The 144,179-nt window shown below is 39.8% G+C and overlaps 3 protein-coding genes and 1 long non-coding RNA gene across 10 annotated transcripts in view; 3 read left to right on the top strand and 1 right to left on the bottom strand.

Annotated features, from left to right (window-relative positions):
* Positions 1-1,980: 1,980 nt before the first annotated feature.
* On the top strand, positions 1,981-50,194 carry LOC110952999 (uncharacterized). Its single transcript, XR_002595830.2, has 5 exons — positions 1,981-3,050; positions 5,501-5,586; positions 11,227-11,311; positions 31,076-31,158; positions 49,579-50,194. It is a non-coding gene; the product is annotated as an uncharacterized LOC110952999 (long non-coding RNA).
* Positions 50,195-57,442: 7,248 nt separating this feature from the next.
* tada2a (transcriptional adaptor 2A) lies at positions 57,443-74,557 on the top strand. Its single transcript, XM_022196787.2, is given in 16 exon segments — positions 57,443-57,586; positions 59,655-59,761; positions 59,860-59,919; positions 60,001-60,092; positions 62,076-62,233; positions 62,769-62,857; positions 63,126-63,198; positions 63,308-63,371; positions 66,246-66,289; positions 69,012-69,065; positions 69,068-69,121; positions 69,833-69,904; positions 70,403-70,535; positions 71,642-71,685; positions 72,035-72,114; positions 74,112-74,557. Coding segments are annotated over 16 exon segments (1,335 nt in total). The 5' UTR covers positions 57,443-57,561; the 3' UTR covers positions 74,298-74,557.
* Positions 74,558-90,979: 16,422 nt separating this feature from the next.
* Positions 90,980-97,985, top strand: dusp14 (dual specificity phosphatase 14). Of its 2 annotated transcripts, none has more exons than XM_022196788.2 (2): positions 90,980-91,299; positions 96,430-97,985. In XM_022196788.2, exon 2 carries the CDS (start codon positions 96,536-96,538, stop codon positions 97,160-97,162), a length of 627 nt encoding a protein of 208 aa, XP_022052480.1. In that variant the 5' UTR covers positions 90,980-91,299; positions 96,430-96,535; the 3' UTR covers positions 97,163-97,985. The 2 variants fall into 2 exon arrangements, with proteins under 2 accessions (XP_022052480.1, XP_022052482.1); XM_022196790.2 differs by lacking the exon at positions 90,980-91,299 and adding an exon at positions 94,983-95,115.
* Positions 97,986-121,946: 23,961 nt separating this feature from the next.
* The window catches only part of synrg (synergin, gamma), a 42,440-nt gene continuing 20,207 nt past the window's right edge, over positions 121,947-144,179 (bottom strand). For 4 of the 6 annotated variants that reach the window (XM_051957728.1, XM_051957727.1, XM_051957726.1 and 1 more), the window contains 10 exons: positions 143,339-143,401; positions 140,966-141,928; positions 135,897-136,448; positions 134,344-134,507; positions 134,149-134,202; positions 133,503-133,599; positions 131,867-132,015; positions 131,046-131,156; positions 127,240-127,272; positions 121,947-123,042 (listed from right to left, as the gene is read on the bottom strand). In XM_051957728.1, coding sequence (XP_051813688.1) covers positions 122,911-123,042; positions 127,240-127,272; positions 131,046-131,156; positions 131,867-132,015; positions 133,503-133,599; positions 134,149-134,202; positions 134,344-134,507; positions 135,897-136,448; positions 140,966-141,928; positions 143,339-143,401 — 2,318 coding nt within the window. In that variant the 3' untranslated portion in view covers positions 121,947-122,910. The remainder of the gene's footprint in view (positions 123,043-127,239; positions 127,273-131,045; positions 131,157-131,866; positions 132,016-133,502; positions 133,600-134,148; positions 134,203-134,343; positions 134,508-135,896; positions 136,449-140,965; positions 141,929-143,338; positions 143,402-144,179) is intronic. The other 2 variants (XM_022196794.2, XM_022196793.2) reach the window with 1 other exon arrangement.

Below are 144,179 nucleotides of genomic sequence, written 5' to 3' on the forward strand. Positions count from 1 at the left end.
AGTGTTCAAAGGACACCACAAAACTCTGTGAAAGCATTTTATTTCAGTTTGTTACAACATACTCAGCAACTACAAGAGTTTGAAAGGTATATTACCTTTAAAAAAAGAAGCTAAACTGACAACCTTTGTAAAAAAAAAAATCTGATTTTAAACTTTCTGAACTAATCATGTGTGATGTGGAGCTCTGTTGGGATAATTAACCACATCAAAATTGAAAAATGTGATAAATGTTTAAAATCTCTTAATTCCACATGTCTCATTTAAAAACTAGGCAAAAAAAATATAGTCTTTGCAATAAAATTATTCTGTAAAAAACAAAAAATTCTGGGCTCCTCAGTATAACCGAGAAGCCAATAGGGACTGAAATGTGACCAACAGTTAAGTGGCAAAAATCCTGAGACTTTTGACTGAACTGCAGGCGATGTTTACACTGAGCAGATAGGAAACAAGTATGGAAGCAAAAATGTAAGGAAGAAAACATCTGTAGTATTTAAATGTTGGTGAAATCTGTGGGTACTGAGCAAAAAACTGTGCATGTTGATTGCAAGTTTTGTTAACTAAATAATCTTAGAGATTCAGCCATTGTTTAGTCATTTTCTTTAATGATCTACAGCATTATAAACTGTATGAAGCTGCACAAAAAAACATTTCTGAGTTGTCTATACTTTTAGTTATGACTGCTGTTTCCACAGATGTGCAGGACTTCGTGTTGCAGTGAAAAATGAGCCCACAGTGCAAAAAAAAAACAAAAAAAAAACGCCCAAAAACCTCCAGAGTTCAGAGGGTTAAACAGATAACAGTGGATTGGAATATCAAATCTCAAACAACATGGCTAAATTACTGAATGCTCCCTAAAAAACGTTTAGAATCAGGCTGACGTTGGCGGCTGTTTGTTGACCTTGTGGCACGTTCCTTCTTTCATTATCCACAGTTTAATCGTGTGTTACTCACCAGCAGCTCCACCTCACCGATCCCTCAGTGACTCACTCAGATAATCTCACTTATCTTTAATAAACACCTGCAAAGCTGCCAAACTCTGACATGAGCTGAGTATATAGTGAACGCGTATCTCATACGTAGACCATTAAAAAATTTTCTGACATTCTGAACTGAGCCTCTAATCACATATGAGTCATCTAATTTAATGAGAGGTCGGCCTGATGCTTTAAACTTTTATGTGCAGCTTAATGTCCGAATCAACTTAACAGCTTGTAAGACTGCAGATGTTGAGATCCTGAGGGTTGGATGTTTTTTATTTCTCCATAAAAGTGTTTCAAACCAAAAAACAAGAAAAAAAAAACACTTATTTCAAGGAACTTTTACCTTGAAATAAGTGGGAAAAAAAATCTGTAAATAGAACAAGTGAAAAATGGCTTGGTAAGATTTCTTGAAATAAGATTTGACATTAAGAATATTGAGATCTTAAAATTAGCTGGGAATATTTATTTTAAGCTCTATTTTACCAGGATTCTCAAGCTTGGGTATCTTAAAATTAGCCAGATATGCTATAAAAAAAAAAAGAAGAAGAAGAAGCAGTTTTTCAGTCAACAATAGATTTTTGCTTTCATGTAACCTCCTAATTTCAGATGCATTAACCCTCCTGTTGTCTTCGTTTACGAGCTCCAAAAACTATGGTTTCCTTGTCTGAAAAAAATTCACAAAATCAGCAAAAAAAATTCCCTAATTTCTGAAAATTTGCAAAAGCCTTCAGGAAGAAAGCTCCAATAATTCCTTCAGTTTCCCTTAAAAGTTTGATTTTTTTTTTAAAAATCCCCAAAATTTGGCAAGAAAATCCTTGTAAATATTTTCAAGAAATGAGTAAAAATATTTTTAAAAAATCCTAAAAAATATCAGAAGTGATTACATATATATATGCAAAACTTTTAACATTTTCTTAAGAACATTAAAAAAAATCAATCAAAATCCAGTGAATTTCGCTGGATTTTGGTTGATTTTTTGTGAATGTTCTTAAGAAACATTTTTAACATTTCTATTTTTCCACCAAAAATGTTCAAAGATTTCCCAAAAATGTGGACATCAGAAGTTTCACTGTGAAAATATATTTTTTCCCTACATTTTCAAACTTTAACACGAGTCAATTTGACCCACAGGAAGACAGGAGGGTTCAACTTATTTTTAGTTTTCTTGTAAAACTCAACTCAAAACAAGATAATTTCAAGATTTAACAAGATATTTAAGATGCATTGTCGTAAAACAAGCCCCTTTATCTTGCTGAAATGTCACCTGTTAAGTGAATTTATCTTAAATCAAAGGGGATGAGACATTCTGACTAAAAATAAGACAAACAGACGGTAAGATTTCTAGTTTTTGCGGTGTGTAGGTGTGGATGACTTATCAGACACAAGTGTCCTGATAAAGTCGAGCTGATTATGACCAGCTGGATGCTTTATCATGTGAGAGGAGAAAGAAAGATAGCCTCTCCTGCATATTGATTTATGTCTTCCCTCTGATGTATTTCCATCCAGTGAGTGACTGACGGATTTCATCTCTTTTAAAAGCCAGTCGGGTGCGACCAGAAGCAGCGACCCGAGGCCAGAGGTCAGTCAGACCCACCGTGGCCGCCTGCCAGCTTTGTACTTCTGCCAGGACTGGATCAATTACTGGCCTGGATTCCTGGAAAACCACAAACGGGCCTTTGGGGGAGGAACCTGGAGGCGTTCACGGGCCGTTCGCTCACCCACACATGTCAATGAGAGCTATGATTGATGTGTTCCAGATAAGGTGTACAGCTGTGAAGCAGCACAGACCGAGATATGTTTGTAGTTTTGACACAAACACAACAAACAAAATACACAACTTTGTATATTACAGTGATTAGAAGCACTTCCTATAATCCTTTCGTTGTAAGCAAACACTTGTCTGTTATTTTCAACATGTTGCAACATCCATTATTATCATTTCTTGCTTTGTGTTTTGCAGTGTGTTTAGGATTTAATGCAGCTGTAATCAGCATTCTTCCAATAACAACATTCTGGGAGTCACTTGGTGGTCAGCAGGCAGACTCAGGGGGCTTACTGAGTGCAAAAGAGGTGAAGATTTCATTTACAGTGCATTAATGTGAGATTTAAAGTGATAAAACAACACAAAAAATATTTACAAAGTGTCTTCTTAGCCATTGTTTTCATCTGTTATCATTTTATTGTAACTTTTCTGTTGAATGTTCTGTAAAGCACTTTGATTTGGAAGTGCTATATAAACAAAGCTATTATTATTATTATTATTATTATTATTATTAACGATGAGTTCAAATTTAACCTGTAACTTTGCAAAATTCATCACCAGAGCCTCAAGTCTCTCCTAAGGGAGCAAAACCTCCTTATATATGCTGCTCATTCACACCTGTTCACTTCAGCCCTACCATCATGCAGCGTGGTGTCCTACTCTATAACTTGGATGCAAATAAATCTGTGACCAACCTCACTGTACACAAACTTGCTGCATTTCTAAATGCCTCCCTGAAAGCTAACATGTGATGTCAATACGGACTGATGCCATTTAAAACAAAAGGAAATATTTATCAAAAACAAAAACAACAACAACAAAAAAAACACCCCTCCACTTGGTCTGGTCCAGTGATGTCACTCTGACATAAATCCAGGAAGTGCTGGGCTGGTTCCCTTCAAAACACTAGTAGTGCTTGACAGTCAGAACAAAGGAACGAAGAAAGGTGAGCCTGAACAAAGGAATAAACAAATAAACCACATTTGGCCTGAAAATTGATAACTGAAACTAATTAATGCCTGTTTGTTTGGCTGTAAACTGGAACATAATATGAACACAAACAAACCAGACTGTGTGTGCTGTAAGTTACACTAGCACAGTTAAATTAAAGCAGAATACACATGAAGAAAACAGCATTCATGTGTAGAAAGAAAGTGTCCAAAGACAAGCGGTGAGGAAAAATGAGGGTTTTCACCCACTTTGCCACACTTGGTTGCTCCCATTGATGTATAGTTGTTGCTTTTGTAGTAAGTTTTTAGTCCACCAGAATCCACTTCCACTCCGTTGCATACATGTACAGTGGGTCATATCAGCATATTCAAACATGCAAATTGTTGCCCTGGTAGCAGAGTCGCCAGAAAGACATAAATTTTGGGCTGTGCAGACTTGGAGAGATCACAAAATTAACATCATGCAGACCCTAAAGTTTAACACCGGCCTTAGCTGGTGAACATCAGCCCGGTCTCACGGGGATTCGTGAAACTGTCACGTCAGTTTTTGTTTCGGTTTCGTGCGCACCAACACGATGTCATCATGTTTTTCGTGCCGCTCACCACGAGCGAAACCCGCTGTGGTAATCACATCTGAAAGTGGTTTATACCAGCGGATTCATGACGATCTAAGCCGTCCATCGGCGTTTGCGGCCGCCGCTGCGGCCGCCGCTTCGGCCGCCGGACATTCTTTAAATTCCTATGCAAATTCGGCGGATTCATGACGATCTAAGCTGTCCATTGGCGTTTGCGGCCGCCACCGCGGCCGCTGGACATCCGGCCGCAACAGCGGCCGGATCACATCTGAAAGTGGTTTATACCGGCGGATTCATGACGATTTAAGCTGTCCATCGGCGTTTGCGGCCGCCGCCGCGGCCGCTGCTGTGGCTGGATGTCTGGCGGCCGCAAACGCCGATGGACAGCTTAAATCGTCATGAATCCGCCGACTTTGCATAGGAATTTAAAGAATGTCCGGCGGCCGAAGCGGCAGCCGCAGCAGCGGCCGCAAACGCTGATGGACAGCTTAGATCGTCATGAATCCGCCGGTATAAACCACTTTCAGATGTGATTACCACAGCGGGTTTCGCTCGTGGTGAGCGGCACGAAAAACATGACGACATCGTGTTGGTGCGCACGAAACCGAAACAAAAACTGACGTGACAGTTTCACGAATCCCCGTGAGACCGTGTTGTGAACATCGTGGAGCATTTAGCTGCTAAAGAGTCATATATTTTCCTTGGTGGAGGTGGTGGAGACCAAAAACAGAGCTAAAAAGAACACTGTCTACGCAAAATTATGTTCCTATGCAATTAAAAGGCAATCTCAGTTACGTTTTGAGGGGAGTGTAGTTTGGTTTTGAAATTAAAACATAATTTGTGACCTGTTACGTGATAGAAAAGGTGGTCAGCTGAAAGACCAAGTCTGTGTTAGGATGTATGAAGGGAGGATGGAGGCTTGAACCAGCAACCGGACTTTCACCTGGAAGACCAGGGTTTGCATCCTGTGATGGATGACACACCATCACTTAGATTTAGGAAGTTATTGGCCTTGTTACTTTTGCATGTTGGACTTTTGATTCAACCAAAATTATTTGCTTAGGATTCCGCAAAGTGTAATATTTTTGGGTTAAAATATAACTCTTTTACTACATGTTTGAAGCTTCTCCACTTTCTGGAATACTGACAAAACAAGTGCCTCCTCATCTATTATAGTAGAGCCAGTAAAGCTCTAAAATAATAAAAACTTATTTTGTCTTCTGTCTCCTGCAGTTTGAGCTTTATCCTGTCCCCGGCTGGTCGAGGCAGACGTCTTCCCTCTCTGTTCCTGGCTCTGCTGGAGATTTCTTTCTTTAAAAGTGAGTTTTTTTTTCTTTTCACTGTCACCAAATTGCTGCTCAAAGGAAATCTTTGGCATTTTTTTGTTTTCTGTCTTTACTATAGCATTGTAAGGCCTTGACCTTAACGTGTGAAGACCCTTGAGATGATGTTATGAATTGTCACTGTATAAATTAAACCGAAACAACCTGAATTGAATTAAATGAGGTGGCGTAAATCACGATTCCTAAATATGATGTTGTTGCTCCGTGACCACTGGATGTGTGTTTATGTGACTGTTTGCTAACTAGTTCATCAAATCGGCTTAAAAGTAGCATAAAAACTTTATGTTTGCAACGTCTTGTCAATGCTTCCAAGTGGCTGAAAACATCAGTTATTCAGATTATTAACATGTTTTTTTATATTTTTCTTTGCATTTCAGGTTTGTGTTGTTTATTTATTCATATTTAAAGCCCTTTTCAAAATATGCTTCATAAAAACAGCTGGTGTTTGACGCCTCTGTGAAACCTTATAGCTCCGATGTAAACATCCAGAGAGGTGTGAGCGTCTGTCTAACATTTTTTACAGACTGTGAGGAGAAAATATTACTGGCATAAGTTCCAGACACTTCTACTTCACCTGAATAGTTGTATACCTTTACTCCAATATATTTGTCTGACAGCCTTACAGTATGTTACCAACTACTCTCCAAATTAAAGATTATTGCAAAGAAAACATATAAAGCTCTCCTAAAATATAATGCTAGTGACTGAACTGTACAAGTAAAGCTGAAACTATTAGTCAATTTCATTAAAAAGGCCAAGTATTTTCTGTTTTCCAAAATGGGGATTTGTCCTTCTGGTAAATATTTCTAAATATTTAAAATATATTGAAGTATTTTTTTAAAATGCTGTTGGTGCAGCAAAATAAACATCACAGTCCACTGTTTTTATGTTATTATGACAAAACAATCAATTAATTTAATAAACAAGATTATTAGAGCAGATTAATAAAACATAAGTGTATCTAAATAATAATTTTCGTCTCCACATACTTTGTTACGAAGGACAAAAATGACTCAAGTCTAAATAAGGACAGAAAAAAAATATAGAATTAAAGACCCAAATGTGTTCATTTTCAGTTAAATGGTTTTAAATATTTTGAAGTGTTTTTGAAAAATACAGTTTTTTCTTCCAAAAAAGAAATTGGTAAAACAAACAAACCCTTTTCATGACCTAATATTTACATTTCCACACGTCAGCTTTTACAATATCTACAGTAAATTGTTTATTCTTTTGTTTGTTTCTGTGTATATTCAGTTATTTCAGCATTTCTACATTTTCTATAGCCGTTTTTCTGTATTGATTTGTTTGGTTTGTTTATTTCTTTATTTATACTTTCCACTATTTATCTGTTCATGTTGTCTTGTGTCTGTATCTTAGTAATGTAGGAGGACTTCACCTCACTCGAAACAATTGTTTCTTTAATAGAAGATTAGTGCAGCCACCTTATGCCACACAGATCTGATATATTGTTTACTTCTGTCTGTTAAACGATCCTCCTTCAGCATTTAATAAATCCAGCCTTTTTACTCCAAACATGATCCGTCTCACTCTGAGAACAACAAAACAACTAAAAGAGCTGTGAACAGGGGAGTTTTCTTTTCACTTTGGGTCTGACTGAAACTGAAGATGAGCCTGTGCAGCAGTAAAACTGTGAACAGAGCGAAGGTTTTAGTGGATGATCGGGAAGCCTCCAGAGGTTCACACGCTGCTCAGATGATTTGTCTTCATGAATGTCGACTCGTGTAAGCAGCAGAAGTCGCTGGAGTCTTTCAGGTTCAGCGCCTCCAACCGCAAACCCTCTGCATGCACACTTTACCCTGACCGTGAAGGTGGAAGGTGCTTATTAAAGAGTCAGAGCTGTGTTTTCAGAAATAAAAAGACCAAAAACAGCTTAAAAGAGATTCAGATGCTGCATCAAGGTCATGGCATGCACTGGTGACTGATGACAGAATCTTTGACCTTTGTCCTGCATGATTGGGCCATGAGTGCAGAAGTTTTCAGTCTTGCTTAAATAAATTGCACAATATAGCACAGCAGCTAAAAGAATCCTTCTGATGAAATGATGCAAAAGGAAAAATTCAAGATCAATGTCCTAATTTTAGCAGCAGAGGATGAAACAGATGTGCAGGCTGGTTGCAAAATTTCAAAATCACCCTTTTAAAGAAACAAAATTCCAGGGAAAATATGCTTTGTTTTCTGCATTTTAACATTTTACCTCATTTTCCTAGTATAAGACAGAGTCACCATTATATTTACTCTCATAGCACTGGATTGTCATTGCACTTTTAATTTTATTATTACTCCGCCAAGAAACGGGGGAGTTATATGACAATCAGCGTACGTTTGTCTCTCTGTTTGGATGAAGGTCGTGTCTACAGATACGGACCTGTATCCGTAGCCTGTGGGCTACGGATACGGCACTTTCCATTTGCCAGACAGATACGGACCCGTACTCGAGTCTTGCGAGTCAAGAAGCTGCTAACCACTGCAAACTGTTGAAAGGTAAGCAAAGGTTAAGGTTAGGGTTAGGTTTAGGGTCCATACCTGTAGTACCGATGCTACGGGTCCGTACCGCTAGCGTCTACCGGGAGTCACGTGACCAGATCTCGCGTATCTGATTGGCAAATGGCAAGTGCCGTATCCGTAGTCCACAGGCTACGGGTTCGGGTCCGTACCTCTAGCAACAACCTTAGATGAAATTTCCAGGGAAGGTCAGAAATGACACAAGGACCAAGTGATTAGATTTTGGCAGTGATGCAGCTTATAGTCTGGATCCACGGATTTGTTAAAGATCTCTGCATCTCTGGTTCATTTGTGTTGAAGCTGGACATTTCTCTGTAATTCAAACTGTTGTTATAACATGACACTTTGTGTAGTGGTGGCTGGACTAAACTCACTGTACTGGAACATACTGTGAACCTCTATTTTATTTTATTTTATTTATTTATTTTTGCATCTCTGCTGCTAGTTATTTTTATTTTATTTACTCATTTTTGGTTTGTTTGTTCTTTGTTAATGAAAAAAGAGAACACTTTCTACATCTGAACTGTATGTACTGTATTGTACAAACTCAAATAAAAAGATTTTTTAAAAAAAAGATTTCTGTATCACTGTGAGATAGCAGCACGCCGTCACTGTAACTATAACAAGTGAACACTACGTCAGCTGCCCGCTGACGATCACATGATTGCGATTCTACTACAAATCCACCGTTGTGGACTTATCAGGAGTTGACCGTCAGGAATGATACAAGGAACAATTGATCAAATTGTGGGGGTATTTCAGAGTCCCATCAATTCCCGCAGTCCGCTACATATTTAGGTCCCGCAATTCAGTATCCGTACATAACGTACGCCTGTGCTCAGCACAATGTAATTTTGTTTGTGGGTACATTTGTGTTAAATGGCCACATTCTATAGTGCCATGATTTCTGCTCATGACCTTTTTCAAGATTTCATCCATCGGAAATGGTACAATGACTGAGCGGCCTTGGCAGGGCATTAAAATTGATGTTTTCTACAAAACTAGATATATTTATATCCTTCAATATATATACATGTAAACTGGTAGCAAAGCTTAGTGGGATTTTCTTTTAAATAGTAGAAGGCAGCCATTTTAAGAATAAAAGCTTTATTTAGCAGTAAAAGTTGTTAATAATTTTCTCTGAAGGTGGTGGAGACCAAAAACAGAGCAAAAAGAAAAACCTTACTTTCACCGAATAGTCAGACATTCACTCAAATTAATTATGCGTACCCGCATTCAATGGCCAGAAACTCTCTCAAATTAATATGATTGTTGGATTACCTACATATCAATTTAAAATGATGATTTTCTGTCATGTATGTGTTCACGCCTTGCTCACACTGCTTCTTAAAATCAATTATTGCAGGTTCAACAAAAATTGTTGTGGAAGAATGAAATAATTACCACCAATCATTGCCTTGATCTACATTTTCCACCAAACTAGATATATTTGTATCCCTAGACTGGTGGCAAATCTCAACTTTAATGCGTTTAAAATAGCATTATATTAACACATTAGGGTTAAAGTAGCCTCAGTAAGTGTCCGTAGAGGATTATCTTTCTGTCTAAAAAGCTTCAGCAAGCAACACACTTAACACCAAAGAAGAAAAAAATTGAGAAGTTCCTGTCTGTACTTCCTCTTTTCTGGAAAAAGTGGCTTCCATTAATCATCACTACTTGGTCACATATCAGCATCTTGGTTGTTCCACTCTCCTGTGGTTGGTGTGGGGAAGTGATCTAATTCTATTTTCTCAAACACAGATTTCCACAGAAATTCAACCAAAGTGCTCATCATCCAGAATTGGCTTAATCTTGGATTTAACCGTTGCCACCCCAGAATCCTCTCGCTGCTAAACACACTGTTGTGTTGCGCTTGCAGAAACAAATCTCTTTGGCCTGCAGGCCTGCCGATAATCTTAACTCCAGCCTTTAGCTCTAAGTAATGGCTTTCTGCGGCTGCAACCCGTAATCTGGCCGTATGCTAAAAGGCCACATGGCAGAAACAAGAGCAGAGAAAAGACCTTAAGATCCTCAAGTCGTGACCGAAATAGAAATTTTATGGTTTCTGCCCTATTTTTATCTCTCATTTTCTGGAGTTCAGCTGGGCATTTTTAAAGGATAACTAGCAGGTAGCTAAAAGTGATTATTTTTGAACATGATGAAGCTGTTTTCTTACACATCCGTTCATCCTGAAAACCTCCATCCCCACAGATGAAGCATCACTCTGACCGGACGTTTAAACTCAGATCATCCTGCCAATAACCGAGCATTCTGTTTTCCAACATGTGCTTACATGTGTATTTGTGCTGGACATTGATTTTCAGTAAAAACGGAGATGTTTGCTGGGAGAATGAGACATGCAATAGGGCTGGATTTTTTTTTTACTCTAAGTTTGATGCCATAACAGCAAAGAAGTCAGTGTTTTTATTCATTTTATTCTACCTTCAGTAACACAGAAAACTGTTTTACTTCCTAGATTTCCGAGACAAAAAAGTATGTAGCAGCAGACAGATAAAACTTGATGCATGACAAATATCTGATCATCAAGTAACACTAACAGGAATAAATAATGGAAAAACCACAGAATTTGAATATGAGATTGACACAAAGGGATTACACGTTTTCAAAACAAAATTATAACAAAAATGACTGAAAACAAGGCCAAGAATTTTATGGTATATGATTAAAAGTCACATTATATAATAAACATGACACAATAACAGACTCCCATTAGTGTTTTTGGCATTTTTAGGCACTTTTTCTGCAAATCCATTTCCATTTCCGTCTTGTAAATGTCGTCTTTTGTGCTGTTGAAACCAAGAAATTGATCTCCATTCAAGTCCACATAACATAAAATCACTATTTGTGGGTTATAATCCAAATATCTCTTTGTTTTATGTGATGTCAGGTAAGATTTTTAAGTGAAGTAAACACCTAGAGCACATTGTTCACACTTGCAATCTACAAAATGGAGCATAATAAAGGTACTAAATTGCATATACAGATGTAAACAGCTGAATTAGAGTGTTGCAGTTCTTTTCGTTCATTTGCTCAGTTATTCTTTACCATTTATTAATCCTCCTGTCTTTTCAGAAGCAGTCATCTGTCCTGATGTCTCAGCTGATCATCTCCACCTCTTCATTCACCTGTTCAGTCCCACCAGCATAAACACCAGCAGGTAACTCCCACTCTTGTACTGTTGGAGCGTTTGCAACAGCTTGCAGCCTCAGTTTCTTTTTTTAAAAACTTTTTTAGACCTTTTTTTGTGTGTGTTTTTTTAATTCTGTCTGGCCTGTACCTGTGTGGTGAAACTCTGATCCTAGTACCTAAACTAGTTGCAAATAAAGTAGCAAAACAAGCTCGTTATATCAATAATTAAATGCAACATTACATTATTTTGTCAAGTAATGAGTTCTCAAGCTAGTCTGTCTTCAAGCTGCATTATCGCACAACGATAATGTAAAAATGAATGGATTTGAACAAGTTTCAGGGGTGCTAGCTGATTTTTAAATGGCACATATGTGATTAGAAAGCAACATTTGCCTGAAAAATTCTGCAGAAAAATGAAAAGTATGCAGCCGATATGAAAAAATATACGTAATAGTAAATCTAATACAAATATGATGCTACTTATCGTGTCGTATAGTCTTAATTATATCTTTATTTTTAGCCTTATTGTAATTTTGTGTTTCATGTATTGCTTCTTCCTGGCTTCATTGCTGTCGAGCTGATTCAACATTTAATTTTACGGGCTGACGGATCAATAAAGTTTATCTTCTATTTAAATTTACATTTTGTAAGTGTCACATGGTGTTACGCTTTTGTCCGATTTTAAGATACAGTCACTGAACTTTAAATATACTCTTAATTTTGTTGTAGACAATGTGAAGGTGGTTTTAGGTGGTTTAGGAGTTTTAGCTCATTGCTGAGCTGCCAGTTGCAAAACGAAAGAATTGTACTTCGCTTTAACAGCTCCTAAATTGTTGTTTTTGGTCAATGAATGCATCTGTTTTGAGAAAATAGCTTTATATATTGATTTAGCAACAAAAAAAATCCCACACTAGTTTCATGGGAGTAGGTAGAGACCAAAGCAGAGCAAAATAAACAGATTTACACTTAATAGATGGCCAGAAGCATTTGAATTTGACCTTTGCAGACCTTTCTCTCCCCTGTTAATTCCTGTCTGGCCTGTAGCTTTTGTTGAAACTCTTATCTGCATATCTAAAATGTGCACGAATAAAGTGAGGGCACAAGTGGCGACATCAGCAACTGAATCCAAAATACAACAGTCTTGTGAAATGATGAGCTTTGAAACTACACTTGCATTTCTTTTCTTCTTCTTATTGTAACACTTAATGCCCACTTTGACCTGCAACGCTTTTTAAAATCTACATGTTACTGTTAGGCACTACAGCACCAACTCAAATTCCACATATGTGAAAACATACGTGGCAATAAAACTGTATCTGTTTTGGAGTTATTGTCACACAACAGTATCGTCACATTGGTTGATTTTTGGACAACAAATGTGTGATTTAAAAGCAATATGTGTGTTAAAAATACTGCAAAAATCTGAATTTGTGGAGTCAATATGACAAAATGTACATGATTTGTAGTCAAATATCAACTCTAATACAAATATGCTACTTATTTTAGCACAACTGCCTTTTTGATGTGCGCAGTTGATCAGAAATACAGTCTAAGCATTGTCAATGTGGTAAATGACTATTCTAGCTGGAAACTGATTATTTTTAATGGAAAATCTATTTAGCAACCATCACGCCTGTGTTCTAATGCTACATTGTGTTCACTAATGGTGTTGATAGACAAACTGATGATTAGAAAACCTTGTGTAGTTATGTTAACACATGAATACAGTGTGAATTTTGATGGAAAACATAAAATAACTCAAACTTTTGAACGGCAGTGTGTATATTTAGCAAAATTTGCTCTTTTACTGACATGATAGACCACACAATGCAAACCGTGAGCTACATTTCGTCCCACCAGCAGTGATGTACTTGTGGAGCGGTGCCCTGTAGTAGCGATGTCACACTCCTGTCAAGCCCAGTTTAATCCTATTACCACCACTTTCATCATCACCAAGATATCTAGATTAAATTTCCTGTGTCAACAGCGATTATACTGGTGGGGGTTATGGGATTGCTGAAGCATCCAGATGGGCGGGTAGAGCTGGAAGTGATCAGTAATAGTATCAGTATAGATTATATAGTTCACCGCTGGCTCGGGACGCTGCACAAGCCAGCGAATGTCGTTTAGCTCTCCATTTGAGGGAGTAAATCAAACCAAGGAGGCTTCTTACACACAAAAGGAGGCTATTTTCTGTCTTTGTCTTGGGGGGAAAAAAGGGGAAATACAGAGAAAATCTTGACCAGATGGCCAAGATTATCCTCTAAACATGTCCTCTGTGAGCTGCTCGTGGCATCGCTGTGGATCCAAAGACGTGGAGGAGTAAACACTAGTGCAGGTCTCCGCCGGGGGTCTGAGTGTTTGCTGTGTGTTTTGTACAGATGTGCGGTCAGGGAGGGGTTACTCAAACAAGCGTGGTTCGTCTCCTGAACCCAGCTGCGTTCGAAACACACAGCACCACCCACACTTGTGTCGAGCCGGATTCCCACATCTGTGCCGTGGCTCAGATATCACCGCTGTTCCCCCCACGAGCATCTGCTGCAGCCCTGCACCGACTCCCAGATTGTTTCACGTCTTACTCATTTTGGAGTCACCGCCCTGAAGACAACCTCGCCCCTCAAATATCGACCCCTGAGATTTGGTTCACCGGTGAAAAAGCAGAATGTTTTACCTCATCCTGAGCTGCAGAAAAGGCCAGTTTCAGTGTTATTTTCTGAGGGAGACAGAGAGGACGGTGTGAGGACTGTCAGTGAGCAGAGGTAGAGTGGCACGGTTGCCACGGCGAATGTGCTCTGTTCCACCAAGCCGGCCTGTGATTGGCCAGAGCCGTGACTGAGGGAAGGAGGTTCTGCCAATTGGAAACAATTGATGTTTTGTTGCCGGGCCAAGCGCTCCTGACACAAAGCTGATGTTTACTGGCAACGAGATCCTCAGGTTAGAAAAGGTGGCACTTTTAACAAATGTGGTCATTTGGAAAACATTACTGAAGTGACAAACTGTCCAGTGTCAGTGGAGAAAGAAGCATTGCTGAGGTAAAAGTTTCAGTACTGCAATGTAAACAGACTCAACAAAAGCGTGAAAATGATGCAGAATTATTTTAAAGTACTTAAGTATGATTTCAGTGTGTTAAGTGTGGAGCAATATACGGGTTCCTGAGCAAAATCCGGCCCCTTTAGCAAACTGCTAGGCCAAAAAGCTTTCACTTCCTTAGTTTACATCAAATATTTTGTGTAATTTTCTGTACGAAACAATTTAAAAACGAGCTAAAATAACTCCTCATAAAAGTAACCGACATACCTGCAGTGTGTTGGGTTATTTAATCAAATATAATGCTAAGCTTAAGCCAATAAAAAATATACATAAAAAAACACAGCTACACAATATCGTCTTACGTCTTGTTTGTATATTTCGATTATTTTTTTCTTTTAGGCAAACGGTCTTTACAGAGAGAGAGGTATGACAATAAACTGTATAAAAAGTTTGATGTACTCCCGCTTGAAGGTCAGTGTTGGGAATGTTTCCTGACTTTTAACTTCATCTTAATCCAAAAATGAGCAAAACTGAGGTGGCACCATACAAACCGGTCCTTTGACACCACCTACCTGGTATTCAAAGCTGCCATTCTCTTAATTATGCAGAGCCTTAGTCCCTCATAGAATTTAAATGGGTCACTGATGTAAATAATTCACCTCCCATACCGCTGTCATTAATAGCAGAATTACCTATAGAGGCCAAAACCATTTCAGTGCCAGGCTGTAGACGTGTTTATTTCAGCTGTAAATTTAGACATTTTTACATGAGCGTTTATGGGGATTGACTCAGTTTTGGAGGCAGACTCAAGTGGACAATGGAGAAACTGCAGTTTTGGTACATCATTAATCATCCTGCTTGTGTTTGGGCATGCAAACAATGTACACTGCAGGAATCTGACACACATCCTAAATGAATGAAGAATTCATTGATATAAGACAGTGTAAATACTGTATATTGACTTTTCGTACAATTTGTGTTTCTATAGATTTTAAAATTGGAAGTGTTTTTATAGTATTGGACTGCAAGTTTTTTTTTACAGTATATACTAACCTTTAATCTGTCTGTCTATCCATCCATCCAATCAATTTATCCTTTTAAACTTTCTCATTTCTAAAAAGTAGTTTCAAGTGTTAGGCCATTGCAGGTTTTGGTCTTTACACTGAATGTATAAAGCAAATAAACAACCTCATGCATCAACTCCACTGTCTCTGGAAAACTATTTGAGCAGCTTTGTGTTCCACAAACACAAGTCTGTGACATTTTTTTATGCAGCAGTTACAACAGAACTGAAGCGGACCACAGTTTGTCATCAAACACACCTTAGTCTAATAAGTCTATTGTAAAAGAATCAATAGGTATTAACACAAGCTGCTGACACTCTGTTTACTCTTTCTTACTGACGTCAGAGACACCTGTTTTATTGATTGTTATTCATGAGTACATTTAAAAAAATGCAAACTACAAAACATTATAAAAACATACAGGATTATGTACAGTGTTAGACATCTAACTTTGTAAAAGAAAAACAAATTCATCTTACTTAATGCAGTTTGTTGGTTGAACATAAGTCGTTATAATTCCTTAAAAAAAGCCTTTTTTAAAGAATGTACAGCTATTTGGTGCTTCTCCACTTTATTTCAGTGGAACATAATGCATAATGCAATAAAACATGCCAAATTGTACAGGAGGTACAATATTCTTGATACATAATGATATATATAATATATCTGTGTCTTTTCTTAATATTGTTGAAAGGATTGAATGCAGGATTTTTGCTCGTATACTGAGATATTAAGCAAACTATAACTTAGGTTTAAGCATTGTGTTTTATAGCATGTAGTATGACGCAACAAACATTAAACCAAAATAAAGGACAGCATCATCAAGTATTTCAAAATTCAACTTGAGCTCAGCAGTTTTGCAGCTTTTTCTTCTACATACAGTCCAGTTACTTGTTTTTAAACCTTCTCCAGCATTTCAGAATAGTTGCTTTATTTTTAAAAAACTGTACCTTTTGTTTGACATCTTCACATTTGACCCATAAACATAAAACATCTCTCTTTTAATCAATAAACTCTCCTGAACCAAAGCCCTGACCTCCAGTAAAGGCAGGAGGGAAAAGCTGCCAACCGTTGGTCGAGTTCTTTAAATGTTAGAAGCTGTTTTTTCCAGTTCAACCAGAGTCTCCAGTAGAAAATACAATAAATAGAACTGCAGCAATTTAGGAGACAACCAGCTGAACTGCTCACATCTATAAATATAAACCAAGTTATTGACTACTGAAGGCCTAAAGTATGCTAAAAACACAGTGGAGCTCTGGTGTGCCCTCATCAATAAGCAGCTAATGTTTGAATGAAATACACATGTTGTTGCAAAGATATGACCATTTCTTTATTAAAACAAGAGACAGCTGTTAAATTCAGCTGAACATGCTTAAAAAAACTACCAACTCTGCATTTCAGCCCTGCAATATAAGAGACACGGGATATTTTACATGCTTTATTAAATCTGAGCTGTTCATATAAGCAGATCCTCCCTGTTTTTAATAAAATCAAGTCCCTCTGTGATTTCAGGCTGCTTGAAGCTGTGGGATGTCAACTGTGTGCAAAAAAACAACAATGAGCTCAATGTTCTTGGTGGAGGTTTCTGTGTCTTCTGCATATCTGAACTTTTTATCGCGCCCTTTATAAGTTGGTGGTGAGCAGGAAAAGCAAAGCTTCCTTATTTCTCTGTAAAGTTAATAGTAAAAGCCCTCTAGATGTAAACATTAAGCTTTCTGTTCTCATTCATTGGATTTGTCTTTCACATTCAAGAGGGAAAATAACAAAACTTCAAAGCAAACATGAATCTTCTGCTTAATTTTCCGTTTTGCTGAGCAAGATTTTCCCCATTTGTTGGTTAAAAGGAGCCTGGTGTTATTTTGATGACTGTGTGGAGAGTCGCTGGAGCAGTGATGCAAGGTGCAGCGTGTCTCGATGTCATTCATTAGTCGTGCATCTCAAACAGTCAGACAGTAATTGTCAGCTGCACATGAGTAATTGAACGGACGGCTGTGCTTAAACAATCGGCTCTAATTGCATTACTCTTTTGGACCATGACAACCACTGTCAGGCAGAGTTTTGCCCCTTCAGCGCTGCTAATCGCATATGTAAATCAGCAATATTTGGCCCCTAACAAGAGGGGAGAGTTAATGGGATAAAGGAATTCGTCCACTGTTGATTCACAGCAGACCTGGCAGCCGTCACTGGTGGAGCAGACAACAGGGAATCATTTCAGAACTGCAAACATCAACGAATCAATCGAATGAGATCATTTCACCGACTCCTATTTAGCGGCTCATTGGATTAGTATGCTGCAAATGCAAACTAATTGGGTCGCAAATGAAAGGATTGAGCAAAATATTCGGTTTAACCTGTAGAATGTGGAGGTTTTATCCTAAATCAAGAGTGTGGTCTTTCAGTTTAAGAGCTTTTTTTCTTAATTTTATGAACAGAATTTGTTCATCTTTCACTCTGAACTCAGCAATCCCTCTCAAACATCAGCTGCTAATACACAAATCTGTTCTAAAACTCCTGTACTAAAATAAACTGTTGCTGCACAAATGTTCTGTGCTTCAGTTTTTCAAACCTCTGTTCAGATCTCCCACCATTCAAACAACAACAGCTACGACGTTGACCAATGAAATGCCTCCTTCTTACATCAGAACTTTTTTTCTCTTCTTACTACTGTACTTATTATTTTAATTTTGAATCTCACAAAGCAGTAGTTTAAAACGTTGCTGCTGACTGATGGATTCCATGAAGTGTGAGACGCAGTTAAGGATCTGGATCTAAAATACTTCTGGCCCCCCCGCAAAAGCAGCAATGCAGCCAGTTGTGTGCTCCTTCTCCACAGACTAATTACCCAGCTGTAATTTTCATTCAGCTGGGTAATCGGCAATAATCACAACTCTGAGCATGACAGAGACGTTTCAGTCGGCCAATCAAGACAATAGTTTTGGATCCCACAAACCCAGAAAAATGCACGTCGGACGCCTCCCTCAGCAATCTCACGTCCACGAGACTTAATCAGAAGCAGGCAGCCTGGATCAGGTCCCACATGTGCACGGCTGGATTAGAAAAGCTGTGAACAATTAACGTGCACAGAGGGTCTGCCTGATGAGAAGGAACGGTATCTTGCTTATGTTAATTTCTCGGGATTAATTTAAGAAGCTTTTAAGGGCGCTTCAGTGGGAGGGATTTTTTTGGAAGTCGACTGGCTCTTTGCCTGCATTGTTGAGCCAAGAGTTCCACGCAAAAATGAGAATATACATCCAGCATGTCAGACCTCCCACTCGCTCAAATGACAAGCGAGAAACAAACTGTTGTGCAGCGTTTTGGGGACATGCAGGGACGAGTGTGTGTTCCTGTGTGTGTGTTGTGTGTTGCTTGGAGCGGGGCTGGCGCCGGGTTTTTTGGCCTCACGCTGCAGCTCCAGATGTGCTCCGTCTCTCACTGTGAAGGATGTTGAACAAACGCTGGAGAGGAGGAAAGCCTCTGCAGCAGCACTCAGAGGGAGGAGGGACGCTGCAGGAAACGTGACCTCTTCGTCTTCCTCCTCATCCTCCACCCTGTGACACATAAGTCACTCTAGACGGTCTCAGCTTTAAGGGAACTGTTTGAAATCATTCTGCTCTCAGCTGAAGTCCGGCATTATTAATGTTTTCTTTGGACACCTCAATGGAAAACCTGCATTAAATCACAATAGCATCTCAGAGATAATGTGCTGCAATTCACAAAACACTTTGAAAAGCATGTTGCTTTCATTTTTAGATTACAACCATTTATCGGTCAGAACCTGTGAAAAACGGAGAATAACAGATTTTGATGGTCTTTGAACTACTAATCTGATACATATGGTTCCATCAGGAAAAGATAAGTCTAATCTAAGCTTAATTGAGCCATTCCATCAAATCACTTTCTTCTATAGTCTCATATAAAACAATTCAAACAAGACAGCCATTTGCTCCCAACTGTGAAGGTCATTTCTGACTCAGCTCCAACCAGCAGCTATTGACAAATAATGTATTAACCCCTCTGACCCAAAACTAACACTTGAAAAACATGTTGTTTTTATTTATTTAAAGACAAAATGCCAGCATTATCAGAGTCAGAAAACTGTAAAAACAGAACGAATAATCACATTTTTTAACTTCCTCAATAACCTTTGAACTACACATCTGTCAATAGAATTTGATCAGGAAAACTAACTGAATCTATGCTTAAAAATCACGTTTTTACAAAAATCACTTTTTTCTCTACTGTCTAATTTTTTAATAATCCAAAAAAGACAGCATTTGCTCTCATCAGATTCTGTAAAAAAAACTAAAAATTCTGCACTTTTTTCAATTTTGCAAAATACATAATCAAAGAACTTCAACTTTATTTCATAATTTTTAAATTTCATTTATAGCATTTTAACTCGTCAGCTAGATTTTTTTTTAAATTCAAGAAGAGATCTGCAATATTGTGATAATATATTCAGTGACAATTTTTTATTTTTTTTTTACTTCCCAGGATTTGGCCAGGAATGTTTTTAACATCTTGAGAATGTTTTCTGAAGGTTTGAGAGTGTTATTCTTTTTTATTTTTTTTTTATCATTCTGGAAACATCTTATACAGTTACACTCTGTGATGTGTTCCCTCAACAAACAGATTAAACGTTTAATATTTCACATTACAGACGCACTTTAAATTTTCTGGATAAAAACATTCTTTCACCTGAAGACTCGATAACATCCGGAAAACGTTTCTTGAATGCTGTTTGAGGACGTTCTTCCACTGTAACCCTGAAACACTGAGAAAATGTTTTACAGAGGAACGTCTTCCTCAAACACACCCTCAGAACATTGGGAATATATCACATTAAATGACTGTTTTCTGTTTTTTTTTTTTTTTTTACCTTCGTAAGATCTGAAAAAGCCTTTTTTGAATGTTGGTCTGAGAACGTTCCTTTTGTTTACCATCAAACCTAGTCTGTGTTGAAGTAAAACCTTTTTAAAATGTTTTTTGAACATTTGACAAAAGCATTTTCTTGAAAAAATGATTCGAATTTATCGGTGATCCAGTGTTGTGGAAACGTTTGCTGCCAGCTGGGCGTGTCGTACTGCACAAAGACCTTTCCATTCTCCTGTGGACTTCTAGCCTTTGTTGTTGTGTTTCCATAGAGGTGCAGGACTTTATGTTGCAGAGAAGAATGAGCAGCTTCAAAGCAACACAATCTGCTGATCACCTGACTGAACCTTCCCACATATATGAGCGATCTATACGTGGGAAAACCATTCTGTATAAGCTGTCATGTATGGAATGCCATGCTGCAAAAAAAAAAACAATAACAAAAAGACACAACAAACTTTCATTTTCTAACTGATTTAATAGGGAAATTAAAGAAAGAAAATGCAAGTTAGGCATGAAAAAGAGCCACAAACTGAAGCAGGAAAGGAGGTTGTGATCTCAGCCCATTTACAACGTCTTGTGATCAGATTACTGGAGGTTCACACTTTGGTCACATGATGAAATCTGAGCCAAGTCTATGCAGCACTGAAGACGGTGAGATGGAGATGGAAGCTACACAAAGGATGGAAGCTGCACAAAAAGCAATAGTTACTGTAATCTAAACCTTTATTTTAATTTTTATTAGCATGCAATATATATTTTGAAGAAGCAATCAAAGTAAAAGTGTGAGGAAAAACTGCGACAATGAAGCGTTTAGCACAGCTGTTGTAGAGTTTTGTTAGAAATGGTGCAAAACTTTTCTGACTGAGCAACTTTAAAACACCGGATTAGCGATTACAAAAGAAAAGAGGAAAAATCATAAATCTCTTTGAGTTAATAAAACCTTTTGAAATTAGGCAGAAAATTGTGTTGTTACTTATCCCCCATAGTGAGAAACTGAATTTTAAGTTTTTATTTGGCACATGCTTATGCAGAATGTGCAGTTAAATGCAGAGTGACTGTCCATCAAGGCTGTGCAATAACAATAAGACATCATAAGGAATACTTTTAACCCTCCTGTTGTCTTCATTTATGGGCTCCAAGACATATTGTTTCCTTGTCTGAAAAAAAATTCAAAAATTCAGCAAAAACATTCCCCAAATTTCTGAAAATTTGCAAAACCTTCGGGAAGAAAATTCCAATAATACCTTAAAAGTTTTATTTAAAAAAATCCCCCAAATTTGGCAAGAAAATTCTTGTAAATAATTTCAAATAATGAGTAAAAATCTTCCAAAAAAAATCCTAAAAATGTCTAAAATGATTACATATAAATCAGTAAAACTTCTAATACTTTCTTTAAGAACATTCACTGAAAAATTAACCAAAATCCAGTGAAATTCCCTGGAGAAAAAAAAAAAATTTTAACACTTCATTTTTTCCCACCAAAAAATTTTCAAAAATTTTCCCAAAAATGTTGAACATGTGGACATCAGAAGTTTCACTGTGAAAATATATTTTTTGACCCTCAGGATGAAACAAGGGTTAAAGAACAATAGAAAAGGTACCATCACAAATAAATAAGAAGGTAGTGACTGGGATGTTTTCTAGTCCTTGTGATCTACTGACTCTGCTAGCTCTGGCCCGGATGCAGGTTTTCGGGGTGGAGGCTGATGAATGTGTCTGATGGGTCACTGGGGAGTCCTCCATCACCTGGAGCTCCATCCGTCCCGTTGTGCCTCCACTCTCGGCCGGTGTGTCGGGTTTCCAGCACATGGAGCGGATTAACCGGCCTGCATGTGGCATTTCAGCGAGGCGACATCCACCACACCCCGACCGGCCTGTTAGGAGGTCCGGCTTTGTTTTCTCTGCAAACACAATGTACATTTAAGACTTGTTGTTGCAGGATGGAGCCCGTTTACTGCAGCCGCTGCTATAAAGCCGTCTGAGGAATGCTGCTGGAATTTGGCCGCCATTGTAGAGCAGACGACTGGTTTCACTGCAGCTTATATGTGGAAGTTTGCCCTCTGAGATGAATAGTTTTAATTTTTGGAACAGCTAATCACAGGATGTATACACTGCACATTAAATCAGATTAAATAGCATTAACACCTTCTAATGCTGATGTGGGAAACTTGTCAGCAAACAGTTGCTTATTTGCACAAACAGAGCGACATTAGCATCTGTTTACAGCCGTGTTTCTGACCAAAGTTCAGTGTTTGCTCCGGTGTTGACTCTGCACGACGTGCTAACTTTGCAAGTAAAGGATTTACTTTCACACGCTTCTACGCAAAGTACAATCAGAGGAATGCGTACGTAAAACTCATTTCACTCAGGCACACGAGAAAGCATGATGGCGACCTCCTGAAAGCAAGAAAGAGAGCTGTTAGATTTGTTGTGTTTGAGTAAAACCAAAGATGTGGAACGAACACAAAGACAAACACATCATCATATATTCATATTATATGAGTAATTGTTCTATTTCTAAGAGTTTATAAGAGTAGATTGGAAGATGCAGGTTCATACTGAGGTAACCAAGCTGTCAGTTTGGTTATCTCGTCTTTAAGAAGTATAATATAGCTTAAAGAAAGTACAATAAATGAAATGAATGAATTTCTTTTAACCTTCAGCTCCGTATAGAGTTAGCTGATATTCAAAATCATTAAATACTTTTGATTGTCCTGCACTTCAGCAGAAAATATTAGAGTGAATGTATCGGACCACAACAGATACATCCAGTTAAATGATATTCACAGTTTTCTGGTTTTAAGGAAAATACCAAAAACGTGTGCTTCCGTACCAGTATTACATATTTTCTCATGTTGTTTCTGTGTTTTGGAGAAATGTTTATTAATGTATAAATGTTATCCAATAATAGGGGACGTTACAGAGAAAAATAAAACAATCCTAAACCTTATTTTTAATGCTGCTTGGACAGATTCCTTAAATATAAATCAGTTAATGAAGTTTATCAAATATTGTTTTATTCTGGATTCTGACATAAACAGAAATGATGGCATTAAAATTATTTTTATTTAATTTTTTATGTTAGTTTTTTTTAGAGGCCTGGAAATCCATGACTGTTATGTCCATTAGTGTCTAATTTCTGTCTTTGTTGTTATGATTGATGATATACCGAGTGTGTTATGCTAAAGAGAGAATGAATATATTTGGTTTGATGTTGGGTTGCACAGTGTCGTAGTGGTTACCACTTTCGCCTTGCAGCAAGAAGATCCCGGTTCAAATCCCGGCCTGGGCCTGGGATCTTTCTGCATAGAGTTTGCATGTTCTCCCTGTGCATACGTGGGTTTTCTCCAGGTACTCCGGCTTCCTCCCACAGTCCAAAAATATGCTGAGGTTAATTGGTTTCTCTAAACTGCCCGTAGGTTGAATGTGAGTGTGATTGTTTGTCTGTTTATGTCCCTGCAACAGGCCTGAAGTGGATAGGCTCCAGCACCCCCGCGACCTAGTGAGGATAAAGCGGTGAATGGATGGTTGGATGGATGGTTTTATGTCATATTTGGTTTTTACTTTGCTAGTTTGTCATTTAGATAAATTAAAACAGCCAAAAACTCAAACCAGCATATATACGGATATAGTTTACATTTTGGAGAAGTTGTGAGCCAGAAAACCAAAGAACTTTCAGAACGAATGGGAGCTTAAACATTGTCTGTGGCTTTCACACGTCAGATTCTCATTTCATTTATTATTGTTAATATAAAAATGCTGTTTTAACAACAAATTTCTTCACTTTGTTGACTGAGATCATCTACGTTTTAGCACAGCATCCACGTTTTGGTATCAATCTGTTATTTACAGTCACTCTTGTGAATTTCTACAAATTTTAAAACACTACAAGCTTCAAAATGTCCTAATATGTTGACTCTTTTTTCCTCCACAGAGATCAAACGTGGTCTCAGGCTCCAGGATTGTGTTTGTTTTGCTCAAGGACACTTCAGAATCCTGTCAGGCTTCATTATCTCATGTCAACGTTTCAAACTGGTCTCAACTTTAGACTGAGCTCCACATTCTCTCTTTTTTTTAACACACTGCAGCACTCCGGCGTCCTTTGTGTCGCTGTCAGAGCAGCTCGCGTGATTCACACATTCCATTCATACAGACGCAGACTTTCACACCCAGAGGAGAGTAAAACATTAACCTTGTTCAACAGTTTGCATCACGAGCCGCCAACCACTAGAACGATTTAACAACGGCGAGTTGTTCCCTGGCTGGGATCCCAGACACCAGAAACAATGGAGCTGAAACTGCAAGGTGCTCTCCCACTTTTTTATCTCCCAGTTTTGAAGTAAAATTAGATAAAACAAGAGGCCAGTGAAACTCCAGTGGAGGAGGGGGAGGTGATGAAGCTGTCAGGAGACGACAGAGTAACGAACGGTGTCCAGTTTCAGGCTTCACTCAGACACTGTGAAGATTCTCCCTGCTTGGGATGAAATCAGTGAACTGCTTTTCTAAACATTTTATAGGGTCAGTTCACTCAAATTATGCATTTCTATCTCGGTTACATCTTGTCATAATTCAAATACTTTTGGTTTTGCAGTTTCCGACCACTAGAGACACCAGTAAATAGCTTTTCATCGGCACCTCCCATGATTCCCTGCTACTTCACGCTGTCATCAGACTGCATTTTTATATCCTGTCCAGTTAAATCTATTTCTGAGTTGGTGGAAGAATCCCAGAAGCAAGTGAAATAGTTTGTTATTTAGGAAACATGTTTGTCTGATTTCTGATTGAGAGCTAGACAGCAAGATTGATCCCACGCTTGTCCTTGGGGTAAATGTGGAGCAGCTTTTGAGGCACACCTGCACAGAACTGATTCTTGCACAATGAACGTCGATTAAATTTCTGTCCAACTCGATCCCGACTCGCTCAGACGTCACAATGACGCAGGCGATAATCAAATCGTGAGATCGAGGCGGCCGCAGTTTATCAAGAAATGAGTTCAACAACAACTGCACAGCTTCAGGGCAGGAAGGGAAACACCTGGTTCCCACCTGATCTGACAACTGATTTGTTTAGGTGCTGACTCAGCAATATAACGTTTGATTGAAACTTTTCATTTTAGTTGTAATGACGGGATTTGGATTCAATTTTGGCAGATTTTTAAAGTCTAAATGTCACGGTTGACGGTGACATTTATCTGAAGACATTCAGATTCCACATCATAAACTGCAGACAGCATATCACAGTTCTAGTTTGTTGTATATTAATGTTGGACTGTTTTAATTCTTGAAGTATTTAGCAACACTCAACTTCTGTTTAGAGATGTGAGGATTCTTAAAATAACATCTGTGCAGATGTTTCCCTTGAGAGTGTGATAATCTGACAGATCAGTGATCAGAGTTGTTGTTTTGTACTTGTCTTTCTGTCATATTTTGTTTTTCTGTTTCTTTATATAGCCTAAGAGGAACATACAAACTGATCTGATGCTAAATCGAGAGAATTCGTAAAAAATGGAGGTGAACCATGACCAGAGATCACAGATCGCCTTTATAGCTTTGTAACTGGCTACCCTGTTTTAATTCAAATGGAACAAACTGTTATATGTGTCTGATGATATTTTATTAAACCAGATTCAGATGTAAACAGATTTGAATGAGGTTGCTGGAAACTGTTTGCTTTAGTGCTCTTCAGGGGAAATGTGTTCATCTCATTGAGTCTTCTTTAGTTTAGCATAAAAAGACAAGAGGAAACTGCTAGCTTGGTTCTGTCCACCTACCTGCACCTCTAAAACTCTCTGACATAACAACAGTTCTGTCTTATTTAATGTAGAAAACTGTATAAAAGTGCTAAGCTAAACAGCAGCCAGCTGTAGCTTCAGCTCTGTGTAAACACAAACTGCAGTTCAGCCTAGAAGCTCAGATTTGTTGTTCAATGACTGTTCTGTGCTGCTGATTGAAGGGCAGAATTTAGAATCTATTGAGAGCTGACTTTTTTGAATTTTTGGGGGGAAACACGTAGAAATGAAATATCACAGATTAAAGCTAAGATTTGGTTCAATTTTCTGACAAGTAATCCATGGATGTTGACAACTCAGCAATTATTTTATCATTGTTTTCTTACAATTTTTTCTCTCTAAAAGCAACAAATTCACCTACCTGCTCCTCTAAAACTCACTGATTAATTGTTGTATCTTAATTCATGTAGAAAACTGTGTGAAAATGTGCTGAAAGTGCAAAAACTGTCAAAAATTATCCAGCTTAAGAGATGTTAAAAGTTTGATTTAGTGGTTATGCTAACCAGCTGTAGCATCGACGTCTCATCTGACTCTTGCCAACAAACTATACTAAGATTCTACGTTGCAGTGCTCTTTGAAAACTGTGTCACATTCCTGGCTGTTACCCCTCTCTCCTCCAGGTCTCCACGCTGCGTGTGTAATGACAGACTGGGCTCAGTAAAGCCAACTGAAAATAGATAATGATGTGTTATCTCGGTCACTGAGGCTGTACAGTGTCTAACGCTGTCGGTTCAGCACGGATGTCTCACCTCACCGTCATGTTCCTTTAGATACAGCCGAGCTCTGCTTATCGAGTCGTATACGTCTGCAGCAACGTCACACGGACATGTGGAGGAGGCCGCAGCTAATACTGACTGAGAGATGACTATCTTTAGTCTGCAAAGTAAACATGAAAATGAGATCATTCGCTTCTCAGATATATTCTTCTGCAAGAGTGAATTTCATGCAGCAGGAGACTTTTAATGGATTATTCACTCAAATTACAAAAAAATAGGGAAAGAAAACTGTATAGATGCAGACAGTCTATGATTCATCGTCTGATGTTCTTCCACTGTGCAGCTCTTGTTTGTGGCGATGAAATGTATCATTAAAATTCAACAGGAACGCGTCTTTCCGCTTACTCTCGATTATCTACAGAAAAGAGATTTAAATGCACCATAAACACCACAAAGCTGTCTGTAGGTGCAAATCTGAGAAGCAGTTAAAACCAATTTATGTGTATCTTAATTTTATATGACTTTTTTCCCCCCAATGTTCATATAGCTGTAGTTTTCATTCTGTGATTAGAGGATCATTTTGGTTATTTTCAGTCTTGTGTATTTTGCTTTAATGTGTCCATTTGGGCTCTGTGGGTCATGGTGACTTTGTATCGTCCGTCTCTGTTGGAGAGATTCAGGGAAACATTTATTTTTTGCATGAATCATTTGGTTTTCAAGTCTGACCAAAAAAAACAACAAAAAAACAGCCGTCTGGAGCAGCCATTTTGCTAAATGCATTAGAGATCTCCAGATACTTAATCACCAGTTTATTTACGTATGTAGAGCTAAAGCAGCTAAATGTAATGGTGGATTACCCAGTGGATGGTTATGGTGGGTCATTTCAGGCTGATGATTGGCAGTATTTACAGGAACTGGGTGAGAATGAACTTAAAAAAAAAGGCTTAACTCGAGGCAGAAAGGCAGCAGGATGTTCTGAAAGCCACAGCCTGCAGTTCAGCCGAAAAGTGTCTCAGTTTTTGTCACATGACTGTTGGTTACAGCTCTGTCACTAATGGCTTATTAGTTGTGGGAAGAAGTGAAATTTTTTATAGTTTTTTACCGAATTTGATTAATGCAAATTATTTTTCTCCAATTTTTTAAAACAATAGAACATAACACTTTATAATTATGACTCAGTAGCACAATATTTTGCTTTCATGGTTAAACCTTTCAGCTGACCACATGTCACATGTGATTAATTTTGTGAAAATGTTAAAAACCTGACAATTCCTTTTGTTTTTACTGTTTCTGGCTTGAATAAATGGTGTAGTTTTGGCAGCTTTTTAAAGACAACATGCCTTTCAAACCCACTGGAATATTGAACTGTAAATGTTCAAAATAGCCAAAACTTCAGCAAAATTCCAGACTCAGCATGCGCATAAACTCCCACTGTAACTGTGTTTCATGCCGATTTAATCTGAGTTTCAGTCTCTCATGATTGAAACGACTTCACGATGCCTTCACTGTCCTCCGAGAGAGAGACAATAAAGACATCCTCCAACAGATATATTACTTGTAATAAAGTCACAGAGGGAAAAGAACATCCTCTCCAACTCAAACAGGGAATCGACTGTACGTGACAGACGGCCGCCCTCACACGCTGATCAAACCAGCAATATGTCAAAAACGTGCTGAGAAATTAGGGCAATAACATCCTAACGGCCCTGAGTGGGAATAGATCTGCCGGCTGAGACATTGGAGACAGCTGAGGATGGAGGGTTGTGAACTGTCTTTATGAGCTTTGTGGTGACGGATGAAATAAAGACGGATGATCGGTAGAGAGAAGGTGACTCACTCCTCTGGCCGTGATTCAATCCATCTCCTGCCACAGGGGTACGGACAGATGTATCTGCGAGACACGTGCGCTAGTTTTTATCAGCGCTAAACATCTCTGCAGGAAAAATCAACTCGAGAAGAGCCAAGCGGAAACATTTTAGAAACGGAAAACTCTCCGAACACTGTAAACAAGGAGCCACGTCTGAACAATGGAAAGCAGGGAGGGAAGATGGAGCGTCGTAACATAAGCTGTTGGTTTGGCTTCAGAGTTTTCTTAAACACTCCTCTCCTCTGGCCGGCAGGGAGGGCCGTGACCTCTGACCCCAGCTGGAGGCCTTTTCTTCTTGGGGGTTTCTGCCTCCTGCTGTTGTGCAGGAAAAAGCCTTTCGTCAGGGGAATCAGCCATATGTCTTACAACACTCCCCCGCCCTTAACGGGGAATCCCTCACATCCTCCTCTGACAGTATTGATCCCTGAAGAAATTTGCATCACGTGTCAGCTGTGGATTGGATTTGTTTGATGCCGCTTCATCGCTCTGTGACCTCCGCTGATGAAAACATTTCACTGCAACCTTCACACGTGTCCTCATAATCTGCAAGGTAAATATCGGACAGCAGCATCGGGATTGAGGAGATAATGTCTGGACCTCATAATCCCCACCTGCAATTTAGAAATCCAGCTGACTGCAGGTAATCCTGGTTTTAATGTGGAGCTGCAGGATCATAAGCTTTCAAAACACTGCTGTCTGCTGGAGATTCACTCAGAAAGTCTCATCATGAAGCATCAACACAGTTATTATTCAAAGCTCCACTAATCTGTTTTCATTAGTCACCTTTAATTTTTCTTTAATTTAACCACATAAAAGTCTCTTTTCAACAGAGACCTGACTAAGAGGGCGACATTAAAACATTTTACAGTAAATACAAACCACACAAACAGGCTAAGGCAGCTCTCAGACACTACAAAAGAATATAGATGATTTCCAGTTAAGATAAACTGGGTAATACATGTCAGAAGAATCCAAAATGAGGTAAAAACAATGAATTGAAAAGAAAATGCATTTTGATTTCCCATTTAGAGTTCCCATCTTATGTGTATGTATGAGATGACTAAATGAAACCTCACATAATTCGCTCCTAAAATCAAACTTACTGATGTTTTACTTTTAAGTCCGTTTTAGACTTTTGCTTGGTGTCCAATCCAACCGCCTAATCATCCCACTGTAAAACATCATGAAACAAGTTAGTCGAATCACATGATCTTTTCCGTTTTTTTTACGAAGTGTTTGCTCATTTCTGGCTAATTGAAGTTAGCCTGATTTTCATTTTCAGGCCACTAAACTCATTAAATTAAGTTTATCAGGTACAAAACTAGCATATAAGCAGATTTCTCAGGATGTATTGTTAGTGAAGACTCCTCTAAGAGTTATAGTTTGAGAACCTTGCTGCGTGTATTAGTGCTTGTTTCTTTACATAACATTCAAAACAGTTCTAACCACAACAACGATTTGTACTGAATTCAGTCGATACGTCTGCAGAATTACAGTTTGTCTCATTGTAACTTAGAGCAGGATCACAGATAATTTTGTACTGACTCATCAAAAATCCCTTCAGCTGCTGAAGCTGTACGTTGTCAGAAGATGTCAGAAGAAAGCCCATCTGTCTATAACCAGTCTCTGACCAGTTGATTCAACTCAGTATCTTAAATTTGTTGGGTTGTTTTACCCAGGCGTGAACTAACCATGACGTCACCCGTTGGTTTCAACGACAAGAAAATGAAGCCCGGATTTTGCTACTTCCTGGTCGCCATTTTGGATTTTTTGGAACCAGTGACGTAAAAAGCATCATCAAACAGACTGGACCGGAGAGCAACTCAGGGCAGGACCAGTCTATGGGACCGTCAATCAAGTATAGCCACGCCCCCTAGCTCCGCCAACTTTAACGATTTATTTAAAATTCAGTATTGATTTATTTTAAGATCGGCCACCTGATTTCTCATTTTGACCATGAAAACTAACGGGAAAAAAATCCTGAGCTGTAGAACATCAGTCTATCAAATTTTATTTTTTCCAAAAATGAATTGGGCTCTATGGAGCAAAAGCTTTTTGGAGTCAACCCTAGCGGACGGCGTGATATTGCAAGTTTTTGACACTTCCGGGTGGGCTCCATTTTTGGAGCCAGATGCTACGTACATCTTTATATACAGTCTATGGTTTTACCAGATTCTGCTCATTTAACATAGTTTCATACTGTCACCACTCATAGGATGACTTCAAAGTACAACTAAGAATGATATTCAACCATTTAGTTGGTGAAAAATCAAGTGTTTAATCAACCAGAATTAATAGAGGACTGAATATTAGACATAAATTTGTTAACTGGTTAGAATCATGACTATTTTCATTCTTTTTTCCTGCTCTCTGTTTCAGTATCCTGTTTGAAGAGCTGTAAAAACAAACACGTCTGTGCTAAGTGTCCTTAAACTTTTGTTTCTGCTGTCAGGTGAGTTCATGGAGCAACAGTTCAAAACCCATTCGCCTGCTTCTGCCAATCTGTGCGGATGGTCACATTGTCCTGGAACAAAGGTACAGCTTTTCTCTCCTTTTTTCTTAACTTTCTTCAGACATTTTTGAGGACAGTGATATAAGGCTTTATGGTATACTTTTATGCCCCCAAATGGACGCCCTTGTTTCTGTGAGGCTGAGAACTTTTGAAGTATTCTCACAGTCCTTCTGACCTTTCCTCTCCCAGATTGTGTACTTTAATAACCTCTCTGTGTTTATGTGGCCTTAAAGCTTCCAGATCGTCGCTCTGTGTGAAGCAGCTCTTCACATCTTCTCAGCAGCAGCTTCACTGACGACACTCTGAACTCACCACCTTCGTGCTGCAGCTGTATGCCCAACTGTTTCTCTCCGAACACGCTTTTTTTTTTCTTCTTCTTCTTTGCTCTGCACTCTTGTCGTCAACCTGCAGTGCTGAATAATTGAATCGGACACATTTTGTCTTGTAGTAAAGAAGCTGCTTTTTCTCCTTCTGATACATTTAACCTGAGCGCTACAGCGTCAGCAGGAGTGGTGGCCCCTCCATGAATAAAAGATTGTGCCATCAAACCCCAGAGGGAGTGTTACCTTCCCATCCTGAGCAGCAGACGACCAGCTGGGTTTGTCTGCACCAAGAGTCTCCAAACTTTAAAGTCACTTCAGTTGCATCATCTCTCCAACTCGGGTATTTTTAACTTGCGACAGTGCATCCTTAGGCTGATTTGAAACATTAGGCTTTATGAGCAGCTGCCTCAGCACTTCTTCCCCCTGATTAACACACGGGATCAGCACTTTTATACCACACACTAACTTCTGGCGCACTTTCTTTTTCTGGCTTTGTTCTCGCACAGACGGAGTTTGTTGTTGTGGTGGAGGTGCCGCCGGTGGTCCTGGTAGACCTGCAGCCTTTACTGATGGTCCCATCGATAGGAAGTAATGAAAGTAAACAAGAGGCCAAAGCGGGAGAGATCCGTCAACACAGTGATAATAAGTCAGTGAGAACGGATATAGGAGCTGGAACTGAGACAACGATCTACAATCTTTTCACATCTTTATTGCAGAAATGAACCAGAAAACCATCAAACAGCAGCTATCAGAGATGATAAACTCCGAAAACCTGCACAGTCTCCGAGTAAAACTGTCTTCCAATCTCAAAAACAGATCCTGGAGAAATGTTATTGTCTCCTATTCAGGTCATCTCGCTACTCATTTATTCATTGTCTGTTAATGATTCACGCGTGCCTTTCTTTAGGGATGTGCACAGTTGTTTGTGTGCACCGGTGAATCTTGAGTCCGTATTTGTGTCGTGATGTGCCGAGCAGATAAGGAGGCTGCTGAAAGATTCAGTGCATCCAGAGGGAAGTCCTTTGGCCCATTCAGGAAGCACGTAAAGCGAGGCGCCGCACAAACAGGAAGTGAGTGATGGATTGCAGGTTTTGTTGTGGTGGCAAAGAGGAAAAGCTCGAGAGTTCCTCAATCGCTGCAGCACATGGCTGAGTTGTTAGAAAGCTGTTAAGCTGTTGCAACGCAGGAAAAGACTTTCTGTGGTTGTTTCAAGAGGTCACAGGGTCAGACTTTGGACTGTTAGTGGGCTTCTTTGTAACTTCCCTTCTTCCACTATCATCAACAGCCATCTTCTTTGGTTTGGTTTGAGAAAATGAAGGCAATAAAATGTTTAAAACCACAAGTAGGTAATTCTTTATTCGTGTAACAGGGTCATAAAGTGCTTTATGGTTCCAAAATTGCTAAAATAATGCATTTGAATTACTACCTAGGTTAAAGAAAAGTCAAAAACAGGAGAAAGGAAGAATCAATAAATACTTCTGAGAGTTTCTAAATGATAGATTTTTGAAGCCGTGTCTCCCAAAAATATACAACTAAACTGCATTCTTAACTGAGATGAAAACATATTTTTTTAGCCATTTGTTCCTATTTAACATATCTGCCATTTATTTTATTACTTTACTGCCACTCCTTCTCAGTCGACCAATCATATATTAGATGTGATGGGATTTATCACCCTGGTAACTGAGAAAATGGAGGAGAAGCTTCAAACTTGTGGTAAAGGGATCATATATTTAAACAAACTGGTCAATTTTCTTGAACCTAACCAAAACATTTTGGTGCTAAACTTAACCAAGTCTCTAACACACCAACTAAAGCATGTTTTCCAAACCATGCAGTTTTGGTGCATAAATCGAACCAAACGGGGTGAAAACACAACTTGAGTCTAAGAATAATGGTTCGAGAGAGGACTTGATCCTTGAGCTGTAGTTAAAATAAAGTCATTTTTAATATTAATCCAGTTTAGTTCTCTGGTTTGGTGAAGGCAGTCTCATATTTTTTCTTATCAACTTAAAATTATACTTTGTTACCTTAAATTGCTGTTCTAACTTCGGCCAAAGTATGAAAATTAGGTTCACTTCATTTACATCTGATGTTCAGTTTGTTCTTCTGCAACTCAATCAGCCTTTTAAACACAGTGTTTGGACAAAATCCTGCTCCACATTTCATGTTTGTGGAAAGAAAATACTTGACAAACTAAGTCAACAAACTTCAGATTAACTTTCCTTAAATTAAGTTTCAGCAATTCAAAGTGTTCATTTAAGAGAAATGAAATAATTGAAGTACATGTAACTGAAAGCAATAACATTACTTCTTAACTTAATTCAGATAAATTTATTTAATTTGCGTGTTACCAAATGAAGCAACTCCTTTATGGACTACAGTCCAAGAATTCCTTCTTTTTGACTGTACTATCTCACAGTCCGGCATTTATGGGAGAAAATATATGAATGAGATGCAGTTTAGTTGCATATTTTTTGGGAGACAGGGCTGGATTTTTGATATTATCTCCAGAGGAAGAGTTTTTCATGACTTGCATGTCTCCACAAGTCTTTAACTGAGCTGAAAACAAATAACCAGGAGATGTGTAATGTAATGGCTGTAATTACACGAGAATGCTTTAAAAGCTACAAAATGAAGCCAGAATAGGTCGTGGAAATGAGCGCTGCCATCTTACATTGGTGACATCATTTGCAACCAGAGTTTGTAAAGCGGTGGTCTGGGTTTAGGGTTTGAGATGTGACATGGAGGTCTCACCCAAATATAATCTGACACCTCTTGAACTTTACACCATGTTTATACAGATATTATATCTTCATAAACGTGTTGAGGATCAATTCACTGATATATAGTGTGTCAGATGATGTTGTGCAATAGTTTTACTAATTATAGATGCACTACTGTACAACAGCACTAAACTGACCTTTCTTGAATTATCATAAATTATTTTTAAGGTGCAGAAAAGGAAGAAGATGTAGAATGAACTGGATCATGTTGTACTAATATTCAGCAGTTCTTGGTGGTCTCTGGGTTGTGACCTCTTGTCCCGCAGCAGTAACAGGCGAGCCACATTTTCTGTCCTCTGCATCTGCTGCAGACAGTCGTCCTCAGGCTGAAGCAACAGTTGGATTATTTGACGGAAAGTTTCTAATCTATTTGTTTGTCGAGCTAAAAGTCAAGCAGTCCATTTGTTAGTTAGGGATGCAATTTACAGGTGAAAATTGTCTTAAAAATGCACAATACATCCACAGATTTTAGTACTTGTGATGGAAAGTTTTAGTTAAGCTTATAGTTTGAAGATGTAGAAAAGGATTTTTCTGTATTTTTTTAAACTGAAGAAGACGGAAGTAAGCAGGGAGAAATGCAAATTAGCCAGTAAGCCACCATCGAAGAAGAAACCATTTTTAGTCATTTTCAGGTCACAAACTTTGAAAACTTCAGTTCAGCTAATAAAGACATTAATCTAAGTTGTCACAGATGAAGTTAAACTCATTTAATCAGTGTCATCAGCAAGCTGAAATGACTCAGCCTCTGCTGCTCTTTGCCAGTTAAACTTCATTACTGATGTAATTTGTGCATCAAACCAGCTTCCTTTCAGCTTCAACCACTGGTCTGTTTGCATTTAATTCAGGATATCATTAAATTTGGTTTTTGGGCAGGCAGTCGCGTCCCCAAAAAAGCGAGCGGGACACTGAATAGAAGGTAGATTCTGTTATTCTCCTGCCAGCGTATAAAAAGGCAGCGAGGGCTTCATGAGCTGTTTCAGTGGATCAGCGATGGAGCCAAACCTGCTGATGAGACAAACAGAAAGCCTGGAGGTGGCTGGAGGCCCTCGATAACAGCGGTGCTTTAATCCTCTTTAATGTTAAATGCATGCATTGTATATGTACACGGTTCTTTTATCCCGTGACATTTGCCGGATTTATGTATTACTCTTTTGCGCCAGTAATCTGTCTGGAGACCAACAGCCAAGTCTGCTTTCTCAGACCAACATCTCACACCTGCATATGAGCTTTTTGTCCACGTAGTGACGTCTTCTTCAGCCTCCACCAGCGGGTTCAGAGGTCACGTTCTCTTTCTTCCTCGCCTGTCTCTGGTGTCACATTCCCCTGAAACAAATATAGATTAACTTACTTTCTTGTCTCTTTTCTTCCACAGCTGCAGAGGTTCAGAAATAGCAGTCACGTTCTCGGCTGACACACTGACGCCAAAATGAAAATCACCGACTCTCTTTGGACCTTTGGCTTGTCACAACAAATGGCTCCGGTATCGGTTTCTTTCCTCGGGAGCTCAAGGGAAAATGTAAATTTAAATGGGGATGCGTGGGAATATGCAGGAGCCAAAAAGTTGGAAAAGTGTAGTCGATTAACTCTTTCCAGATTCTTGTTATTATTCTAAAAATGTCACTCTTTTAACACAAAGATTTTTTTATTCTATAGGGAATGTAAATAGGAAGAGAGGAATGACATTTAAAAGCAGTACCAGGCTTTTATTTTGCAAAATTGATGCACAAATGAAGCATTTCATAGCACAGGTGATCCATAATACAAAAAATACTATATTATATGTAATATTTCTATACAAATAAATGTAGAAATGGAACAGTCATTGAGTTAATAGTGAGCTAAATTAACATACTTTTTCAACCAAATACAACAAATTTTGTTTCCAACTTAATAAAATTCTGGTGTTTATTATTTCAATTCAATTCAATTTTATTTATATAGTGCCAAATACAGTGAAATTGTCTCAAGACCTTTACAGAACCCATATGCCTGAACCCCCAGAACAAGCCCTGAGGCAACAGTGGCAAGAAAAACACCCTTTTAACAGGGAAAGCTCTGTATGTGGGGGGGACCCACCTGCCTGCTGACTGGCAGGTTTAGAGGGACAGAAAAGGTAGAGGTAGAGACAGAAGGGTAGAAGGGTAGGGGTAGAAAGCTGGAGAAGTGGAAAGGGGGAGGGATGGGAGAAGAGGGGGATGAGGAACAAGGAACATATAACATACAGTTGGATACATGTATGATAAGCTAGATGATACGAAGTACAAGCTAACATTGAAACTGATTCATAGTTTATGTTATGTGTACGGCTCTGGCATTAAATATACTACATATGTGGCTGGTAGTAAAATTCAAACGATATGTAGATTAGCATATCAAGTATAGTGAGTGTGATGCAGACTAGACTGGTGGAAATGAGCAGCTGGAAGCAGTGGGCTGGAGGAAGGTCAGCAGCAGCATCGCACAGTGGACATGAAGGAGACTTAGGACAGTTTGTAGGACAGCAACCGCAGATCTGAAGCATCCAGCTCAGGGACCAGGGACACTCAGAGAAAGGACACAGGGAGAAACAGAGTGAATGTAATGCAGCTACTATTACTATTACTTCTACAAGTCCACTTGTGTGCAATTTAAAGCAACAATGATACTGATGAGGCTATATGAAGACCTGACATCATTTTGTTCACACAACCTGTTGCCATCAGTGTCCAAGAAAGCAGCACACATCAAACAATACTGCAAGTGAGAGTCTCCTGACTATTCTGTTACAGTGAGTGGCATAATAACGACTGTGAGCGTACCTGTGCAGGCAGGTGCACAGCCATGCGGTGTCTGACGCCGAGCAGGATGTATGTTCATGTCTCCACGGTCTGTCCATAATCAGCATCCTGCCTGCAGCAGATAAGGCGGTAAAGTGACTCAGTGAGGTGCTGCTGGCTTCCTGCAAGGAGACTTCAGGGCAACACCAGCAAACATCACCGTGGACGCCTCTTCTGCTGCACAGTCGCCCCTATTTTAACACGTCGTACCAACCGAATGCCTTATCTGAGTGACTTTTAGTTTGAATCAGTCATCTGCAATCATATGCTGGTATTTTAGCAGCTGCTAGGAGGTACAAGGACATACTGTGATGCTGTTCAGCTAATAAAAAACAACAGAAATTATTTGATTAAGAACATATACTGTATTTTCACATAATGAGTCTGCTGCAATGGCTGAACTCCACTTGTTGCTGCTGATAATATATTAGGAAGCACTTGTATGAACAGTAAAAGAACAAAAAAAATGATTACAAGATTAAAACAGATACATTTAATGGATATGTGTTTACCATAGACAGTGTGAAAGCACACAGAAAGCTAAATAATTTGTTAAAGTAGTCATAATAACATAAACAGTTAAAATTGCTAAAAATACTGAACAGTTTAGTTTGTGAACAATGAAGTTAGCCACCTTAAAGCTTAACGCAACACTTGTAATATCCATAGACTAGAAATATCCATAGACTGCTCAGAATCAATCACTGTTTTGCACAGTTTTGTGTGATGGTTAATGCACTCACCACTCACAATTAAATAATTAAGATTTCAACCAAGGGTGAAAAATATTAAACCTATGCATGCTTTTGTACTCTGGATCCAGTGGACAAAAATCAGAAAAAAGTAAGTTTTTAAAAGTAATCACATAAAAACATGTAAATTCATCAATTTTTTTGTCTTGTTAGTTAAAAATTCTACTAAAATAAACCACAATTTTCATGTTTAAAAGTAGCAAAAAGAGTGTAAATGCTAAAAACAAAAAAAGTAGCCTATATTTGCAAAGGACAGAAAAAGTACTTGTGAAAATGTAAACCAGATGTAGACAGTGTGGCTTGTAACAGTTATTTCTTAAAGAGAAACTATGTGGAGGGGGGAGCAAAAAAGCAACGACATTCAAATAATTGTGAGGAAGAAGTTCAGGCGGATTTTTTTAAGCTAATAGCTGCTCTGTGAAGAATCTTTTAGCACCTCTAAATCGTCATCTTTCCATACGGCCTGGACCTTAATTTACTTTTAATAACTTCCATTCTTATGTGATTGCTGTTGGAATATTAACTCGAGGAGGGCTCTTAGAAAAACAAAGCCCCTCTCCTCTAGATTCATTTCAGCAACAGCGCCGTGCCATAATCAGACTCCAAACCCCTTAGTCAGGGAAAACACTCTCCATGTGGAAGTTGTACTACGTTGCATCAGCCAAGTGAGTGGAAAAAAAACGTTTTTAACATGCAAGAGAGGCTCTGTGTGGCTGTGTGTGAGCCAGGGGCAGCTCTTCAGCCAGAGCGCCGTCTTTACGAGCCCACAGACACAATCACACTGGAACATGTGGTTTTCATCGGCTCACGTGGCAGCGCCGAGGCCAGCCAGAGCTCCAGTACACAACCATCGCTCACCACGCTGCAGCAATGAGACCACATGCCAGTTTAAACCCAAATGCCCTGATCTCAGTCCCTGTTTTCAGTCATGTCCTGTCCGTGGGAGCCCCGTTCCCAAGCCTGCAAACAATGGCTCTGTATTCATTTCAACTTTTTCGGGGTGTTGTGAGACGGCGGAGCTCCTGGATTAAATTGGTTGATGTTTTAAAGGGTTGGGGGGTGGGAAGGAATTCCTGTGATTTGTTCATCACTGCAGATATGAAGGTGATACTGAGTGACTTCTTTTTACGCCACAGGTGAAAAAAAACAAGTTTTACTCAATGCGACATCAGAACCAAAAAAAATTTAAACTTAAATCCCCTTGACAGGAATCATCACCCTTCACATGACGACAATAACCTACTCAGGTTTGGAATTATAACTTAAATGGCTTCTCAGAGCTGCATTTTCCAGCACACAGAACTAATAAGCACAGAATTAATTAAAAGCTATTTTGATAATCACAATTATTTCTTTTACTTGTCATATCCATCGCCTCTGCAGCCAAACAATATTTAAACGAGCAATTAATAATTTTTGGGTCACTTGGCAAGCAGAAATATGTAATGATCAACACTAGTTTGTCAGATTTATTTTTTGTGCACTCACTTAGCACCATTAAACAACATTCTAAATTATTTAGATTTTTTTTCTGTTCACCTGACAAATGTATTCACTCTCTTTTAGCTCCGTTTTTGGTCTCTACCATTTGACTTTCATAAAGGATGAATGTAGCCTCCCGGTTCTCAAGTGTTTTAAACCTGCATTCTTCCTAACAGCCAGCAGGGGGCGACTCCTGTAGTTACAAAAATAAGTTTTATAGTATCAGTGTTTATAAAAAAGAATGATGTGACTTCCCCCCACAGTGAACTTTTTTTACTTGAGTTAATGTGTTAATCTCTAGTTTCATGTCTCCTCCCTCAAAACAGCATGTTCATTTTGAATACACTCCCATTTACAGGAAAATAGACAACAAAAGCAGGTTATGTCCTGTAAACTGGTGAAAATACATGAACATAAAATATCAAAATATATCAAATTGAACAGATATCTCTAAAATAATGACTTTTTTGTGGACATAATTTACAGTTTTGGTAATTTTTTAACAGTCAACATATAAATTAATGCTTTTTCTGTGTATTTTACTAGTTATTATTTAATAAAAACTGGAAAATCTGTGAAATAACTGATTAAATTGAATTAACATTTTTAAACCTTCATATAGCCTACTTATTTTTTTTTGCTTTCAGTGACACCAAATATCTGTAAAATAGTGATTTGATTTGCTGATTTAAATACAGTATACAGAAATGTGTAATTTACAGTCAACATTGGTAGGAGAACAAATTACCATTTACCAAAAATACAAATTTCCAGTTATGGCATAATCTGTAATTTAACAAAACAGGGAAAATGTGAAAAATGACAGTAAAAAGAAAATGTTTTAAACCACTAAAACAACAACAAAATATTTTTTACAGTGTGCTACATGTTCTCTGTGTTCACCAGCTTGTCTGTCTGTAGGTTTTTTGAGCTTTCTCAAGGAAAACAGCTGCCTGCTGTGGTCAAACCCAAAGTTGAACCACAATAATAAAGCGCCCAGCCCAACAGCTAAACAATGAGCTGAAACTCCCCTTTAAAACCTTTGAAAAACTGAGGAGAAGCCTCGGATTTGGGTAATGTCTCCTTCTTGAGAATTCATTTTTTATTGCCATTTGATACATTATCATAATAAAAATATAGATTAGATCCACTTTAAGTACAGTACACTAAAGTCTTCTGGAGATCCAAAACATATCCAACATACTACAGTGAATGTTGTGGAAAATTTGGATGAAATGATGCATCTGGAATATTTTCTATTTGATGGAACAGTTTTCGTCATGAAAACGAGAGATCTGGGCTTTGATATTTACTCTGCGTAACATCATAAAGTTTCAATGAGGAGCTGCAACAAGTTACCAGACAGGCTGGAATAACATTTTCCAACCTTAATAAATGAAAATAAGTGGAAAGTAGGTGTTGAAGGTTTTGAAAAGAACTGGTTGCAGCCCTGAAAAACGCATGCTAATGCAGTTTGCTCTTTTCGATAATTCACATATAAGCTGACTTCCAGAAGACTCCTACTGCTTTTCACTGCTTTGACTGTCCTACCAGGATGAAAATTCACTCCTTTTGCTCCATCTGAGCTTTTAATGTCTGACAATTATCATCTGTGTTGCTCTACTGTTCATTCACTGACCACGACTGCCACTTCTTGTGAACTTTCAACCGAGGGAAAAACCTTGAAATTCCCCCCACTCGGCCCAGCAGCTGGTGAATCCCCCAGCAGCGTTCCCACCCAGGCTGAGGTTGGTGATATACATTTCTGCTGTGTAATAGAAAGTGGTGAGGCAGACAGGTCGTAACCTTGATGCTGGTGTCGGCCGAGCAACATTCAAGTGTCTTTGTCTTCGCCTCTCTCAGGTTGCTGCCGCTTCATTCCAGGTCTGACCCTGCGACCCATTCAGTGCTCTTCAACGCACATTTACTCCTAAAGAGCAGGTGACAACCAGAATATACTTTCACTCTGGTTCACAGACGACATATCCGCTGTGAGAGGAGACTGCAGTGATGACATAGCACATTTTAGCCACCGAGTAGCAAGAGGACATTATCAGTTCATTGTTCAACTTCTTAGATATATAATGATTCATATCATACAGTTATTTAAACCAGTAGTTCATTATTGTTGGCCATTGGGCAGCAGAAACAAAATTATGACGCTCAAATTACATTTTTAAGTTGATTTGATGAATTTGTCTTTGAGCTTTAACTCACTTGTTTTCATACTCAGCAGCCATAAAGATGAATTTATAAACATATAATTGCCACTTGGCAATTAAATGTCTACCAGTTTTTCTCTGTTAGCTCTGTTTTGGGTCTCCACCAGACTTTCTGTATATTTATCTGTGTCTGAAAAGTGAAGTCAACGCTGAAGTTCCTTAAATCTGCATTGATTCTAACAGCCACCAGGGGGCGACTACTTTGGTGACAAAAAGACATCTAGTTGTTCACCAGAACTCTCTTTTAGGCTCTGTTTTTAGTCTCTACTATAGACTTTATTGCATTATTTCCACTAATCAGTAGGGGGCGACTCCTCTGGTTGCAAAAAGAAATCTGGTTGTATACAGTTCTGTGAGAAAATTACCCTACTTCTCACTTCATTTGCTACTTCACTGAACATTTTTTAATTGAGTTGATGATCTCAGTCTCTAGTTTTAAGTCTCCTTTAATACAGTATGATGTTTATTTGTAAATTATGGTCCCATTTAGAAAAATTAGACAATAAAGTGAGGTATGATTTGAGAAGGACTGCCTTGTGCTTGAAAAGTTGTCCTCCAGTTAGATCCACCACTCACTCTTTATGCACGGTTTTGAAGAGCAAGATTGTGACTGCCAAATGCCAAACAGGAGGCTTTTAAGGTGGAAGTCTATGACCTTCTTCCATGTACAGTCTCTGTTCTTTAATAACTCTCCCTGCTCAATATTTCCTCCTTCGCTGCACCAAAATTAAAGAAAATTGTCAAAAAAACAACTGGCTGCAGATGTGCCACAAACAGTTTACTCCTTAAGAGCAGGCAACAACTAAGAATACACTTTGTGTTGACAGACAACACAACGCTGTCAGAGGAGACTACTGCAGTCACGACATGACACATTTTTAGCCACTGAGTAGAAAGAGGACATTACAGATTATTGTGCGGCTCTCTATCCAATGAGGTCACGGTCACGCTCTGAGGATATTGTCCTTCTCACAGAGCTGTAGCTGGAGGGCTCAAGGCCCATTTATGCTCCAGCTACAACAGATCAGCCTTTCATAAAAACTTTTGACATTGTCCCGCGTGACCCCTCAGTGTTATTTCTGTCCATTCTCCCAAACGCCACCACAGATAATGCGACGTGCACGTCATCATTCTTCCCTCAGATTAAACCGAGGGGGAGGGCGGGTATTGTGTTAGGGAACCCTCTCCGGTGGGCTGAGACCCGGGCAGGACTAAAGCAACAGGCCTGTGGTGTCTCTCCAGGGCCGCGCTGGGAGAGCCTGAGTGTGGAAGCCATCAAGCTCCAGCAGCTGATGCGCTCTGACAGTGCTGTGGTAGATCCGCTCTGCCGTAAGAGGTACAAGAGGAAACATGGTGGTTCACACGGCGAGCTCTTTCTCCATCCTCGGCTCGGCCTCAGCGGGGAGCTTCGTCCGTGTGTGTGTGTTTGTGTGTGCGTGTGGCCACATTTCCGTATTTCAGCCGCACAAATCTCCTCTGAGCTCGCCCAGAATTTTCCCACTCCTACTCCTGCCTGCTCATGAATTCCCCTGCAGTGGTGGAAAGTAACCCAAGTACTATAATTCAGTACAGTTTTGAGTTACTGCTGTTTTACTTGAGTGTTTCCATTTTGTGTTATTTTATGCTTCATGTTTGAAGACACTCTTCAGAGGGGTTTCAATGCAGGACTTGTAATAGAATAGTTTGTGCTGTTACTCCTTTAACCCTCTAAAACCTAAGCAGTTTCTGGGCTTTTTTGTCCACATTTTTGCTCACTTTGGGCTCATTTTTCACTGCAATATAAAATCCCACACCTCTGTGGATACAGCACAGCCAATTCAAAAATGTAATTTGTGCTGTATAACAAAGAAATACTGGCATAAATCATAAAAAGAAGAAATATAACTTAAATCAGCCTGTACAAGGTAATTTTAAGTGGCCACAGGTGCTACCAGTACTATAAAAAGAACACTGTGACTCCAGATATTTAACTAGCTAGGTTTTTACTTTGTTTCCAAACTCGTCTGCTATATGTTTTTAGCTAAACACTGCCTGCAGTTCAGCCGAATTTGGCCAGAATTTCCCTGAATTTTCCTCACATTGCTGATGGCCTCATGTGAGTCATTAGTAGCTGTACAGTTACACTGAAGAAGGCAGAATTTTTGTTTTTCACAGAATGTGCTGTGAGAAAATGTCTAAATTTTTGTGAATTTTAAATGACATATGTAAAATACACATAAATATTTTAAGATTAAATGAAAGGAATGTTCAAAATCCATCAATTCTTCCTGCTTTAACTATTTTAGACTCTGATAAATTATGTAATTTTGGTGATTTCCTTAACCTTCCTGTTGTCCTCATTTACGGGCAGAAAAAATATTGTTCCTTTCTCTAAAAAAAACAAAACAAAATTCAGCAAAAAAATCCTCAAATTTATAAAAATTAGCAAAAACCTCAGGAAGCAAATTTCAAAAAATTCATTAAAAGTTTCCCTTAAAAGTTATATTTTAAAAAAATGCCCAAATTTGTCAAGAAATATAAAAATAAAAATTGTACATATTTTTTTTTAGATTTCTAAAAGTTTTCCCCCCAAAATCAAAAAAACATCGAAAGTGATTACATATCAGGAAAAGTTCTAAAAAATCATTCAGGATTTTTTCCCCTGAATGTTCTTAAAGAAACATTTTTTAAACATGTCTGTTTTTCCACAGTGCTGCACAGTGGAATAGTGGTTAGCACTTTCGCCTTGCAGCAAGAAGATCCTGGTTCAAATCCAGGGGTGGGCCTGGGATCTTTCTGCATGGAGTTTGCATGTTCTCCCTGTGCATGCGCGGGTTTTCTCCGGGTACTCCGGCTTCCTCCCACAGTCCAAAAATATGCTGAGGTTAATTGGTTTCTCTAAATTGCCCGTAGGTGTGAATGTGAGTGTGATTGTTTGTCTGTATATGTAGCCCTGTGACAGACTGGCGACCTGTCCAGGGTGTCCCCTGCCTTCGCCTGAGTCAGCTGAGATAGACTCCAGCACCCCCCGTGACCCCAGTGAGGATAAAGCGGTGTACAGAGAATGGATGGATGGATGTTTTTCCACAAAAAATTTCCCAAAAATTTTGAAAATGTGGAAGGTTTCACTGTGAAAAATTTTTTTTTCCTCCACATTTTCAAACTTTAAAACGGGTCAATTTGACCCGACAGGAGGGTTAAAGACAACATGCCTTTCTTGCCTTACTTCAGATTTTGGGGTTCAGAGACTTAAAAGACTTTATCTTCAATCGATTTTCTTCTTCACAGAGTTATTAAATTAACCTGACGGTCCCTCAGATGCTGTGGCCCTTTTGGACCTCACTGAATCCCACTTTGGGCTGTGCTGAGGCCGAGCACGTTTTCACAGAGCTTGTGTGTCGAGGTGCTTCGCGTGGGAAACACTTACATTCCACACCCACTTGTTGACCTCCCTGAACTCTCGCCGTGCTGATTCCTCGGTGTTACCTCGGCCGTGGAGAGAGGACGTCCACTGAGCTCACAGGGAAGAAGAACACATGTAGGGGGAACCTCTCGCTCAGCAAATATAAACCAATGAGACATCTGTGGGGGAGTCATCTGTTTTCATTAATATATTTACATCCCGCTGAAGGAAGTCGGGTCAGTCTGGATCATTATCAACATTTACACAACTCTTAACGCAGAATTATCTCTATTTCTATACTACCTGTAAATAAGCCAGCAGTGTCAAGAGCTGTTAATTGAAAGCTGTTTGAATTCCACTCAGAACTCTTCACAACGGTTAGATGAGTCTGAGCCACAAGGATGTGAGGTTTAACAGCTGCTCCTACAAAGAGAAAACCTTATCTAGAGTTTCATCAACGTACGAGTTCATTGTTTAACACATACTTCTGTCCTGAGTCACTTTGCACTGCACGAGGATTTCCTGCCACCAAAAGTCAGTTTAGGTTCGTTCGTATGTAAACTTCTCTCTGCAGGGTCATAAAAACAGGGAAGTTGGTTGGTTTGGTTTATGATTAACAGCAGGAAATCCAGTGGTTATCTACAAAGGTTGAAAATGTGGTAATAAAATGACACTTTGTGGAGCAAAAGACCAAAAGCGTGGGCCCCCAGAGCACTGCAAACAGACAGATAAACTCAAAAAAGATGAAAAAATGCTGCAAAAACTTAAAAATAAAGAAATTCTGCACATTAAGCATCAAACACCTGGATTATTATCTGAATCATCTCATCATATTGATAAAATAAACATACTTTAGGTCATTTCAGCTCCAACAGAGCTCAAATTTGGCCAGGATGTACAGCAGGCATGGGTGATCAAAATTTATCAAAATGCTCCGCAAAAGTGTGAGGGCGTAGAAATGACGACCCCTGGAAATTTACAATTCGCCATGAACCAGGAAATGCAGTGTAACTGCCCTGAACATGCTCCAATCGGTCTCAAACTTTACATGTATGATCAATGTCCTGCCCTGATCACATTCACATGCTTATTTAAAGCCATAGTGCCGCTTGCTGGATGGAGGGAAATGCTCTAAAACTAGCCTGTACATTCTCCAATCTGCCTGAAATTTTACGTGTGATCAGAGTCCAACCTTCATCACGTTCACAGTTCGACATGCACTCTCGATTGAAACGCCACCTGGTGGACATGCATGGACTCGCCGACCAACAATGATGCGAGGACCTGTCCAACGCTGCTTGCAGCTTTAATTGCTTTTACTTTTTCACTCCATTAAGAGGCTGCTATCTGTTTCAGGAGCCCGGCCAGATGGTTTATCGGCCCCGGCTCATGGCAGCAGTGTCGCAAATGGACTGGAGAGTAAAATAACAACAGAAAGTGTGAGAAAAAGCCCACAGCTGAGCAGCAAGTGTGGATGTACAGAACACATGGCACAGTGTGGAAAGCAGGAGTTCATAATGCAAACTGCTGTTTTTTTAATCACCTGTCGAAAATGGAGAAAGGGAATGACATAAAAATGAACCTCCAAACCTTTGGCCTCATGTTGATCAGGTGTGTTTGTTTACAGTATTTCTAAGCTTCTGTTGAAGAGCAGCGACGGGATTTCATTCTAAATATTGGCAGCCATCGACTATGTGCTGAAAATAAGGCTGTTGCATTGAGCAGTAAAGCCAAGAGCAGGGTCAAATGCTAAATAAGAGAAAGCTGGCACTGGAGACACCCAGGGGAAGCTTCCTCCTCTGCGTCCTCACCCCACCACACCTTCATGCCAAACCTCCGTGACCTAGGCCAAGATAATTAATGCAGTTTAAAGAGGATGGACTGTAAATAGAGATGATGGATCCCGCCGAGGGGGAAGCTTTGACCACTGATGGCCTCCAACTGGAGCGGCAGCATCTGATCCAGTCGAAAGTCGATGGCTGTCGGTTAGCTCACGACAGATTTTTAGATCGTGTCGTTGGAACTGTTGTGGAAACCTGGATGAGTTGCAGCAAAAACAGTCGAGGTGCAACAGTATTTGTAGATAGATACTTTATTAATCCCGAGGTAAATTCATCGGAGCCTAAACCTTCACTGGTTTGTTTCACTGGCAAGACTGCTGAAAAAAAAATGCATGTAAAAGAAAAACTGCTGAGCTGATACACTGATTGAATGGGGGAAGTCTCGGTATAATCCATCCCTGCAGCGTAAATCTGAGCAATATTTATATGTTTTTTTGAATGAGGAAACCAACCAGTTTTACACTTTTGTATAAACCACATTAGCAGATAGCATCTTGTCACCCGAGTGAATATTTCTTTGGTGAAAACAAAAGCACTACTCACCCACATTTACCAGCGTGCATATCAAACGCAACACTTGGGGGAAATGCAGAATGTGCAGGGACGGCTGGTATAAATGGGCTAACAGGGCTAAGCCCTCCCAAGCAAACACAAAAAAGATGAGAAAATTATTTTTTAAATAACTTACAACAGATTGTTTTAAATTTAGGTGAAACCGAAGGTAGCAACAGCACCAATCAGTCAAAAGAAAAACATAGAATATCTCTAAATGGGCTTTTTTACAGCCCCAGCAGATACAGTCCACTTTCATTCATTTCGTTCTTGTAAGTGATTGACAGGTGTCATGTCACGCCCCCGTGATTTACTGATCATTTGGGCTAACTTCAGTCAGCCCACAGACCACTGATTTTTGACCAATAACAGCGAGTTAACACAGCGGTGCTGCTATTTGTGCCAGAGTTGGGAAGGAGGGAGAAAAAGTTAAGCTGACATGAATGAACATGGTGGATAATTTGCTTTCTTGCCCATTTTCCTCAATGTCTTTGGAAGAAAAGCTGGAAGTTAAGAGACTGGGATCACATTGGCCAAACGATGTTCAAATAACTCAACGGGACTTTTCTGTTTCCCATGCTTACTTTTTGGAGGAGATACCGCATGGACTCAACAAGGAATTGTGGATTTCAAGCATTTGTCGGACAAAATTAGAAAACATGAATGCAGCACAAGTCACATCGGAAACAGCGTCAAGCTGCCCATGTTAGGAAAAGTTAAAATCGCCTGTCAGCTGGATGAGCACACAAAAATGGTTGTCATCATTTTTCCCAGAACAAAATAGTGCAACCAGAATGAGTGCAAGCAAAAATAATAAAGTGACTGGTAAATGGAGGTTATTTAATGGTTCATTCACCCCTAGCAAGATATTTTAACAACAAGCAACTCAAGAGATCCAGAAGTTGGAGAGAGTTACGGTAGCTTTAGCTGAGCCAAAGAACATGTGGGACGCTAAGCTAGCAAACATTTCAGACTTTTCTCTGTGAATTCTGAGAAATAATTTCCTATTTAATGGCAGAGCTACACATCTGAACTCAGTCTCATTAAAACAGACTCTAATTCAGTGTCATCTATCCATATTAAAGTGCAGTTACCCAAAATGTTTGTTGCATGAGCTCCAACAAAACCTGTCCAGATAGAAGGCCACTTTGACAAACAGGAAGTGGAAGATTCCAAGCAGATTTATGGAAGGGGGAACCAGACTGTACTAAGTGTGGTCCAGTATAGAGGGGTGTTTCATGGGTTTTTATGGGTGATAGTGATTATTAGTGAGACATTTGGAGTAGAAGGGCTGCATAGTGGAATAGTGGTTAGCACTTTCGCCTTGCATGTCGCCCGGTTCAAATCCCGGCCTGGGCCTGGGATCTTTCTGCATGGAGTTTGCATGTTCTCCCTGTGCATGCATGGGTTTTCTCCGGGTACTCCAGCTTCCTCCCACAGTCCAAAAATATGCTGAGGTTAATTGGTTACTCTAAATTGCCCATAGGTGTGAATGTGAGTGTGATTGTTTGTCTGTATATGTAGCCCTGCGACAGACTGGCGACCTGTCCAGGGTGTCCCCTTCCTTCGCCCAAGTCAGCTGGGCGAAGGTTCTGTTTATTTATTTTTATTTTACTTTTGGTTTTAACCCCCCCCACATGTTGTGTTGTTGTAAACTTACTCTTTCAAATAAATACTCGTCTAACCCTCTGGAAACCAGCGTTTGGATTGTTTTTGTGTTGCTCCTCACCTACTTCAGACAGCAAGGACATAACAACGTTTTGTGGACTAAAGGCTATACTATGACGTTTTTAGAGCGACATGCTATACTATAGGCTTTTTAAAATGACATATTACTATGACGTTTTTTGTTTTACTTTTTTGTTTTGTTTTTTTAGCGACATATAAGATTTTGAACAGTTTGAAAAAATTCTATACTTTTACTTGTGCAATGAACTATCATTCTATGGCATTTTTTAGACGACATATTATACTCTGATGTTTTCTTGAATAACACACTGTTTTGACACTATATTGCACTATGACATTTTTTGAGCCACATATCATACATGACAGTTTTAGGCAACATCCTATCATTTTGCGCTTTTTGAACCACATAATAATCTATGGTTTTTTTTTTGCTGACATACTATACTATGAACTACAGTCCATACTATGTTATTCTTGAAAAGTATACTATACTTTGACAATTTCTGAGCTACATCCTATACTATGGAGTTATACACAGAGTGCTTTGGTTACATGTTGATTTATAATCTTGATTTTTTTCTGTTTTGTTTTTTGACAGGATTACCACAGACCTGACCGTGAACACAGTTGACACCCACTTGAGGGAGACGCTGCCTAAGATCTCCAGGCTGTTTGGTCGTGGTCTCTCTGGTCCTGCTCTAGAACGCCTTCATCAACTGTGTCTTCTTTTGAAGAGACCCTCATATGCTGCAATCTCTAACCTTAAGGAGGAACTGCTACTTTCACTCTGTAACGAGACGACGGTTATTTTAAAGACCCAGCTCCTGGCGGCTTTGAGTGAAAATATAACATCCATCAAAACGGAACTATGTGAAGACACATTGAAATTACTGCATTAAATCAAATTGATGTGAAAAATGAACTGTTACTCCTTTTATTAACTTGAATTTATTTGTGTTATTTTTCCATCCATCATAACAGATTCACACCTGTGCTACCTGGGCTTCCTGCCTATCAAGATGACCCTAAAATCCGTGAATACTGGAGTCCAATCCAATATCTTTTCACAGTACATCAATGACAAAACCTTTGAGTATCTAGCAACTTTTACAAATCAAAGACAGCTGCAAACTAGAGGAGTGTCACTGAATACCACTGCCCAAGAAATCAACATTTTCTTCAGCATATCAGTACACATGGCCTGCCTTGGCTATCCCAGAGTGAAAATGTTTTGGGCTAAAAAAACAAGTGTTCCTGTTATTAGCAGGAGAATGACAAGGGATAGGTTCTATAAGCTGAGAAGCTCACTCAAGATTGTCAATGACCTGGATGTAACTGAAGATGCAAAGGAGTCAGACATTCTTTGGAGAGTCAGACCATTGCTTGACCGTGTGAGGCAAGGTTATTTCAGCCAGTACAAGTCTGACAGTAAAGCACTAAATCGTCCAGCAAAGAACAAACAGCAGTACCTGGACTTCAAATTGCACCTGGTCGAAGAGCTGCTGGACAGTCCTTCATTTGATGACAGCAGTGAAGACAGTAAGGAAGATTATCAGCCACCAACCAAAGCAAGAATCCCACAACCAGAGCCATCTGTATGCAAACTGGGAGCCAGGCACATGCCAGAGATGATGGACATCAAACATGCAGAAAGATGCAGGAACAAGGGCTGCAATGGCAAGACATACATCAGGTGCACCAAATGCAAGATGTTCCTGTGCGTAACCAAAAAGAAAACATGCTTTCAGGATTATCACAGCTAAAATAAAGTTCAAAAGCTGAACTACCTATGTTCTATGTCTTATAGCTCAATGTAGAACTGAACTAAACTGTTTTACATTACATTGCAACATAATATTGCATAATTGTCCTTGCAAGCAACAAATAAAAGAGTGATACAGTTTTTTTTGTTCGAAATGAATTTGTTCTTGGGTGAATATCACTCTAAAGATATAATCTGGTACTTTTTTTCTCATTTTCTAAATTCAGTTCCATTTTTACACGTCATCCTGTTGTCCTCTACAGTGGACATGCTGTGAAATTAAAATAAAAAATTTATTTAAAAAAAATAAAATTGTACTGTGTTTTTTTGGGCCCAAATAGATAGAAAATCAAACAAAAACAAATTGTAAGACACTTTTTTTTCGGTTCTCAGGAGGATATTGTTGGCAACTGTATGCTAATGATCCTCACTGGCCAGATGGTGGCAGGTAGTTTAATAAATCTGAAATGAAAGCCTCCTTCAGCGAGCAATTATACAGTTAATGCTGACACATCTTTAATTTTATCCTGAATACATATTATTTTCTGTGCGGGATATTGACATTACCCAGGTGTCTCCTCATGTTGTCTTTTGTCGAGACTTATTTAAGGGCTCATGTCCATTTTACCTCTTTACTTTCTTTTTAAAGAGGCTTAATCTTGTTTCCACGACAGGAGCAGTTTAGCAGTTTTTCCTTGGCCTCTGAGGCGTGTGCCAGATGCCCTCTTTTCTTCGACAGGGCCCTCATATTCAAATCACAGCAGCTGGGAAGTGCTTTGGTAAGAGGAGGAAAGGGAGTGGGCAGAGACTGGGGGAGTTTTTAAAGATGTAATGGGCTGCTGGGGGGGGGGGGATGTGTGCATTTGTTTGGCTGCTGTATAATCTGGCACACGTCTATAACAGAGGAACCCCAAGGCTCTTAGTGTTTGATCCACAGGAACAGCGTGAGGCCTGCAGGCTGAAGGGTTTGCTTGGTCTTTCAGGTTCTTTTTTTTTTTCTCCGGGTGTGAAGCGACTGTGGGCAGGCAGGGGTGGCATGTGGCCGGAGAGACAGCAGGTTGTCGCCCACAGGCAGTGATGCTGCAGCAGGGGCCGTCGTAGGGGAGCGCACATGTCACTCTGCGAGGCCGACATTATTTTCTTTGTTGGTCTCCATGTGGATAATGGATTCTGTCTGTATTCACTGCCAAGATGTGATTTTATACAGTATGCTCCCACATATGCTGACCCTGGCATTTCAGATTGGCTTGCAGTGAAAATTTTGCTTAATTAAATTCATATGGAGGCTGTCCTCATGCAAACTGGGCTGCAGGAAGCAACTGTGTATAAGTCATCTTTTGATATTTTTAGAATCAGAAGTCAGTTTATTGTCATCTGTGGGAACATCAGTGGGGGGGGGAAAGCAATAAAAAACACAGCAGATTCATGGTTAATGGTACAGAGTATAGCGATATTTCAGGAAAAAGTGCTTTTGTTCAACTTTGTTTCAAGAGTTTGGTGAAGGATCTGTTTTGTTTCAACATGACAACATCCCCATAGACTTAGCTAGGTCCATGAAAGAATCTTATTTTAGTTACTGACTGAGCATGATGTGGAAGATCTTGATCAGTCTTAATGTAATCTGGGCTTCAGAAACTGCTGTTTTCACATAAAGAAAATGCAACAAGAAAAACATAATATTGTTTTTTATATCTAGTTCAAGGAAACCTCAGTGGTACAGAATACAGTTATATTTTGAACAACCTTTTTTTTAAAAAAAAATTAAAAAAAGACATACACTCAATAAAAATATAAACGCAACACTTTTGTTTTTGCTCCCATTTTTTATGAGATTAACTCAAAGATCTAAAACTTTTTCCACATGCACAATATCACCATTTCTCTCAAATATTGTTCACAAATCTGTCTAAATCTGTGATAGTGAGCACTTCTCCTTTGCTGAGGTAATCCATCCCACCTCACAGGTGTGTCATATCAAGATGCTGATTAGACACCATGATTAGTGCACAGGTGTACCTTAGACTGCCCACAATAAAAGGACACTCTGAAAGGTGCAGTTTTATCACACAGCACAATGCCACAGATGTGGCAAGATTTGAGGGAGCGTGCAATTGGCATGCTGACAGCAGGAATGTCAACCAGAGCTGTTGCTCGTGTATTGAATGTTCATTTCTCTACCATAAGCCATGTCCAAAGGCGTTTCAGAGAATTTGGCAGTACATCCAACCAGCCTCACAACCGCAGATCACGTGTAACCACACCAGCCCAGGACCTCCACATCCAGCATGTTCACCTCCAAGATCGTCTAAGACCAGCCACTCTGACAGCTGCTGAAACAATGGGTTTGCATAACCAAAGAATTTCTGCACAAAGTGTCAGAAACAGTCTCATGGAAGCTCATCTGCATGCTCGTCGTCCTCATCGGGGTCTCGACCTGACTCCAGTTCGTCGTCGTAACCGACTTGAGTGGGCAAATGCTCACATTCGATGGCGTCTGGCACGTTGGAGAGGTGTTCTCTTCACGGATGAATCCCGGTTTACGCTGTTCAGGGCAGATGGCAGACAGTGTGTGTGGTGTCGTGTGGGTGAGCGGTTCTCTGATGTCAATGTTGTGGATGGAGCGGCCCATGGTGGCGGTGGGGTTATGGTATGGGCAGGCGTCTGTTATGGACAAAGAACACGGGTGCATTTTATTGATGCCATTTTGAATGCACAGAGATACGCGACGAGATCCTGAGGCCCATTGTTGTGCCATACATCCAAGAACATCACCTCATGTTGCAGCAGGATAATGCAGGGCCCCATGTTGCAAGGATCTGTACACAATTCTTGGAAGCTGAAAACGTCCCAGTTCTTGCATGGCCAGCATACTCACCGGACATGTCACCCATTGAGCATGTTTGGGATGCTCTGGATCGGCGTATACGACAGCGTGTACCAGTTCCCACCAATATCCAGCAACTTCGCACAGCCATTGAAGAGGAGTGGAACCCCCCACAATAAAACAAAACTGCACCTTTCAGAGTGGCCTTTTATTGTGGGCAGTCTAAGGCACACCTGTGCACTAATCATGGTGTCTAATCAGCATCTTGACATGGGCACACCTGTGAGGTGGGATGGATTATCTTGGCAAAGGAGAAGTGCTCACTATCACAGATTTAGACAGATTTGTGAACAATATTTGAGAGAAATGGTGATATCATGTATGTGGAAAAAGTTTTAGATCTTTGAGTTAATCTCATAAAAATGGGAGCAAAACAAAAGTGTTGCGTTTATATTTTTATTGAGTGTATTTTGTGTTAATTTTGGTCTGAGTATGGTGTGGACGATCTTGACCAGTCCTCATGCAAATTGTGCTGCAGGGAACAACTATTTTCTGATTATTTTTTGATATTTTTAGAGTCAGAGGTCAATTTATTGTCATCTGTGAGAAACATCAGGGGAAAAAATGCAATGAAAAATAGCACTGTATTTTAGATCCAGTCTTAATGGTATGGAGAATAGTGATATTTTAGGGAATTTTTTTTTTCAAGACTTTGGTGTAGGATCTTTCTTGTGTCAAGATGACGACATCCCAAATGTACTTATCCAGGTACATGAAAGAATTACATCCATCATTCCATTATCTATCCATCCATCCATTATCTATACACCACCTAATCCTCATTAGGGTCGCAGGGGGCTGGAGTCTATGCCAGCTGATTTGGCGTGAAGGCAGGGGACACACTGGACAAATCACCAGTCCATAACAGGGCTACATATACAGACAAACAATAACACTTGCATTCACACCTACAGACAGTTTAGAATCACCTATTAACCTCAGTCAGCATATTTTTGGACTGTGGGAGGAAGCCGGAGTGCCCGCAGAAAACCCACGCATACACAGGGAGAACATGCAAACTCCATGCAGAAAGATCCTGGGAAGGCCAAGACACAAACCAGGAATCTTCTCACTGCAAGACGAAAGTGCTAACCACTACTCCACTGTGCAGCCCACATTAAAGAATTATTTTAATTTTAATTTAATTATTTAGCAAGTCTGGTGTGGAAGACCTTGACCAGTCTTCATGCAAACTTGGCTGCAGGAAGCAACTGTTCTTTAATTATTTTTGGATATTTTTAAAGTCAGAGGTCAATTTATTGTCATCTGTGAGAAACATCAGGGGGGAAAATGCAATAAATAAAATAGCACTATATTTTAGATTCAATTCAAGGAGTATGATGTGGAAGATCTTGGTAAGTCCTCATGCAAATGAGGCTGCATAGGCAACCATTTTCTGATTTATTTTTATTCATTTAATCTTTTTACCTTGATCAGAGGTCATCGGAACAAACAACACTGTATTTTTTATCTAGTTAAAACCAGTTTTAAACCCACAGAATATAATAATATCTTAGAAAACAGAATTTTTCAGCCTTATTTTAAGAGCTTTGGTGAAGAATCTTTCTTGTTCCAACATCCCCGTGGACTTAGCCATGGCCATAAAAGAATTTTTTTCCCCCAGTTTGATGTGGAAGATCTTGACTGACCTGCACAAAGACCTCAGCTTCATCCAACACTCCAAGGATAAACTGGAACAGTCAGGTCTTATCACCCAATATCAGTGACTTACATTACTCATAGTCATATAGAGCTGAAACAATGTAATCTGCAATTATTCTGATGATAAACTAATCTTGTGAGTCATTCATCATGTAGCAACACACAGTATTTCCTTGTTCTAGCAGCTTTAATTTGGACATTTGCTGCATCTCCCTGTCTTGTGTTACTGTAAGCTGAGTAGTTTTGGTTTTGTTTAGACAAGACAAGAAAACAGAAGATGTAACTTGATGTTCTAGGAATGCTGGGCTCTTTCTTTATTATCTTCTGACATGTTATTGGAAAAATATCAGTAATAATAATTACAAAATGTACTGTAAATAGGTGTCTTGAAAGACATCCCATAAAATGTGGCAGCATATTAATGCTTTTAAACGAGATGCTCAGCAGCGATATCAAGCTGACGTTAGGTTTGTGTATCTGTGTACTTTTGAATATATATTTCACATCCTGCTGGAGCAAAAGGCTCAGTGTCTGACTGCAGTTTGTTATGAGACTATATGAGGTGAGACTTGGCTCCATCCACACTCTACTTATACTGTCTAACAGAAATGAGAAGTTCCTCTTTTAAAGATAAATAAATCATAACGCTCTCACAGGATTGTTAAACAAACCGTCCTGGCAGTAAGTTGGAAATTCCACTGAGAGGGAAAGTGCAACTGTCCCTTTATTATGCACAGTCTGTTGGGCGGCCACTTCGTCATTACTCATGGATCTGTGTTGCTCAGGGCTCTCCGGCTGACTGAGTCTCTCCCCAGAGGTCTGATGCAGCCCCACAGGGTCAGGAGACGGGACGCTGCAACTGAACGCACTTGTCACTGTGGATCGTCCTCACAGAAATGGCTCAGGGTAACAAGAAGAAAGGAGAACACTCTGATTTAACCCAAACTGCACTTTGGTAGCAGCACTATATCCCCTTTATAGGCTTATAGCACTCACTAAATGTATTATGTGAAGGCTGTGTAGATTTAAAGGATAAAACAAAGCATACTCTCTCATTTTTGGCATCAAGTGGAATGAAATCCAAATGTCAAAGGGATTAAATTCCTCTGTAAATGGTCTAAGTGGCAACTAAGGTAAAGTGATAGGCCCGGTTTAACACCATTACACTGCCAGTGCTGCTTCCAGCCAGCTGCTGCTGTCACATCTGCACTGAATCAGAGGGTCATTTCATTCAAATCACAAAAACATTTTTTCCCACTTACTTTTAGTAGGTCTGACGCATGCTCACTTGCAGTTTTATGCATCAAGGTTTCAGATACAACTTTTGCCAGGTCCCCTAATGTGCAGCCACAGGGGCGTCCTTGAGCTTCTGGAGTTGGCGTTTGATTCAGGGGCCAAAGCTGGATACCGACGCCGGAAAATATCAGGAGTCTCAGATATTTACTGCATCAGAATGAGCTGTTTTCAAGTCATTTTCAGGGCAAGCAGCACTTCATGGAAGAACTTTATGGAAGACAGCATGGGGGTGTAATGTAGTGAAGTCCCATATCCATCATCTGTCTTTCCAATATTCAGCTTTACACATGCTGTGTACACAGAGCTCTAGACAAAGACTTGCAAGGCGGTTATTGTTATGGGGAAGGGAACAGTGCAAGATCAGCACCCTGTGGTAAGACGGAGAATGACTGTAGTCACTTTTCCCCCTGAAGCAAAATGGAAATAGTAAAGCTCATACAACTAAGTGAAAATGTATTCGTTTTATTATTTTTGCATGTTATTTTTGCATTATATTTTCGTTCTAATGGAGACACAGAACAGACACATTGGAGAAAGAAGCACTAAATCTTGCCTATACTGAGACAAGGGCATTTCATTTCATAGTGTTTTGAGTAAAGGAATCTTAAATTGGAATTGAGACTATATCCATAAACTGCTTTCTCCCGACTAAAGAGAATAAGAAAAGCACTAACTACATGTAGTAAATACATAGTTTCTTAAACAACTTTTTATTCTTCACTGTCTCTCCTACATGTATAACAGAAATATCTACTGATCAGCTTTTGAGCAAATGGCTACAGATTTAGCAAAACTTGGACTTGATAGAAAAAGGTTAAAATACAGGACCGTTTGAAGGTCTGGAGCCCATAATGGAGCTATCGATCTCTCTGCGCTCCACTAGCTCTGCCTTCATAATCAGACATACTTGCGAACTTTGAAAAATAGATTGATACCAAACATCGATTCTGCTGTTAGTTTTGTTGAAACATCATCTTATGGACCGTCTAGCGTCTTTTACAAGTAAGTAATGACAGAATCCCGCAGATAAATTTAGCCGCTGCAACTTCAAAGTAAACACTTGAAGCTTTTCTAAGTATATCTGTAGTTAGCCGCGTTAGCTAAACACGGCTAGCTTGCTTTGCTAATATTTGCGTTAGCATACAGCGATAATAACATTGTGTGTGATCAGAGCAAACTATAGCCCAACATTTTACGATATTCTGTGTAAGTCTGTCGTGTGATTTGATGCTGAACAGCCTTCAGATTGAGCCAAAGTGTGACTTCAGACGGCTGAAGCTAGCCTGCAGAAAACATTAGCGCAGCCAGATTTGAGGTTAGTTTTATGCGGTTGCAGCAGTCTTCAAGAAACAAACAGAGAAGCCCAGCCGCTTTTACTGTGGCTCTCAGGATAATTTGGGAGTTGAACGCCTAAAATAGTCCAGGAGAAGAGATGCAAGTTCTGCCTAGATCAGAGATTCATCTACAAAGTCTTATAACACAACACCCCGTCAATAACTAATAATCAACCAAACTAAATCTGCTGTTTTTGTTGCCCACAAAAAAATCTGACCAAACCCTGAAGATAACTTCCTTATCTATAGCAACTTGCTTTATAACTATAAAATGTATTTCATTGCTACTCTGCTACCTGTTGTCATTTATATGAGTTCGATTATCAGAGAATCCAAGTTCTACATGTAGTTGTGGAAAACATATAAATGCACAATAATGTCATCACTACAGATGTCCAGACTGTCAAACTAAAAAAATCTGTAATGAAAGGAGAAATATTCTGACTTCAGTAAGTACATCAGACTTTAACAAAAAGGAAATGTATAGAAATGGTGGCTGTACATACTATAGCTATTTTACTACTTGCATACAGTTCAGCTAGGTGTGGCTGTAAAGTTCCTGAATTTTTCTAAAGTGACCGTTGATCGTATCTGAGTCAGTAATGGCTTCTTGGTTGCACTGAGGAGGAGAGAAATTTTACTTTTTACAGAATCTAGTCATAGCAAATTGATCGTTTTTTTTGCAAATTTGTAAATGACACATGAAATAACATGAGTTTAAGCTTGTTATTGTTGTGATTATTGTGTAATTTTTCCTGACTGAACTGCACATCACACACGATTAGTTCAATGACAATTAGAAAGTTTAAAATCTGAAAATTCTTTTGTTTTTACAAATTCTGACTCAAATAAGTGGTTCATTTTGCAGATTCTTTAAGAAACCATACCTTTCAAATCCTCTGATGAATTTTGGGGTTCAGAACATTAAAGACAGTTGCAGTATCCAACTAGATGAGCCCCCAGTAGAGGGCAGAACCACGCCCATGCATGATACTCTGTATCAATTTTGATCATCCTATGTATCTCCCTTCCTACTTGATCTGCTGACCTGTAACTCCACAGCTGTGCAGGGGACCTTAGACTGATCTTCAGTGCCAAGTTTGATTATCCTGACTTCAGCACTTGCAGAGATATCTGACCGGACATACACACACACCCACACACACATACATACTTACCCAGCCACATACCGAAGCGAATGCAGTAACCCCGCTGACATACGTCAGGCATGGTTAAATACAGGGTGTCCATAAAGTCTCTTTACAATTCTAAGAATTTAGTGCAAAGGCAGTTGATACGATATCTTAACCAGATTTGTTTTATTGCAATAAGTGGTTGTCAAAGTTTTTTCTACTTCATTTAATACATCTCTATATGGGCACCATTAGTTGCACGAAGCACATCAAGACAGTACTCGATTTCTTGCCATGTTCGCTGTAGACTAGCCTCATCAGTGATGGAAATGGCATCAGAAATGTTTTGCTTTGTTCGATACACGATATCTTTAGCATAACCACATAGAAAGAAGTCAAAGGGAGTGATGTCTGATGAACGTGGTGGCCAAGGAATTGGCCCATCCTTTCCAATCCACCGGTCTGGCCTTTGTAATTGATTCTTAAAACTGTAAAGAGACTTTATGGACACCCTGTATTTTCCAAACTTCATTGATTTTGGCTAATGTCATATATCATATGTATCTCCTTAGTAAATCACGTTTAAAAACGTGTCCATTTCAGATGATCCTTTTGATAAGCCGCCATGCAGAGGTTGTTCGTCTTATCTAACTGAGCCGTACATCAAGTGTGCAGAATGTGGACCCTCACCCTTTTTGCTTTGCCTCCAGGTAAGTAAGGAACAAATACAGAACAAATATTATTAATTCTCTATTTTACTTCCAGACGACTCAGCGTGACTGGAATTAATCGTGTTGTATTCTTACAGTGTTTCACCAGAGGATTTGAGTACAAGAAGCACGAGAGTGATCACAAATATGAAATCATGGTACGTAAGTAGAACAGGTCTGCAGATCTCTCATAAACACACTTTTTAATATGAATCCTCACTTTTCATCTCCTTGCACAGACGTCAGACTTCCCAGTACTGGAGCCTGGATGGACGGCGCAGGAAGAGATGGCCCTGCTGGAGGCCGTCATGGACTGTGGCTTTGGAAACTGGTTAGTGGTTCATCTGTTTATTTTTAGCTATGAACAGACGCTTGCTTTGATTTTTCCTCACATACTGCAGGTATTTTTGTTTTTCTTCAGGTCATCTTAGAAGAGACTCGTTCCCACTCTCCCTGTCATGTTTTGTAAGAGGTCAAGGTGTGTTTTTGACACAGTATGCTCATTTAGCTCCACTCAGAGTTTCATAGCCTTGGGGTTGAAACTCTTGAGTTTGTGTGAACACTCTGCATGACTGTTCACAAGCTGCTGCTGTTTGCTCACAAGTTAAATATTAATTGTTTGGCTTATATAATAAATGTTTGAAAAAACACACACACAAAGTTAATGTGCTGATCTTTTTGAAACAATCGTGAGACACAAGGATATTACTAAATAGGTTCATAATGACTTATAAGGAATTCTGCACTGGAGTCCAACATGAAACAACACAGAAACGGTTCAAACAGTATATTATAAAGCAGCTTTAGGTTTCTAAATTCAGGGATCGAGGACAAACATTTTCCGCTGCTCCCAACTGAAAATTGCACACAACACATTAACCACATTAACTTTATAAACATTAATACTCTAATTTACCAAATTACTGGAAAAATCATCCTTTTTATTTTAAAGGGAAAAGTCACAAAGTAAAGTCCTGCTTTAAGACAATACATGAGCTATGGAGGTTGGCTGTTCTTAATAAGACATGAACTCCCTTAAAAACATGATTTGTTAAATTTTGAGGGTCTCTAAAATATTGTCAGTATGCTATTTTATACGTAATAGAAGGCTTTTGTGTTCATTCAATGCATTTTAGTAACGATAACCGGAATGGATGTTGTCCTTGTCATCACCATCAAAGCATGGCGGTAGAATATCATAAACTTTACTCACTTTCACTTAAAAAGAGAAAAAAACTAACTTTCTTGGTGCCAACTGCCATCAACAGAAGAACAAACCTGAACCTCCATGGTGCTGAGAACAGGCAGCAGCGGATACTTCTCATCTGTTTCCTTATTTTTCTTGCTCATGTTCTCATTAATATAAATAAAGTGGGCTCATTCGAAAGCAGTGATTTTGTTGCTTTAACAAAAAAACTTTAAAGTAGCGAAGCACCAGTTCCATCAGTGCATCTGTCCCTGCTTCATGCTGTTGTTTTTGCCTTGTGCAGGTTTCAGGTTTACAATTTGCAGTCGTGTCTGTAAATTCATTTTTTCCTGGCAAATGTTGGGCCAGACTGAGAACAGTACATGCACTGTTCAGCTGTTGCCTTGTAATGAGACGATCAACGTCACTCACTTCACCTGTCTGTGGTTTTAATGTGTTTGACGATGGTGTGCAATACGCCGTTTCTTTCTTGGCGATATTTTAACCACTTAAAGTAGGTGGAAAGCATAGCCCTGCCTTTTTTCAACACAAAATCACCTTATCTGAATTGTCCTCATCAGAAATGTGGGACTGTAGTTAGACAGGAGGGTCTGAGGGGCTTTTCTTTGAAAAAAATGAGTCAATAGTTTGTTTCATTTTTTTTAAAGGGCCACATGAGAGTGAGAGTATTTATGAACTGGACACAAGAAGATTAAATCACAGAGAGAATTTTCCCAATCCTGGGCTGTTACGATCACGAGAGCTTTGCGTTAGCTCTCCACGAAACAAACGCTCACACGCACTCATTCTCATTTCCTCTGCATGTTTCACAGGATAAAAAAAAAATTTGAAAAAAATTATTGGGAACATATTTTCAAGTCGCATTGGTGCTCATATTCGTACAACTTATGAGTATTCTGTCCAAAAATTGTCACAAGATGCACCTCAGTCTGGAGCCCTGTTTTTTTGTGACTTTTAATTGTTTAGATTTTTAATAATGCGCTGAATCAAATAACCACAGTGTTTGTTCTGTTTACAACCTTTACATCCTCATGGTTTTATCCATTAACTCTCCGCTCTTGTAGCGCTCTAACATGCTCTATCCATTTCCCCGTTTGTCTTCCTCAGGCAGGATGTGGCGTATCAGATGCGCACTAAAACCAAAGAGGAATGCGAGAGCCACTACATGAAGAATTTCATCAATAACCCGCTCTTCTCCTCCACTCTGCTCAGCTTGCGGAAAACAAAAGACTCTCGCTTTGCAGAGGATGCTATTCCTTTCAAACGCAAGTACCCACTTCATCTGCCTGCTTCATTCTTTTCTCCGCTAATGTTGCAGGAGGAACAAGACAAACACACCTTTAAGCCTCACACGTCCATACAAGTTTTAGTAATAGTAGGATTTGTCTACTCCTATTATTAAACAGTATTTAGATCAAGTTTTAGTGATGACTTTGGGGTTCTAGACAAGTCAGAAGAGCTATTACCATACAAACAAACTGCAGCACAATTTGGCTGAAAGCTAAAGACCCAACAGTTGGACAGAAGCAGTTGGTGAGGCAGGAACTTGCCGCAGCTCCGAGCAGGCTTCAGGTCTCCATCTGTCGCAGTGTTTGAGAACTTGACAAACATTTCACAGTCGTATTTGTGCAGCAGTTGGCAAATTCGAGGCAGCGACAGAATCGTTGTTGCATCTCTGATTGCAAATCTTACAAAATTAAAATCTTTTTGGAAGAATTTTGGGGGGGGGGGATATTGTTTCTCTCTGTTCGTTTCCAAGATGTCATGTTTGATTTTCCTTGTGTCTCTCTGATGCCACAGCCACTGATGATCCCCCCCGGCCCACGTTCGACTCTGTGCTGTCTCGAGACATGGCTGGATACATGCCTGCCAGAGCAGACTTCATGGAGGTGAGGCGATACGTTGGCGTTGCACTTCATCATGCGTGTGCCGACGTCTCCTGTCATCATAAATAAATCAACGGAGCCGCCACTAGAGGGCTCGTTATTAGATGTTATTGAAATAGTGACTCATGCCTTTGTTGCTGTGTCACGCTGAGTGACTCATCCCAGCGTTTTTCTTTCGCTTTTCTCATAAATTCTTCATCATTGATCGGCTGCATGTGAACTTGAGATCAAAGCGGCAGGTTATTAACATCGTTTTTCACCTGCTACCCAGGAGTTTGACAACTATGCAGAATGGGATTTGAAAGACATTGACTTTGTGGATGATGACTCAGACATCCTGCGTGGTGGGTAGAGTTTTTAATAGATTGTTTCATTGGTAAATAGAGAATACCGGTGTAAATATTTACTATTCACAAAATGGCCTCAACTGTCATTTGTTTTCTTGTTTTTCAGCACTCAAGCTCTCTGTTGTTGACATATATCATTCAAGGTTAAAGGAGAGACAACGGAGGAAGAAGTAGGTCCTTTTCTGTGTATTAAATGATGAAAAAATGCATTTATCATCATGTAACAACCCCAGTCTGTCAGCAGATGGCCTCATAAGCTTCTGTATTGACCTTTGGAGCTCCAATTCCCACAGATAGTTTTTTTTTTTTTTTTTTTTTTTTTTTGCTCCCAGGTTGAATACATGCATTTCATCCTGAATTAAAATTTACAAGGCAAGCAATTTCACACCTCCCATCTGCACCTTCTTAATATTAATGAATTCATTATGCTAATATATTTATGACTCCCAATCCAAACTTTAATCATTATTATTAAAGCACTTTAAAGACACCAGTCCTGAGAGCCCAGGATTGTCACAGAGTCAGTGGTGTGATTATAATTGGATATTTTTTCGCAGACTCTCATTACAAACCACGGGGAGTCATTCAGGTGCAACTTACAAGCTGTGGGAACTTCTATTCAGACCCTGAATATTTTTGGAAATGGGGAAAATGTGTCTGTCCCCTGGTGACTAGTGAGCACGCCAAGCTGTTTGACATTTTGCCCAGTTTTGGGCTGGCAAACAGAGCATCCTCCCTCCTGCAGGAGAGTTTGGAAAATGTGTTAAAGCCTAGAATAAGTACGGTGAAGTTTTCGTGCGTCTGGATTTCACAGAAAACAAAGTCCTTCTTGTTTTATCTGCTGGCTTATTATCAGAGAAGCTTCCAGGATCGTACATGAAAATAACTTGTGACTGAATAGGGATAATCTGGGTAAACTTAATAGTAAATTTAAGCATAAACTACACCTGAAATGCTCATACAATTAAATCAGCACTTCTCTAAAACACCTCAAATAAAAACTAAGCTTCACTTCATTGCATGTCTACTAGTTTAAGAGTAGCACAGTGTACCTAAATACTTAATTGTCATTCAGTTTTATAAAGGAAGCAGTTTGAAGGAGTCAGTGTTTCACTTTCAGGAAAAGCAGTTGCTGCTTTTCTGTATTTTCTGATATTTTTTACAAAACTGAACAACTGATAGATCAAGAGAGCAGTTTTCAGGTTAGATGATAATAAAAATAATGAGTATCTGCACTTAGTTTTTGTTACTTTTCACTGTTTTTGAGAGGGTCAGTCAGTTGTTATGCTTTCTAGAGAATTCCCCCCGCCTTCGCCCTGTTAGCTGTCGTCCTCCAACAGACGCTGGCAACCCTTGCTGCAATGCATCCATCACTAAATCAACTTTAACGAGTTTGTGCTCCCTGAGCATGGTGGAATGGCATCTCTGGCTGGACAGACGTGTGTTTTTGAACTCCCTCATGCATCCCTCCTCCTTAGTTTATCTCTGCTAACTTGAAGCTTGTCAGAGAGGCCAGAGATCACCCCTGAGCTCTGCTCCCGGACCTCACAGTGCACTCATCTGTTCTCTGCACGTCATGAAAACTTTTAAAGAGCACAGAATTCTGTCTTTTCTAAACAGGCCTTTCAAGAGTCTTTAATTTTATTCACAGTGGTCTTAAATATTCCTTCTATGCAGGCACTGTCAGTAATATTACTTCTAAAATGTTTAAGTCTGGGATTTTGGGCTGTCAGGAGATGTTACACACCCCTAAAATAGAAGTACTCTTGTTGTGACAGTGGGTTGTACTCCAGTCCTCCCAGGAATTAATCTTGTATACAGCCTGGAAGCGCTGTCAGAAAATGTGATCATATATGCCAGTAAGGTTACATTCTCTGATTTAAAAACTGTAGGTGTTTGATTGGGAAACAATAAATACCCAAAAGTCATGTTACCACTGAAAATATTGAATAAAATGACACCGTTTATCAAAGCCAGCAACTTTAAAAGCAGAAAGACTCCTCACATTTTGACCTTCCAGAGAAATCTCATGTGTCTTTAGCTTTTTGGGGGAAAATACAACCAAATATAACCAGATTCTGTCAAAGAACCAAAAAGTCAGCACTCCTCGGTGTAACCAAGAAGCCAAGAAAGTGACTCAGATGTGACCAGCAGTAAAGTGTGACCAAATTTAAAATAAAAATGTATTAGGCTGAACTGCAGTCTGTGTTTAAAGAGAGCAGAGAGACAACAAGTGTGGAAGCTAATGAACAGTGTATGTAGAGACACCTTTTTTTTTCCAGTTTTTGTAACACCTGTGGGCACTTGAGAGAAATGTACATACTGATTCCAGCTTTTCAAGATTTTTTGAGGACAAAATTCAACTTTAGCTTTTCTTTTTTAATGATTTATGGCATTATAACTGTGTCGTACTGCACAGAAGATATGTTTGGGTTCTCTCTCCTTCTAGTCGTGGTTGTGCTGTTTCCATAGAGGTGCAGGACTTTATATTGCAATGAGAAATGTGACAAAAGCAGCAATGAACACCCAGAAAGCTGCTTTGTCAAGGGTTAAATGTGTGATTAAAAGCTTACAAAATGTAATTTGGTGAACACAGCTGAAACCCCGATTTTAGCTGATTTGTACTTTTAAAATTAAAACATGGAGACATTTTATCAAACCGCAATACATTTATACACACTTTGTTGCCAGTTAATTCCATCTTCCTAAAGAAATCCAGTTTAATGCAAAAGCCCTGCATTAGTTCTTCCTGTGTGTTCAGTTAAGTTTTCGTTCAAAAAAAATAAAAGGATTTGTAGCTTTGACACAGCTGCAGAGTAATTTCAGGATGTAGTTTGGTGAAGTGTTTTGTATTATGCAGTGAAGTGTTTTTGTCTTTTTGCCTCCTATCATTGAAGAAAATAACAGAAACACTTCCTAATATCACACAATACAAACAGCACCACAAACTAAATCCTCGATATGTTGTTTTATTTTAATGTAACCATGCAACAGCCCCAGTTATCGGAATATAAATGTCTAAATCTACACGTCTGTTCTTTCAGGATAATCCGAGACCATGGACTCATCAATCTGCGGAAATTCCAGAGTGAGTCTTTTCCTGAAACTCTTACAGGCTCATCTGATATGTAGCAGCCAAATCGGTGCTGATGGTTTCTATGGCTGCATGCAAACAACTGCGCTGTAATAGCCTCCCTCTGTGGCCTCTCGGGTAGCTGAAGAGTTGCAACCGATGGAGCTCGTATTTACGATGACGGCTGTGAATAGTCTGTGGGGGCCGTGTGCCGGAGTGTGCCACGGCATAATTGCGATCCCCATGTCATGAGCACTGCTGCCATAATGGCTGAAATGAGGAGGGGGCTCCATTTATTGATCCACCTGTTACAGGTTGGATTTCAGTCAGCTCTGTAATGTGATTCTTTATATCTCGTGGGTTATTTCATTAGGCGGCGAGGCCTGCTATGAATGGATTTGTCCAATTAAGGCGTCTCTTTTAAAGTGTGCGCAACCACCCCGTCTGCCATTACATTTCCACGTGTTGCTCTGTGAAATTGTCTGCGGTTTGAGAGTTGAAGAGTCCCCTCATGTTTTATTTATGTATCCTCCAGCCTCCAGTTAGCCCTCCTCCCTTTTCCCTACTTTCCCTTATCTCTCCAGTCTTTCAAGACAAAAGGGAACTCAGAGTAGCTGTAGAGCTGCAGACTGGTTGTCATGGAGACTGTCAAAGATTGTGTGCCTCCACCGTGTATGTGTGTGTGTTCATGTGTGTGTCACATGCAATAATGGAATCAGTATCGGAGCCCAGGAGGCTCACAGTATCGGGTCTCAGTGACTGCTGGAGGCAGAATGACCGGCGTTGTTGTTTTAGGGCCAACAGTCTGCCTGGTGGCCTGTTGGAGCTCGTTGTGTTCACTGATTCAGCTCTGCGTTTGTTGTGTTGCTTTTTGCAATCAGTGCCTGAGTGAAACCACACAGAGGTGCAGCGCTGATGTCTCCTTGGAGATGTGAACACAGCGTTCTATGCGTCCGTCGCTTTGTTAGGAGCATGACTTCATGTGTTTCGCCTGAGATGGCAGCTGCTAATTAGCGCTCGCATGCTTTAGTCTGATGCTGGAACTTGACCGACACACACAGCGAGCCACTCCTCTCACACCCCACAGCAGCTTCCCTCTCTGGCGTTGACACTTGTCTGTACTCAGCAACACGGCCGATGTTTCCAGACGAACACAACAAGCTCTTCAGAGTGTGTAGGCTTGTGAAGTGAGTTAAGTGTGGTGAATACACATCGGTGGAGCGTTTCTGTGACAAATCGCAGGGACAGGGTCGCTGTTTGATGCAGCAAGGTTACTGGATCTTTTTTCATTGAGTTTAATACCTTTTTTTGTATTCCTGTTTGGCTTTTCAGCCAGGCTCTGAATTAGAAAATCCTACAGCAAAACTATATGTAGTTTGCACCAAAAGTTTCATCTTTGCGCTCATTTTCGGTTGTTGGATAACTTCACATGTCATTAAAATATCATCCATACGCTCCACAAAGTCAGCAGTGTTTTTTTTTTTTTTTTAAGCTGACATCCTTTCACCAGCATTCAATTATTGTTCATTCGCCTCCGATGACAGATGAAGGTTGTCTGTGGAAATGTGGAAATTACTCACTCTCAAAGCACTATTGTAAAATGACAGAGACTGTGGGCAACAACAATAAGTCTGGTCTCAGTCTGGATGTAAATCTGCTTTTTCACATTACTGGCTAGTCAAACTTCTAAACCATGATTTTTACATTGTAATTGGGGCTCAAGTAGACAGCACTTTTACAACACCGCAATTAGTAAATCACAAAGACTGCAGTATAGGATTTGTGTCTGCTGTGTCAGTGGTTTTATAGATTTATGCCGTCGTCGTTGTGCGCATTTGATGGTATCTAATCACGTTTTTTAACATGTTGCTCAGTGAATATTGAACTGAAGCTTGACTTTAATAAAACAATACCGCAAATTATATTGTATTTGCAGCTCTGTCCAAAAAAATCACCTAATTGTAGGGTAGAATAAATACAGGATTTAATATAAACGTGACCTAAATAAACAGAGATTCCAGACATCCGGTATCAGCTCCCTGTTGATTTCTTGCTCAAGACACAATAACTATGTGTGGATTCATCTGAGTTGAATACAAGTGGAATTATTCTGTTTTTCCCCATAGTTTTAATCTCTTGTTGGAGTAGCTGAAAATAGTGCAGCTTAGAAAAGCTTAGTCATCCGTTAAAACTGGACAGAATTTCATTGAGAACGTTTTTTACATAAAGATTATAATGTCTGACTAGACGCCATTCAGAGACTCTATATTTAAGTAGCTCGTTCATCTTTAGGTACATTTCCAGCTTGATTATTTCCGCCTACTGATGCATCTACAGAGCGCATTCAGTTCTTCTTGATTTGTTGAATCTACAGTGTTGTGAGTTTAGTGCAATCAGTGGTTTGGATCTGAAGTACAGATCCATACGTTCTGTAGCTACAGGACACAAATTCTCCCCAGACAGCAGCCTCAAGAGATCATATCACAGCAGCACGTCCACGGAACGGCTGTGATAATAGATGCCTGTAATATTTACATGCCTTTAAGCTCAGTGTTGATTCAGAGCTTCATATTCTCTGGCGGTGAACGACACAAAACCAACCAAATCACTTCTCCTAGAAAGCAGTAAAAGCACTCATGTCTAAAAGTATCTACAGGGGAGGATTTTTCTTTCATATTCCTGTGTTCTGTTTGTTTGTATCTGTCGCCCACTCACTTCTCTCTCTTCTTTCTGTCAGTGCTGGAGCGATGCTACCCGAAGGAGGTGCAAGAGTTGTATGATGTCATGCGACGATTGCCAGAGTGGTTGGACCGATTGAACACGACAAATTCATCGAAAGTCACGCACGTTAGTATTTGGCTGAGTACGCATGGCGGGGTTACATGCACCGAATTAATCTAAGCCGTTCTTGCCAGACTGCCTCGACGTTGCTAGACGATTTCGCCCTCAAGGGATGTTATCTTTAATCGTTGTTGGAAGGTAATGTCAGACTGGGCATTTTTCTGCTGTTTTCCAAGTAGATTCCCAGTACATCTCTGACATGAAAAGTCTTTATAAGTTCGTAGTGCTTCTTCACATGGACTTTCTGAGACTCTACTGAAGGTCTGATCACTACTTTTACCACTTCCAAACTATTTCCTGGCTCTGACCAGTTGCCAGGCAACCAGTGGAGACTCCAGGAAGTTGAAGAAATACTCCAGCTCAAAACCCCTCATAAAACTGTGGATGGTTATTTTACACTTGAGACACAACGTGTTAATTAGAGAGCTTTAGATGTGCAGACAGAGCCAGGCTAGCTGTTTCCAGTTTTAATGCTAATTTAATAGTTTACATGAGGGTGATGTCGGTCTTCTCATCTAACTTTAGCATTCAAGCAAGTAAATGTCAAACTATTCCTTCACATTTTACTCTGTGTGACCAGATGTTGACGTAATTTGTCAAGAAATGCTTTGTGCTGGGTTGTGTTGAGCTGCAGCTGTGTCAGAGAGAGTTCAGCTAACTCTGGAACAGCGCGAACCGATTTGCATTAAACTGCCTTCACGTCTCTTTTCTTTGCAGTGGAGTTTGAGCTGAGGAGAGAGATCCGCAGGCTGCAGGAGTACAGGAAAGCAGGGATCAAGTCTTTCTGCAGTGAGTCAAGTTTGACCTTTTTCCGTTCCACAAAACTTCCTTTGAAAGTTGCACACCTAAGCATTCAGTTTCCATTTTCCATTCAGTTGAAATTGTTTTAATTATTATTTGCTGCTGCAGCAGAACACTTTATCGCAGCCTTTGGATCATTTTTGAAATTTTAATGGTTTACTAGCTTGTTGATGTGTGGGACACAGAGGAAAGCTCATTTGCATATTTTATTTCTGCTGAAAAAATGACTGAAAAGATGAGCTGGTTCCTGTTCCTCAGATATGATGAGTTGATGTTTTTCTTTTGCAACATGATTATGAACTGAATATTTTAGGTTTTTGCACTGTTGATCTGACAATGAACACATTCGAGGACATCAGCTTGAGCTGTGTGACGTTATACGTGGCCTTTTCTGACATCTTATTGGCTAAACAGATGACAAAATTGTCGCTAGTTGCAGCACTGATTGAAGTTCTTTCCCATCATGTCTTTGTCGACCTACATCAGGTGCCAAAGTGTACGAGCGGGCGAAGCGAATGCGTGAGGACGAGCGGAGGAAGAGGACCATGCTGTGTGACGTGCTGCAGTACATCCAGGATGGCAGAGCCTGTCAGCAGTGGCTCAGCAAACAGGCTGCAATGTGAGGCTCAGCACCTCCTGCTTGTTGACCGTGTAATGTAACGTAATAGACGAGCAGGTGAAGACGCTGACCTCCGTCATCACACTCGGCTCCAGTCGTGCTGAGATGAATCGAGGAGACGCTTGTATCACCGCGCTCCCTCCTTCCACCTCAGTCTCTGCTGTATTTTTAGACTTTTAATGTGCTGCTGCTCGTGTTTTTTTCCATCCTCGGCCTTTTTCTTTGGGGGTTATCCAAGCTCTTCTAATTATTCCACCTTAACAAAAAAAGTCTTGAATGCAGTGATTCATCTTTTTTGGATGACGATCCTGGAGTGAGAACAGTGAACAAAGCCCAGAGATGCTGTGTGGAAGTGGGGCGAATGAGTGTGTGTGTGTGCGCCCATGTTTTTGCTATATTGTGGGGACATTTGGTCCCCACAACTGTAGGAAAACGGAAAACTATGTCACTTGTGGGGACCTCATTTGGGTCCCCACAAGTTTAAACAGTGTTTTCTTGGCCATGTTGTTGTTACTGAAAAAAGTAAAAGTGCAAAAACGTTTCTTTAGGGTTAGGCATTGTTGTGGTTTTGGTTAGGGTTTGGTTAGGGTTAGGGTAAGGGTTAGGAGTTAGATATGAATGGGAGTCAATGGTATGCAATGGTATCCCCACAATGATAGCAAGACACACGTGTGTGTGTGTGTGTGTGTGTGTGTGTGTGTGTGTGTGTGTGTGTGTGTGTGTGTGTGTGTGTGTGTGTGTGTGTGTGTGTGTGTGTGTGTGTGTGTGTGTTCTTGTACTTGCTACATGGTGAGTACCATTTTCTGCATTTAACTATCAAAGTGAGGACATTTTTACAAAGTGAGGACATTTTGGCCGGTCCTCACTTTGAAACAGCCATGTTTGAGGGTGAAGACTTGTTTTTAGAGAACAGGTATGAATTGAGGTTTGGTTAGGGTAAGGATTAAGTTTAGGCAATCAGTTGTGATGGTTAAGGTTAGGGTAAGGCTCTAGGAAATGCATTACGCCTATGGATGTCCTCACTAAGATAGAAGTACAAACGTGTGTGTGTGTGTGTGTGTAAACAAGACTGCAGAGATAATAACACTTTTTCTTTTTGATTACAGAGACGCTGGCGTCACTCCAGCTGTCACAACAATCACAGTGTCAGGTACGAAGCTTCTCTCCACCTTTCGGTTCGCAGTCCGTCCTCTCTGGCCTCGGGCTCATTTTCATTAACGCACACACTCCTCCATTAATACACTCCAAAAACATGCCTCTATATTTATCTCGCTGTTTTTTTGGTTTTCAAATTAGCTGCCTTTCTGTAACCTCCAGAGCACAAATGGGATGCACACTCCCACACGGCTATATTTACACAATTTGCTCACCGTAAATATTTGGTCCCTCGTCTCTTCCGGGCTTAGGAATTAACTGCATGTTGTCAGGCTGCTATTATGTTATCTGAAGTGCAGACCAACGCTGTGGTGTTTGACTATTATTGAAATTCTGCTCCACAGCAACAGGTAGGCGGAGCGCTCCTCCTCTCAACCTGACGGGACTGCCGGGAACGGAGAAGCTAAACGAGCGGGAGAAAGAGGTACAGCTATGGAGGCTCAGACAGGAAAACTGTGTGTGCTTCAGATAATGTCTGATCTGTCATCTGACTGCAAACTGGGGGCCAGATTTACCGCTGCAGACACATTTACCGAACAGATGCACTCGGCTGGAGCCACAGTTTATGTGCCATTTTAGCGAAAGTCTCCCAGAAACATCTCTCTCCCTGTCCAGTGTAGAGAAGGATTGGACAAATAATAAGTGGAGACATAATAACAGGCATTTACTATGTCTTGTTTTATGTTTTCATGATATTTTAATAGCCAGTTTTTCATGGAAGCTTTCCGTCTTTCAAAAGCGGGTTTAAAAATAGCTGACAGTTTGTGAGAAAGTTTGGCTTTACACTGAGAGCACCGAAAAAATATCAAGAACTGCACTTTATCAGTTATCCAACATCACTTAGAGTTTACTGCAGCGCAATTACTCCACATTATGCCTTTCCAACTGACCTAATTTGACTCCCATTGTTTGATAAAGTAATTCTTTCACACAGGCTGTCAGCCCTCCCTTAATGTGACTGTAGCTTCAACAACCAATCAAAGCTTATTGTACGGACAAACAATAAACTGCCACTCACTATCCGTTTCCATGTATTCACCATCTTTGTTCTCAAGGAAGAGGTGGTACAGAATAAGATGCTACATCAGTAATATTGACACTGGATTCAGTAAACACCAGGGCTGAATAACTCATCTAAATATTATGGAAATCACAATATGGACAAGTATCCAAATGGACATTTTTTGGATGTGTCACAACATACTGGTGGGTTTTTCCCACTCAAATCATCAGGGGGATAAATTATAATAGCAAGTAAGTAGTAAGTAGTATTGCATTTTAACTTGAAGTACTTTAAGATTTATTATACTTTTTTAATGCATTTGAATTGAAGGCAAAAGCTTGAAATTTGCAGTTATTTCTTATGTTATTGATTCAAAATCTGCAATTTTGTACATGTATTGGAGTTGAAATATGAAAAAAGTCCCACCATTGAGCACACATCAAAAATTCACAATTCAGACATTAAGTGGTGACATTTTCTGAACTGTATGTAGTTGCATGTCACAATAATACAAAACAAAACACATTTAGTACATTTCAACATTAAATATTTGGTGACATATTTGAGGAGGATGTCAAAAACAAATTTACTTTCATAGCTGCATCGTTTTTCTGTAAAAACGAACAAAAGCAAAAGTGGTTTGACTTATTACTGAATGTACATTTATTTTCTGTTAATTGCCGATAATTAAAAATGTCTACTTTGAAGATAGAAACTAATTGTTAAATGAAACATTACTGAGGTAAATCTGGTAATTAATTGTGATGTTGATTTCAGGAGACATGATCCAGCTCTAGATTGCTGTGGCACAGTGAGGCTTTCAGGTACATGAAACATGCTGATGTTTAGCAGGTTTTGTTCGCCATTTTGCTTTAATATTTTAGCATGGTAACATCTGCTAAGTGGTACTAAATGTAAATCCTTACAGGTATGTGGTTATAAACAAAAGTTGCATTGAAGTCTTGGAATGAAGATGGTAGCAGAGGAAAAGCAGGAATATCGATACAGATTTGAATTGCAGTCCAAGCAGTAGCTGTGGAGATGATGTCAGTGTGGACCAAAGCGATGGATGAACCAGCAGACCAGTGTTTACATTCAGAGCCACACTGCTAGCGTGGCTGTTTGCCAGCTTTCCTCGTAAATCTGTCCTCCAGTGTCTTTCACATGTCTTTGTGGTGTTGATTCAGTGAATCATACAAACACTACAAACAAACACAGCGTGACCTTGAAGGCATTTGTGATGTTTCACTCAGTTTTGGGAGTTTGGGAAACCTTTACACGCAGCAGACTGCAGCATGAGGTGGGCGTTAGCGTCACCGATGATCTGACGAACGCTTTATCTGAAGCAAACTGAGGCCTTAAATATTTATACCTGTGTTCAAATGAGCCTGCGTCTTGTGTTTGTTTTGTGCTCGTAGTTGTGTCAGGTGGTGCGTCTGGTGCCGGGGGCCTACCTGGAGTACAAACAGGCTTTGCTCAATGAGTGCAGGCGGCAGGGCGGACTGAGGCTGGCTCAGGCCCGAGCGCTCATCAAAATCGACGTCAACAAGACGCGAAAGATCTACGACTTCCTAATCAAAGAGGGCTACATCACTAAGGCTTAGGAGCATTTGATTTGACCACAGGGGAGGCTGGACGGTGGTCAGTGGCTCATTTTATTGTAAACTTCTGTGTTTTGTAAGAGGTTCATAGTGTTGCTGCTCTTTTCAACTATTGTAGCGTTTGTTTGGTCTAATTGTGTTTTCTGTTGAAATGTGTTAAAATGACGTTTGTAAACTTCACTGTCAGAATAACAGGAACCTATACAGAAATGTATTTATTGCTCCCATCATGAAATGTTTATTAAAACTAGATTTGGTGTACATGTCGATGTTTGAATGTATTGTTAATTTTAACTAACCTCTGCTTGGACCACTGGCTCTGTTTTGCGTTAGAAAAGTTAATCAAAACGGCAAAAATTGGAAAATTTCACACTCGCTTGAGATGGTTTTTGTTTTTTTTGAAAAGGAGTTGAAAAGATTAATTGCTATAAACACCTTTTTTGCAGAAGCTCAGATGTAGTAAACATTTAACTCGTGACTGATCGACTGTTTCTACGGACAGCATGAAACGTAGCCGATAACAGCTCACAACAAAAAATGATTACAAGATTAAAATCAATTTCAGAGGAATTATTTCCACTTTTTTGTCGCAGATGGGCTAAGTTTTGTCTATTTGTCTTTGAGATTTTGTCAAACATTTGGCAAATAGTAACAGATTTTACTTCTGGCTTCTGCTGTTTTTATTGCATTCATGAATAATGTAGCCTACATCACCTCCTCCTGATGACACGACACAGCCTTGTTTAAGTGCTTCAAAGCAAATAAAGCAAACCAGCCAAAATTCTCTGTTCATTGTTGGGGGGGCTTTTTAAAAGTTGCTTGAAAATTACATGGAAATATGGCTACTGTCTAATAATTTTCTTAGTTATAACAAAAACATTATTATTCCCAATTAATGGCAAAACCTGGCCATCTTTTCATCCTTACTTTACAGAGCAAGCACAAATCTTATGCTTGTATACAGGAAAACTCACTATTGGAAGTAGATGATCTTATTACAGATGCTATATGTGTGAACTGTATGTTGAGTTAAATGTTCCAGCTCACACCTGATCAGCGGGAGAGCAGAACGAAGACTGTCATCGCCAGCTGCAGTCCAAGATGGTGGAGTTAAATTCTGTCTGCAGGACGAGACTCACTGGAGAAGCTGGAGCTGAATGTCATCGAGGATCACCACGGCAGCGACCGAAGCCAGTCTGGAGGTAAATAAACACGAGATGCACCGGAGCTACTGAACTTTCAAAATCCAGTACTTGTATTTAGCATTATTTTTAGTCTTTTTAGGTTGTGACATAATTAGCACAACAGTCATTGGACAAACATATCTTGGAGTTGTTATTTATTTTGCAAACAGAAGACGTCATGATGAAGAATAGCGGCAAGCGGAGCAATGCTCTAAAAGAAGTGCAGATGAGCATAACTACATCTGGTCAGAAATTCAAGAATAAAATCAGCAAAATCAGAGATCTGTGAGTTGAAGTGATGCATACACAGCAGTTCATGTGATCACACATTCAGACTGGGATTCTTACATACATTTCACCATAATTAAATGTATGTAATATGTAAATGTATGTTGACAAATTTCATTATTAACTGAAATTTTACTTTTTTGAAGTTATTTTTTTTGGCCTTTATTTGTTAGATGCAGTGGAGACAGGCAGGGAAGTGGGGGGAAACGTTCTCTCTGGAAATTCCATCTGAAATGGAAAATTGCTTGAAATGACTGTTATTCTTGGTTTATTTCTACATGCAGATCCAATATGCAGTTTGTAAAATAGTTTCTTGTCTACTTTTAGCCAAACTTGAAAACAAACATGTAAAATGACAAATGTTATAAAAAAAAAAAAAAAAGTAAAACTTTCTTTGGAACGCTGCTGGGAGCTCATGTTTTCTTCCCTCTGCTTCTCATCTCTACAACAGACACTGGCAAATTTTAGTAGAAATTGCAGTTTTATAAAATTAAGTTTCATGTAATTTTAAAGGCACTCTTGGTTAACAGAAACTACACAAACGATTTCAAAGTAGACGATGAAAACAGCACTGAACAAGAAACAACTTTGTGAATTTGGAGTATATTGATCTTCTGTAGCTTAACAGCAAAAAACATAAATTCCCATAAATGAACAACAACTACATGATTCCAAGTGATGAATGTTAGTGAATCCTAAAATTATTTCTGGTTACTGCTGAGCCGACCGTTTTGAATGCTGCTTTTTTCTGACGCAGACTGTTCGATGCATCTCGATCTTTCTGACTCCATTAGTGGGTGCGTGGGCCCAGTGTGACGTCCGAACACTGTGACGAATGTAACGCAGGCAGGAGGCCGGCAGCCTCCAACGGGCTTATCGGAGCAGAGAGCAGCCGCCGCATCAAACTCAGCTAACAGCCTGATTATAACAGCAGATTCACTCTTTGATGATAAGGACAAGACGGCCGTGGAGGCGCGTCTGAACTGAAAAACCAAAATGCAGGGATTCTAGCTTCTTGTAGAAATTCACGTTTTCTACGCCTCCGTGTGTCTTATCGAATCAAGGTTCCAAAACAAACCAGGAGCAGCCGAGTGAAATTGCTCCTTTCACAGGATGCAGTTTTTCTCATGTCACACTTGACGTCTTTCGTTTGGGACGCAGCTCCAACCAGCCTAAATAAACAAGACTTTGATCTCTTCTCTCTTCCTTTTATTTTCGGTTTAAAGCTTGACCTGAATTCCCTGGATTGAAAAGGAACGCACAAAAATCAGGACAAACTCCATGCTGAGTGAGAAGCCGTTCACACGTATTGTCGAGGAGCCTGCAGTCGCTGCATCTTGACTGCTGACTATGTGTTACAGCCCATTTACACACAGGAAACAAAGGAGTTTCTGACACTCAAACGTGAAGTGCACAAAGGAAAAAGCACATTTGGCCATGTTTATATATCCCAACTTCATAGTAAAGCCAATGCTTTCAGGTGATGGACCTCATCAGGGTCATTTTAAGACCATGAGTACACTACACCCATCCAACTATGGCGACACAGTGTACTCATGACAGTTGGAGTTCAGATACGTGTTTATGTGGTCAGGTGTTGGTTAACCAATCATGTACATCAAGTGAATGACCTGAAGAGTTGAAGAGGAAGGTAGTGTGTCTAATAATAATCAGGCCATAAACTATAGAAGTGCTTCATAGGTACCATAACAGGTGTAGTGGAGGTCTTGCCCTAAAATGTGACTCAAGCGAGGCACACTGAGAGAACTATACCAGCTCAGACTAAGACCAAAAGAAGTCATGATGAATGGATACATATGAGGTGGGATCAAAGGATTGAAGAATAAAAGAATCAAGTCTAATTGAAATTTGGACACTATCCCTTTGGATTAGTGACTTTGTGCAATGTCGCACTGCTCCCAGTGCTCCTGTAACACTTGATACGTTCCCTGGAAAGTCTGTTATTCACAAAACATAACTGGATTTTATGGAGGAGATTCAAGCACCATCTGTGATGAAAACCGAATCTTTACCACTGTATCAAATCAGCAACCTTAAATTTCATTTTGGAGAAGAGGAAGAAGTTGCAGGGAACTAAATCTGACGAGTAGGGCAATCAGGAAGCGTTGATGGTGTTGCTGTTGCCATGTAAACCTAGGTGTGATTGCCGCACTATAACCAGGCATTATTGGAGCACCCTCATGCCATCACGGCACAGTTCAGGTTGTTTGCACCAAATGTTCTGTATCAGATGTCTGTAAATGTTACATTAGAACTCTGCGTTGATGCTCCAACCTTGGAGGATGAATTGTTGCTGCACAACCTTGTGACTGTTGATGAGCATGCTCCTGATGTAGTCCTAATTTGATGCGCTTTGTCCAGTCTTGGAGACTTGTCTCATATTGCAACTTTTTGACTGACACTGGATGCAACATGCTCCTCTTTGCTCTAGTTTGGTGAAATCCCAAATAGACACCTGTCACTGGTCTCAAAAAGACGTGTGTTATGGCCACAGGTAATCGTGTGCCGTCTGGTCTCTGGGGTGGATTCCTGTTGGGCTTTTGTGTGGGGAGATGGCATGTGTGGGTTCACCTGTGGCTGGTTTCAGAGCCTCTCCAGAACCCCAGCTGACAGTCATCTCAACTGGTGACTCCAGAGTAGACGACCTGCGCTCCATCCAACCTTGTTCTCCCTGCTTCCTGACCAGTCCGATTGGGCCACCATCTAGTTCCCTTCCACTTTCAGCCAATCGGGCACAGCCATCACCACACCTGAAAAGTATATATCTGCAAACAAGCTCTTAGTCTTGTTCGCTGAAATTTGTTACCAATTCACCCTAATCTGTGTGTATTGTTGGTATTCATGTGCGGTCAGTCGTTTCTGTAGTCACCCCTCAGTGATTACAGACTTTTCGAGCTTCTGTTGACTATTCCCACCAGTCTTGTTTTCTTTGTTTGGTTGCTCTTCTGTTAAATTTTCTACTGAGCAATAAATTCCTTTACCTGATCCAGTAACATCTGGTCATTTTGTTACATCCAATTGACCCTAGAGGCTGGATCGTAACAACGTGTAACAGGTTTGGTTGTTGAATCTGCTGACTTGCTCCAGTCCCATAACTCTATCATCGCACCATGTGAACAAACCTTTAAAAAAAAAAATATAAAAACAATTGAGAAATCCTCATGTTTGCCAACTTGAAATAAACTTTTACAATTAAAAAGACACATTTCTTATCTCCCCATTTTTATAGAAAAATAATTGATGATTTGCATCATTTCACAATTAATTTGTGTTGACCTTTGGAGAGCCTTTATTAAGGTCTACAAATGCTTCTAATTTGCCTTATTTTATCTACATTCTATTTTTTGCTTAGAAATTAATTTTGGATAATTGTTTTTTATTAAGATTTTGCCTGATTACTGTCAAAGCAAATGTTCCTGTGACTGTTCATATTGGAGGACGCTGCATGCTGCCTTCTGAAAGTTGGGCTCTGTATACACAGTATTTCACATGAGTTCTTGCTTCCCTTGCAGTTCAGCTTTGGGTCAGGCTGACCTTAGTCTCTGCAATTTTATTTCTTTTTACGAGGATGTGTGTCTTGATCCTTGGAGGAATGTGAGAAAGACTGGAGACGCTTTTCAGGATATCGACGCAACAAATGTGCAATTTGTCAAGTGCACTGAAATAAATTAATTAGTCTTTTTTTTCCTGCTGTGTTGAGCAGATATTTATTCTCCACACACAGGCGTAAAGCGTCTTAAAGTGACAACTCCTTAGCTTTCAACTTTCCATTCTTGCATTTTCAAATGACATTACTGCAGGTCTTCTTGTTGTTTGGTCCATTTTCCGTTTTTCTCAGAGCTTCACAACAAACCATAACACAGGACATGAAACAAACAACACCACTTGTGAAACAAGAGAGAACATGGCTACTGCTAACAGCCTGACTGCTGCCCAAAGCATGAAACAACCAGAAAAACATCAATTTGAAACAGAAAGCCTCATCTAATGATCTAAGTGCTGTAATACAAGAAATAGTTGGTTGTACAGACATCATAAGGTATCTTTGCTATGCAGACGACACACAGTTATACCTTCACCTGAAATCTGAAGACTCACGAAACCTCGCTGCTGTTGTAGATCGTCTCATTGACTTTACCAGTCTTAATGAGAGCGTCTGTGGTCCTTTATCTTCTGATGTGAAGGATGCTGTTAGAGATTTGATTCAAAGCTAGGAAAGTTGTTTAGTCCTGCTTCTTAAACCATGTCCAGAATTAAACCAAAGCTGTCACACTCCAACCCGAAAACTCCATGCAGCTATTTTCTCCAGGCTCTGCTGCTATAACTCCCTCTTTTAAATCAAGTTACTTTGTCGCCTCTAACTGGTGTGGAATTCGGCTGCTCGACTTCTTCCTGGTTTTTAGCAGGCAGCATCACACCAATCCTGCTTCTCTCTATTGGCTCCCTGTTCATCTTACAGTTGATTTTAAGGTTTTATTGATGACTTTCAAAGTTCACGTGTTCAAAGTTTAAAGTGGATCTGGCCTGAAGCTACAAAGCTGAAATGTTGGCCCCAGATGAGTCAGCTCGCGCCTTAGATCCTCAGGTGAGGCCCTTCTGGCTTGAGGCTTAAATCTAAAGGTGATCGTGCTTTTGCCATCGGGGCGTCAGCTTTCAAACAATCCACCTGAGGGGATGAGGCTCTCAGAATCAGTGACTTGTTTTAAATTGCTTCTTAGACCTCATTTTTATGGAGTTGCCTTTATGTGATATTTTCTTTTGAGCGCTTTTTAAGGTTTTCTTGCATCTTTTGGCTTCTTATTTAAACCTTATCTTAATTTCACCTTAGTCTTAGCTTGGACTTTCTGTCTGACTTCCTGCTGTTATTTTGTCTTCTGGGTCTCCTTCTATGGCTTCACCTGTCAAAGCACACTTGTTTTTATAGGTACTGTATCACTACACTTAATATTATTATTATTAATAATGATAAGCAGGCAGTTCTAGTAGAAATAATCTCCACTGAATGTTGGTTTTGCCAGTCCAGTGGTCGCTCTTGTACTCCTGTTTATCTTCTTTCTCTCCTCTTTTCTGATCATTATCGTCCACTCCCTCAATTTGTGTGACTGCTTCTGCATCTTGTTTTACTGTGGAGTAATATGAAAAAGATGCATAGCTGTCCATAGTCATGTAGCAAAATAACAATTATATTAATTCAAATGAGTTTTTCAATTTCAATTCAGGTCAGCTTAATTTAAATAGCATCAGTTCACGACATGTCATTTTATAGCATTTCACATCAATAGGGAACAACCTTACACATTCTAAACAGAGAAACCCAACAATTTCAGAGCAGAAAGGAACTAAAAACTTTCCCTTTACCAGGAAAGACTAAAAAAAAGAACAGAAATAGACCTGGGTTCTCACACAGAACCCAGGTCAGTGAGGGCGGCCATCTGCCTCGACCAGTCGGGATGAGGATGAGGGAGTGTTTGGGGTGGAGCTAGCAGGATAAAAAAATTATTCAAGGGTAGTAAGTACACATTTCATGCATTTTGGCAACAGTGTCTTTTTTAATATGTGCAGGAGAAAGTGCTTTATTTTTAAAAAGCAGCGGATGTTGCCTCAGCCCGAAGGTGGCCGATTGTACTTGTCGTTTTTTAAACACTTTGCTGCAACAAAATTTGGGTTTTTTCCATCTTTGTGAGGAACAACTATGCAATTTATCCACATGACTTGTTTAGCTTTTCTATTGTTTAAACCTTTAACCTTGTTTTCCACTTCATTTGTTGACTTCATCCTTCTGGTTTCCACAAATCTTGGATTTAATTTTTGACCACAAAGCTAAAGCTAAAGTGGCCCCAGATTTGAATTCAAACGCCAATCTAGTCCTCTATTGTAGAATTTTTACAGCTACTCCAGTTGTTCTTTCTGCAATTTCAGCTCCCAGTGGAAAATTTAAAAAAAACTATCCTCTTCTTCTTTTGGTTGAATAATTGCAGATGCACTTCCTTTGTGCTGTAAATCGTGTCTTCATTTTCCCTGGAATTATGTTCTCAGTGGCAAACGGAATTGCACAGTGAAACGGAGGCTGATAGGGAACCAATCTAAAAGCAGATTATATTACAGGCCGTCGGCGTTTATGTCACAATGGCAAGCTGAAGCCGAACTATTTCTGCTTTAACTTGCTGTTGAAGCCGATCCGACTGCTCACCTGTTTGGTCCTGTAGAGTGTGTGCTGAAGTGGCAGGGCAGCAGATGGAGCAGATGTCAGTGTCAACGCTCTGCATGTGTGCAGAGATGCAGCATTTCTCAAGCCGCCCACACACTGTCATCCCAGGCAGACTGTTTGCCTCCTGCTCTCTCTGCTCGTCTCGGACTCCTCGCGAAGGTACATCAACTCCGATTTCCTTCAGGAGGAAACTCGTTTATTGGTGCTGATCTAATAAACATCAAATGCTGAGAGGGAGACTCTGACAGACACTCTTATTTTAACATTAACATTTTAAACAGAGGAGGTTATCAGAGGGGAAACAAGTGTGCAGATTTTAAACTTAAGTAAATGTAGAATACGGGCTGAAAAAATACAAAAACATTGCATAAAAGTATACTTAAAACGAATAACATTTTTGGAGTCTAAAAACTGATGCATTAATGTGAACATTTACATACGATACACCATATTTTATATATTTAGATGAATGTAGTGAAGCAACAAGTGCAATATACCCTCTGAGATGTAGCAGCAGAAGCGTAAAGTATCTGAAATACTCTAGAAAAGCACAAGTACGTTACTTAACTGTAGATAATCAGGATCACACAAATATTAATTTATCAAGATGAGCACCATTTCATAAGATGGAAATGTTAATTTTCCATCCATTAAAAATCTGATTAATGATTTTCATGGTTGCAGCACTGAGGCAGACATTCTTTCATTATCTCACAGCTTCCTTTTTTTCTTTTTTCTTTTTGTTGGAGCAGCAAAATGTAGGCTACCATGTTTTTGAAAATGGAAAAAGAAAACACAAACTGTGCAGAGGAAACATCGATCCATTGGTTTTAGAGCTTCTCCTCTGCTGGTGTCTTATTGATTTTAACTTTGCTGCTATTCAGGGAAAAAGATGTCTCCCACATCTTTGCTGTGTGTTGCTGCAAAGGCTCTTTAAAAAGGACAGCTGGCTGCCGGCACGCTGCCTGTTCCTATCTTTGTCCGGACTCCGGTCTTTTAATTTACCACAAAGATGCACATGTACTGTGTGTATACATATATATGGATGTATAGAAACCCAGCCCCCTTCTTCTTTGGATATTGTTGCTAACACGGAGGTGAACCCATCAACACAAGAGGTTACCTTGGCAACCAGGTCTGAAAGAAGAAGCAGCGGCGGCGATGGGGAGGAGGAGGGCAGCTCTGTGGAGACACACATTTACCCTGTTGCTCGTGCTCATCTGCTGGGCAGAGGAGTCGTGACTGAGCGGTGAAGTCTGCTGTAGCCCTCCACCACCCGTCTGTGTGCATCTCAGTGATTCACCGTCACACAGGCAGCAAGTGGATGTGAGCCATTCAGCTCTCGGTGAGATAATATTACCGGGATTAGACGAGAAACCTCCAGCGTACGGATGTGAAGCTGGATGTGCGGAGGCTGTATTCAGGTCTTTCTGCACAGCAGCGAGCGTGTCGGTTTGACGTCAGAGCAGCACAGATCAGAGTGACAGCGAGGCTTCACGCTGCGCTCAGCCACCTCGCTGCTCTCACATGTTGCCACAGCAAACACTTAGATCCCATGTCTATTTACCGCCGTCACAGCTGGAGCGATGGGGGCCGCCTGTGGGATCAGCGAGCAACTTTATTTAGACCTCCACCCTCCCTTCCTGCATCTCCACCAGTGCTGACCACAAAACACTTTCCATTCTCCTCATCTTACCAGCCGCCGGTCAAACACATTGACACAGACGGAAATACACATCTCTAGTGTTACAGGCCAGCTGGGAGCTAATCTGAGATGTACAGAGTTTGGTTTACTTTTTTCGGGATAATCGTTCATCAAATTATCATCAGACGAGACGGATACTCTGATAATCTGCTGAGGCGGGGGACCAGTCTGGCCTCTCTCTGATGTCTGACTCAGAAAGGTGCTCGCTGTCATCTCCAGCTTTCCCCTTCACTGCTTTCTGTTTTTGAAATAATTTACCATTCGCATCGACAAATCTGCACCGGCTCTCAGAAAGTGTAAATAAAGTAGCCATAACTGAACATCACAGGTTATTGAGCGTCCAGGCGTTTGAGGGATGCTCGCAGGATTTTACAGTTAAATCGCTGTGGCACCCTCGGCGCTGTGGAGCCCATCAGTTATCTGGTGTTACAGGCGGTCAGGGTTAATCAATGTCACTTCCCCGCTCATTCAGAGCAGACAGCTCCTTCACAACGTGGCTGCAGGTGCTTGTTATTACGGTGATGGTGTCATTGTAAATTTCCAGCCTTCGTGGCAGACTGCAGAGTCGTATTAAACAGCAGCGTCTTCCCAGAATGCCTCTGACTCATCTGACATTTCAGTCTGGACCCCGGTCCTTGTCTCTGCAGCCTGCAGCTCTTTCTCTCCATCTCCATCCATCTTTTCTCCTGCTTTCCACTGTTCTAATTCAAGGTTAGCACTTCTTAACGCATCTATCTTCCTCCATTACTCCCTGCTCATTTCGTTCTCAGACGTTTGTGTCACCATTTCCTCTTTAAACATTCATCAGGTGAATTTCAATCAACACTAGCTCTTATCTCTGTTCCATACTTATCCTGTCAAAGGACGTACTTCAAGCACAGGGTCAAAAATCAGTGTCAGTCCATCTCTTCTTTTCTTTCCTAATGCACAAACAGTCGCCCTTGTATCCTTTTTCTTCTTCTTTTTTGATTGGAATTGCTGCTGTTTGTTTCCACTTGATTGAATTTGGAATGTAATTAGGAGTGACTGAGGCAGGGGCCGTGGGTTTACGGGGAGCGTAATATCTCCCCCAGGAGTCCTTTGAAATAGGATTGACTTTGGAAGGCATGTCTAATTATGGTTTTGCACATGGATATGTTCACTAAGGGCTGCACAGAAAGCCCCACAGATGCAGCTGCAATCTCGAAGGTCTCTGCGTTGCGGCCGTAGATGGTCAAAGCGGTTTCTTCCAGGCAGAGCATAATGAGATTTGAAATAAAAGACCAAAGAACAGTCGGTATATCTGTTCTCCGTGTTCGCTTGTAGCCCACCAGGCCAAGGCAACATTTAAATTGGTAATGTGTGCGGCTCAGCAGCATATTGAAGTGGAAACATATTGCCTGAGTCGCTGTGGAGCGTGGTCCCACATTGTTTATTGCATCTTCAACTCTGAGTTTGTCTCTGTGAGTTTATAAGTTCAAGACCTGCAACATGATCACACAGGTCTCGGCAGGCATTCAAATAAACGGTTCACGTTGTATGCGAAGCTGCTGGAGCACGTGTTGCTTCCGTGTGCTGCAGCTGTCTGTATACTGCAAGGTGTGAAGCACAGGAAAAACCCTGGAAGACTCCATTAGCACATACAACAAGGCAACATTAAACAGATTTTACTAGCAGTGTGTGTAACGGTGCATGTTTCTGTACTCTAGGTCTGCAGCTTATTATCCTCTGAGTTCAGCTTATTGAAACCCTTACTGTGGTTCTATGGGTCATGTAGTGTTGCACTCTTGACCTCAGTTGTAGAGACTCAGTGAAACCAGCAGCCTGCACCTTTCAAAAGATGTCAGTTTTACATGACCAGTTTTATTTTTGAGTCTGAAACACACAAATTAGCTGCAAGAAATGGCCATTTTGCTAATTGGATTAGCAGGGATTGAATTTGGATTTGGCAAAAATTATACAACGACTGAGCAGTCTTGGTGGAGTACTCTGCTCTCTGAGTGCTTTTCTTGTTTAATTTTTTCGTATATTGTAGAATACTGAAGACATCAAAACTATGAAAGAATATATATGGAATTATGTTCTAAACAAGAAAGTGTTAATCTTCAATATTAACCCCTTGAAGCCTGATTCATTTGCAATTAAATAAAAAAACCTTTTTTGTTTGTTTTTGCTTTCCAGCTGGTGCTAAAATAAGTGGCGATTGTTAATATATCTATTACACATAGAGCAGATATATATAATAATAATAATAATTACAGATATATAATAATTAGGTCCCACTCCGACCGGTCCTACGAGAAACCAGTGTTTGCAAAAGGTTCTGAAGTACGTACTGAATATGCACAAACTGGCATTGGGGGAATGGATACTCTCTCAGCTGCAGTCTGCATGAAAGTGGTATGATGCGAATTTGCGATAATAGGCATCAAGGGGTTAATCTACAATGTAGAAAATAATACAAATAAATTAAAAGCAGAATGAGAAGGTGTGTCAAAACCTTTGAATGGTAGTATACATATTTGATTTTTAGTTTTTTCTTTTGAAAGTTACTTACAGTAGCCTAAAATTTATTCTAGTTAATTATATTTCAAAGCATCTTCCTCTTCCCCTGTTGCACAAGTTGCACATAAACTGCTTGCTTGTTGAAGCTGAAAACTATGTACCATTTCAGAAAAAAAGCAAATCTGTTAACGCTAGCCTCCCTGCTGTAGCTAGCTGCATGCTGAAGAACAGTAATGTGATTTTATCAACATCTGCACATGTGTGGTTGAGGTGACATTGCTTTCTGAATGGTGAGTGTCTGGATGGCATTCAGCAAGATGTATCTGCAGTAGTGGAGGCTTCAGTTTCTAGAAGACGCTTACATTTCTAGGATATTTTTTCTGACATTAGATAGCGTAAGGAGCAGCCTAACGCTCTGAGAATTGTGACCCTACAGCTGCCACCTCTTCCTCTGCAGACACATAATATAGACTGCAATGGAAGGAACTCCAGGCTGCAGCCCAGCAAAACATCACCTTTACATGATTAGGTTTTGTATGACACTGCAGATCCTAAATTTATTTATTTACTAATCAAACATGACCCAATGCCGTTAACGTTAACTCCTGTTCGTTTCGAATTTGCATCTAGAAATATGACAGTATTCAACAAATTATCGTTGTTATTGAAGTTCAAAGGTCCAGGAAGGTGGTTTCCTCAAGATGCACGGCTTTGTGCGACATTTCTCTGAATCTCTGCGACAGAGGTGGACACTGCAAGCTTAGCATTAGGACAACATCAATCAGAAAAAATACCAAACATGGAATTATCCTTTATTTGTATCCAGTTACCTGAAGCTATCTATTCATCAGCTGTTCATAGATTGGGATCTATCACAAAATAAATGTTTGTTATACATTCTCTGTGACATTTCTTAGAATCTGAGGATCTAATAACATGAGAATGGTGTAGATCTGGAGCTTGCACACGTATTTTTTTTTTGCTATTGTGCATGGCTCGAGCCTGAAAAAAATAAACTAATTGAAAATGGTTTTCATATTAGCCACCAGAACTACAGACCTGTCAGTGAAAACAACATTTGAACCAAGTTTGTGAGGAAAAATAATTAAGTAAATAGCATCTAATCTTTATACATGCCTAATAAAAACTGGAGTGTGGTCGGTGGCTCTACAAGCAGTCCTTGCATAGGTGGGTTTTTTCCCCATGGTCTCGTTGTAGCCATTTAAATTTGATGGCGCAGTGACCTTTGAGAAGCAGCATCACAAACATTCTGAGTCAAACAAAAGGTCTCTTGTTCAGCCATCAGGACTGAATTTCACTCTGCTTTGATGTTTCCACTCTAGCAGACAAGAGGTTTGTTTGTTCTGTAGTTGCATCTCACCAGTAGTTTTCAGTATCCAGCTCTGGGGAGGTGCTTGATCCTCCCACCGCACCTGTATGAGGGGTGATTGATGCCAGGGATGGAGAGGTAGTGAAGACACACCTACCTTTCATCACATCCGAATATAAAAAGCTGCTGCTGCACCGCTGTTGTTTGGTAATTAATTGGTCAAGAGCTTTTATTTAGGTAAACAGCAATACCTACAACATACTAGTGGGAAAATTTTCACGATTATTAATACCCTTCGAGATGCAGTATGCCAGATTTTGAGCATAAACATAGCATAAACTTAGTAGCTAATATCTATTTGCTGTGTGAATATATAGTGGATTAATGGTGTCTTTACCAGAGAGTTAACTCTCCCTCTGTGTATGTTGTCATCTGAGCTTCTCTGTGCTAAGCTTTGGCAGCCCGTCTGGTTGTGTGTGCATGTGGGTCCCTCCCATTGAAACTGTTGGATCTCCTCACACTTATAAACAGAACAAAAATGACTTCCTACAAAGCACTGGAAAAGCAAAAGTGCAGCCCAGCAGTGCAGCTTGTGCCCTTTGACCTAAAGATTTTAAAAAGAAAGTCTTTTATTTTTTGTGTTTGTTATGTAATTTGAGCGAACTCTGCTGCTGTTTCTGGACTCTCCTTTGCTTCTTGATTCATATCCGTTCCACTCCGGTTTTGTGTGTCTGTTTCCACACCTGTGTTTGCTGCCGTCAGTCATTAGTTGACTTCTGTTTGACAAATAGTGAAAACAGACACACACTGATGCCTCTCAGGATGGGCTTTGGTCTGAAATACTCAAGCGCCACTGAATGTTTCACACCAAACCTTTAAAGAACAGGCAGCACAGTGAACTAGTTTTGAATGTATTCACTTGCATGAGTCTGTCTGGGAGGATCTGGAGAAAAGCTGTATCAAGTTTCGCAATAAATGTCAGTCAGAAAATGAATAAATGGGGTTAAAAAGCTTGATGCAAAAACAATCAATCCATCACATGTTGAATCATAGCCTGAGCTCTCTTCTGAATGACTGAATGATTTATTGTGTCTGAAGTACATTAGCTGCTGTTCACAGTAAAAGTAAACCACAGTTCCATACCACACAACCACAGCTATAACTCAGGAAAGATTAGTCATAACTTTTTTTTTAATGTTGTGGACAGTGTTATGTTGTATTGTTGGTGATAGGGGAGGTTTGATTAGGAAATACCTTAAATTAATCTGGATTTATGCCATATAATGAGAATATAAAGTACTTTTCTAAAACACCGTTACAAAGTACTGTGAAAACAATTCAAAAGAACAAAAAAAATCAAAACAATCCAGTAAAAGTACAGACAGCAAATAAAGTAATGAATAACACTATATAGTGTAAAAGAAAATATTGAAGATAAATTCTAAGAAGTGGTTTAAAGATGTCTCACAGATTGAGGAGTTCAGGTCTGATGGGCCGTAAGTCATGAGGTGGATCTTAGAAGAGTTCTGCCTGAGGGTCTGACTTTTAAGGCCACAACAGTTCAACAGTATAGTTCTTTAATTAAAATCTTAAAATCAGTTCTAAAGCTGAAGTAACCAGTGAAAGGAGGCCCAAACAAGGCGAATGTGTCTCAGTCTCTTTGAATTTTCCAGTAACCCAGTTTAGCAGATACACTTAGAGGAGAATTTCTTCAGTAAACAGGCAGTTGGTTGTGAAATAGGTGCAGGAAGCCTGGTTTAAGTGAAGAATCTGAGGGATCAGTTTATCCACCATTTATGTAATGAGTGACTTGGACAGATTTTCTGTAACTGGCTCATACGTGGCAGGATAACGTCAAAGTGCACACTGATGCTTTATTTTCTGCTGTTTGTTTGAACCTGTCTGTGTTCTGATCAATCATGTAACTCCATCAACAAAAAGCTACTTCAGCTAGAAAACGCTGTGAGCAGGGATAAGATCATGTAATTATGTAGGAGCCACGTTAAGACACCTTCAACCTGAGCAACAACAACGACGTCTGTAGGTTTACTGAATGTCACAGTGCTGGATGAGTCTAATTAAAGAAGTGTCAGACTGTGCAGTTCATGGCAGGTCACAGTGTTCAGTTAATGCCTGGTGAATTTTAGCACTGAGATGTGAGAGCTCTTACAATTCACAGTGTCGATACATCTGTGCATTGAAAAGCACGAGAGGGAAGATTTAGCCTTGTCCAGCCCTGCTGCATTCCATCCCCTCCTGTTACAACCTGGTGATAAATAAGAGAGTAGTCATTAGTCAGTGATTTCAAATAAAAAACACATTGATGTTAGAACCAGCCAGCAAGGTCATTCTGATGAAAGAAGACTGCAAGGCTGCAGCAGGATTAGAAATTAGTAAACTTTGTTAGAGAACTTGAAGCTGATTTAAAGAAAGCAACCTGAATGTACACGGTGATGTTACTGCGGCATGATTGCTCCATGAGACTGCAGGTTAAATCATGTGCACTGAACACAAATCAGATACAGTTTTTGGACTTTATTAATTGAATCTGCTGCTGGAAATGAAAATGAAAATTCCATTTCAAAGAATTTCACACATATCTGAAAACTATTTTGTTTAATAGGTGCAGGAAGAGGTGTTGTATCCTTGAAAGAGAACTTAAGCTAGATGCCTGCCAGAGGTGGCAGATTTGTGCTTGATGTGTACCAACACTTTGCACATTTGTAGGATTCCAGGTCTTTTTCACCTTTGTAAGTAACAACTGAGGAATTTATCATAATGTCATACTTGCTTTGCTTGATTAAATATTATTAAAAGCTGCTTCCATCCTCTTTTCCTCTTCATCTATTGAACTCATCCATCTGACTGCAAATTTCAGGACCTGTAGTTTTTGACTTCCCACTCCCACCCACAACAAATATGAAACTTGGAGGTTTACATCAGATCACATAGGACCTGCAGGATCCCGATCCAAGTGCAGTATTACACCCTCGACGTCTGGCCTTCTTCCTGAATATATGAAACTATGAAATCAGAAATAAACCACACTGTTACTTATTTAGGGTTAAAAGAGCCCCGGTTTGTATCCCGGCCTGGGCTTGGGTTCTCTCTGCATGGAGTTTGCATGTTCTCCCTGTGCATACGTGGGTTTTCTCCAGGTACTCTGACTGCCTCCCACAGTCCAAAAACATGATGAGTTTAACTGGTAACTATAGATTGTCTGTAGGTGTGACTGTGATCATTTGTCTCTATGTGTAGCCCTGTGACAGACTATCAACCTGTCCAGGGTGCCCCCCTGACTCCAGCAGTGTATAGCTAATGGATGGCTGGATGAGAATATGTAGAGAAATCAAAAATAAAATTTGCTCTAAAAAGCATAGGCTAATGAATAGATCCATGTGTCTGAAATGTTAACTGTCATGTCTGTCATCTGGGACCCAGGAGCTTTTTCTTTCTAAACAGAGTACATCCAGTAGAGCAGCCTGCTTCTCCTCCTCCAGCTCCTCCTCCTCCTGAGCGGCACTGATCGCCCCTCATACCGAGGCAGCGCTGCTCCGTGCACGCCGCTGATGCCAGCGTAGAACCGGGCGGATGTACCGATGGCTCGTATTTCTGTTGACTTTCACATGATGTTGTTGTGTGTTGCGGTTTGCTCTCCTCTTCCCGGCCCGTCCCCGTCTTCCAGGCCACCCGTTCGCTCGGACTGACTTCCCAGTGGATGCGTGAAGGCAGCGGATCGGTGCAGGCGGTGAAGACCTCCATCTCTGCCCGGTGAGAGTCGACTGGTAAGTTGAGTTGTGCATCCCATGTAGGCGTCACGTCGAGCTCATATCAGACAGTTTATTTGTACAGATTCCCCAAAAAGCACAAATACATTCTAAAACCTATTTAACGAGCTTTCAATGAGCAGCTTTTAATCTAATAATGAGTGAAATTAAATATGTGAGCGCACCTGAATGTGGGGAAAACATGCGGCTCACTTTTCCATCTATCCATTTATTAATTTATTTATTACATCTTCTACTTATTATCGTCTATTTCCGACAGCAGAACTTGTCAGCTCACGCACACCTCGCGTCACGCGCACGTGGACGAGCAGCGCGTGCGCAGAGGAGCTGGGTCCTCATTCAGGGATTCAGTCATAAATGATTGAACTTGTGGAGTCATTCAGTTGGAGCTGCACGTTTTCACACTGCTGTGGCCGTGAAAGACACCAGCGGGAATATTTCAAGTTTTTCCAACAAAAAGATCCACTTTAATTAATAAAATGTAGCAAAAATGTACCAGAAAGTAAATAACAGGTCTGCAGCCTGTGATTATTTCCATTATTGACTAATCCGTGTGTTATGTTCGTAATTATGTGCCTGAAATGTCAAAAACACGCTTGCTTTACATGCCAGCTCAAATATAATTTCTTTACTTTCAAAGCCAATAAAGAAAATCAGCAAATTCTCACAAAGAGGCTTAAAATAGTATTTTACTTCCATTTGTTAGGGGAGAAAAACAAATTAATGATCAGAATAGCTGCTGATTAATTTTCTGTCAGGGGAAGCTCAGTGTCAGCTGTTTGATATTCACTACTTGTGGTGCCAATTACGGATAAGAAGTGTGTCTCAGTGTGTCATGTTGTCATTTTTTAAAAACTACAGTCGCTCCATTTATCCGTCTCACGTTTCCGCTGTAGTAATGAGGCAATAACTCCCGACAAACTCAAAAGATTTTAATTCTACAACAGTGACTTTGTGTGAAATGCAAAGAGGAATCGTCTCTCTCGGTTTTGCAGCATCTCTCAACACATCTGGTGTCTGGAGGCCTCCTGTTTTGTGCGTTTGTGCGACATGTTGAAGTGTGACATTGTGGACTGCTGCTGCAACAGGAAGGTGCCAAAGCCGAACCCTGTCCTCATGAGGAATTTGCCTCCCTGTTTCTCAGCTGTCCCTCCCCTGAACCCTCTGCAGACGATGCTGAAGCTCCCTCTGTGCATCGGCATCGCTTTTGTGTTGCAACGCTGCACCCGGTTGTGTTTGGAATCTCCAAAAAGCACATCGGTTGTCATCGCTGCTCTTTCTCCCCTGGTTATTATCGAGGCTGTGCAGAGCCACTTTCAGACATCACTCAGCCTGAATAAACAGATTGCCTTTTACTGAGAGACGCTGCTCAGAGCGGCAACCTCCTCTGGTTATTTCGGTCGTCTTACTCCGAGGTGTGAGGGAGCGTCAGGCAGGAAGTTCAGCTCAGGTTCGATGCCGTCGTCCTGAGTTTCCCTGCAGGTGGGTCGCGTTTCCAATTTGTGATAGTGGAGGTGGAACCGGAGCCCTGAGGAATCTCTGCAGCGAGAGAGCAGAGCCAGAAGATCTGAGAGGTTGAAACACCTGTTGCCAGATCAATCCAGGTGACTGAGAAAGAGGCTGTTTCTAAAGCAGGATCTTTATTTTTTTGCAGTTGATCAAGTGAGGATGTGCAGCCGCTCTGATCTCTGCTGACCCTCTCTGGAGAATGAATCCTCTGAGTGAAAGTGATTGACACCGAACTGCAGTATCTCCAGTATACAGTAGATTTTTCTGTGGCGACAGCCTGTGCATAATTCTCCCTCCTCCGCTCTGCAGCCTCTCTCCTGCCCAGCCTGGGGTATAAATAACCATGTGGATGGAGCAAATCTCAGCAAAGCCCAGCGCTGTGGTACATCAGCACTTTGGAGAGGGCTGGGGATTATTTGGTTCTCTTATCATCTTCATCTCTCTGTCGACGTGGCTGCTGCTGCTCTATACTGTGGGTCAGTAGGTTGCCCCAGCAACACAATTTGGTGTCTTTCTCTGTGAATTGATGCATCAACTGTGTGATACAGAGAGCAAAGACAAGACGACTGCTTTTAGTAAGACGTCACTTCACTCGTCGATGGTTCCAAGACAAAAAGTTCAACCAGAGACGTTCTGGTGGGATTCAGACTGAGAACAAGGGATGTCATTATACCAGCTCCAGTTCTCGATATTAAAGATCAATCAAATGCATTAACTATCATTTAAATGCAACTTCTGCACACAGAAAGTTACATTTTACCTGAACAGTCATGATAGATGCCTGCTAAAGTCTCACTACATAAACCTCAACAAGACCAGGTAGCTTTTGGAAGTGCTGTTTTGTGTTGCTGCAACAGATGCGACCGTCACAATTCTGAAATATTAACATTTCAGGATGTGGATGACATATTAACAAAAAGTAGAAACTGTGTACGGGGCCAGATGTTTGCCCTGAAGTGCAGTCTGGCATTTGTTCATCTGTAACTTGGTCATCTGAATTTTTTACTCAATTCTCAGAGGATCTGTTCCTGCACATTTTGTTCTCATTGACTGTGTACACTATAAATTTGGATGAATCATCGTCACCTAAAGTTTCCTGCTGAGCAGTTTTGAAGCTCAGTGCTTTAGATGTCGCCTGATTCCAGCTAACTGCTCGGTAATTCAAAAATTGAGCGAAGAGGTGGAGCTTAGACAGGCCAGGCAAATGTCTCCAGGCCGTAAACTGTCCTATGACGGCATCTACCTGTCACTCAAAGTGGCCACGCTCTTAAATAATGCAAAACTTTAAATCGACAAAGCTAATCGATTTTTTCCCCTTGGACACATGGGGCAATTCTCATACTCTACTGACTCCGCACAGCGATTTTATCACAATTTTTTTGCTGCAACAGCTAGAGATAATGTTGTAAAACAGTGAGCTGAAAGATGCCAAAACGCTCCGTAGAGCTGAGAGGAAGCTGCAGAGTTTGGTTACATTTTACATTTCACACAAATCTCAGTGTAAAAAAGCTGATTAGTTCAGCTTCAACATCCGTGTCGACTGAAGGATATGTCATTTATTACCGACTGATTACAGCAAGATGACCCGACTAACGCGCAGAAAACCTCTAAAATGAAGCCCCTGCATGACAAAATGAGAAAGATATGTAAGATCTGTGTGATTATAAGCTGCACTGTTGTGTTTTCTGCGTCATTTTTTAACTCTGTATTATAAGTGTGCATAAAACGCAAGTCCTGTATGTTTTAAATGAAAGGCTGCAGCTATCAGTTAATCTGCAAGCTAATTTATTTACAAATTTCTATACACTCCACTCAGCCATTCAAAGTCCCAAAGTTGATCAGTTTAATGTCAAGTTAAATGAGGAGAAACATCGAAGGAGAGCGTGTTTTTACGTAGTTACTCTGCACTCGATGCTGCTGCAGAAAAGTTATTCGCTCTGTTTCAGTGCAGACATCGCTGTGACCTCCTCCTGATGTGTTTTGGGGGTTTTCTCACTGCTCCGTGGTGATAAACTCCACATTTGTTGTCTCGTCACCGGTGGCGACGGTGTGGAGGAAGGTGGAATCAGCTGCAACAACAGCGCGTTCATGGCAACCGTTTCTGAGGCAAAGTGCACGGCGACTGGCACCCGGGAGCAAACTCTGGAGTGAACAGGGAGGGGAGGAGAGTGTTATTTTAGCCTTTGATCCTGTTTTTCTGTTTTGGAAAAGGGAAGCAGACCATGCTGAGATGGTAGAGCTGTGATCGATACGAGGAAAAGGCTTTTTTGCAGCTGAAGGTGACGAAGAAGCAAAGCAGCTCAGGTCTGTAGGGAGATGAGGCCCATTGGAGCCTGACTCACCTGTTTTATGCAATAAAACTGTTAAAAAGTGGAAATGCAACCTTGAAACGACATGTTTCTTGGAGGTAGAGAGTAAATTCTGGTGTTTTTATTGTGGCAGAATGAGAGCCTTCAAATGAATCTGCTCATCAAAACCAAAATGTGATGATACTGGAAGGCAAAATTAGCCAGAAATGAATGGTAAAATGAGGAAAAGTGCACAATTTTAAGTAGCAGAAATAGTGCCATCATAGTTTAACGGCATTGTCAGACTGCATATCTTAGATTATACATAATTTATTTGATAAGAAGAATCTCAGTCTGCAGGTGACAGCAGTGATTTCATTTCTGTCTGCAGGTTGGATTCCAGTTTAAAGCAGTTGACCCGTGTGTCTTGTTAACCAGACTGTAGCTAAAAATGAAAGAAAAAGACCTGCCGGCCCAGACTGGTGCACAAGGTGTGGATGACGCACGACAAGTGCAACAGTGTGTGAAGCGGAGCCTCGAGCTGTGGGCTCTCTGCTGATAACTAAAGCATTAACTCAGGAGGAAATTTTCCATCATGTATGTCACATTAGATGATGTCCTTTTCTTCATGATGCAGATCTTTGCGTTCACGTTTTGGCTCATGTAAGGGCGATAATTTTGGAAGAGAAAATGAAATTAGGATGATAAACTTTGCCAAATTGCGTGTTTAAATGAAGTGTGTTATCAGCACTCTTGGGTTTGATCATACGGTGAATATGATTACTCTCCACCCCGCTGTTTGGCGCGATCCAAAAATGACATTAACAGCAGCAACATCCAGAGAGACGAGATGTAATCTGTATGTGGGGGCTGTGGATGGATGAACATGAGATGAGGTGAGCGTTTGCCTGCAGGGCGTCTGTGCTCACATGGCAGAGAGAGGCACGTTTCAGCCGTTTGACCTGAATGTTGAGACACGTACAGTAGAGACACAAACACAGCATTCATGAAAACCTCTTGATGGAATTGTAAAGTGAAGCCTGCGGATCAGAAGGTCGCAGCTTCTCAGCGGCGTCTCTTTAAACGGGTCTCTAAGCTGATGTGACTCTAACAGCTTCGTCTGTGTGGGTTTTTAAAGTTTAAAGGCAGACAAAAGAAAACGGCAATGACACCCTCCAAAAGAGGGATTTCAGTGCGCTTGTTTTGTAGTGTTTGCAAACAGCAGCGTACGTTACTCATCCTTGAAGTGTCTGTGTGTTTGTCAGCCTACACTGAAATAGAAAAATGTTTAATTTGGACAGAAAATTGAAAGTCTGTTTTTGTGTTTCAGGAGCTGACTGGCTGGCCTCGCTGCTCTACTATGACTCTGAGCTGCTGAACATTTTGGATTTTCAAAACATTTTTCGTCGCTCTTGAAGCCCACCCGTTTTTCCTCGATGGGTTCCCGCAGCCAAAGCTTCTTCCACCACCACCACCATCGCAGCTCCATGGTGCCGGCTACGGTGCCCAGGCTGCTCCCCGAGAGCGGGAGCCTGTTGGGAGGCATCGCTCAAATCACCCCCAACCTGTTCCTCAGCAGGGGCAACGTGGCGTCCAACCGCAGCCTGCTGCTGTCCAAAGGCATCACCTGTGTGGTCAACGCCACCATCGAGCTGCCCAACTTCAACTGGCCTCACATGGAGTACGTGAAGGTCCCTCTGGCTGACATGCCCCACTCCCCCATCTCGCTGTATTTCGACAGCGTGGCCGATAAGATTCACAGCGTGGGGCGTAAACGGGGGGCGGTGCTGGTGCACTGTGCAGCCGGAGTGAGCCGCTCGGCCTCCCTGTGCCTGGCGTACCTCATGAAGTATCACCGGGTGTCCCTGGCCGAGGCCCACGCCTGGGTCAAAGCCCGCCGGCCCGTCATCAGGCCCAACGGCGGCTTCTGGCGCCAGCTCATCGAGTACGAGAGGAAGCTGTTCGGTAGAAACTCTGTTAAGATGGTGCAGACGCCCTACGGGGTGATACCTGATGTGTACGAGAGGGACCGCAGGAGCCTCGCGCCGTACTGGGGCCTGTGAGGGAGGATGAGCCAAGCGTCCTCAGCGAGGCATCGAGGAGGAGAAGTGAAGCCCTTCTGCCCTTCCGGACTGCAGGTCCACGCCTGTTCTGGACAGGCGAAGTGAGACGCGTGAGTGTACATGTGTGTGAAGCTTATTTAATGAACACTGGTGCGTTTGGACGCAGACGGTGCTGCTGTTCGTCCAACCGGTTGTCTCCATTTTAGTCTTTGAGTGGGAAGCGAGACGACTTCGAGCCCTTCGGACCAGAGGATCAGATGGGACCACAGCGATGTCAGACACCAAAACAAGACGAAACTCGGAGCGTGGGAGTCGGTGCTGTCTATTTCCTTGCCTGTGTTCTCCAGTTCCAGCTGAGGACGCGCTCCGTGTGAAGGTGTTTGCTCGAGACTCTGCAGCTCTGACAGTGATGTGACTGAAGTCCTTTTCCTGACGTGGTGTCATGTGATGGTATTGTGCCAGTTTTGCAGTAATTTTTAGTGTGAAGGGCAGCAGCATGCTCTTAATTTATGGTAGCATTAAAAAGAATAAGTGTACAGAAAAACTATATATATAAGCAAATTATTTTACTGGAAAAATATTGATAGGGAAAAAAAGCTTATGGTGCACTTTAACTGAACATTTAAAGATGTTATTATATCTACCTTTTTTAAGGTGAATATTGAAAAGATGTAAGCTAGACGTCAGGGTTTAGGGAAAGCTCCTGTGTAACACAGGGTTGACTGTTCCGTCCTGTGACCACACTATGTTATTGTAGTGCTATTTGATGCTGTATTAAAAAATACCTGCTGCCTCAAGGCAAGTGGTAGCTCCATGAAGAGTATTTTTCTATCACACCGTGTGGTTTTTTTTGTTTTTTGTTTTTGCCTTACGTCCGTATTCGGGTGAAAGATCAGTGCAGCACAGAAGACTACTGGCCTACTTCTCTGGTTTTGTAAAGAGTAACACAAGTTGAAAATCCTCCATCTGGTGGATGAAACTTTTAGTTTGCTGCACGTTCTGTCCACATCTCAGAAGCTCTGTTGGGAAGAGTGAAACAAATAGCAGTAAATCTGAGGATTTGCAGCCAATATTGTAACCTAAAAGAAAACATAACCAAGTTAACAAATACAGTGTGTTGATTCCAACCTAAAAAAACCTTTCTTCCTATTGTAGTGATACATTTGAGTCCTAAAGGCCCTCTGTGGACTTTTCACGCGTTTAATGCCTTTTTTAACCTCACAAAACATTTCCAAAGCCATTTAAAGTGTTGTACCTAGCCGGTCTTCTTCAGTGCTTTAGCTGGTGCAGTGCTTAGTTTTGCGTTACCTGTAGACCAGAGGTTTGGTGTCAGGACTGGAGGCGAAAAGCTGCTTCAAAGTGCTACCAAAGGTCAAAAACTCCACAGGGCACCTTTAACATGCAGTAATTGAGGTGAATTACAAATTGTAATTAATTTAATTGACTATTAGCCTTCTGAACCCCGAGCAGTTTGTGGGTGTTTTTTACTCCTCCAACTCACTGTGATCTCATTATTCACTGCAGTTTAAAGTCTGGCAGCTTTTATGGAAGCAGCACAACCATGATGGGAATTTAAAAATGTGCAAAATGGTAGCTATAATGCCATAATTCATTAAAAAAACAAAACAAACCAAAGATGGATTATTTATTTATACAAAATGATAAAACGTGAAATCAACATGGACAATATTTTTGTGGCACATGATACCAAAGCTGAAAAAAAAGAAATGGTGACTTTACATTCTATGTATATTTTGCAATTTGCATTTTTAATTTGTTTCCATACTTGTCTCTTATCTTCTCTGTGTAAACACAGTCTGCAGTTCAGCCCAGAAGTCCCTCAGTTTTTGTGACATGACTTTGGCTACAGCACAAATATGGCTTCACGGTTGTGCTAATAAGCATCAGTTTTTCATTTTTTTCCCCCAGATTTTTAAATGAAACATTTAGAATAAAGTGATTTTGATAAAATATCACCATTTTAAGCTTAGATTTAGTCTCAGATGAAAAAGTTTTTATTTTTTTAATGGTTTTTTTTGCTTTGTTTTTGTCTTTAACCATTTCTATCTTTGATAAATAGTGTATTTTTGGTCATCTTTTTTTAGGACATGTTGTTCAAACCCACTGGCAGGTTTTGGGGTTTAGAGGGTTAATCAGTTTTTCTGGTGACAAAATAATTGTTGGGCAGTTTGAAGAAATCACAGTGATCAGGCTTTTCAGTCAGCCGTTCCAAAACCTTCCAGTGACATAAAACGAAACATTGCTATCTCTGGAAGCCTGCGGACCAGGACCATATTGATGAAAGATGTCAGTGAATTGCATTTGCTTTCTGATGACTTATTCTGCAACCAGCCACATAGAGGGTGATCAAGATAATTTGGCTGTCCATCTTTATACACAGTATAAAATTGTGAAAATCCACCGTTTTAGCTCCCGTCTCTTTCAGGATCCCTCCTGAAAAGCCCATTTTCATCTGATAGGCAGGCTTTGAGGAATTCTCCGATTGTGAGCATTTTCACCTGCTTCTACTGGTGTGGAAGCCCTGAACGCCAACTACTGAGTAACCTATTTTCTTGTTCTTTAGTTGGAAAATGAAAGTGGATTGCGGTGTATAGAGAATGGATGGATGGATTTCTGTTTGATAAATATTAAACTCAGCACCTGATTATTGTTTGACATAATGATCGATTTAATCTTTATATCCCAAGGCGTCCGTAAAAACTCTTAGGTGTATATTTGGGAAAACATTTGGTGTAAGGAAATAGAAAAGGTAACGTAGCTTGTTCTGCCGCTGTCGTACTACTGTAGAGTATCTCCCTGTACCTTTGGTTATTTGTATGGAGTACTTTAAAGCCTACAATACTACTAAAGTAGACTGTTTTGCGAGAATGTGTACATGCAGTTACTAAGAAAACCAAAGTGTGAACTTGTGGGCCTGCTGTGCCTGCAGCTGATGACCAGCTCGGCTCGAAAGTAGAAAAAAACTGTTAAAAATTGAGTATTCAGAGCCGTCTGAAGCCTCACAGGGATTACATTTTCATAATTTTACCTCATTATTTAAAAACTCGCCACGTTTATGATGAACATCAAACATTGTAACATCATACATATGACAAACAACAAAAAGCATAATATGTTGACTTAACAGTAATATAAATCTGCTAATAATGATATTTTTTGGCAAATGACAATCAATTTGTCAGCTAATATTTCAGCTCAAGAAAAATCAGTGATGATAAGTTTGTGAAATGCATAATGAGGACCTGTCTTAACTCTCTCATTGTGGTTATACATATAACAGACCAGCTGACATTTTCAAACCACAGACATCAGTGCACAAATGCTTACGTATCTGCCATAACAGACTATAAGTGTGATGACAGCTTAAAAAAAGAAGAAAGAAAGAAAGAAAGAATGAATGAAAGAATCAGGGATTGGACGTTATTTTACGCCCCAAGATAGTGACATTAAAATGTAAAAGTAAAGAGCCACTGTTTGTCAAACACAAAATTCTGACTTTGACTGGAATCCAAGTGTACATTTATTTAAAAAAAGGCAAACATTTATTTTCCATCTGCGACTGGGGAGGTCTCAGAGATGTTTTCACATGAACAGGCTGCAGCGTTTCCTCCTCCAAAGGCCTCTTGATGTTCACTCTGCGCAGACATTTTCCCCAAGAGACGTCTTCAGATGTCAAAGAAGCGTTCTGTCATTCATTTTCATTTGCTGTGGTTACACAGCAGCAGGCAGATATTGATGAGCACTATTTGTCTTGTGCCCACACTTCAGAGAGGGACCTCCAGAGTGGTCTCCACAATGAAATCCATTACCCGCAGAGACGAGGCTCGTATGATGGCAGGCCGACCACCACTGAGATGCTCCAATGATGGGTCCAAATTATACACTGCACACAATATTTCTCCCAGACCAGAAATGAATCTTTTTGTTTCCTTCCCCATCCGCCTCCCGGCTGTGTTAATGTGGCTGCGTGCACGTGGTTTCCAGGGCATAGATGAGCACTAAAAGTAAACACATCCCTCACTGGCAGCAGCAGGATATTATCATCTATCATTAAAGCAGTGAGCAGAGCCATTTGCATCGTCCTGAGCGGTGGAGCAGGCCCGGCTCCAGCGGTGCAGGCCAACCAGAACCAGCAGCGCTGATGAAGTTTGGGGAGGCGACATTCAACTCATCAGGAAGCCGCAGATGCTGGTGAGCTGCATGTTAATATTAGTTTTATGATGCTTTAATTTGTTGTTTAAGGATTAAATTTGTTCATATCTAGCTGCTCAGAAAATATTAGAAATTAGTCAATATGGTTAAGATCAATCAAAGTAATATTGTGCTGTCAAAAGCATTCAAAATGTTTTGAATAGTGCATTAAAAAAGAAGGGAAGCATTAGGTAAAAATGTTTCAATTGAAAAGACCAGTAAAAAAAACATTTAAATGAAAATAGAGACAACTTCAGTAAAAGTACAGACAAGTTTAAATAGGACTTGGAGATTTAGTTGAACAATTGATCACCAAAAACCGTTTAATTTCAGTCGTTTCAATTATTGCAAATTTTTAATTACTTACTTTTAATACACAGGTTCATTTGAATTTATCCACTTTTTATCAAAGTACACAGGTAGCAATTTTGACATTAACACAACAATGGAAATGCTTAAAAATAAATAAAATTACCTGACACTGACCTCTGTGCTCACAAAAAGTCAAGATCATTAGCCCAGGAAGTGTGTCGCTTGAGTGGAGAACACAGCGTTGAGTGTTTTTAGGCTGTGAAATTCTTCTCATAAAGGCAACTATGTATTCCAGCTAAAAGCAACTATCTTTTCACCCCCATACTGTCTATGGGGGTGAAGACATGCCCAGGTGATCACAGGCTAGCATGCCTAGGAAGACCTGCATGGAGGCTCCATTTTCCAGGTATGATGGACTGTTTATGAACCTTGGGGTTTATTGATGCAACTAAACTTTATGGTGGTTTGCAACTGACACATATAATATTCTAATAATCTATCAAACAGTTTTCTCATTGCTGTTGACGAATTTTTAATTCAATTCAATTTTACTTATAGAGCGTCAATTAGAGCTCAAATTGTCTCAAGACGCTTTACAGAACCCCTATGCCTGAAGACAAAGTGTCATTTGCCGGTATATATCGCTTTTTATTGCAGAAGCCTAAGTTTTAACCACAATTTGTAGAACATGACAGAATAGCACATGAATTAAAAGCAGTGGAAAGCGGAGCAGTCTTTGGCTTTAGTTGGGGAGCGGATTCTGGCAGTTGGCAGCATAATGGAAAAAAATAATTTTGCCATGTTTAGTTTGAACTTTGTGCATCACTATCTGATCAGTCAGTGCAGATTTTAGAGACCTACCAGGCTCAATAAACATATCTTTGTTATATTTTGGGCTTCGACCATTTAGAGACTGATAGATAACAAGCAAAGACTGTAGTTCAGTAGGAAGCAGGTGCCGGGATCCAGGAATCGGAGTAACATGTTTTCTCTTCTTGGTGTTTGGTAGTATTCCAACAGCAGCACTCTGAATGAGTTGCAAATGCCTAATGGCAACTAGACTATTAGCATAAAGTGCTTTTCCCCAAAAATTAACTTAATCAGTTATCAAATTGGTACATTTTCTGTCCATCAGTGACTCATTCAGTCATTGCCACTATTAAGGAAACTGAGTTCATGTTCTCAGTTTTGCATCTGAGAATGAGTGTTTAATAAAATGTGATTTATTTTATGTTTCATTTTTTGGCAGAAATGATCAAACTGAATAAAAACATAATTAAGGGAATTGGTAGTGTTTGACAGTGCAGATAAAGTCCACAGACAATACAATACAAATGTTAAATTACAGCATAAAATTGGAACAAAGGCTGGTCAAATGTATTCGCAGGTTGTTGTTACTTGGGAGGAATCTGTTTTTCTAAAATCCTGGCTGTGATCCTGTAAATATTTCAGACCTTATTTTTTCATGTCAGCCACACAAAGCAAATATGAACATCTGCTGTAGCTACAATGAATTACTGAATCATGGCTTCTCTGGGCTTCAAATTATACAGGCTTTAATGATTCACTATAATCAGCCTGAGCTGCAGCATTACTACTCCCCTATCAGTCAGTTGTAAATCTTGCATTTCCATTTTAACAAGGCCGTACGCACGAGGCCATTATTAATGTGAACATGCTGCTTCAATTTCAGACTCACCACCCTTGTTATAGCTGCAATTTGACAACCTGATTTAGCCACACAGCAACATATTCTTTAACTGCTGGATGGGATTCAAAGTGTGCATTTTTTACCCTCACAACAGTTGCAAACATTAAGGCAACGGCCACATGGTGAATGCTGCTTATGTGGATGCCAGCAGCACTTGGAAGCCATAGTAATAGTCCCAGAGGGCAGATTTAAATGCTCTTAGTGCTACGTGTAATGGTAATGAAACTGAAGCCATTGCATAAAGAATCCATGACGGAGCGCAAAAGATGGAATAAGAGAGAGGAACTGTGTCACATTTGGACTGAGGGTCATCTGAAGCGCAGCAGGAGAATTTGGTTTGGCATCAAACAAGTCATTCTTCCTCAGCGAGCGGCTGAATGAGCGTGTTGTCTCTCCGGTGCAACAGTGACTCATCTGTCCGCCGTCTTTAAAGCCTCAGCTGTCTGAGCTGATTGATAGAACGCACTCTAAGGCAGAGGACGGCGAGCCATGAAGCTGCATTTAATTTGTACCCAACGTCTCAACTGAGAAAATGACTAATACTTGTGTCCAGGTCGTTAATGGGGAAATTGAGGCGTCATAAATCGACTAAGGCGTCGCCCTTCGCTGCTTTTGCTTAACTAATTTTGGACCACAGAGAACAAGTGTTAAAGGATGACTCTGTTGATGCTCAGTAATGAAAACACCAAAACGACACCATCAAAACTATTTAAAAAGCATCAGTGAGCCTCTGCTGTTTATTATGAGTCTGTCCCACAAGAATCCTCCTGCTGCCGTAAACACTAGAAGGCCAAATGTGTATTAATCCGCTGGTGGAAATAGTCCCCTGTAAACACACTTTTTACTTCTGTTCAAGTAATATTTGTTAAAAACTGCAGTGCCCAGCTGCATTGGGAATTTAAGACTTTTTCTTTAAATGACACCTAACATTTGTCTTTTTAAAAAATTTCCTGTAACTCATTTCATTTTTTGTGAGATTTGCTAAGATTAACAAAAATATATATAAAGTCTTGCCTTTTACCTATAGTGAGAGGGATATACAGGCCTACTTCACATCATCACAGGCATGTTTTATCTGTTTATTGAGATATACTTAATAGCTAACACTTAAAATTAGTAGATTTAACTTTATGGTCATTTTTGGTTCTTTAGCGGTGCTTTTAAATGGTTGCATTATACTGAGCATTGTTTGTAATTCTGCAATAGTTCATCTAACATAAAATACTGTATAAACATTATATTAGACAAAAAATACACAAAGCCAAGAAAGAGTAGATATAAATTAGGTCAAAATTTAGCCAAGTACGAAACTGACTTTCTTAAGTTTGTTTTACCTTGAAGATGTTAAGTTATTTTGTTTTTTAAAAATGTATTAATCAGAAATGTTTACTCTGGAAAAACTGTTAATAAGAGGTAAAAACCAAACCACACAGACTGAGCACAAGTCCTAGCTAGCCTCATTTAAAGCTAATTATTAACTTTCCCTGACCTGTTTTCTGTGTTTGAACCACAGACTGTGGATAAAAGATGGATGTAGCCGGCATGACCTCACCCATCAATCGTCGACCACTGTTTTGAAACCTCCAGTTTGGCATTGGGTGGCCGCCGTGTTCGTCTTTTGAAACCAGAAATGATGAGCAGAAGGTGGATCTGGCTGAAGACACAAGACATGGAGGTTTGGTTGCAACCTATCAATCTCAAGGTGGGCACACCATGAAAGTATGTCCTGCTTTATCATCTATTCTCCTCTAAATGGTGCAATAATTTACAAAATGATTGTTGTGCTGTATTAAAGGAGATTTGAAACTAGCAATTGAGACCATAAACCTAATAGGAAAATGTTTACTGAGGTAGCAAATCAAGTGAGAAGTAAGGTCATTTTTTAATAGACTTTACAATTACTATACAATTGATTTCGAGACGAATCACCTACTGCTGGCTGTTAGAAGCAATGCAGCTTTATGGCATAATTTTCATGCACCAACCTTTCAGGAATTGAATTTATTATACCACAAAAATAAGACTGTCAATCTGATCGTAGAGTCCCAAACAAAGCTAACTATCCTAGCTTAGATGTCTTGTAGACGGTGCAAACACAGAAAATAAAATGATTTAAAATGATTTCAGCTAACATTTGGTGAATAGTCACCCTAAAAAGTAATTAAATTAATGACATTCAAACTAGGGTGAAACATGATAGTTTAGTACGTTGTCTAAAATATCACAAAAATGTCATAGTTTAGTATGTCGTCCAAAATGCCACTAAAATGTCATAGTTTAGTATGTTGTCCAAAATGTCACTAAAATGTCATAGTTTAGTATGTCGTCCAAAATGCCACTAAAATGTCATAGTTTAGTATGTCGTCCAAAATGCCACTAAAATGTCATAGTTTGTCGTCCAAAATGCCACTAAAATATCATAGTTTAGTATGTCGTCCAAAATGTCACTAAAATGTCATAGTTTAGTATGTCGTCCAAAATGCCACTAAAATATCATAGTTTAGTATGTCGTCCAAAATGCCACTAAAATGTCATAGTTTGTCGTCCAAAATGCCACTAAAATATCATAGTTTAGTATGTCGTCCAAAATGTCACTAAAATGTCATAGTTTAGTATGTCGTCCAAAATGCCACTAAAATATCATAGTTTAGTATGTCGTCCAAAATGCCACTAAAATGTCATAGTTTGTCGTCCAAAATGCCACTAAAATGTCATAGTTTAGTATGTCGTCCAAAATGTCACTAAAATGTCATAGTTTAGTATGTCGTCCAAAATGCCACTAAAATGTCATAGTTTAGTATGTCGTCCAAAATGCCACTAAAATGTCATAGTTTGTCGTCCAAAATGCCACTAAAATATCATAGTTTAGTATGACGTCCAAAATGCCACTAAAATATCATAGTTTAGTATGTCATCCAAAATGCCACTAAAATATCATAGTTTAGTATGTTGTCCAAAATGCCACTAAAATGTCATAGTTTGTCGTCCAAAATGTCACTAAAATGTCATAGTTTAGTATGTCGTCCAAAATGTCACTAAAATGTCATAGTTTAGTATGTTGTCCAAAATGCCACTAAAATGTCATAGTTTGTCGTCCAAAATGCCACTAAAATATCATAGTTTAGTATGTCGTCCAAAATGTCACTAAAATGTCATAGTTTAGTATGTCATCCAAAATGCCACTAAAATATCATAGTTTAGTATGTTGTCCAAAATGCCACTAAAATGTCATAGTTTGTCGTCCAAAATGCCACTAAAATATCATAGTTTAGTATGTCGTCCAAAATGCCACTAAAATGTCATAGTTTAGTATGTCGTCCAAAATGCCACTAAAATATCATAGTTTAGTATGTTGTCCAAAATGCCACTAAAATGTCATAGTTTAGTATGTTGTCCAAAATGCCACTAAAATGTCATAGTTTAGTATGTTGTCCAAAATGCCACTAAAATATCATAGTTTAGTATGTCGTCCAAAATGTCACTAAAATGTCATAGTTTAGTATGTCGTCCAAAATGTCACTAAAATGTCATAGTTTAGTATGTCGTCCAAAATGCCACTAAAATGTCAGTTTGTCGTCCAAAATGCCACTAAAATGTCATAGTTTAGTATGTCGTCCAAAATGCCACTAAAATGTCATAGTTTAGTATGTCGTCCAAAATGCCACTAAAATATCATAGTTTAGTATGTCGTCCAAAATGCCACTAAAATGTCATAGTTTAGTATGTCGTCCAAAATGCCACTAAAATGTCATAGTTTAGTATGTTGTCCAAAATGCCACTAAAATGTCATAGTTTAGGATGTCGTCCAAAATGCCACTAAAATGTCATAGTTTAGGATGTCGTCCAAAATGTCACTAAAATGTCATAGTTTAGTATGTCGTCCAAAATGCCACTAAAATGTCATAGTTTAGTATGTCGTCCAAAATGCCACTAAAATGTCATAGTTTGTCGTCCAAAATGCCACTAAAATATCATAGTTTAGTATGTCGTCCAAAATGTCACTAAAATGTCATAGTTTAGTATGTCATCCAAAATGCCACTAAAATATCATAGTTTAGTATGTTGTCCAAAATGCCACTAAAATGTCATAGTTTGTCGTCCAAAATGTCACTAAAATGTCATAGTTTAGTATGTCGTCCAAAATGTCACTAAAATATCATAGTTTAGTATGTTGTCCAAAATGCCACTAAAATGTCATAGTTTGTCGTCCAAAATGCCACTAAAATATCATAGTTTAGTATGTCGTCCAAAATGTCACTAAAATGTCATAGTTTAGTATGTCATCCAAAATGCCACTAAAATATCATAGTTTAGTATGTTGTCCAAAATGCCACTAAAATGTCATAGTTTGTCGTCCAAAATGCCACTAAAATATCATAGTTTAGTATGTCGTCCAAAATGTCACTAAAATGTCATAGTTTAGTATGTCGTCCAAAATGCCACTAAAATATCATAGTTTAGTATGTTGTCCAAAATGCCACTAAAATGTCATAGTTTAGTATGTCGTCCAAAATGTCACTAAAATATCATAGTTTAGTATGTTGTCCAAAATGCCACTAAAATGTCATAGTTTGTCGTCCAAAATGCCACTAAAATATCATAGTTTAGTATGTCGTCCAAAATGTCACTAAAATGTCATAGTTTAGTATGTCATCCAAAATGCCACTAAAATATCATAGTTTAGTATGTTGTCCAAAATGCCACTAAAATGTCATAGTTTGTCGTCCAAAATGCCACTAAAATATCATAGTTTAGTATGTCGTCCAAAATGTCACTAAAATGTCATAGTTTAGTATGTCGTCCAAAATGCCACTAAAATATCATAGTTTAGTATGTTGTCCAAAATGCCACTAAAATGTCATAGTTTAGTATGTTGTCCAAAATGCCACTAAAATGTCATAGTTTAGTATGTCGTCCAAAATGCCACTAAAATATCATAGTTTAGTATGTCGTCCAAAATGTCACTAAAATGTCATAGTTTAGTATGTCGTCCAAAATGTCACTAAAATGTCATAGTTTAGTATGTCGTCCAAAATGCCACTAAAATGTCATAGTTTGTCGTCCAAAATGCCACTAAAATGTCATAGTTTAGTATGTTGTCCAAAATGCCACTAAAATGTCATAGTTTAGTATGTCGTCCAAAATGCCACTAAAATGTCATAGTTTAGTATGTCGTCCAAAATGCCACGAAAATGTCATAGTTTAGTATGTCGTCCAAAATGCCACTAAAATGTCATAGTTTAGTATGTCGTCCAAAATGCCACTAAAATGTCATAGTTTAGTATGTCGTCCAAAATGCCACTAAAATGTCATAGTTTAGTATGTCGTCCAAAATGCCACTAAAATGTCATAGTTTAGTATGTCGTCCAAAATGTCACTAAAATGTCATAGTTTAGTATGTCGTCCAAAATGCCACTAAAATGTCATAGTTTAGGATGTCGTCCAAAATGTCACTAAAATGTCATAGTTTAGTATGTCGTCCAAAATGCCACTAAAATGTCATAGTTTAGTATGTTGTCCAAAATGCCACTAAAATGTCATAGTTTAGGATGTTGTCCAAAATGTCACTAAAATGTCATAGTTTAGTATGTCGTCCAAAATGTCACTAAAATGTCATAGTTTAGTATGTCGTCCAAAATGTCACTAAAATGTCATAGTTTAGTATGTTGTCCAAAATGCCACTAAAATGTCATAGTTTGTCGTCCAAAATGCCACTAAAATATCATAGTTTAGTATGTCGTCCAAAATGCCACTAAAATGTCATAGTTTAGTATGTCGTCCAAAATGCCACTAAAATGTCATAGTTTGTCGTCCAAAATGCCACTAAAATATCATAGTTTAGTATGTCGTCCAAAATGTCACTAAAATGTCATAGTTTAGTATGTCATCCAAAATGCCACTAAAATATCATAGTTTAGTATGTTGTCCAAAATGCCGCTAAAATGTCATAGTTTGTCGTCCAAAATGTCACTAAAATGTCATAGTTTAGTATGTCGTCCAAAATGTCACTAAAATATCATAGTTTAGTATGTTGTCCAAAATGCCACTAAAATGTCATAGTTTGTCGTCCAAAATGCCACTAAAATATCATAGTTTAGTATGTCGTCCAAAATGTCACTAAAATGTCATAGTTTAGTATGTCGTCCAAAATGCCACTAAAATATCATAGTTTAGTATGTTGTCCAAAATGCCACTAAAATGTCATAGTTTAGTATGTCGTCCAAAATGTCACTAAAATATCATAGTTTAGTATGTTGTCCAAAATGCCACTAAAATGTCATAGTTTGTCGTCCAAAATGCCACTAAAATATCATAGTTTAGTATGTCGTCCAAAATGTCACTAAAATGTCATAGTTTAGTATGTCATCCAAAATGCCACTAAAATATCATAGTTTAGTATGTTGTCCAAAATGCCACTAAAATGTCATAGTTTGTCGTCCAAAATGCCACTAAAATATCATAGTTTAGTATGTCGTCCAAAATGTCACTAAAATGTCATAGTTTAGTATGTCGTCCAAAATGCCACTAAAATATCATAGTTTAGTATGTTGTCCAAAATGCCACTAAAATGTCATAGTTTAGTATGTTGTCCAAAATGCCACTAAAATGTCATAGTTTAGTATGTCGTCCAAAATGCCACTAAAATATCATAGTTTAGTATGTCGTCCAAAATGTCACTAAAATGTCATAGTTTAGTATGTCGTCCAAAATGTCACTAAAATGTCATAGTTTAGTATGTCGTCCAAAATGCCACTAAAATGTCATAGTTTGTCGTCCAAAATGCCACTAAAATGTCATAGTTTAGTATGTTGTCCAAAATGCCACTAAAATGTCATAGTTTAGTATGTCGTCCAAAATGCCACTAAAATGTCATAGTTTAGTATGTCGTCCAAAATGCCACTAAAATGTCATAGTTTAGTATGTCGTCCAAAATGCCACTAAAATGTCATAGTTTAGTATGTCGTCCAAAATGCCACTAAAATGTCATAGTTTAGTATGTCGTCCAAAATGCCACTAAAATGTCATAGTTTAGTATGTCGTCCAAAATGCCACTAAAATGTCATAGTTTAGTATGTCGTCCAAAATGCACTAAAATGTCATAGTTTAGTATGTCGTCCAAAATGTCACTAAAATGTCATAGTTTAGGATGTCGTCCAAAATGCCACTAAAATGTCATAGTTTAGGATGTCGTCCAAAATGTCACTAAAATGTCATAGTTTAGTATGTCGTCCAAAATGCCACTAAAATGTCATAGTTTAGTATGTTGTCCAAAATGCCACTAAAATGTCATAGTTTAGGATGTCGTCCAAAATGTCACTAAAATGTCATAGTTTAGTATGTCGTCCAAAATGTCACTAAAATGTCATAGTTTAGTATGTCGTCCAAAATGTCACTAAAATGTCATAGTTTAGTATGTCGTCCAAAATGCCACTAAAATGTCATAGTTTGTCGTCCAAAATGCCACTAAAATATCATAGTTTAGTATGTCGTCCAAAATGCCACTAAAATGTCATAGTTTAGTATGTCGTCCAAAATGTCACTAAAATGTCATAGTTTAGTATGTCGTCCAAAATGCCACTAAAATGTCATAGTTTGTCGTCCAAAATGCCACTAAAATATCATAGTTTAGTATGTCGTCCAAAATGTCACTAAAATGTCATAGTTTAGTATGTCGTCCAAAATGCCACTAAAATGTCATAGTTTAGTATGTCGTCCAAAATGCCACTAAAATGTCATAGTTTAGTATGTCGTCCAAAATGTCACTAAAATGTCATAGTTTGTCGTCCAAAATGCCACTAAAATGTCATAGTTTAGTATGTTGTCCAAAATGTCACTAAAATGTCATAGTTTAGTATGTCGTCCAAAATGTCACTAAAATGTCATAGTTTAGTATGTCGTCCAAAATGCCACTAAAATGTCATAGTTTGTCGTCCAAAATGCCACTAAAATATCATAGTTTAGTATGTCGTCCAAAATGCCACTAAAATGTCATAGTTTAGTATGTCGTCCAAAATGTCACTAAAATGTCATAGTTTAGTATGTCGTCCAAAATGCCACTAAAATGTCATAGTTTGTCGTCCAAAATGCCACTAAAATATCATAGTTTAGTATGTCGTCCAAAATGTCACTAAAATGTCATAGTTTAGTATGTCGTCCAAAATGCCACTAAAATGTCCTAGTTTAGTATGTCGTCCAAAATGCCACTAAAATGTCATAGTTTAGTATGTCGTCCAAAATGTCACTAAAATGTCATAGTTTGTCGTCCAAAATGCCACTAAAATGTCATAGTTTAGTATGTTGTCCAAAATGTCACTAAAATGTCATAGTTTAGTATGTCGTCCAAAATGTCACTAAAATGTCATAGTTTAGTATGTCGTCCAAAATGCCACTAAAATGTCATAGTTTAGTATGTTGTCCAAAATGCCACTAAAATGTCATAGTTTAGTATGTCGTCCAAAATGCCACTAAAATATCATAGTTTAGTATGTCGTCCAAAATGCCACTAAAATGTCATAGTTTAGTTTGTCGTCCAAAATGCCACTAAAATGTCATAGTTTAGTATGTCGTCCAAAATGTCACTAAAATGTCATAGTTTAGTATGTCGTCCAAAATGTCACTAAAATGTCATAGTTTAGTATGTCGTCCAAAATGCCACTAAAATGTCATAGTTTAGTATGTCGTCCAAAATGCCACTAAAATGTCATAGTTTAGTATGTCGTCCAAAATGCCACTAAAATGTCATAGTTTGTCGTCCAAAATGCCACTAAAATGTCATAGTTTAGTATGTCGTCCAAAATGCCACTAAAATGTCATAGTTTAGTATGTCGTCCAAAATGTCACTAAAATGTCATAGTTTAGTATGTCGTCCAAAATGTCACTAAAATGTCATAGTTTGTCGTCCAAAATGCCACTAAAATATCATAGTTTAGTATGTCGTCCAAAATGCCACTAAAATGTCATAGTTTAGTATGTCGTCCAAAATGCCACTAAAATGTCATAGTTTAGTATGTTGTCCAAAATGTCACTAAAATGTCATAGTTTGTCGTCCAAAATGCCACTAAAATATCATAGTTTAGTATGTCGTCCAAAATGCCACTAAAATGTCATAGTTTAGTATGTCGTCCAAAATGCCACTAAAATGTCATAGTTTAGTATGTCGTCCAAAATGTCACTAAAATGTCATAGTTTGTCGTCCAAAATGCCACTAAAATGTCATAGTTTAGTATGTTGTCCAAAATGTCACTAAAATGTCATAGTTTAGTATGTCGTCCAAAATGCCACTAAAATGTCATAGTTTAGTATGTCGTCCAAAATGTCACTAAAATGTCATAGTTTAGTATGTCGTCCAAAATGCCACTAAAATGTCATAGTTTAGTATGTCGTCCAGTGTTTCCTCTAGGATTTTTTTCCAGCAGTGGTGGCAGGCTCTCTGACCTGCTGCCTGGGTGCATGACATGACGTCACTTTCAAGGTAGCGCTCTCGCAAGTAATTAACGTCGTATTAATCATAGACTGTGTATAAAGATGGACGTAGCGCCTGGCTCCAAAAATGAAGCCTACCCGAAAGTGTCAAAAACTTCCAATATCACACAGGGCTGGCTCCAAAAAGTTCTGGCTCCATAGACCCCAATTCATCATGGGAAAAACTAAAATTTGATAGACTGCTTTTCTATGGCTCAGGATTTTTTTTGTCAGCTTTTATGGTCAAAACGAGAGATCAGGTGGCCGATCTTAAAATAAATCAATACTGAATTTTATACAGAGTGTTAAAATTTTGCGGAGTCAGGGGGTTACTTGACTGACAGTCTGGTCTGGAACAATTAACAGGTCTAGAGGAGGCAGACCAGACGCTCATTCACTGTAAACTCTTTTCTCCTTTGGATTAACTCTGATGTAATCATTGTTTATTTATTATTAATAATAATAATAATAATAATAATGGATTAGATTTATATCGCACTTTTCTGGGCACTCAAAGCGCTTCACAATGGATCCATTATTCATTCACACATTCTCACTCTGGGCTGCACAGTGGTGTAGTGGTTACCACTTTCGCCTTGCAGCAAGAAGATCCCCGGTTCAAAACCCGGCCTGGGCCTGGGAGCTTTCTGCATGGAGTTTGCATGTTCTCCCTGTGCATGCGTGGGTTTTCTCCGGGCACTCTGGCTTCCTCCCACAGTCCAAAAAATATGCTGAGGTTAACTGATAACTCTAAATTGCCCGTAGGTGTGAATGTGAGTGTGATTGTTTGTCTGTATATGTAGCCCTGTGACAGACTGGCGACCTGTCCTGGGTGTCCCCTGCCTTCGCTCGAGTCAGCTGGGATAGACTCTAGCACCCCCCGCGACCCAAGTGAGGATAAAGCGGTATATAGAGAATGGATGGATTCTCACTCTGGTGGTGGTAAGCTACATTTGTTGCCACAGCTGCCCTGGGGCAGACTGACAGAAACGTGGCTGCCAATCTGTGCCTACGGCCCCTCCGACCACCACCAACATTCAGACGCATTCATACACCAGTGTGAGAGCAGCAGAACCTTTTCCACAGACAGTTTTTCTGCCTAACCAGTTTTCTACCTTCGGCGGATTCTACCAGCAGACACTGAAAGGATTCTGATAGTTCGTTAAATGTTTATTTTTGTATCTGTGCTGCTTTTAATGCACTTTATATGCAGCCGTAGCGTCAGATGTAATGTTTGCCATGCACTCCAGATGTTGGTGGAGTTTATTTCGGTGTGTATTGACCAGAGAAGAAAGTTAGCATCCAGTAAATATTAGTTTTAATGTTAGCAATGCTAACCAAGCTAGCTGCTCAGTCGTAGCCTGATTAAAGCTAACGTAGCATTAAGCTAACGATGTTTGTGTTGAGTTTATGTAAAGAGCTGAAGTGAGTTGTGTTGTGTAATGTGGTACATTTAGTTAATAAAACTGTCAGTGGAGATGCTGGTTCACATTAATGTAACATTTAGAAAACCTAAATGTGTTTAAAACGGTAAGGTTAAGGTTCTGTGTTGTCAGTTGTCCTGAATATCTGCTGAGTCTCTGAAGTTAAACTGCAGAAAACAGTAAATCTACTCTCTAATAGTCAACATTGTTTAATGACTGATTCACATGTTGCAGTACATATTAGTGTAGATTAGAAAAATAACCTCCCAGATTTGTCCAAAGTAATGATTAACACTATAGTTATCACATTTAAATTGCAGCACAGATAAGCTGGATAACACTGGTCTACAATTTTTTAAAAGTTGCCAGCTTCTGAAATAAATTGTATCAATTCTTAAGTATTTTGACGTGCTGAATTCAAATATGAGGACTGTTTTTTAAGATTGGCTACCATTGTTGAGATATCGGACACGTGTTATTTTTTAACCTTTTTTAATGTGCAAACAGTGAAATTTCCCAACAAAATTGTTACTTACGGCTTTTTAACATGCTTAAAGTTACTTAATATGCTTAAGTTACTGTTTTAACATGGCAGCAAGATGATACAGATTTTGTACGTTTATCAAACAGTTTTATGAATCAGCTTCCTTGCTGCAGTAGACCAGGTCACCTTCCATGTCGAAGAATGAGGGTGAGGTGACACTGGCTGAAAAAAATCTGGATCATGTGATGTTGATGGTTGTTGATCATGTGTTTCATCCTCCTCCTCCTCATCAAACTCTAGTGAATACAATTCAGGAGGTGTAGGAATTGGCAGTCCTCCTCCATAAGGCACTGGACGCAAAGCAGATGCAATATTGGGATATTGCACAATCCACGTTTTCTTTCTGGACAAGCCTTTCCCAACTGGAGGGACCATGCAGAAGTAGGAATCATTGGTGTGGTCAACTGGCTCACGTCATACTATGGAAACAGCAAATGGCATTGACTTCTCCTTCTTACTGAGCCACTGTCGCAGATTTGTTGCACAAGTGTTGCAACATCTATGTGGAGCCCAGTTTTTTATCTTGATCACCAATTTTACATCCAAAATAAAGATGGTAGGCTTTCTTAACCATAGGGGTTATGCTGCGCTTTTGGGATGCAAAAGTCACTTTGCCACAAATGTAGCGGAAGCAGTCGGGATTATTGATGCATGTGCAAGGGAACTGTTGCATATCATGTCACTTTATACCTGCAACATATACAAGTTTCACATGTTCTGTACGGAGTCATTGTCACTTTTATTTAGAGTTCCACTCAGAGATACATTTTAGTTTATTTCTACTTGTCTGAGATATTCTTCTATGCTTAACAACGTAACTTACGTATTATCCTGAACCAAGGCTCGTACATACTGACCTCCTGCGTATCTCAAAAACTAGAGCCAACTGACACTTTTAAACATCAGATTCTTTCTCAGTGACCCAAAAAACACAAGAAATGACTACTTTTATTTGAGAAGCTTTTTGGTTGTAGACCAGTGTAATAAAATCCTCTTCTCTAAAGCTACAGCCATGGCCATAAGTTTGGACACAAGTACCATGACGCTTGTGAATCTTAGAAAATACCACACAATTGTCATTTACAATATAAATACCAGTCATAGCCATCAACCAAAATTAAATATATTTCATTTTGACAATTTTGAGTATACTCTGCTCCTATGGTCTGCTGCTACAGTCCACGCGCACCCCCCCTCCCCCCTCCGAACTCACCGCATGTCCAGGCTTGTTAATGTCTCGCTACTACCAACAAAACACAATGGTATGAAGAAATATAACCATGGCAAGTGACGTAGCAGAGCCTCCGCGGTCAGTCCTGGTCGACAGGGAAAAGAGTAGAAGTGCTGTTTGGAGGTATTTTGCCTACGAAGCAGATGAACACGGAAAGGCAAAGGATACAGACAAACCGATATGCAAACACTGCTACCGAGTTGTGCCGACCAAGAGCAACAGCACGTCAAACTTCTCCAAGCACCTTAAAGACCGACATCCCACTCTATTTAAGGAATTTTGTGAGGTAAGCTCCCGTTTGTTCATGATTGAACTGAGTTGCATTTACAGTACATCCTAAACGGCAACGTAACGTTGCCAGGGCATTAGCTGACTAAGTTAGCTAGCTAGCGCTTGTCCAAAACATAACGTTACATGGGGCTTTTTGCCAACGTTAGTAGGCATGCCCGCAGCCCGAGTAATCCTAATTGACTGCTTTAATTTAACGAGATACAAACGTATTTGCGTCTGCTAAGTGATGTTCCTCTTATAGCTCCAGAGTGACGCTGAGAGTGGAGAGAGTCGACCGGCTGCAGCGACACCAAAACACTAACAACCTTCGTTAACAGCAGTGTTTGACCAGCAAAGACATTATGATCCAAAGTCACGAGAAGCAAAGAAAATAAACAGGGCTGTGACAGAGTACTATGTAGCACAGAGTATTAATGATACAGAAGTTTTTCCTAATAAAAAATGGTTTTACAGCAAAGTACAAAAGCCTGTGCTTTAATTTGTTCCGTGTGGTATCGAAATGGTATCAAGTATCGATACTGAACTGGGTATCGGTATCGAAGTTGAAATTCTAGTATCGTGACAAGCCTAGTAGGCAGTGAAAAACACCAAAAATCAGCTTTCTTTGAAAAAAAAATCATCATGAATTTTGTCCAAAAAAAAACCCGACATAGTATACTATGTCGAAAAAAAATGCGATTTTTTTCAACATGTCGTTAAAACATGCCATATCATGAAATAATGTAAAGCAGGCCGTGAAAAACACTGTAGAGCAGTTTTCTTTGAAAAAAATCATCATGAATTTTGTCCAAAAAATGTCATAGTATATTATGTCGAAAACAATATGCGATTTTTTCAACATGTCGTAAAAACATGTCACATGATGAAATAATGTCAAGCAGGCCGTGAAAAACACTGTAGAGCAGTTTTCTTTGAAAAAAAAAAATCATCATGAATTTTGTCCAAAAAAACGTCTTAGTATACTATGTCGAAAAAAATTGCGATTTTCTCATCATGTCGTAAAAACATGCCATATCATGAAATAATGTAAAGCAGGCCATGAAAAACACTATAGAGCAGTTTTCTTTGAAAAAAAAATCATCTTGAATTTTGTCCAAAAAAACGTCTTAGTATACTATGTCGAAAAAAAAAACGCGATTTTTTTCAACATGTCATAAAAACATGCCATATCATGAAATAATGTAAAGCAGGCCATGAAAAACACTATAGAGCAGTTTTCTTTGAAAAAAATCATCATGAATTTTGTCCAAAAAATGTCATAGTATATTATGTCGAAAACAATATGCGATTTTTTCAACATGTCGTAAAAACATGTCACATGATGAAATAATGTCAAGCAGGCCGTGAAAAACACTGTAGAGCAGTTTTCTTTGAAAAAAAAAATCATCATGAATTTTGTCCAAAAAAACGTCTTAGTATACTATGTCGAAAAAAATTGCGATTTTCTCATCATGTCGTAAAAACATGCCATATCATGAAATAATGTAAAGCAGGCCATGAAAAACACTATAGAGCAGTTTTCTTTGAAAAAAAAATCATCTTGAATTTTGTCCAAAAAAACGTCTTAGTATACTATGTCGAAAAAAAAACGCGATTTTTTTCAACATGTCGTAAAAACATGCCATATCATGAAATAATGTAAAGCAGGCCATGAAAAACACTATAGAGCAGTTTTCTTTGAAAAAAAAATCATCTTGAATTTTGTCCAAAAAAACGTCTTAGTATATACTACGTCGAAAAAAAAACGCGATTTTTTTCAACATGTCGTAAAAACATGCCATATCATGAAATAATGTAAAGCAGGCCATGAAAAACACTATAGAGCAGTTTTCTTTGAAAAAAATCATCATGAATTTTGTCCAAAAAATGTCATAGTATATTATGTCGAAAACAATATGCGATTTTTTCAACATGTCGTAAAAACATGTCACATGATGAAATAATGTCAAGCAGGCCATGAAAAACACTATAGAGCAGTTTTCTTTGAAAAAAAAATCATCATGAATTTTGTCCAAAAAAACGTCTTAGTATACTATGTCGAAAAAAAATGCAATTTTCTCATCATGTCGTAAAAACATGCCATATCATGAAATAATGTAAAGCAGGCCATGAAAAACACTGTAGAGCAGTTTTCTTTGAAAAAAAAAATCATCATGAATTTTGTCCAAAAAAACGTCTTAGTATACTATGTCGAAAAACAATGCAATTTTCTCATCATGTCGTAAAAACATGCCATATCATGAAATAATGTAAAGCAGGCCATGAAAAACACTATAGAGCAGTTTTCTTTGAAAAAAAAATCATCTTGAATTTTGTCCAAAAAACGTCTTAGTATACTATGTCGAAAAAAAAACGCGATTTTTTTCAACATGTCGTAAAAACATGCCATATCATGAAATAATGTAAAGCAGGCCATGAAAAACACTATAGAGCAGTTTTCTTTGAAAAAAAATCATCTTGAATTTTGTCCAAAAAAACGTCTTAGTATACTATGTCGAAAAAAAACGCGATTTTTTTCAACATGTCGTAAAAACATGCCATATCATGAAATCATGTAAAGCAGGCCATGAAAAACACTATAGAGCAGTTTTCTTTGAAAAAAAAAATCATCATGAATTTTGTCCAAAAAAACGTCTTAGTATACTATGTCGAAAAAAAATGCGATTTTCTCATCATGTCGTAAAAACATGCCATATCATGAAATAATGTAAAGCAGGCCATGGAAAACACTATAGAGCAGTTTTCTTTGAAAAAAAAATCATCTTGAATTTTGTCCAAAAAAACGTCTTAGTATACTATGTCGAAAAAAAAACGCGATTTTTTTCAACATGTCGTAAAAACATGCCGTATGATGAAATAATGTAAAGCAGGCCGTGAAAAACACCATAGAGCAGTTTTCTTTAAAAAAATCATCATCATGAATTTTGTCCAAAAAAACGCCATAGTATACCAGTGGTTCTCAAATGGGGGTACGAGTGCCCCTGGGGGTACTTGAAGGTATGCCAGGGGGTATGAGAGATTTAAAAAAAACATTAAAAACTAGCAACAATTCAAAAATCCTTTATAAAATATATTTATTCAATAATTCTTCAAAAAAAATAACAAAACAACGGTCTAAAATATGACAATAACGTCATAGTTTAGTATGTCTAAACTATGTCTAAACGGCGTTGGCGGAGTACTGCACTCTGAATTCTTTTGTAGTTATTATTTTTATTATTATTTTAATTTTTTAAAGTTATCTAAATGTTTGTGGGTTAGGCTCTGAGGAGTGACTCATCGATGTAAATTCTTTGTTTTTGTGTTTGTTGCGAAAAATAAAACAGAGTTTCTGAGCTCTCAATAACATGTTTTTCATCAAAACAGAGAATTAGCATGAAGTTACTCATCAAGGACAGAGGACACTGTTAATGCTTTTAATCTCTTCGTTTACTGTCACCATAATTTAATCCTTTTAAAAAAACAAACTGCATTGGCTTTGTAAGCATAATGAAATGGAAATGTTGTAAGGAAGCAACTCTATTCAGGAGGCAATCAGCTGAACTTCCAGAGGCAGCTGCTTTTCATCAATAATACGATTGACCATGGCCACGAAATACCAGAGAGCAGCAGTCAATACTGCACAGTATCAGTTCAATCTGCCGTCTCTCCATGATCGTTTCAGCGTTGCAGACAATAGGCGTGAAGATGACAGGCACAGGAAGGAGAGAGACGGGCTGCATTTTGAATTACACAGCCTTATTCAGTAATTGATTTCAGTGTTTGTAATTTTCTGTAATCCTGGTGTTCACCGTGAGAGGAGAGGAATTCATTTTCCGCAGGAAATAAATTAGGCAACGGCGAGAGATAAAATGGATGTTGGAGAACACACCTGAAGAGTGTGAGGACGATAATGAGACTGGTTTCACGGAGTCCCCAGACATCTCATTTGATTGGCTGAGCTCAACCGCCAGCGATGGCCCGGCAGGCTTGTCAGAGGAGAATTTATTCCATTTTGTCGCAAAGTGATGGAGATGAGGCCTCTCTGGCCTGAGAGAAAGTACATTATTGAGTAAAATGACAGAGGGGAGAAAATGTGAAGCAACATTCATGCATTTGGAAGAAGAAGCGTCGCAGGAAAAACCATCAGAATAAGATCAGAAAGCCACATGAATTAATTGACCATCTCATTTCCTGTGTGCTCGTACTGAACACAAATTCAGGATGAATGAATCCAGAAAACTGCTGCAAATACTGTTTATTTTACCTGAAAAACACAACTGTGTTTCAGATGTGTCGAATGAATATTTAGATGTGTACTTACTTACTTGCTGAGAGGTGGATGAGAAAATCAACACAGCTCTCTTATGGTCAGCTTTAAAACTAGCACAAGTAGGGCTGGAATAAATAATTATTCCTGCCAACCATTAAATCAGTCGCCAGCTATTTTGATAATCAATGTTGTTTTGGGCTGTTGGAAACGGGGATCAACAATTTTTAGCATTTTCTGACATTTTACTGATCAAACAACTAATCGATTTATTGAGAAAATAGTCAACAGATTAACCAACAATGAAAGTAATCATAGTTTGCAAAAATGTCAACTATGTTACAAAAAGTCCCGCAATTATATACTGAACCGTATTTTTAAAAGGGAGAAAGTCTACCCGAATTTCATTGGACACTGTGTATAATGACAATAAAGCTTTATCTTAAAAAGATAGTTCATTAAATGTGAATATTTTTAGCTTTTTGGCTGTACTTGTTTGCACTAAAATAAAGGGAAAATTTGGAGTTGTGGTTATTTACGGTATAAGCTATTATGCTGTGATTTTACTGGTCCAGCCCACTTGAGATCAAACTTGCCAGTATGTGGCGCTGAAATGAGTTTGACAACCCTGATCTAGAGCATCACAAATGTTTCATAGATGCTTTCTAGATTTTTCCACCATACTCCTATTTGCTGTGTATGTTCTCTATTCGCTGTTGCTGGTTAATATATTCCTCAACAAAAAAATGAAGGGAACACTTGATCATTAAAGCGTAACATCAGTTCAACTGAACTTCTGCGATATTGATCTGTCCAGTTAGGCAGTGTAAATGATTGTGAATCCTCCCCTCTAAGTGGGTTAATATTTTAGTCTTTTCCTCTGTCCTATCATTAATGTACACAGCGTAATTCATCGAGAACAAAATGATGTGAGAATGAAATGTTCCCTTGAATTTTTTTGAGCGGACTATAACATGCATTGCTCATGGCGGCCAGTGTGCTGCAAAACACAGAGATTTATTTGGTCTGAGCAGCACTGTGTGGATTTGTAACTCCTGCTTTAATACTATTTTAGGTAAGCTGGCAGTATTTGCAATTTGCCTTGAAGTACATGTACACACAATTTATTCTATTCTTTAATCTGTTGCTTTTGTAAATTTTGAAAAGATTAAAAACATGTTTATCTTTTTATGCCACATGTGTTTTAATAGGTCTGCTGCGTCTTCCTAAGCTCTGATTGGATGATTGATTTAGCAAATACTCAATTACGGAGATCAAAACCACTTTTAATGCATATACAGGCATGCGAGTGTGGATTTAAACCTCGACAAATGTGAATCCTTCAAAGTTAATTAAGCACGCTCATTTATTTACATCACATTCACATTACAGTTGGTGATAATTACAACGCTACAGCATGACACTGTAATATACAGAAAATGCTGCTGTAGTTTTCCTTCAGAATCGGTCGACTTCTTTCCACTCTGCACACAAACACCAATACAGAAAATCACAACACGGTTCCCTTCAAGTAGCAAACTAGTACGCCGCTGCCCCCAAATACCTATAAAATACGATTTAAATACCCCAAGAGGTGCTGAGGGTTCCTCTCAACAGTGCAAAAGACATTCAAAGCAGTTAATTCAACACAAAGCATAAAAAGAGAGATGCCTGCCTGCCTTCTAGCAGAGCAGTGATGGTTTGAATGGTAGATTTTTAAAAAAAAAAGATATTAAAACCATAACAGCCACAGAGTTTCATCAGACAGACCCGACGCACAAATATAATTCAAGTACAATAGCAGACTTATGATTCGACATGCCTGGTTCACTGGGAACAAAGAGAGTCATGAATAAAATTCAAACAGAAGCAAAACAACAAGGGACATTAAAAACTCAAGGTTTCTACACACATCCTCTGCCAGTGTTTGTAATGATATTGCACACCTAATAATTTAAATATGACCCACTGGTGAGTGGTTATTCATTAACATTGACTTAATTCTGCAGTGGAAATCAGTAGAAATCATTTGTCAAAAGCAGCATTAGTAATAGATTTAAATATGACCTACACAGCTGACCTACACGCTTTAGGTGATTTGTATGGACGAGCAAAAGGGGCAACAATAATAACGTGAATATTTAGAGAAAAGATCTGAGTCTGTCAGCCGAGTTCGAGAAAACTGAGATTTCAGGATACAAAAAATAAATACAGACGATCCAGTGACTTTAAACGTCCTTCTCTTGGCGTGAGGCGACCGGCCGCTCCGCCTATCTGATGTTAATTAGCCTGTGGCCCGTTGCCATGGCAGCTCAGAGCAGGTCAGGCAGGATGAGGCCCGGGGGTTTGGGCTCCACACAGTTAATCCAGAAATTGGCACAGCTGGCGTGGTACTGGTGGCCCCCGTACAGCAGCTTGAAGTTGTCTGTCTCTGAGTTGAATGCCTGTCCAAGTGAAAGGATGAAATATTAGAGACCTGATCCGCAATCCGCAGACACAATAAATAAATAAACTGTGCACACAGGAGGAAGAGTCAAAGCAGGGCTGAATGATTATTGGAACTTAATAGAAATCTTGATTTGGGCTATTTACAATTAAATCAATGTGGTGATTTGCAATAATGACATTTAAAACACATCTGTCTGAGTTGCAGTAACTGAGTGGAGACTAGAAGCTTCTCTGCATGTGAGGTGTTTAAGGAACATCGGTAAATTGTAGTGATTATCGCTAAGCCGATTATCAGCAAGTGATTCTGGCTACTATTGTATTTTTTTTTTTAGTTTGCCTCTAACAGATGTGCTAAATTCTGATGAAGGACCACCTTGTTTTCAGTGTTATTTTGATGCATAGATTCGTACTTTAGCAGGATGTAGTACTACATAGAAGTGAGTGCAGCGTTCGGTTTATTTAAATGTGAAATCAGTTTATAATTGTGATTAATAATCTCTGTATTGACCAAAATTATCGTGCTGATCATTTTGCCCACAATTGTACAGCCCTGAGTCACAGAAATGCAGCTACAAGTCTTCAGTCCACTGTCTCTACAGCACTAGTGCTATCAGGACGTTGGTTTATTTCAACTAAGTGCAGACGAGGAGTTGTACAAAAGTTGCGTTAAAAGACAGATAACTCTATTGCAGTTAGCAGCAGAGTGGTCGCTCCAGGTGACATATTTTGGAAAGCTGCAGGCATCGTTGCCAATTTAGAGGCTTTTTGTTGACATTTCAAGTTGCATCCAGCGATGAACCGAGCAACTTCTTGGACAAACCTTAGCTACTTTCCGTAGAAGATAGCCACCAGTAGGCTTCTGCTGGTTAGCATGAGGTGTTTTTTTTAATTCTGTGAATGTACTCGTTTTAATGAGTGTCAGAGGAGTCCAGCAGCTGCCAGAGATGTGAATGTATAGCGTTTAACTATTCTTAAAAGACATGCACATAAAACAGGCTTGTGCATGTGACACGAGCACGTAGACCAGCATCTATGAGAAGACAACCATCACTGCCAAGAAGCGTGTCTGCTCTCGTGTACACAAATATAGTCCTGCAATCACGGGCAGTCGCAACTGCTCAACACTTGTTCCTTTGTCAAGGTGAAGGCGAGGACAGCGGTTGATGTCTCTGTTCCTTTGATGGCTATATGAGTTGTGCTGATTGGTTTTTACAACCACTGTGTTCAACATGAGTTTCACACAAAGAACCTGGCTCTGTGTCCAATAAGGAAGACCGCTGTTGGCCACCACAGTTAACTGGAGTATCAGAAGTGAACTGCTTCAAGGTAAAGTGAAAAATGACAACTTCACATGCCAGGATGTAGGGTTTTTTTCCAAATTCTGCGCCCTTAAAAATCAGGCCCATGCAGAAGATTGCAAGGGAGCATTTGAGCTCAACATGCAGAGTGAGTAGGGACGGTTAAGGTGTGTGTTTGCAGGACTGCAGGTTTACATTTTGAGCAGAAACGCGGATAGTTTGTGCTCACAGATACAGTTGTGTATCTGCTTTATGGGGAATTCAGCTGTAATAAAATACAGCACAATGTGAGCACAGAGAGTAGGAGAGAAGTCAGATTTCATGAATCTGCTCATTCCCACAGACCGACATGTAGTGACTTTTTGAGCAGGCGTTAATTACTTTTCACTCAAAGCAGTTGAGAACAGTGGCTGCGGCAAGCTCATACTTTTTGCCCGAAGTTTTGAGCAACTCCTCCCCAACCCTGAATCTCTACAACAGAGGTGAAGCGCGCAAAGTTAGCATGACACATAGAGCTACGGCCGCCACATACATAAGAAATACGGCCGTACTGATCAGCTTCTCAAAATGTATGTTTAAATAATAAGTATTGACAGCGATGCTCATTTAGAGCACGAGTCACGTCTTTTTTAAGAGCAACACTGTAGCACACAGTTCAACTTTAATGTAGGTGACCCTGTAGTCAACTCCAGCCAAGTTGTGCAGGAGAAAAGCTGCCTCGGGCAAGAAAAGGATTTCAGTACACATGGCTCTGGAGGCATGCAACACCTACTGGGACAAGCTGAAGTTGTTTAAAATGGCCTGCATAAAATTACAAGTTCAGTGAAGGAAGAGTGAAAACATACACTGCAGGTAAATAATATTTAAAGTATAAAGTGTTGTGTGGAGCTGCATGCTGTGTGCATCTCACTCATCACATTCAAATCTGAATGATTGTTTACAAAGAGTGAAAATAAATCTAAAGATTGTCAGCGATGGTTTTGAAGGATGCTGTCGTGTTCCACTCCAGGCACGCTTCATGCTGTGACACATGTACGCTGTTATATATATATATATATACAAACTTATGGAGGCACGACAGTCTCCTGGTTTTACTGTGACTGTGATGGAATACATAAATCTGCACCGCAGAATGTTTAAAGAGACCTGTGATGCTGCAAAGGTATTGTGCTCGCTTTAGATACTAAATATACATTCCAGATCCAGTTTTCACAGCTGCGTTGAAACAGCATGGATGCAGCTGCAAACAGAATTGCATTAGTTTAGTATTTCCTTATAAACATAAAGAAAAAAAGGATTTAGTTAAAGCATCAAGATGACACTGCCTTAATTTTAAATTATAAATTTAAAAAAAAAACCATCTTCATGCATGCTGATTTATCTCAATCAAGACAGACAAGCATCAAAGCATGAAGACAAGCTCTGCTTTGAGGGTGTGTGTCTAATCAGATGAAGCAGTTATTACGGAAAATAGGAGGGAAAAAACATTCTAACAAAAACACAACCAAGATCAGAGAGCAAGCTTTGCCTGCAGGTTTCAACATGAAAGCAAAAAAAAAAGAAAATTGTCAAGTGACCTGAAAATATCTGCAAGGTGCTTTTACAGCAGCAAAGCAATTCTCAAAAAAGTTGTGTTGTCTGTTTTTCCAGATAATTCAGTCTGACCTCATCCACCAAGACAGTTTAAAATCTGAACAGCGTACATCATAGAAGCAGCTACGACTGAAGCTCTGTGAGAAGTTTAAACCACAAGCTGCCATGCTATTGATCCACAAAGGTTGCACAGTTTGACATGTTTCCACTGTCTGAGCTCTGTCTGAGCTCCGTGGGGGCAAACACGGATCACGTCAGTTAATTTTGTTAGAGCTGAATAAGGTAAAACTCCCCATAGCCAGACCTTTTGCGTCACAATCTGATTTAATTTTGTGCCTGGGAAAAAAACACATTTTCTGAACTGTAGCTGTTCAGAAAATGAAACATGGCGATGTGACCCCCACTTGAGGGCTGTGATGAGAGTTTGGATTTTCGCCGGGCCCAGCTGCAGCAGTGTGCGTGCAATCAGGAGATGCTAATGTGTGTGATGTGCAGTTTAGGAGTTTGCATCCCTGGTGAAATAATGGAGCTGAAGCCAGAGAAAGGAATGAGTCATGTGCAGTGAATCATAGCCTCCCACACAGAAGCAGAGGGGAGACGCATGCAGAAGGCAACGACTGCGCACACAACGACAGCACAACCGCCACAACACACCATTAAGTCAAATACATCTCCACCTGCCCGAATGCAGTCTGCAGCACAGATGCTCTGCTGGATGAAGGGCTTTCTTAAAGAAGCTGAATGACACATTTCCACTCGGCGCTTTTTCTCACATACTCGCATTTCACAGGCAGAGCGATTTCCTTTCAGAGCTCTTTTGTGCCCTGGCCTACTTGTTTCCATAAAACTGCACTTAGGACTGCCAAAGCTGGAAATGTTGGAGTGAGAGGGCGCCAAATGAAAGGGTGGTCACACAAAGACACGCTGTAACGCCGTCCCCTTTCACTTCACGCCGAGCCTTTCCTTCACAAACTCTCCAGCGTCTCTGAAGACTTCACCTGTGTGGCACCAAATGGAGGCCAATTTCCCTGTTTTAACTAGATAGAGCCTTTTAGACAGGTGGCCACAGGTAATTCTGCTCTGAGACGACAATGACGGCATTCGTGCTTTCAAGCTGTAGCTGTCAGATAAAACAGCAACTCTACTAATTCACCTGACCTTTGTAGTTGCATGTAAAGGTTGGGCTTTCAAACTGGAACACTGTCTGTTTGGATAATACGAAAATCTACCTCAAATGCAAACTTTGCTCTTCTATACTATCCTGTATTTCCACAAGAGTCAAAAATAAAGGATCATAATTACCCTCAACCTCCTGTCACTGTCTTTAGTCATTGCCTGTAAGCAAAAGAGCAGTCAGAAAGGTGAGGCACACTCATGCACCGCCAACAGCAAAATAAAAGCAGCAAGCAGACATTCAAACCAGCAGATTGACCCCTTTTCACAGTGTATTCATTGGTGAAAACATGAAAGAGTCCAAGTCATTACCCTCCAGGCTCCTACACATTTTCTGTCTCATAATTCAAGAGATTTTGCCCTGATTGATCTCCAGTATTGATTGGAGATTTCAGCCAGTGTTTGGTATGCTCACAGTAACACATCATAGCACTTTGTCCACTTCTAGAGTTTATAGATGAATCTGGGTAGCTGGTGCAACTAGGCCAGCCACCATTACTGCGATGCTGTGTCATCAAACGGCGCTAAATAAATGTTAGAATCTGAAATGTTTACAGCTAATCTAGCTCTTTTTACCAGAGTGTTGCTGATTAAACAACAAGCTGAGGCTTTGGGGAAACAAAAGAGAGTAAAAGCTCCATGAGATCAATCTTGCTTTTTGAAAATCTTTTGGGCTTTAGATCTCTGGCCAGCTTAGCTCCACAGTACCATGTGTTGAGCCAAAATGATTAGTCGATCAACTGGAAATTAATTTGTTTCTGTTTTGATAATAGTTGTTTGCCAGTTTTTTTAGGCAGAAAGAGAAAAAGTCACTACAGCTTCAGTTTTGGCTTCAAATGTAGATGTTTGCTTAAAAAAAACAGCTCATTCAAAGACATCATCTTGGATTCTGAGAAAACAAAGGATTTTCTGACCATTTTTAATTAATTGAAAAGACACTCAGATTAATCTATGATAAATATAATAATTAGCTGCATCCCTGTTTCGCTTTTAATTAATTTACTTCTGTTTGCTGTGCAAGAAATCATGGAGTTTAGTGATTTATATCGTATGCTGGCAAGTAATTCATACTACTAATGTTATTCCACACAACACCTCACATTCAGACTGCTGAAATCATGACAGAACTTAATGTTATTTTTTTGTCATTTCAGACTAGTCTAATAGTTCCACATTTACTCAGACTTTCCTTCGTCTGTCGGAGGATCAGTGCTGAACGATTAAGCCAAACATCTCTGCTTTCACTATCAGCATAAATGTGTTCAGTTCTCTGCTACCACGGTAATGGCAGGCACCAGATTCGTCTATAGCTAAAAAAATAACTTGTTCACAGGATAAAACAGACAAAAAATTCTAATTTATGTTCTGTACCTTTGAGCCTTTTTACAGAGGCAGATTCTGTGAGACTTTCAGTGTGTAGGAGCCCTGCTAACCACATTAAAGCATGCTGTGACAGAGATGGGCAACCAAACAACAGATCTATAATATTAATGAACACTGAGAAGAGGGGAAAATTCACACATGAAACTGTTTGGATCCAAACTTCTCTACACACACACGGCTTTATAATCAATCCAGAACCTTGAGGCACTTCAGAAACCTGCATTAATATCAATAGCCCGAAATGCTAAATTATTCAACTTAAACTTCTTTCCAGTGCTTCCTCCTGTAATCACCTAAATTAGCATTTATCATTGAGGTGAGGAGCATCATTGGCTATCATTTCGGGTAAAAGTCGGAGCTGCTGCCACCTTTGAGTGGGAAAGTGAGAGGAAATAAAGCTGCTGGCAGTCGCCCATCTCTGTCTCTTGACCTAAGGAAATAACGAAGATGACGAAAGTGCAGCGTCCCAGAAATATCAGTCCAGTGGGGACAAGCTAAGACTGACTGAATATGACTCTATGACTATATATGTGTGTGTGTGTGTGTGTGTGTGTGTGTGTGTGTGTGTGTGTGTGTGTGTATAGGCTCTCTATATATATAGGCTCTACATTATTCTTAAAATTGGATATATTTTGTTTCAAAGAGTCATTCCAAAACCTGACTTAACAGCAGCCATTGAGGTCATCTGCTGTCAAGCATTTCTCACATTTCTTTGATGCCACGTCAACATCTCCACCCTGCTGTAGTTCTGGTTGAAAAACAAATCAGTACCTCTTCACTAAAGGACAATGCAACAATCGGTGCCGTCTGCTGTAGCCAAAGCTGTTCTTTCACTTCATTATCCTCAGAGGGGATTCTATTCTCCACTTGGCTTTTATGCATTCTTGCCAGTGTGGCTGTGCCAAAAATGTAATTAAAAGATGGGTTATTAATCTCATGCTAGTGGCACAGAGACAAAATAAAACTGCATTAATTTCAGCGTGTCTGCATGCACACAAACGTGAGAGGTGAGAGAGAGTGTGCAGGTCTGCTATCCGCCTTCCTCCCTGCTTATGACTAATGTGTAAGCCACATCTGCTCGCTGCCTAGATGCCTCTCAGTCAGCCATATCTTGCCTGGACCATCCATCTGGCTCTGGCTGAGCAGCAGAGGGATCACAAGAAACAATCAACGCCGCCCTCGAAACCGCAGGGTCTGAGAATACCATCAATGGCCCACGTCGCTGAAAATCACATTCACCGTAGGCAAGAAGGTAGACTGCCCAGGCCGCTGACCAGTTATTAGAAACACTGATGGTTGTTAGATGACAGCGGCAAAGCGAGCAGCTACCTCGAGACGGAGGTGACAGAATAGAAAATGAAACCCTTCCAAGACAAAGTAATGACCCCTGTGACCTTGAAGAACCAATCCCAGAGAGAAACCCCCTCCCTGAGGTGCCAAAGTGACAACTCTCCTCTCTCACACTTAATTCACATTGTTATCCTTGGACAATTTTTCGTGTTACGTAAGTGTAAAAGCTGGAAGACAACAGCAACCTACAGAGACCGTCCAATCACACCTTAGCAACCGTAACAAGACACAGCAGGCCTGTCAAGCTTTGGCTTTCTTCACAAGAGACACCTGGCATTTAAAGAGTTTGGAGAGTGTTCTCTGAGAACTGACTGAACACATCTGTACAGTAAGCTGCGGTTATAAGCCTGTTTGAGTAACTAACCCACAGTGGTAACTGAGCGTTACTTCCACTGCTATCACCTGACTGTCCTGATTGTGAAGCTGCATTCAAAGAAAGTTCAGTGTGTTGTTTCCTCACTGTGTTTAAGAAGATTTTAATGCTATTAGGGTTTAGGCTAATGTTAGCAGGTCTGGTGTGCTTTTTATTGGATTTGGAACGTTCACAATCCAGCCAACACTCGTTAGTTCTCATCCTCTTGCAACAATAAAAAGCAAATTGTAGCTGAGGCACAAGCCTCATAAATAGTTTCCTGCAAAAGTAACACTACAGTGAAGTGGCAGTCTGTATCTAACATACTTTTGGAGGGAACTTGCCGACTACAGTGCTTTAGCTATGAAGTTTTGCCCACTTCTGTTTTGTTACTTATAAATTTTAACCACTTAATTGACCTGTTATCGTTGTTAGCTGCATTATGTGTCCTGCGAGAAGGAAAAGCTTGACAGGCAACAGAGTGATGTCTGGGCTTTGATTTTGACTGATGCTTTCCGCATGTTTCATGACACAATATGTGTGCAAGAAGAAAAACTGATGTTGGGCTTTAAGAGAAGAGAATCCTGTCACTTGGGCCCCCTGCAGGGTTTGTCGGAAAGAGGAGGATAGGCCCCCCGAGGCCCCCAGTGGGAAAGAGTGGAATGAGATTTGGATGACAGTTGACTGTCTCATACTCGTTTAAACAGACGTCCAATAGTGCTTTCTCCTTTGTTCTGCGAAAAGTTTCAAAGTCAAAGAAATGCCAGTTGTTATCCGCTGTGGATGAGCACAGCAACATTTATGTAAAACTGTAGCCGCTAACAGTGATCCTGTGTGTGCGCGCACAAACCTTGCTGCGAGCGTCGACGTTGAGCAGACAAACCCCACAAGCCACCTCCTTGGCATTCTTGATGCCGTGCCTCAGAATACAGGAGGAGAAATCTAGGGAGCTTTCATCAGGCTGCACACACACAAACACACAAACACATTTTACTTCCTGCCGCAGGGCAAAATGTAGTCATTTCTATTCTTATAATAACAACAGTGAGAACAAGCCTGCTTACAGTAAACACCTCCAAGCATCATCAACTTTTTATAAAGTCTTTGCATGACTTCGACTGTGTGGAATAAAAATAAACAATGCCTGCGTTTACATCTTTTTCGCTTTTAGAAATAAAAAGCACCTACAAGCTTTAATTAAACATTTGTTGCATTTTGTTTTTGTCTCCCTCCTTGACATACTGTTTCATCTTCTTCCGTTTGAAACATTCGTCATCGGTCGACCCTGTAGACGAGGCTCAGCCTCCTCTTCTCAGTTTCTGATTTACACACACTAGACAGCTGAGTAAATAAATCTATACAGTCTTTGTCATCCGTGTTTATCCAAACACTGGCCTACCACAAGACTCCTGCTACATTGCATCCAAATCAATGATTCATTGATTTTAACCTAATGGACTGACAATACCTGATTCACTTACACTTCATCATTTTATTGGCAGAATTTTTATTGTGAATTGACCTTCAGTGCTTTATTATCATGAGTATTTGTGTACTTTTGCTCCAACTTGTCTGGGTAACAACAGAAGGCAGCTGTGTACATAAATCTGGATATTTTTGTATCTTTCCTCTGCTCTGACACGTTTAAATGAATGTTTTGGAGCATCTTACCGCAAGCTTTGCCAGCGACATGAAGCCTATGAGGTTGTTCCACACGCGGCTGATGTCCTTCAGCAGCTGCTGCAGCTTTTCAGAGCACACTGCCGTCGCTTTGATGCCGAGCTCCACACGCCTGGTGATGCGATACACTTCTACCACACCTGAACCACAGCACAGAGAGGCACACACGTCACAAAAACAGACTTTGTTGCTCTTTTTGCTTCATTTCTTTTCGAGCCACGCTGTGTCCAGTCCCTCGCTGTGACATGTTTGTCCCTCACAGCTCATTAAAAGCAGAGAAACATAACAAGGGAGCAGGACCTTGTCAGACCAGGCAGAGATAAGCCATCACACTGCAGCTCATCATAATCTTGTCCTTTATGTCCTTCACAGGGTGTAAGGCCACACACAGGGTTCTGAAACAGGCTCTTATTTCCTTTTTAAAGCAACCCTGAAGTCTCATTCATCAGTGTTTCCATGCATACAGTATTATTTATCAACATTATCTTGAATGTGAATGTGAGCTAAAATTTAGAGACACTCCTGGCCCCTGAATATGTAGATTCCCCTCATAGAGAAGGTAATAAGAAGTTCTCTCAGCAGAACTGTTCATCAAGAAACACAGGCACTAATACAATAAAGTCCACCATTTAGAGATAATTTTGGATCATTTCATTAAAAAAAAAAAAAAAATCAGATAAAAGGCCCACTTACAGACTGATTGAAATGCAGGCAACGTCTCATACCTGAAGAGTGTTTTTAGTGACTGCTGTGACGTTTTGCAAAAAAAAAATGGTGAGTAATCAGCAGATTTCATTTGTTGCAACCAGTTGTAAATGAGCTGTGCCACCAACAACATGCACAAAGGCCATCACAGTGCACTCACAAGCTTTGTTTGTCCTGGGTTTTCAGTACCCTCGGCTGGAGGTGAATGAAGTCATTTGTTTTTCCAGTGAGTGTGTGTGACTCACAGACTACACAACCTCAAAACAATCAGCAGACAATAAAATAAAATAGTCACTTTGTGATGTTCTTGCCTCCTCTGTGCTTTGTGGAGATTAACAGTGGCATGTATCACCTTCAGAGATGATTTCTGTCAGGGTTCTCTCACCAATTATTGAAGCAATTTTTTTCGTCCACAGGCGATATTGATGAAGTGGATTGTCCTACTCCTGTGGCAGTTATTTCGTTTTGTGTGCATCAGTCGTGTTTTGGTGTTTCATTTCTTAACTTCTTTTTGACCTCTGCAGGTGCTTATCACCAGCCACATTCTGATTGTCCAAAAATGCACAAAATAAATGAATCTGTCTAATACCGCTTGTTTAATCAGGATCCCCTCTCGCTCTCCCTCTGTTTTTTTTTATATTTGTCCTTGTTCATGTTGTAACAACAAGTGTGCAATCAGAGCCTTTCAAAGTGAAGTGGTTCAGCATATGTGGTTGATTTGGGCTGTGCTCATGTAAATGCGGCTGTTCGCTTGGGATCTATTGGTGCAGATTGTGCACAGTTCTGCAAACATGATAAACACTGATTTTCTTGTGCGCTCTGCCAGTTTTGACGCTCAAATTTTGGGCTCTTTCTATGCACGGCTTGATTAATGAGGCCTCGGGTGTGTTTACGGTGGTGTGTGTGCTTGAATGCTCCTCACCCAGCAGGTACTCCATGCCCTGAGCAGACTGGATCACCTCAGTGCAGACGGAGGAGCTGCTGATGCCGTTCAGAGTGTTGTTAGCTTTGGTGATGACCTTAATGTGGAAAGACAGAAGCCAGTGTTACGACTTACATACTGCTTTTACTTATCATAATCATAATCATTAGTCTATCACCATTTTGACATATAATTATAAGGTACACCAAGAAGCATCTGTCTGAACTTCTTATTGTCTGCTCGATTTTATTTGACACTGACACATCATGAAGTGTTTATTTAATGAGAAAACTCTCGCACAGTCTCACCTTCTACTGGAACATAAGCATCTTGGATTATTAAATGTTGAACACACAAACTAAAAATATTCCAACATAAGCAAGACTGCTTATTCAAGCTGTACAGTGTACAGACTCTTCCTTTTTTTGAGGACACTTTATAAATGTATGTGCACTAAATCCTAAAGTTATATATGCAGCGGGAAAGAAAATAATTCGTATCAAGACATACAAGATAAAAAAGTCCTGGCTGGAAAACATTTCAGTGCTTTTTGGTTATCTTAATTATTCTACATTTGCAGAGTCACTCTCAAAATTACGTCTCGCCATGGGATGAGGTCAGATACAGGACACAAACAAATACAAACCTCCAGAGCACTTTCCAGACACCTCTGCCACTCATATGCGTAGCGCTCGCTCTCCTGCAACAACACAGCACAAAATTATCTCAAATGAACACAAAGGCAAAACAGGAAAAGAACAGAGGGACTTTTTTTGTATTTTGCAGCCTTTAGCAGTCCTGGGCATTGTGCTGAATTCGAATGTGTGGCGGCTCTCCTCACCTCCACCTCACCAGTCAGGTCCTTGTACTTGTCTCTGATGACTGGCAGGGCGGGCTTCTCGTTCAGGGTGTTGGATCGGTCTCTGAAAGGCTGCTCTGGAGCCGGAGACGGAGGCGAACGCCCGATCTCCTTCTCACCCAAACTGTGGCTGCGTTTGTGGGAGCCTGAAGCCAACACAGGAGACAATGTTACAGAGAACCACAAACACATTTATTTCGTTATCAGCTGTAGGTACTTATCTCATTTTGAGATATGCACCTGTTTGTTTGCAATCATTACACTTCCGTTCTGTTGTTGCTAATTCCTCCCAGACAAAGACGGCATGAGTAAATACTCAATTTGTGACAAACAATAATTAAGTGCAAAACAGAGACATAAATATGTAGGTATGAATTATTCATAAGGAGTCTGAGACGGACAAACACGTGCTAAGCTCAGACTGTTCCAGTGGGGCTGCCAGTTAATGCATGTGTGTCCAGACGCAGGTAATCCACCCCCAACTCCTCCACCACCCACTGAGACATGCGTCATCCTCCCCACATCAACTCACACCACCCCAAAGCCCCAAGATGATCAGATTACTGTTCCACGGGGCGAAGAGGAGTTAGCGAAGCCCTCTTCTTCACACAAAGTATATTCAGCGCATCGAGACGATGCTACGGAGCGTTTATCACAGTGCAGGAAACGGCAAAGAATTATTTGTGCAACGTAACACCAGCAAACGGTGGTTAAAAAATGAACAGCCGTTGAGTGGATACGGTTAATTTCTGCTCATGGATTTGTTGGCCTCTGCTAATCCATCTCACCAGTCAGTGCCATTAGAGCGGGGCTGTCATCTCAACACTACCATCTAATGTCTGACAGCTTTATTACAGATCTGGTGGACTCGGCATGTGGGGGTGGGGTGGGAGAAGATGCTGGAGGAGAGTGGTGGTGCGACAGTTTAGGGCCAAGGCCTTATAGCTGCCCAGAAGAGTTCTAAATAGCCCAATATGTTTGGTCAAAATACATGTTAACATCACATTTTTGTGCTGAAATTATTCTTCAGTAAAATCATTTATACACAAAATTTTTTGACAACTCATTTGTCAAACATTCAATTATTCCATCTTCTCAAGGGTGAATTTTTTTTTTTTTTTCTTTTCACTAATATCAGTGTACACTGAATTCATGAGGATTTGGCAGTTTATTAGATGAAATAAACCAGTATCACAAGTCTTTTTCAATTTATATATTCGCTATACAGCAAATATGGGATGCAACTCATAACTTTTAGAATGAATAATCCAATTATGTTGTTGATTAATTAATTGATAATGTCATACAATAATGAACAACTAAAAGTTCCCAGAATTCAAATTCGGTGTCTTCAAATGTTCAGAAACCCAAAAGATGATCAGATAAACAGAGAAAAGCCAAAAAGCCCCACATCTAAGAAGCTGGAACTAAAGTAGTTTCATTTCGAAATAGGTGCCGAGTACTTCTGAATAATGGATTAATCGACTAATCTGATATTTGCGCTCACATGTTGTAGAATCAATATGGCGACTCACCTTGAACAGACAAGTCAAAGGTTGCCAGCTCATTCTTGATCATCTCCTCGCTGGATTTGACTTTGGCCTGAGCGCTGGCTTTGAGGAAGTCAGACTTCCCAAACTTGGGCTTGTCCCCCTGGAAAGCGCCAAAGTCATCCGAGGCCTCGCTTTGGTTTCCCTCTGAGCCCGCCTCAGCAGTGGCAGCAGGTGAGTCTGACTTTTCAGAAACAGTACTTGCAAAGTCTCCAAAGTCGTCCCCGTCATCGACACCGCCGTGCTCACCAGGGCCAAAATCAGCAAAGGCTTCAAACTTGTCATCTGCAGATGAGCCGTCATCTGCGGGGAAGGAGGTGGTGATCTTTGCTACGGAGCCGCTTGAGATGTTTTCAGTGCTGCCAAAGGTCAGTTCCTTCCTCTGTGTTGGGACTAAAGATGGAAGGGAAGCTCCTTCCAAGCCCTGTGGCTTTCTGACCTCACCGGACAAACTTTCCTCCCGGTCTGACCAGTCATAGCTGGCCAAGGTGCTGAGGGCCGACGTCCCAAAGGGGTCAAATTTCATGTCGTCTCCTTCTGTAATGACAACACAGACATACCAGTGGTTCCTAGGAATAGCACAGATGCTGTCATGATGTGAGGAAGATTAAGGAGTCTAGACGGAGGACTAAGATCTCTTGGATTATCACTGTATCGCTTACCTGCAGTTCAAGTGACATTTTTTTTCTTCTAGAGGTAGTTAGGTCTTAAGAGGGCTTTGGGGAATCTTAAAAAGCCAGTTCACCCACATTATTAAATCTATTTTCTCATTTACCTCCAGTGATGCAGATAGCTTTTTGTTTTCATGGTCCTCACAAGATTAAAAAATACACAGAGAAAGATTTCTTTCCAAAAACAACAACTTAATCCACACACACCTCCCAGTGGACAATTTTCACTGAAAATACTTTGAACCAAACAAACAGTCCTGCTCTGAGCATTTTATTTGTGGAACTACTGTTTTGGGGAACAGACATTTCAGGTATTTTTCAATCTTGAAAGCACCACAAATGAAATTATGTTCACTGCCATTGTCACAATACCACAAGTATCTCACAACTTGCCTAAAAACCACTCAGAGGCAAGTGAGATTTAGTTATTTTGGGGTGTTCTGGGTAAACCAATTAATGTAACTTTACTAATAATTATCCTGCATACTGAGAATGAGACCATATGTAAATGTAAATATGTAAAATGATCCTTCTCCCCATAAATTTCCCTTTAAAGATGTGGAAACAAATTCTGCAATACACCGGCAACACATTGGATTTGAGCACATTTATAAGTCTGACAGCAATACCTACCCACTATGTTGAAGTAAGACATCTTCCCTCCCACACTTCTGTTTAATAAATTATCTCTTGCTGTTTTTATGTCTGAGGTGAGTCATGTTTATGCTGCTGCCTTCATCATACTGAAACACTAACGCTGCTTTCCCTCTGTGGACAATTCCTCTTCTCTGGCTGTACGATAACGTTTGCTGTTCTCACTACTGACAAACAGCTTTGCTAACAATAATCGGAGTTGATCTCTTTATACTAAATGCAACCTGAAGGATTTTGTCTCAAGACGGACACTCTAACAACATCAATAAAAGATCTCTCCTGTCACTGCATCTGCTCCGTTTCTTACTCTGTGGTTTGATGGCTTTCTTTATGACTAATACTAACTGACAGCTATACAGCTCGCGCTCATTTGTCAACACTTTAGCATTCAGGTCTCCCTCACACGCTCACAAACACATAAATCCACCTTGTTGAACCCTTCCTATTTTGCATGACAGAACCCTCAGATACGAAAAGCAATTTGTGAAATTGACAAGGATCTAGTGCCGTGAGCCTTCGTGTCATTAGGCCACGCTGCGCCGCTCGAGAAAGGAGAGGAGAAAATAAGACGGTACCCGTTTCAGCAATACCAACAGTAATATTTATTACGACAACATGAGTAGAGAGAAAGAGAGAAAGGTCACAAAGTACTGTGAAAGAGGTCTATCATTACAAGAGGTTTGTCAAACTAACACTTGTAAAAGTAGATTTCAGTCATTTAGAATACAAGGGCATGCAGAGTCAGGAGAAAAGAAAGAAAACAAACAGCGAGAAGGTAAAACAAAGATAATCCGAGGATATAGAAGCAGAAACCAGAATGAGAAGGCACATTCACAGACTAGAATCAGTAATTCTGGGGAGATGACAAACTTTGTTTATACTATTAGGAAGTAAAGCAACAGGTATTTCTTTTTTTTTTGGAAAAGATCTGAATACAGAACATTTGGAAAGCCAGGTTGAAAAGATAATTCAAAGAACAAGGCAGGAAGCTTTAACCCTTTGAGGACCTGAGGGGAAAAAACTGTCAAGAGCATCCCAATAATCGATGCTTGTTTAGGGAAAGTGTCAATGTGACTTAAAGAGCAGAGAGCAGACTGCCGTCTTTATACATTTAGTCAGTTGTGACATAAAATCATGAATAAATATGGGGAAGTAATAATGATGTCTGCGCTAATCTGCTCGTAAACGCGTAAAGTGATTCTGTTCAAGCACTCAAAGGGTTACAGAAAACAAAAAGGGCCACCCTTACACCTGACATCCCACAACGGGCCTTAATTACATCCAATCACAGATGCAGGTACAGGTTTAAAGAGACAGTATCCTTTTTCTCTTGCTACAGTGATTGTTTGTCAAAGCAAGGCTAATGTGCGCAAACCCCTACGATCCCTTAAATAACAGCACGTCATTACTTACTAAAGACATCGATGTTTAGATCCACGCTAACCTAAAATACTTTAATCTTACTAAATACTGTAGGCTACATGTAATTTACATAGATGGCAAATCACGACAAGATCAAGGAGTCTTTCTAGTCTCAAAATAAGAGTTCATATTCCTGTAAGAAAAATACACTATTAAATCTGTATGTATACATTTTTCCCTCGATAAAAACAACTTGCAATACTGTTATGCATAAAATGGTTATGTTGTATTATGTTCTTGTCAATTTCACAAATTGAAAAGGCAGGCACACTGCAGCAAAAAGCAAGGCAGGAAGGGTAATACTAACGTCTTTATGTTCTCAGAGAGCCAGACCGTAGAGCCACACGTGAAAAATTCATGCTGCGATATCACAGATAACGGTAAAAAATAAAAAAGAAAGAAAGAAACTCGGATTCCTTTTGTGACTCAAAAGGAACCTCACAAAAGAAATACTGTCTCTTTAAGATTACATACATTTCCAGAAACACAGTGCAAAGCAAGGTGAGGTGCTCGAACTGCTCGGCCTGCTACACTTTAACAACAGGTTAGTCCCAGAGCTCCCCAAGAACAGCAGAGAAATAAGATTGAGATGGAAACCGCTGTTACAGTAGCATAAAAGCTTCTCAGGAATGTATCGATGTTAGAGCGGGCGCTTCTCCGCCCAATCAGAAGTCTAACTGTTTCGCTGCAGCTCCGTGAACCGTTTGTTTGCTCTCAGGACAGAGGGGCCTGTTTGGGTTTAACCAAAATCTGACCGCTGCACATGAAACTGAAATAAGGCAATGGGGATGTTTACATTTATGTTTTTCTCTGGTCAAGCAGAAATAAAGATCAGTTCTTTGGAGGAAATGATCTGGTATATGTTCAGAATTAACTGATATGTGGAAGTAACGACTGCATGGCTGTTGTCAGATGAAGGACTTGTAGAACTTTCTAAACCTGCAGAAAATTTTCTGAGCTATAAAAAAAACATAAAAACCTGTCTGAAAATGTCTGAACTGAAAAGCCTCCAACTGACAACGATTACAAGCCATGTCATGCAACACCGAATAACGCTCTGGAATGGTTTCCATGAAACATGAGCCATGACGTGGAAGGTGAGATGCTCGATGAATAAGTGATGAGCAGTGGAGAGAGGAGGAGGAGTGCTGACATGGACGCTACCTGACTATTAAGGAAACTGGGTTATTTTCCTTTAAATAAATGACCCAACAAGTTTTAGGTAAATTTTAACTCCACTTTCATGGATGTGAGGTAGGGGAGACAAAGCCGACACGCTATTGTCGAAAACATCTCATAATTAGAGGGCCATTCAAACCAAATAATACCGCATGGCTAGTCTGAAAATACTGCAGGGTAATACAATAACTGTCGGACATAAAGAGACAAAAGCATGCACTCACATTCAAGCACTCAGGTCTGAAATTTGTATTGCATTCAACTATAATGTGCCTAATTGTGACACAATTCACTTTTGCTCCGTTTCAAAATAGCTTGTTTCCAGTTCTTGCATGCAAAATTTCCTATTAATGACAGCATTTCATTTCCAGCTAATCAAAACGACATTATCTGTTACGCTTCGAGCACACAGCAGTTAAAAAGATGAATGACGGCTTACAGATAATGCCTTTGGTAAACTGCTGGCCTATTGTGCGAAAACCTGCGATTGGAAACAAGATCGTCACCGTAACTTCTTCCTGTACTCATCTGTATTCAACTGGACCTTCCGTCTGCGCTGCATGACATGTCAACAACACACATACTGAAGGTACACTGAAAAGGGATTGCGACGTCTGCCGCTGCAGTGTGGACACAACAAACAGGAGGCTTATCCGAGTCACACAGACAGCAGCCGGGGACCTCGTCTCTGGACTACGACTGCCAACGCATCAAAACCAGGCACTCACCATTTGTAAATAAATAAGAGATATGGGCCAGGACCTTTCTGTCAGTACATAATATACTCGAGCCAGGGAGGGGGAAGTGGGAATAAAAATGAAAGGAGGAAGAGGCTGAGCATTTGAATAAATATATAAATAAATAAATAAATAAATAAATATGTTGAGATGGATGAAGAAATGTAGAATGACAGATGATGTGTCTAATCTGATATGTTGTTCATGTATTGTTAGGTCTGTCTTCAGGATTTGAGCATGTTCAATTCAGAGAGGACCTCATTATTTGCCCTTTGACCCCGTGTTTGGTGGTCGCAACTGGCCACTGAGGAGGAGAGGCTGGCTGGCCTTGGAATATATACTGTGTGTGACTGTACGGAGCCTCACCAGAGCAAACGCACTAGTTCCTCACCTGTAGCGGGGGGCTGGTGGGCCGAGAGACCCGGCAAATCCAGAGAGCTGTCTGACATCACGTGCTTCAGGTCTCCACCCATGTCCGACAGCTTCATGTCCAGCTGCACTGAGAGGGCGTCCTCGGAGTCGTCTTTTCCCACGCTGCTCCCGCCGATGGACGGCAGGTCGAGGGACTTGACAGAGGCAGAGTCTTCCTTGGCCTGTTTGAAAGCGGCCACCTTGTCCACCAGAGTCTTTTCCGAAGCTCCGAGCGCTGTGCAGAACTTCGAGGACTGGAAGTCGGCAAAGTCGTCTGTGTCGCTCTTGAGAGAGGAAAAGGAGCCGCCGCCGCTCTCCTTGGTGTCGTCGTAGGCGAGGCCTCCCTCCAGAGACAGCTGCTTGAACACGTCATACTTGTCTGAGCTCTGCTGAGGCTGCTGCTGTGTGGACGACTCCGCTTGGACCCCTGCGTTGCTTTCGCCTTTGGGCTCCCCACCAGAACTGCCAAATGCCATGAAGTCTGCAAAGTCATCCTGAGGCGCTGCTGCAGCTCCTCCTGCCGCTGAAGCTTGAGTGGCATCAGAGGAGGAGCCAAAAAGGGCAAAATCACCAAAATCATTTGCTCCTCCACCTGGAGGCTTAGCGCCACCTGGCAGGAGCACTAAGGAGGGGGGCACAGAGACAGAGGGGAATGTACTGGGTTTTGTCTCAGTGGTGGCGGGACCAGAGGGAGCTATGGAAGAGAAAAGGTCCAGGTCGGCCATGTTGAGAGGATTTTTGGGCTGAGAAAGAGACACTACTGGCTGTTGCTGCTGCTGTGGAAGTTGCTGTAGAGACTGAGAGTTTGGGAAAGCAGAGGGGAAGGAAGGCTGAAAGATCTTGGCCTGATCTGAAGGGTCTAGTGGAGAGACGCTGTCGGCGGTTTTAAAGTCTGTGAAGCCATCATCAGCGCTGACAGATTTGAAATCTGCAAATCCTTCCCCTGCGAACCAACAAGAAGAATTTAAGATCAGTAACAGACATAGCACCGAGACGTAGTGGCATGAGAAGAGAAATTCTCGGCAGCAACAGTCATGATTCTGTTATTTCACAATCCTACAAGAGAGGAAGGTGGAGGATTAGTTATGCCTCTGCTCCACTGTGAACACTCGTGGTAAACTTCCAGTGTTCTGATGAGCTGTGGGCTGCAGAGTGTCCAAAGAACAGCACACATCACTGCACAAAAAGACTCTGTCATCTCAAGAAACATACAACCACACTACCATGCAAGGCACTGTTGATAAAGCCATTTGGCAAAAATGTCCATCTTGAGCAGATATTTGGTCTGTTCATGTCTCCTCAGTGAAAATGTTCCCCAGTGAAGCCATGGTGGCCAACTGGTTTCTGGTGACATTTTAGGTTTTTTTAAGCGTTAAATATCATTCAGCAAAGAACAGAATAGTTATAAACACTGAACATTTACGGTATGCAAATAAAAGTTTTCTTTAGAGACATCAAAAAACACCAATTACTGATGTGACAAAATGCTTTGGAAAAGGCTGGAAATGATCTGTCTTCTCATTAGAACACAAAGACACTTGAGAATAATACAGATGCTAAATACAGATTTACCGTACTTGATAAAATGACAAAATAGCTTAGAAAAAACAGCTAAAAGGGAGTAAAGGAAGTCAATGAAATTAAGATTTTGAGTAACCAGTTAAGACGAGCATTTATTGCAATGCAAACGTACAGTATGCTTTAAAAATTCTGTGTCTTTTTGTTGCAAAGTTATGCAACATGACGCCGATTTAAGCCAGACAGAAAAAAGTCACACTACATCCTTGAGTTTCAGCAGTTGTTAATCCACTGTGGTATAATATATGCATGGACTGAAATAGAGAATCTGTTCACACCACTGGTGTACGGTGGAAGAGAGATAACTAATGGGCTCATTAAGGAGATGGAGCCTGACAATGCCAAAGAAAGGTCACTGCAAAGCATGACTTACTGGAGTTGTAAGAGCTGTCCCCATCGGAAACTGTTCTAATGAAACAGGGATGGGAAACACACTGGTATCAACACTGCAGACTTGCAAAACAAGACACGGTGTAAACACGGAACAATGGCATTGTGGTGACCTGACAGCTTCTAACCAAGTTATAATACAATGTTTAATTAGAGGGACTCACTATTTGTTTCCTGAGGAGCAGTGATAATAACAGGGACCATCTCAAAGTTTTAATGTCTTCTCTGTTATTCTGAGAGTCAGCCAGCGGGGAGGCTTTGACTCAGGAACAACCAGAAACTTATTTTTAGTAAAAAAAAAGAATATGCTAATATGTACGTATAACTGCAAATGAGTTCCAACACTGGATCTAAATGTGTAAGAAAGGGTGGATAAGTTTCTTACCAACTGGTTTCTTGTCAGCAGGTTGTTCAAGTTGTCTGAACACACTGTATTTGTCTCCAATATCTGCATCAGAACAAACAGAAAAGCATGAACAGAAAATACAACACATTTAACAGGCAAGTGTTGCCTTGAAGCACTCAATAAATTATTCAAGTTTCATTTGTTTTCTAAAAAAATTTCTATTAAAGTCATAGTGTCCTCAGTTAACCCTCTGCACCCCAAAGCCCACTGGTAGGTTTTAAAGTAATGCTATCTATCTAAAAAATACCAAAATTATACTATTTATCAGAGCCAGAAACTGTAAAAACAGAACAAGTTGTCAAATTTTCTACTTTCTGGTGGTTCTCGAACAAAGTTTAAGCGTGAAACTGTGACATTTCGTTAAAATCACTTTTCTCATTTAAAAATTTGCCAAAAATAAACCATTTCCAAAAACCAGATAATGTAAGTAAGTACGCAAGTAGGTAAATATATAAATATTTTTGCGCTCCTCTGTACAACTGGGAAACCAGCTGCTGCAAACAGTTATATAGGAAAAACTCAGGGACTTTTCAGATGAACTGCAGGCTGTATTTACAAAAAGCAGAGAGGAGACAAGTATGGACATAAATTGAAAACGTAGGTCAGAAACATGGTGGCAATTCTTGTGGGCACTTGGAAGATTGTTGTACATGTCAATACCAGGTTTTTACAATTTTTGCAAAATAAATACTAAAAGAAATTCAACTTTCCTTTTTATGAATAATGGCATTACACCTCTGTCATACTGCACAGAAGACATTTTTTTAGCTCTCTACTTCTCGTCATGGTTGTGCTGTTTCCATAGAGGTGCAGAACTTCA

This window comes from Acanthochromis polyacanthus, chromosome 13 (assembly GCF_021347895.1).
Source record: "Acanthochromis polyacanthus isolate Apoly-LR-REF ecotype Palm Island chromosome 13, KAUST_Apoly_ChrSc, whole genome shotgun sequence".
Taxonomy (NCBI): domain Eukaryota; kingdom Metazoa; phylum Chordata; class Actinopteri; family Pomacentridae; genus Acanthochromis; species Acanthochromis polyacanthus.

What these genes read in the sequence shown, in the direction of transcription:
- dusp14 (XM_022196788.2), top strand. Translation starts at nt 96,536, where the DNA reads ATGGGTTCCCGCAGCCAAAGCTTCTTCCACCACCACCACCATCGCAGC.